The sequence below is a fragment of the Somniosus microcephalus genome, chromosome 21, assembly GCF_052327205.1.
Source record: "Somniosus microcephalus isolate GS21.2 chromosome 21, FLI_Smic_1.0, whole genome shotgun sequence".
NCBI lineage: Eukaryota > Metazoa > Chordata > Chondrichthyes > Squaliformes > Somniosidae > Somniosus > Somniosus microcephalus.
The window spans coordinates 29554833-29677744 of NC_141007.1; the positions used below are offsets into that span (position 1 = coordinate 29554833).

General features: G+C 43.6%; 1 protein-coding gene across 1 annotated transcript; it reads right to left on the minus strand.

Annotated features, from left to right (window-relative positions):
* Nucleotides 1-37981: 37981 nt before the first annotated feature.
* On the minus strand, nucleotides 37982-112758 carry LOC147102672 (uncharacterized). The gene is made up of 80 exons (XM_085964100.1): nucleotides 112696-112758; nucleotides 112280-112319; nucleotides 109070-109285; nucleotides 105954-106097; nucleotides 105711-105867; nucleotides 105539-105566; nucleotides 105317-105422; nucleotides 104706-104798; nucleotides 104452-104515; nucleotides 104253-104351; nucleotides 103955-104058; nucleotides 103731-103869; nucleotides 102689-102807; nucleotides 102407-102556; nucleotides 102148-102318; nucleotides 101732-102035; nucleotides 101562-101632; nucleotides 101288-101375; nucleotides 101074-101191; nucleotides 99951-100074; nucleotides 99716-99852; nucleotides 99375-99630; nucleotides 95494-95736; nucleotides 95220-95396; nucleotides 94994-95139; nucleotides 94820-94910; nucleotides 94336-94725; nucleotides 94112-94238; nucleotides 93673-93791; nucleotides 93205-93401; nucleotides 92930-93113; nucleotides 92678-92843; nucleotides 92445-92569; nucleotides 91309-91617; nucleotides 90735-90938; nucleotides 90519-90644; nucleotides 90220-90390; nucleotides 89939-90043; nucleotides 88841-88936; nucleotides 79952-80086; nucleotides 65679-65907; nucleotides 63739-63944; nucleotides 63507-63650; nucleotides 63261-63417; nucleotides 63121-63148; nucleotides 62899-63010; nucleotides 62129-62221; nucleotides 61904-61967; nucleotides 61703-61801; nucleotides 60830-60933; nucleotides 60602-60740; nucleotides 50409-50527; nucleotides 50147-50296; nucleotides 48705-48875; nucleotides 48261-48564; nucleotides 48077-48147; nucleotides 47722-47809; nucleotides 47412-47529; nucleotides 47200-47323; nucleotides 46975-47111; nucleotides 46607-46862; nucleotides 45606-45848; nucleotides 45179-45355; nucleotides 44928-45073; nucleotides 44748-44838; nucleotides 44248-44637; nucleotides 44026-44152; nucleotides 43806-43924; nucleotides 43224-43420; nucleotides 42296-42479; nucleotides 42034-42199; nucleotides 41530-41654; nucleotides 41092-41400; nucleotides 39985-40188; nucleotides 39754-39879; nucleotides 39495-39665; nucleotides 39279-39383; nucleotides 39051-39146; nucleotides 38773-38901; nucleotides 37982-38127 (listed from the first exon to the last, which is right to left on the minus strand). Exons 3-80 carry the CDS (start codon nucleotides 109271-109273, stop codon nucleotides 38104-38106), a joined length of 11829 nt encoding a protein of 3942 aa, XP_085820226.1. The 5' UTR covers nucleotides 109274-109285; nucleotides 112280-112319; nucleotides 112696-112758; the 3' UTR covers nucleotides 37982-38103.
* Between the last annotated feature and the right edge of the window lie 10154 nt (nucleotides 112759-122912).

The window sequence follows — 122912 nt, forward strand, 5'->3', positions numbered from 1 at the left end:
TCGCCCAAGGCGCCAGAACACTTCCAGTCTCCTGCAAACCTTCCTTCCTCATCCTCCTGCCTCACCCGTTGCTCTACAGCTGAGTAACTTCTGTTGTGAAGTAAAAGTGAGCATAACTTGGTGTTTTGTAAGACACTTGAAATGAAATATGTTTAATGCAGTACCTGAAGTACAGCAATGACTACACTTCAAAAGTGCTTCATTGGCTGTGAAGCACTTTAGAACGTCTCAAGGTCGTGAAAGGCGCTATATAAATGCAAGTCTTTCTTTCTCAATGTAAGTATGCTAGCTGGTAAGAGGTTAAACTGAGAGAGTAGATATTCAGATTAAACTGGGTGACAATGAATAACCTAAAGCAGCAAACCACCAATCTATCTTCTATCTCTTCTCTATATATATATAAAGCAATGCTTCTGTCCTTCTGTCTGCCTGTCCTCGCGTGTGCGTCTGGGCGGCTATGCGCTCGAAAGTTATAGGGCGTACCTACGCGTGCGTTACGTCGAAAGAAAGCTTACCTTTCCAAAACGGTTTTAAGCGTATTTACGTTTCGCCCGGGCTAAAATCACGCCCGCGGTATCCGAAAAACCTTCAAAATTCCACTCATTACCATATCATTATCCGCTCATAGCGACAGAGTGACTTCGAGGTCGACCAATCGTACGCCGGGTTGCTGCCGCGTGCGGCCGGGCCCTCCTACGGTCGAGTGACGGGACGATTGACCAATCCTACGCTTTGGTCACCTGACGGTCGACCAATCGGTGTGTGGGCGGGCCTTATCGTTCTGAACCGAGGTGAGTAGCCGCCATCTTGCTTCCATTCTTTTTCCTGCTTTCTGCGTCTTTCTTTTCAAATATACATTTCCAGCAAAATAAAATTGAATTTATTAAATTGTTTTTAAAAAAATCACTCATTTGTAAATATTTTCTCTAACCTGAAGATTCTTTTTCCTACCTTTCCCCGTTTTTTTCTTAGGCCTGAAAGCCTGGGCCTTTCTTGCCCAGCCAGGCCCGAGCTAGGTAATTGGGCTTCTGCTAAGCTCCTCACCCCACCACCCCCCCCCCGTGTCACGTTACCCGAGGCAACGGCGTCAGCCACGAGGGTCAGGGTGCGCGCACAGCAGCAGCCGGTGAGACGTGGCATATCTCTCTGTTCCGCGCTCGGCTCGGGCGGGGCTCTCGAGAGTGCGGCTCTCGGCCTTGGTGAGCGGGGCTCTCGGGAGTGCGGGGCGGGGCGGCTGGGGCTTGGAGAGCGGGGCTCTCGGCCGGGGGGGCGGGGCTCGGAGAGCGGGGCTCTCGGGAGTGCGGGGCGGGCTTGGAGAGCGGGGCTCTCGGGAGTGCGGGGCGGGGCGGCTGGGGCTTCGAGAGCAGGGCTCTTGGGAGTGCGGAGCTCGGAGAGCGGGGCTCTCGGGAGTGCGGGGCGGCGCGGCAGGGTTACCCCGGCAACCGGTCGTGGCCGTGGCCGTCTCTCAGCCTCAAGCCCTCCCTTCCTCCCTCCCCCCCCCTCCCCGCCCTCCTTCCCCTCTCCCCACTTCCCCTTCCCTCCCCTCCCTCCCCGCCCCCCCTTCCCCCTCCTTCCCCCCCCGCCCTTTCCTCCTCCTCCTCCTCCCTTCCCCCCCCGCCCTTTCCTCCTCCTCCCTCCTCCCCCACCCCCCCAGTCGCTCTCTCCCTCTCTCTCTTCCAACAACAACATGCCCTCGCAAAAGCCTCGGCACCGCCGGGCACTTCAGCTAGTTGTAAATACACTGGCGGTTAAATTGGATTACCCCCAAAAACAGGCATAGGGATTAACCCGCGCCCGTTGATTGTGTTGCAGGCTGCACATTAAATTTGTGCTGCCTGCTGTTTTAAATGATTGCTCTTTGCAGCCGGCGCTACCCGTGCTGTTCATTGGCTGCACATATCAGCAGGGGGCCTGATATCGCGGGTGGTTAGCGCTACGTAAAGGCAGCCTGCACCTCTTAAAGGGGAGGTGCACTGTGGCTGCACAAAGTTGTTGGAGTCCTTGTGAACTGAATTTGTGCCCTAAAAGAATGGCTGAACCTGCAAGAGAGGTTTTCTGATAATGCTCAGGAGGCCTTGGAGCAAGATATGGAGAGAAAGAGCGACATCCTGTATCCAGAGAGAGGCAAGAGGTCCTCCAGACACACACTCAGGAAGCAGTGGGAAGAAGTAGCGTTGGAGGTCAATGCCAGGAGTATAGCTCCAAGAACATGGATGCAGTGCAGGAAGAAGTTTAACAATCTGACATGAGTTGTCAAGGTGATTGAGTTCAGTCTTCAAATGGCATATCCTACCAACTGGCTAAATTAACTACACACCCACCTACCAACAGTCTCTATCAATCAGTGCTCAACCCTTCAATTCATATGGTTTACCTCACCTTCACACACTTTGCACTTTTGCAAGCTTTGCACCCACAACTCACAGCTTGCACACACTTGCACATATACCACCATGATAGCCACATCACCCAAATATATCTCACGGACACTCCTCTTGCAGGAGAAGGTGGTGCATAGCAGGAGGCAACAGGAAAGAACTGGAGAAGAACAAGCATGCCTCACAGCTTCCATTGTAACAAAAACCGCTTCCATCAAAGTTCTGAGTGCTGCATTGGAATTTCAGACTGCTGCCTTGCAAGCTCAAACTGCTGCCATCATGGCTACCACTGGATACCACTGTTCAAAGGGGCTTCCAGGGCATCACAGCAGTCCACCAATCTGTTCTGCAACAGATCAGTTGGATTGCTGAGGCGCCACCCCAGTGGCTCCATGGAATAGGAACCTGCTGTCCCCTCTCAGAATGACAGCATTCCTTCTCCAACCCCTGCCACTCCACCAGTGCCCTTGCTGTTGCCTGTCAGCCAGCCAGACCAGACTGCTGCAGTTCAGGCTAAGGTGTTGCAGTCTGAAGCCAGGCTCTCTAGGCCCAGAGCTGCTCGAGTTTGTCCACCAAGGCCATCTGCAGTTTCCTCATTTGTAGGTCAGCAGCCATCCACCACCCAAGCTGCAGCCACTGGGGTAGCACCTCATAGAAGAACTAGGATAGGCAAAGGCACACAGAAGACAGGCACTAAATGGATGCACAAGGATGATTCTTTTCTAAGGCAGTCCTTCGGAACCGAGGATGACTTGCTTCCACACTAAAAATGAGTTCTCAGGTGACTGATGAGTCCAATGCAGGATCTACAGTCTCTGTCACAGGTGGGGCAGACGGTGGTTGAAGGGGCGGGTGGGTGAGCTGCTTGGGTTGACATGCGCTCCTTCTGCTGTTTGCGCTTGGCTTCTGCTTGCTCCCGGCGAAGAGACTCGAGGTGTTTGGTGCCTTCCCGGATGCTTCTCCTCCACATTGTGCAGTCTTGGGCCAGGGATTCCCAGGTGTCGGTGGGGATGTTGCACTTTTTCAAGGAGGCTTTGAGGGTGTCCTTGAAACATTTCCTCTGCCCACCTGGGGCTCTCCTGCCGTGTCGGAGCTCCGAGTAGAGCGCTTGTTTTGGGAGTCTCGTGTCGGGCCTGGGGACGATGTGGCCCGTCCATCGGAGCTGATCGAGCATGATCAAAGCTTCGATGCTGGGGATGTTGGCCTGAGCGAGAACACTGACTTTGGTGCACCTATCCTGCCAATGGATTTGCAGGATCTTGCGGAGGCAGCGTTGGTGGTACCTCTCAGTGCTTTGAGGTACCTGCTGTACATGGTCCATGTCTCTGAAGCATACAGGAGGGTGGGTATCACTACTGCTCTGTAGACCATGAGCTTGGTGCTGGGTTTGAGGACCTGGTCTTCAAACGCTCTCTTCCTCAGGCGACCAAAGGCTGCACTGGCACACTGACTCCCGAGGTATGGAAAGTGGTCCACGTTGTCCAAGGCCTCGTCATGGATTTTGATAATCGGGGAGCAGTACTGTGGCGGGGGCAGGTTGGTTGAGGACTTTTGTCTTACAGATGTTTAGTGTAAGGCCTATGCTCTCGTACACTTCGGTGAAGGTGTTGACGATTATTGGAGCTCGATCTCAGTGTGCACAGACGCAAGCATCGTCTGCATACTGTAATTCGATGACAGAGGATGGGACAGCCTTGGATCTGAACTGGAGGCAACGGAAGTTGAACAGTTTCCCATTTGTTCTGTAAATTAGCTCCATTCCAACGGGGAGCTTACTGAGGGTGAGATGGAGCATTGCCGCAAGGAAGATTGAGAAGAGCATTCGAGCGATGACACAGCTTTGCTTGACCCCGGTCTGTACATGAATTGGGTCTGTGGTGAATCCGTTGGTCAGGATCACGGCTTGCATGTCGTCGTGAAGCAGGCGGAGGATGGTGAAAAACTTTTGAGGACAGCCGAAATTGAGGAGGACACTCCATAATCCCTCACGGTTGACGGTGTCGAAGGCCTTTGTGAGGTTAAAGAAGGCCATGTACAGCGGTTGGTGCTGTTCCCTGTATTTCTCTTGTAGTTGACGCGCGGTGAAGATCATGTTCATTGTGCTCCTTAGTGGGCGGAATCCGCATTGTGATTCTGGAAGGAGCTCTTCAGCCACTGGGAGAAGGCGATTGAGGAGGATTCTTGCAATGACTTTCCCTGTGGCAGACAGCAGGGAGACTCCTCTGTAATTACCGCAACCGGACTTGTCACCTTTCTTGAAGATGGTCATGATTACGGCGTCTCTGAGATCCCCTGGCATGCTCTCCTCCTTCCAGATAAGAGAAATGAGTTAATGTATTCACGCCAATAGTGCTTCTCCACCATGCTTTAGTGCCTCGGCGGGGATTTCATCTGCTCCTGAGGCCTTCTTGTTCTTCAGTTGTCAGATGCTCTTTTCAAGCTCATGCCGGGCTGGGGTTGTGCTGAGGTGGTGGCGGGTAGCATGCTGCAGGATGGAGTTGAGGATGATTAGTTTAATTTTGTATGCATTATTTAACGAGTGAATTTATAAAATTGAATTTGAATTTGCATTTTCTGGTGGTTTATATTTTTGTGTTGTCAGAAAGAGGATGATATGATGGTCAGTGATGGAGGAAAGGTAAGGAGTGTTGGACTGTTGGCGAATGGGGAGGTGTAGTTGAGGTTATTGGTATCGCTGATCCTCTGCCTGTATACCCTGTATTGGGGGAATCACCTCCGGCACGGTACAGCCCTGTGCTGATGCTTTCTGTCCTGTGGAGCATCAGGGTGTTGAGAAGGTTGGTGGTGTTGTTGGTGCTGCTGGTGTGCCTGGTGCTGCTGGTGTCGGGGCCCATCGTGGTCAGATTTGGAGGACCAAGGTGAGACACCATAAACGGCACCCATGCTGATAGAATAGATGGCAGATGAAGTAGAGTTGACAGATGCAATCTAAAAATGGTGAGAGAGGTTCTTCCAATGAGGTGACACTGGATGGAGACTTTGCTGGAAAGACTTGCAGCCTGCAGAATCTGTGCGAGGAATGTAGTCAGCAAAGGTTCTGCCTGAGGAAAGTAATCAACTGTGAGGGGAGCGCTTTTAAACTACATTTGCTGCTGTCAACTAATCAGCTGCAGCAAAGGCCACTCAACTCCCCCCTTAGGTTGACAGACATGGTTTCCGAGCTGTGTGAATCCTGTGGCCATGCAGGGAAAGTTAAAATGTAGTGGGAGAAAGGCTGTTAAGTGTCTGTAAACAAGTTGATAATGATTTCAATTAGGTCACCCGCCTCTGCCGGTCGGGTCGCTGCTGCACTGGCAAACACGCCCGTGGGAAAGGTGCGTGGGGGCGGGATGATGGGGTTCCCGACCCGCTCACACGTTTTTCCAATTTCCCACCTGACCCGCCTCCATTCCCGCCCGCACGAACCCCAGAAATGTTCAGCCATTGTGGAGGCATAAAACAGATTCTGTGGTCAAATGAAGGTGTATTACGGTAGCCCCACCCCAGTTTGATGGTTGGCTAAATGGAAATGCATGAGATAGGAGCAAGGAGGGTTGCCCAATTTGGCATTTTATAGTACCCTGCCCAGAAGACACCAGAGTACCATTACTGGTAGCAAGTGGTAAGCAGGTTTAATGCTCCGTAAGCTACCAAGTGGAGAAGATGGCAGTTAAAAGAATCCAACAGTACCATGTATCTTATGCATTGCCCAAAGCTTGCAGCTGTAAAGTGTTGACTATTCCACATATACTCACTCATGTTAAACCCTCACAACCTTACAGGTCATTCTTTGCATCCCATGCATACCCATATCTAAGGAGATCATATCTTAAAGATGTAATGTTGAATTGCCACACTTGCATTTTTCAAGACCGTACTACAGGAAACTTTGGTTTATCCGGAGGTTGTATGTCCGGAAACCTCGATCTACCGGCAGAAATCAGGAGCCGTTTCGTTAGGTTTTTTTTCTTCTCGTGGCTTTGTTTTCAACAGTCGGGCTCTGGAAAGTCTCTCTGAAGCTGTTGCTAAGCTACAGAGATGCTTCCAAGGTGTGGTGTATGTGCCTTTAAGAGCCCCCTGTGTACTGTAATGCCGGTAATGGCCACTCGGGCTATATAAGCCTGTATATTGTCTTGTATCTGTTAGTTCACCTCCAGACTTTGTTCAGTAAACACCTGTGAAACCTACTCCTGCCTTCCATGTCTCTATTAACACATGGATACAGCAGTGGCGACGAAGTGGAAACGGACTTACCTGCAATTCGGCAGCACCTCAAGAAGATCGATTCCTCAGACGAAAGTCAAAGAAAAGCAAGGAAAAAAAAACAAAAAAAACTGTGGTTTCACCAGCTAGCCGAGCTGGTGGCAGGTACTGCAATAATCCTTACTGGGTGGCGGGCTGGGGCTCCATCGGCTGGCTCTGCAGCGGGGCCGAGCAGCGAAGGCGGAGGCAAACACAGACAGAGGGGGGGAGCACTCAGGAGACGGCCGGCGCTGCAAAGCAGGTCGGCGTTCGGACAAGCAGAGGGAGGGAAAAGTCCCAGAGAGCCCAGCAGGAACGAGTCTCCACCTGTAAATAAAAACCGCGGAAAACAGCGTTGTCAGCAGCAGCAGAGGCGGGAAAGCGCGGGAGGCGCCATTTCTTTCCCCAAGATGCCTAAGGCTGGCAATATTAATGCTTTCGATAACGATATAGAGAATTGGACCACATATGTGGAAAGTGGAGAAATATTGCACAGTGAATGAAATAAAAGATGCTAAAAAGGCATCGGTACTTCTAAATCTAATGGGCACAAGGACATACGGGCTGTTATGAAACTTAATCACTCCAGCCAAACCGATGGACAAGAATTTTAAGGAGATTGTTGATACCCTACACTGCCACTTCGGGACAGGACTGGCAGATTCTCTACGAGACAAATTCGTCTGCGGTCTCCTAAGTGAAGGAACACAAAAAAAGCTACTTTGAGAAAGATTTGACACTGGACAAGGCTTTCAGTGTGGCTGTATCATACGAAGCAGCAGCAAGCGGAGCTGCAAAGATACAGCAAAAGCCACAGGACTTCAGCACCCATGAAATGACACGGGGTTTCGAGAGATGTTATCGCTGCGGCAGATCCACCCATGACCAGAGGGACTGCTGGTTCAAGGACAAAGCATGCAGGCAATGCGGAAAGATGGGACACATTACACGTGTATGCCGATCTGGAAACAAAAAAATCCACTGACAGAAAAAAAATCAATAAAGAAAAGTACAGAAAGGTACAAATGATGACGGACAGTAGCTCCGAAGACCAGAAGAGCGATAGCGACTCCGGAAACAAGAGACTAAGCTCTCTCAAATTACAAAATGTAATTGCCAAAGAAGATTACCAGACCATTTGGGTTACCCTCATGATAGCGGGGTCCCCAGTTAAAATGGAGCTAGATACAGGATCAGCTCTCACCGTCATAAGTAGACGGGATTACGAGCGGCTATTTCCGCATATACCTTTGAAAGACACATCCATTATCTTGAAAACATATACGGGGCAGAAAGTATACCCCAAAGGGAAAATAAAGGTGCCTGTTGTATACAACGGCAAGGAAATACAGAAGTTGTATTTATACGTTCTGCAAGATGGTGGTTCACCGCTGTTGGGACGTGAATGGATCAGGAAGATACGTTTGGACTGGCACTCCATTCAGGCACTGACGGTGACCAGTAAGAAAAAAAATGATGATGACATCATACCTGAACGATTAAAAGACATCTTGGCCAACGCCAAAGAAGTGTTCCAACAGGAACTAGGAACCTTGAAAGGCGTCACCGCCTCAATAAAGGTAGAAGATGCGGCAATTCCCAAGTTTTTTAAGGCAAGGCCAGTGCCATACGCAATTCGTCCAGCAGTCGAGGCAGAGCTGGAGAATTTGGAAAAGACAGGCGTGTTATCCAAGATAGATTGGAGCAAGTGGGCAACACCCATCGTCCCGGTCATGAAGAAAACGTTAAATAATGATAAATCTGAAGAACAGAGAAAAATTCGCACCTGTGGGGACTTCAAGGTGACTGTAAACCCAGTCCTTCACACGGTACAGTATCCTCTTCCGAGGATAGAAGATATTTTCGCCTCACTATCTGGAGGGAAACGTTTCACAAAAATTGACTTGGCACAGGCATATCTACAGATGGAGGTTGAGGAGGCCTCTAAAAAGTATCTCACAATAAACACACACAAAGGCCTGTACCAGTACAATCGACTGGTTTTTGGAATAGCATCAGCTCCAGCTATCTGGCAAAGAGCTATGGAACAAGTCCTGCAAGGGATTCCTGGGACTCAATGCTACCTAGACGACATCCTTGTAACGGGAGAAAACGACAACGAACACCTTGCCAATTTGGAGAAGGTACTCACTAGGCTGAGAGAACGGGGCCTACCAGCAAACCACCCCAAGTGTGAATTTTTCCAGAAACAAATATCATATTGTGGACACATAATTAATGAAGAAGGGTTGCATAAGTCCCCTGAGAAAATTGAAGCGGTCATAAAAGCACCAGCACCTGAAAATGTCTCTCAATTAAGGTCGTTCCTGGGATTGAAAAATTACTACCATAAATTTTTACCGAACTTGTCAACTGTTCTGCACCCTCTTAATGAACTGCTACAAACGGGAGTAATTTGGGAATGGAGCGAGGACTGTAAACGTGCCTTCCATAAATGTAAAGGCTTGATCATGTCCAAGGAAGTTTTGGCTCATTACAACCCATCACTGCCAATCAGACTGGCGTGCGATGCATCCCCTTACGGCATAGGAGCGGTATTATCACATAGATTCCCTGATGGCTCAGAACGGCCGATAGCTTTTGCGTCACGCTCATTGAACTCAGCTGAGCGTAACTATGCCCAGATCGACAGGGAAGCGCTCAGCCTGGTTTGGGCAGTGAAGAAATTCAACCATTACCGACACGGACAAAAATTTACCTTGTTGACTGACCATCAACCCCTCGTCTCCATATTCAACCCTAAAAAGGGTGTTCCCATTATGACAGCGCAAAGGCTACAGAGGTGGTCCCTTTTCCTAGGGGCACACCAATATGACATAGAATACAAAGGATCAAAACAGCATGGGAATGCTGACGGTTTATCGCGCCTACCGTTGCCAACGGTAGAAGAGGCACCTACAGTAGACCCAGTGGAGATGTTCCACTCAACCATAGTAGAATGTCTACCAGTAACAAATTCTACCATTGAAAAGGAAACGAGAAATGACCCAACTCTCTCACGAGTCTACGATTTAACGGTGAAGGGATGGCCAGCACGTGGCGAACCACTGTTGCCAGCATTCTCGCAAAGAAGAGAACAGCTGTCAGTGTGCCGAGGAACCTTGATGTGTGGATCCAGAGTGGTGATTCCACCCAAACTCCAGGATAAAGTGCTAAAGGAGCTTCATGAGGGGCATCTGGGTGGAGTGAAAATGAAGAACCTAGCCAGAGCGTGTGTGTGGTGGCCAGGTATCGATGGAGACATCGAAGAAATGACCAAGAGCTGCCTAGGATGCCAGAAGGTCCTCTACATCCATGGGAGTGGCCCTCATCTCCATGGCAAAGGGTACATATCGACTTTGCTGGTCCATTTATGGACTCAATGTTCTTAATCGCGGTTGATGCACACTCCAAGTGGCCGGAGGTAATAAAGATGTCCTCCACCACCACGGAAAAAAACATCAGAGTATCAAGGACCATATTTGCCAGGAATGGGCTGCCTGAACAGATCTGTTCTGATAATGGACCGCAATTTGTGTCCGAAGAATTCAGGAAGTTCTTAAAAAACAATGGGGTTAAAGCACTACACGTCCTCCCCATACCATCCCACCACCAATGGATTGGCTGAAAGGTTTGTCCAGACCTTCAAGAAGGCCATAAAGGCCATGGGTAATGAAGACATAAAACTTCAGCATAACGTAGATAACTTCTTGTTTGCATACAGGAATGCAACACATGTGGTTACAAACCAAACTCCCGCCATGATGTTCTTCAATAGAAGCCTAAGATGCCGGCTGGATTTGATCAAGCCAAACATCAGAAGGGACGTGGAGAACCGGCAATTTCAAGGCATGAATGAAAGGCCAACTAGAACCTTCCAGATAGGTCAACAAGTTTTGGCCCGGGACTACCGTACCGAGAAATGGCAACCTGGAACTATTTGCACACGACTAGGACCGCTGATGTATACCGTGGACATTGGCGAAAGCATAATAAGGCGCCATGCTGACCAGATCATAGAGTCATCCGAAAAGGGACAACCTACACCACAACTCTATATGCCTAATGATGAAGTAGAGATGGCCATAGTATCTACCTCCGATCCGGTGATACTGGAACCAGATGAACCCGACACTGGCATTCAAGCCGAATCAGCCTTGCCAAAAGAACCTACTACACCACCAGAAACTACTACACCACCGAGGCGTTATCCGGACCGAGTCAGGAAGCCTCCCGAAAGACTGACTTATAATTGATTAACTGCAGCAATGTGTAGATTATTGTTCTTGTAACATGTTAATTAATGATTACTTAAAATATTATGTACTGGTTGTCTAAAAGGGGAGGAATTGTGGTGTTTGTGCCTTTAAGAGCCCCCTGTGTACTGTAATGCCGGTAATGGCCACTCGGGCTATATAAGCCTGTATATTGTCTTGTATCTGTTAGTTCACCTCCAGACTTTGTTCAGTAAACACCTGTGAAACCTACTCCTGCCTTCCGTGTCTCTATTAACACACGGATACAACAGAAGGTACGGGCTGACTGTTTACAAGCTGTTGCTAAGCAACAGTGTTTGTTGTCAGATACGGAGATGAAAACCTCCGTATGCTTCAACATTAACTTTGTATGTCCGGCAGTTTTGATAGATCGGCAACAGCTCGGTCCCGTCGGTGCCGGATATAACAAAGTTTCCTGTACCTCAAATTATTTTAGATAAACCTAGCTATACGATGCACAAATGCATGCCGATGCCCAAGTTGGTATGCAGGTTGTGTACATTTATCACTGAGTATGTGCTCCTTCAACTTCCAAACTCTCGACGACTTTTCTGTAGTCACAACCAGATGCCACCTTGAGTGCTGAATCCCAGTCTGAATAATGGTCTCATCAAGTCCCATTCAAAAAGATCATGGCTGATCATCGACCTCAAATCCACTTTCCTGCCCAATCTCTGTATCCCTTGATTTCCCTAGAGTCCAAAAATCTATCTATCTCAGCCTTGAATATACTCAAAGACTCAGCATCCACAGCCCTCTGGGGCAGTGAATTCCAAAGATTCACAACCCTCTGAGTAAAGAAATTCCTCCTCATCTCGGTCTTAAATGGCCGACCCCTTATCCTGAGATGATGCCCCCTAGTTCTAGACACTCCAGCCAGAGGAAACAACCTCTCAGCATCTACCCTGTCAATCCCCTTCAGAATCTTGTATGTTTCAATGAGATCACCTCTCATTAGTCTAAACTCCAGAGAGTATAGGCCCATTCTACACAATCTCTCATCATAAACTAAATAGTGTGGGGGAGGGGTCAGGTGAGGGGAAATTTAGAAAGTTAAAGAGAAAGGACAAGGCAATAGTGCAGGGTAGCAATAGGGGTAATAATAACCAGAGTGTGACAGGAAGGGACAGAGCGTACAAACATAAGCGTGCACCAGCAAATAGGGCCAGAGTAGGGGAAAATGTTAAAAAGACAAAATTGAAGGCTCTTTATCTGAATGCACGCAGCATTCATAACAAGAAAGATGAATTGACGGCACAAATAGAAATAAATGGGTATGATCTGATAGCCATTACAGAGACGTGGTTCCAAGATGACCAAGGTTGGGAACTGAATATTCAGACAGAGTTGGCTAAAGCAGACTGGGAAAATAGATGAAATATAGATAGGTAGATAAGTAGTAGCAGACATTTAAGGAGATATTTCATAACTCTCAACGAAGATATATTCCAGTAAGAAAGAACGACTCTATGAGAAGGATGAACCATCTGTGGCTAACTAAGGAAGTTAAGGATGGTATCAAATTGAAAGAAAAGACATACAATGTTGTGAAGATTAGTGGTAGGCTAGAAGATTGGGAATTTTGTAGAAACCAGCAAAGGATAAAGAGGGAGAAAATAGATTGAAAGTAAACTAGCAAGAAATGTAAAAACAGACAGGAAGAGCTTCTACAAGTATATAAAAAGGAAGAGAGTAGCTAAAGTAAACATTGGTCCCTTAGAGGATGAGACTGGAGAATTAATAATGGGAAACAAGAAAATGGCAGAGAATTTGAACAAATATTTTGTCTCTGTCTTCATGGTAGAAGACACTAAAAGCATCCCAATAATAGTAGATAATCAAGGGGTAAAAGGGAGGGAGGAACTTAAAACAATCACTATCACTAGAGAAAAAGTACTAGGCAAAACTAAAGGTTGACAAGTCCCCTGGACCTGATGGCCTGCATCCTAGGGTCTTAAAATAAGTGGCTACAGAGATGCATTGGTTGTAATCTTCCAAAATTCCCTCGATTCTGGAAAGGTCCCAGCGGATTGGAACACTGCAAATGTAACGCCCCTATGCAAGAAAGGAAGGAGACAGAAAGCAGGAAATTATAGGCCAGTTAGCCTAACATCTGTCATTGGAAAAATGCTGGAATGCATTATTAAGGGAGTAGTAGCAGGACATTTAGAAAATAATAATACAATCAAGCAGAGTCAACATGGTTTTATGAAAGGGAAATTGTGTTTGACAAATTTATTGGAGATCTTTGAGGATGTAACGAGCAGGGTGGATCAAGGGGAACCAATAGATGTAGTATATTTGGATTTCCAAAAGGCATTCAATAAGGTACAACATAAAGGGTTACTGCACAAGATAAGAGCTCACGGTGTTGGGGGCAATATATTAGCACGGATAGAAGATTGGCTGACTAACAAAACAGAGAGTCGGGATAAATGGGTAATTTTCAGGTTGGCAAACTGTAACTAGTGGGGTGGCACAGGGATCAGTGCTGGGGCCTCAACTATTTACAATCTATATTAATGACTTGGATGAAGGGACTGAGTGTACTGTAGCCAAATTTGATGACGATACAAAGATAGGTGGGAAAGCAAGTTGTGAGGAGGACACAAATGGCACGATCATACCTGAGAAGACGCGTTGGGAGCGGGACTGCTGCCTTCCAGGTTCTAGTCCCGCCCCCAGCGATGGCCGACGCTCAGATGCTATTTTCCCTTGATTGGCCTTGTTAAGCCCGCCCTGCGGGCTTGCCGGCCAATTAAGAGAAAGCCGGTGTCAGATGACGTCAGTTGACGACGCTTCATACATACATAGATACATAGAAGATAGGAGCAGGAGTAGGCCATTCGGCCCTTCGTGCCTGCTCCGCCATTCGATGAGATCATGGCTGATCCTTTAATTCAGTATCCCGTCCCCGCCTTCTCTCCGTAACCCTTAACCCCTTTTGCCCGTAGAAATATATCTAATTCCCTCTTAAATATATTTAATGAGCTGGCGTACACTGCCCTCTGTGGCAATGAGTTCCACAGGTTCACCACTCTCTGAGTGAAGAAATTCCCCCTCATCTCTGTCCTAAATGGTTTAGCCCTTATCCTTAAATTATGTCCTCTAGTTCTGTTCTCACCCGCCAAGGGAAACATTCCTTCTGCATCCAGTCTGTCTAGACCTGTCAGAATTTTATACACTTCTATGAGGTCCCCTCTCAATCTTCTAAACTCCAGTGTGTACATCCCTAAACTACATAGTCTCTCCTCATAGGTCATTCCCGCCATTCCTGGTATCAGCCTGGTGAATCGCCGCTGCACCCCCTCCATGGCAAGAACATCCTTCCTCAGATGAGGCGACCAAAACTGTACACAGTACTCGAGGTGTGGTCTCACCAGTGCCCTGTACAGCTGCAGCAAGGTATCCCTGTTCCTGTATTCTAACCCTTTTGCTATGAAGGCCAGCATACCGTTTGCCTTCTTGACCGCCTGTTGCACCTGCATGCTCGCCTTCAGTGACTGGTGTACAAGAACACCCAGGTCTCTCTGTACTTCCCCCTCTCCCAATCTATTGCCATTTAAATAATAATTTGCCCTCCCGTTCCTGCACCCAAGGTGGATAACTTCGCACTTGTCCACATTATAGTGCATCTGCCATTTATCCGCCCAATCGCCCAGTCTGTCCAAATCGCTCTGGAGCTTCCTGGTCTCTTCCTCTGAGCCCACCCCCCCTCCTAGTTTAGTGTCGTCTGCCGGTTTTCTTAAAGGGACCTCGACCATTTATTTTTGACAGATGATTTTTCAGTGTTTGACCGCATCGAGGTGCTGTCAAACACTGACAATCACTGTACAAAGGTGAGCCCTTGCAGCCAGGCTCTCCAGTGACACTCTTCTTAGGCTAAAACAGATGGCAGCTGCAGGTGAGGTTACAGAGCGATATGTCACTGGTAAGAGAGGTTCTCCCAATGAGGTGAGACTACACAAACACTTCAAAGCTTGTCACCTACAGAAAATTCTAAACACATTAAAAATGACTTTCCCAACATTTTCTTACCTCTGAAACTCACCAGTGTCCCATTGGATCCTTCACACCACTTCTGCAGCTGTCATCTATACATAAACATTACAGTAGACCCACAGCTCGCCACACTTACCCTGGCGGGATTTCCCGATGTCGGGAAGCAGTCCCGCCAGCAGTCCCACCTCCAAACCCGTCCCTTGAGCGCCGGCAAAATTCCCCCCAAAGGGTCTGCAAAGGGATATAGAGAGGTTAAGTGAGTGGGCAAAAACTTGGCAGATGGAGTATAATGTGGGAAAGTGTGAGGTTATCTACTTTGGTAGGAAGAATAGAAAAGCAAAATATTATTCAAATGGAGAGAGACTACAGAATGCTGCGGTACAGAAGGATCTTAGTGCCCTAGTACATGAGACACAAAAAGTTAGCACGCAGGTACAGCAAGTAATTAGCAAGGCAAATGGAATGTTGGCCTTTATCGCTAGGGTGGATGGAGTATAAAAGTAGGGAAGTCTTGCTACAACTGTACAGGGCGTTGGTGAGACCACAACTGGAGTACTGCGTACAGTTTTGGTCACCTTATTTAAGGAGGGATATACTTGCATTGGAGGCTGTTCAGAGAAGGCTCACTAGGTTGATTCCTGAGATGAAAGGGTTGTCTTATGAGGAAAAGTTGAGCAGGTTGGGCCTTTACTCATTGGAGTTGAGAAGAATGAGAGGTGATCTTATTAAAACATACAAGATTCTGAGGGGGCTTGACAGGGTAGATGCTGAGAGGATGGTTCCTCTCGTGGGGGAAATCTAGAACTAGGTGGCATAGTTTCAGGATAAGGGGTCGCCCATTTAAGACGGAGGAATTTCTTCTCTCAGAGGATAATAAATCTTTGGAATTCTCTACCCCAGAAAGCTGTGGAGGCTGGTCATTGAATATATTCAAGGCAGAGATAGACAGATATTTGAGCTACAGGGGAGTCAAGAGTAATGGGAAAAAGGTAGGAAAGTGGAGTTGAGGCCAAGATCAGATCAGCCATGATCTTATTGAATGGCGGAGTAGGCTCGAGGGGCCGAATGGTCTACTCTTGCTCCTATTTCTTATGTTCTTATAGGACAGCCCTCTCATCCCAGGAATCAATCTAGTTAACCTTCGTTCCACTGCCTCCAAGGCAAGTATATCCTTCCTTAGATAAGGAGACCAAAACTGTGTACAGTACTCCAAATGTGGCCTCACCAAGGCCCTAATTGTAGCAAACTTCCTTACTCTTATACTCCAACCCCCTTGCAATAAAGGCCAACATGCCATTTGCCTTCCTTATTGCTTGCTGTACCTGCATGCTAGCTTTCTGTGTTTCTTGCACGAGGACACCCAAATCTCTCTCAACACCAACATTTAAAAGTTTCTCGCCATTTAAAAAATATTCTGTTTTTCTATTCTTCCTACCAAAGTGAATAACCTCACATTTCCCTACATTATACTCCATCTGCCACCTTACTGCCCACTCACTTAGTCTATCTATATCCCTTTGCAGACTCTTTGGGCAGGATTTTCATTCAGGAGTCGGGTTGGAGGTGGGACTACAACTTTTGGGGTTGTAGTCCCGCCTCCATCAAGATGTTGCCAATCCACGCGATTTTAACTTGATTGACCTTGTTGAGCCCGCCCAGCGGGCTCAGCAGGCCAATTAAGGGTCACCCGGCAACAGGTGATGACACAGACTGAAATTTCATCTGTCAAGAGATTTTGACAGATGAAATATCAGCGTTTCACAGCTGTTGGAAGCTGTCAAACACTGACAGTCTTACTTCTATCCTGAGTCCTTCTCCACAGACTCAGTTAGAAATCTCTCCTGCACAGAAAGCTGCAGCTGTCACTTTTGACAGTTCGCAGCCATTCTGCTTTCTGTGCCGGTGAGATGAGGGACTCCCGGAACCTAAAGGAAGGAAGGCAGAAAAGGTAATTTACACTTCTTTAATCATTTTAGACACACCAACACACTTACCTTTGCACTCATGCACACATCACTCACCTGAACACCGACATCTTGACCCCTCCAAGCCCGACGGCCCGACTTCTCTAACTTGGCGTGGTTTGGAGCCATCGGGAATCCCACACTTCAACCTTAAAATTAGGGATTAGGCTAAAAACTGCCCGTTAACTACCTGTTAACAGGAAGTTAATTGGCTAATCCCTTCCCGCCTCAGGTAGGTGGGTCCCAGTGCGGGGTCGGGTACCTGCCTTCTTTGAAACTGGCATGGAGGCGGGATGGGGCCGGGACACCCGATTTCAGGATTTTAACTCCCCGCATGCCTCCAATCCCAACTCCACGGCACAATGAAAATCGAGCCCTTTGTGTTCTCACAGCTTACTGTCCCACCTAGCTTTGTATCATCAGCAAACTTGGGTACATTACACTCGGTCCCTTTATCTAGGTCATTAAAAGAGATTGTAAATAGCTGAGACCCCAGCACTGATTCTTGCAGCACCCCACTAGTTACAGCCTACCAACCTGAAAATGACTCTTTTATCCCTACTTTCTGTTTTCTGTCTGTTAACCAATGCATCCACTATCTCTGCAGCCACCTCTTTTAGAACCCTAGGATGTAGGCCGTCAGGTCCGGGGATTTGTCGGCTTTTAGTCCCATTAGTTTCTCTAGTACTTTTTCTCTACTTATATTAATTATTTTAAGTTCCTCACCCTCATTAGACCCTTGGTTCCCCACCATTTTTGGTATGCTTTTTATGTCTTCTACTGTGAAGACAGATACAAAATATTTGTTTAACACTTCTGCCATTTCCTTATTCCCCATAATAATTTCTCCTGTCTCAGCCTCTAAGGGGCCAACATTTACTTTTGCTACTCTCTTCCATTTTACATACTTGTAGAAGGTCTTACAATCTGTTTTTATATTTCTTGCTAGTTTTCTCTCTTCATTTTTTCCCTTATCAATTTTTTGGTCATCCTTTGCTGGTTTCTGAAACTCTCCCAATCCTCCAGCTTACTACTTTCGCAACATTATAAGCTTCTTCTTTCAATCTAATGCTATCCTTAACTTCTTTAGTTAGTCACAGATGGATCACTTTTCCCATCGAATTTTTGTTTCTCAGTGGAATGTATTTTTGAGAATTATGAAATATTTCTTTAAATGCTAGCCACTGCTTATCTACCATCATACCTTTTAATCTATTTTTCCAATCGACCTTAGCCAACTCGCCCCTCATACCTATGTAATTGGTTTTATTTCAGTTTAAGACTCTAGTTTCGGACTTAGGCAAGTCACTCTCAAACTTAATGTGAAATTCTATCATATTATGATCACACTGCCCCAGAGGATTCTTTGCTATGAGATTGCTAATTAACCCTGTCTCATTACACTATACAAGATCTAAAATAGCCTGTTCCCTGGTTGGTTCCATGATGTATTGTTCTAGAAAACTGCCGAATGCATTCCATGAACTCATCCTCCAGACTACCTTTGCCAATTTGATTTGTTCAGTCTATATGAAGATTATAGTCCCCCTGAATGGATAATTACTAATCCTAGCCCTTTTTGGGCTACCCCAGACATTCACCTTCAACTAAAGTTAAAGATAGCTGAATTCTATAAGATGCTTAATTGGGTCTATAGGTTCAGACTATCTCTCCCTAAAGGAAAGGAACAACGTGAAGATGTTACCATCCTCCGGATAGCACTTTTAATAAGTTTAACTAGACTGTAACCTTCCGGATATTATGAGGGCCCGGAAACCACCCCCCCACCCACAGAATTCTGCAACTCCTCACAAAAGAGTGTACAGAAATTGAGTTTGTGAGTTTGATACAGAAATACTCTGAGACAATTCTAAAAATATATAGATTTATTTAAGAGCTGACATACAGTTAACAGCTTGTGAGTCAATCGCAACTTTAACAGTTCAAAATACAATTAGCTTACACAATCTTATTTCTCAGAGATCCTTATTCTCAAATCTTAACTTCGTACATTTTTACATTTCTTATTCTTAATTCTAATCCAAAATATCCACCAAAATCAAATTTAAAGTACCTTGATCCCCGAGATTCAGTTAAAAACTTAGAGCGTGCCTCTGAAGTTGAGAGAATTGTTTTGACCCTTTCCAGTGACTTCTGACTGTCTCTATTTTTATACCTTTTTTAGTGGTTTATCCTTTGAAATTTTCTGCTGATGTAAGCTAATTATCTCTAGTCATCTTCCTGTTGACTTTTTTCTATCCTTACTGTCAATTTAGCTGCTGCATGCACACTTATGTCTCTACCTTTAGGTGTTCCAAAAACTTATCATATAAAATTATTACAGATTTATCTCTTTGCCATTCTTATTGAAGGTCTTCCTTTCAATTCTAAAACCACCTTAACTGGTTACAACCACAGACTCCTATCTCCGTGGTGTTCCAAGTTCAATACAAAAACCATGTGATTGCTTGGTGCATCTATTGAAGTCATATCTTCAAAGTGTTCTGTTGGTATCATATTCACAACATGTAAATTAAAGACACTTCAACTAGGGTGTTTGTTTTCCTAGCCATCTTAGTTGGTTATATTCTATCATGTTTCCTGTTTCATTTGATGTTACTTTTGCAAAGGCACATGGTTTTTTAATATTCTGTGTTCCTGTTCGAAGTGTTAGTATTTAACACTTTAGTTGGGTCATTCCATTGTGTTTCTCCCAAACTCCAGACCTTCTGGAAGCGCCAAACTGCTATTTCAATAGGGCCAATGTTTTAGTATTCCCATTTCAAAAGCTTGTGGTGATGACAACTTTTGTGTTATCAAACCATCCCATCTCAGAAGCCTGTTTGCACAGCTTGTGTCATTGAGACTTTAGATTTTTAAACCCAGTATTAATAAAATCAGAATTCTGTTCATATGATGGTGTATTTTTCTGAAATATGGCTTATTCCTTCACACCCCATGATTATTGCGTTACCTTTGTGACAAGCTCCTACTATTTCTTGATTAATATTCTGTCCAACGGTGTAGCTGTTAGGAGGCCTATATACTACTCTTACCAGTGTTTTCTGCCCCTTGTTATTCCTTATCTCCACCCATACTGATCTTCCGAGCCGAGATCCTTACCTACTATCCTTATGTTATCCTTTATTATCAGGGCTACCCTCCCTCCTTTTTCATTCTGCCTGTCTTTTTGAAATGTCAAGTACCCTGGAACATTTAGTTCCCAACCTTGGTCACCTTCCAACCACGTCTCTGAGGAAGCATGTTCTTGCCATGGAGGGAGTGCAGCGAAAATTCACCAGACTGATACCTGGGATGGCAGGAATGACGTATGAAGAGAGATTGGGTCAATTAGGCTTATGTTCGCTAGAGTTTAGAAGAATGAGAGGGGATCGCATTGAAACTTATAAACTTCTAACAGGACTAGACAGACTAGATGCAGGAAGGCTGTTCCCAATGGCAGGGGAGTCCAGAACCAGGGATCACTGTCTAAAGATAAGGGGTAAGCCATTTAGGACTGAGATGAGGAGATATTTCTTCACCCAGAGAGTGGTGAACCTGTGAAATTCTCTACCACAGAAGACAGTTGAGGCCAATTCATTAAATATATTCAAGAAGGAGTTAGATATATTTCTTAAGGCTAAAGGGATCAAGGGATACGGGGAGAAAGCAGGGATCAAGGGATACGGGGAGAAAGCAGGGACAGGGTACTGAATTTGGATGATCAGCCATGATCGCATTGAATGGCGGAGCAGGCTCGAGGGGCCGAATGGCCTACTCCTGCTCCTATATTCTATGTTTCTATGTTTCTCTGTAATGGCTATTAGATCAAACCCATTTATCTCTATTTGTGCCACTAGTTCATCTATCTTGTTACAAATGCTTCATGCATTCAGATAAAGAGCCTTTAATTTAAATTTTTTACCATTATTCCCTGCTTTGACCTTATTCTCTGCTGCACTGCTACCGTTAAACTCTCTGTCCCTTCCTGTCACACTCTGCTTATTTTTACCAAAATTGCTACACTGCTCTATTGCCTTGACCTTTCGCTTTAGATTTCTAAATTTCCCCTCACCTGACCCCGTCCCCACCCCCTTTTTTTTAAGTTAAAGTCCTATTTACAGCCCTAGTTATTCGATTCACCAGGACGCTGGTCCCAGCCCGGTTTCAGTGGAGCCCATCACTATGGAACAGCTCCCTCTTTCCCCAGTACTGGTGCCAGTGCCCCATGAATTGAAACCCCTTCTTCCTACACCACTCTTTGAGCCATGCATTTAACTCTCTTATCTGCTTGACTCTATGCCAATTTGCGCGTGGTTCAGGTAGTAATCCAGAGATTATTACCTTTGAGGTTCTGCTTATTAATTTAGACCCTAGCTCCTCAAACGCCCTCAGCAGAAGCGCATTCGTAGTTCTGCCTATGTCGTCGGTTCCTACATGGACCACGACAAATGTATCCTCCCCTTCCCACTCCAAGTTCTTCTCCAGCCACAAGGAGATATCCTAAACCCTGGCAACACAGCCTTTGAGACTCTCTTTCACGGCTGCAGAGAACAGTATCTATCCCCCTGACTATACTGTCCCCTCCACTACCACATTCCTTCCTCCCCCCCCCCCCAATTGGATGGTCCTCTGTACCACGGTGCCATGGTCAGTTTGCCCATCCTCCCTGTAGTCCTTTTCCTCATCCTATTGGACAAGGTCCAGGGCTGAGGCTCCTCCATCACTACATCCTGGGTCCCCATACTTGGTGTCCTATTCTTAGGCTTGTAGTTCATTTTGACTCGCAAATTACAAGGGAAATAATTAATGAATCACCCAAACACTCTTAAATTAAATAAGGTCGTTTATTAAAGGAAAAGAAAAAACGCTTATAGATTTAAATGGCAATACAATGCCCTTCTTAGTCTGATAGCAAAATACTGCGGATGCTGGAAATCCGAAATAACAAATGCTGGAAAAACTCAGCAGGCCAGGCAACATCTGTGGAGAGAGAAATAAAGTCAACGGCCCCGATTTTCCCGATCGTGCGGGAAATTTTCGGGTTCCCCGAATGTCGGGTTCCGACCCGAAAAAAAAATGGGTCAGCCAGCTGCATGCAATTTTCCCTTAAGTGGCCAATTAAGTTCCAACGTGTGGGCAGCCTTGCTAATTGTCCATTTCCAGTCAGAAAGCCCCACAGTATGATGTCATCATTCGTGGTGCTTTTAAAGTGTCCAGCAAGCTTCTCAACCAATCTTGTACAATGGCAGAGGAGCCTGCACCAGCTGCTGCCAGCGGCAGAAGCCGAGCTGCCGCCAAATTCGACGAGACGTCACTGCAGACATTGGTGGATGGGGTAAGGGCCCACAGGGAGGTCCTCTACCCTCGCTCAGGGAGGAAGAGGCCTCCCAAAGAGACCAGGGCTGCCTGGATGGAGGTGGCTGCAGAGGTCAACTCTCTGGGAGTCACCCGTCGGACCTGGATGCAGTGCAGGAAGCGCTTCCATGACCTTCACCGCACAGGAAAAGTAAGTACGAAGTTTCCATCACCCTCAACCTGATCCCCATTGCCTTTCCCCAACAGCACTCAGCTTCAGCAATCTCTTCCTCCACATCCCACTTCAGTCACATCCATGCACCCTTACCCATTCCGTATCTCTCTATGCTCACATTCACATAACTATTCCACCATGCAGCCCTCACACTGCCTCTCACTCTGATGCTTGGAACACAACTGACAACACACAGGGAGGGCCCTTGGTCTTGCAGCCTCACAACATCTTTGTCTCCTTCTAAGTATCTGTGCTATGCAATCTCTACACTCACTCCTGTACTCTCACTCAAACTCCACTTGTCTTCCTCATTGCAGGAAAAGAGAGCTCACAATAGATGAGAGCGTGCGAGGACTGGAGGAGGACCACCCTCAATCGCCCACCTGAGCCCCTGGGAGGAAGCTGCGATTGAGATTGCTGGGGCTGACGTGCCTGTGGATGCTGGGGCAGGAGAGACCGGAGCAAGCCCGCAAGCTGGTGACAGAATATTTCCCCATCTCTCTCATTGACATAGCATGAGTTGCTGATATGATTCTGAAGCCACATCATTTGGACTTATGAGCATCTGCCAAATCCAATGTGCAAGTAGCCTTGGCATCACATCTCTAACTCTTTCCTTTACTCCCCCACAGGACCATCCGGAGCCCCCGTCGCCACTGCCGAGGAGGAAGAGGCTTTGCAGCCAGACTCCTCAGAGGAAGCTCCAGCCTCTGAGGGCGCAGCGTCAGCAGAAGTAAGTGCACCCAGCACCAGCGCAGACACTCGCACCTCGGTGGGACCTTCGGGACATAGAGTAGTGTTGTCACCTGGTGTATCACAGCTCACAAGTGAGCATCAGCAGAGTGTGGAGACAGGGACAGCAGTGGAGACTCCTCGTCGGAGGGCGCAGGCCTCTGCCGGCTCAGCTCAGCTGCATGTCGACCCTATGCCTCTGGGTCCATCTGCAAGAGAGGAGGTGATGGATCTCCATGCACAGATGCAGGAGTCTCTGGCAGGTTTTGTCTCCAGGGTCGCTGTGAGTGTGGAGCGAATGGAGGAGTCCATGACGAGCATGAGCAGAGCCTTATTGGAGTCATTGGCGCATGAAAGCATCACCACGGAAAGGTTGGCAACCTCCGTGGTAAGAGGAGAGGAGGGCTGTGGCCGAGGAGAGGAGGGTTGCGGCCATGGAGGAGCTTAGTCGCCAGGGTATCGAAAACATGGTGAGTGCTCTGAATAGAATGGCATCTCTTGAGGAGCGATGGGCATCTATTGAGCACCGAAACCAGACCTTCATGGAAGTCCCTCTGAGCAGGACTTCCAGTGCTGAGACGAGTCCCCATGGCCCCCCTGATGTGCAGCAAGGTGCTCTCCAGCCACTTGCAGGCGCTGAGGGGGAGCTGACCCATGAGAGGGAGGTTGTTGGCACACCTCAAGGAAGTGGGGGCTCCTCTCGACGCGCTCACACTTCCATGCCACTTCAGAGCCCTCAGTCAGAGCCCCGCCGGAGTCCACACCCCAGTGAGATAGGCGTCTCAAGCCCTGCACAGCCGCAGGAGCAGCAGACTGCTGGCGAGCCCTCACAGGCTCGCCACCCCAGAGGACGCCCGCCAAAGGTGTCGAGACAGGCGCAGGAGGAAAGTGAGCAAGGGGCCTCCACATCTGCTGAAGCCACAGGGGTACCACTACGTAGGAGCACGCGTAAGAGAAAAATAAAGCACCACTAATCACAAGGGTAGTCACTTGGGTGAAAAGTCTTGAAATTGTTTTAATGCCATCATTTTCCTACACAAAAAATCTGGTGACAACTGCTGCAGTTATGGCGTCTGTCATTTGGTGAATGGGGATATCACATAGAGGCCTTTGGATAACTTGCAGATGTCAGCAAGCTGGTCAAATAAGTAGGAATGTGCAGGCATGGGCCACTGTCTATGGTCAGTTAAGAAGCAGTGAGGCTGCAGTGTTTGATGTACCAGGCTACGCAAATCTGCCCAGGATGAGTGCGTTCCTTGCATTCCGCCCAGCAATGTTCTCACGCACTGGTGCCGCTGGTTGGCGGGCCTCTGCAGGATGCTCGTTTCCCTCCTCCTGCTCCACATCATCCTCAGCATCATCCTCATCCGAGGCGGCTCTGTGAGGAGCCTCTTGGTCCTGCGGAATCAGCAAGCCACGACGCTGTGCCATGTTGTGAAGCACACAGCATACCACGACGATTTTGGAGACCCTGGCTGATGAGTACTGCAAGGCTCCACCTGATCTATCGAGGCATCGGAAGTGCATCTTCAGCAATCTGATGGTTTGCTCGATAATGCATCTGGTGGTAATGTGGCTGGAGTTGTAGCGCTCCTCAGCTTCGCTGGCTGGTCTCCTCAACGGCGTCATTAGCCAAGAGCGCAGGGGATATCCCTTGTCTCCAAGTAGCCATCCTTGAAGTTCATTTGGCGGACTGAATAGCGGAGGCACAGTAGACTGGCGCAGTATGAAGGAGTCATGGCAGCTGCCAGGGTACCTGGCACAAACATGCAAAATCACCTTCTTGTGGTCACACACCAGCTGAACGTTAAGGGAGTGGAAGCCCTTGCGGTTGACAAAAACTCCTGGATTGCGGTGGGGTGCCCTAAGGGCCACATGTGTGCAGTCAATGATGCCCTGCACCCTTGGAAAGTCTGCCAGCTGAGCTAATCCAAGCGCTCGCGCCCTCACACTTGCGCGATGCCTGGTGAAATGGATGTGATTGTGCGCGAGGGCAAAGAGGGCATCGGTTACCTGTTTGATGCAAGTGTGTGCGGCCACCTGGGAGATGCCACTGATATCTGCTGCTGATCCCTGGAAGGAGCCTGAGGCATAAAAGTTGAGTGTGGTGGTGACTTTGATGGCCACTGGTAAGGAGTGTGGACCTGGTGCTCTGGGCTCCAGGTCTTGCTGCAGCATTGCGCAGATGTCAGTCACAACCTCTCGCGAAAGTCGGAGCCGCCTCTGGCACTGCTGCTCCGTCATGTTGAGGTAGCTGACCCTGTGTCTGTAGACCCTGTTTGGGGGGTATCTCCTGCGCTGATGGCCTTCCATGCGCTGGCCCCTTCTGGCCTGTGCTGCCTCAGGTGGCTGAGCCGCAGCCTGCCGCTCCTGCTGGTGCTGCTGTTGTTGCTGGTGCTGCTGTTGCTGGAGTTGCTGGAGCCTCCTCTGCTGTTGGAGATCCTCTAATGCCAGGAAGGGAAGGAACAGAAGGCCTCCCATGCTTCTGGCAGATGCCTCCGTTGAGGAGGCGCTGAGTTAGGGTGGTGAGAGGGGCTTCCAAGGAGCTCACACTGGAGAAGCGTGCGAGGCTCCAACCTCCCACAGCTGTGCCTAAGCCTTCAACAAGTTGCCCCAAGCCTTCAGCAACAAGGTCCTGCAGCCTGCAAATGCTGTCTGATTAAATCTCCAAGTCCTGATTGACCTGCAGCTGAAAGCAAGCAAGCCAACTCTGTTCACGTCAGGTTTCATCAGCAGTGTTCCCACCAGGCGTGTTTTACGTGGGGAAAGGCTGAAAATTGCAAGGGACCCTGAAAGTAGGATTAAACATGCCAATAATTGATCATTAGACTCCTGCCGACCATTCCCATGATCCGTTGAATGTGGAGGCTGGTGGGGTGAAAGGTGAGGACAAGGGGAACCCTATCGTGGTTCCGGGAGGGAGGGGAAGGGGTGAGGGCAGAAGTGCGGGAGATAGAACGGACACGGTCGAGGAGAATCCTCGGTTGAAGAAAAAGGAAGACATGTTGGAAGCACTGGTGTGGAAGGTGGCATCGTCGGAGCAGATGCGGCGGAGACGGAGAAACTAGGAGAATGGAATAGAGTCCTTACAGGAGGCGGGGTGGGAGGAAGTGTCGTCCAGGTAGCTGTGGGAGTCAGTGGGCTTGTAGTGAATGTTGGTCAATAACCTATCCCCAGGGATGGGGACGGAGAAGTCGAGGAAGGGAAGGGAAGAGTCGGAGATGGACCATGTGAAGGTGAGGGAAGGGTGGAAATTGGAGGCAAAGTGAATGAAATTGTCTAGTTCAGGGTGAGAGCAGGAAACGGCACTGATACAGTCGTCAATGTACCAGAAAAAGAGGTGAGGGAGGGGACCCGAGTAAGACTGGAACAAAGAATGTTCCACGTATCCCACGAAAAGGCAGGCATAGCTAGGACCCATGCGGGTACCCATAACAACACCTTTGATTTGGAGGAAATGATTGGAGTCAAAGGAGAAGTTCAATGTGAGAACAAGTTCAGCCAGGTGGAGGAGGGTGGTGTTGGATGGGGACTTCTTGGCTGCTCACCTCTTGGCTGCAGCACTGTAGACTATATGATTATGGATTTGGACCCATCCTCTTTCAGAGCATTCACAGTCAAACCACAAACAACACTGTCAGACCACAGTCAAATTACTATGTATCTTAAAAAGACAGAAACAACCAACACAGAAACACAACCCAGTAAGCTGTACAACACCAAAAAATTGTACAGATGGGCCAAAAACAGCACGGAAAAATACCAGAAAGCAATTAGCAATGAATCAACTCAAGTTCTCTTGGACACCTTTCTGGATAACATATACACTCACAATAAAGAAGGCATAAACCGGGCAGTGAATAACCTAAACAATATTTTTGATAATTTGGCAACAAGGTCAAACTTGAAAGCTCGCAAGAACAAACCCAAAACAAAAACTATGAAAAATGGTTTGACCCAGATTGCCATAACATGAGGAAAAAACTTAGAAAAATATCAAACCAAAAACACAGACATCCAGAAAACGAGGAATTATGCCTTACTTATTGTCAGACACTAACACAATACAGAAACACTCAGAACCAAAAAAGAGCAGTATATTAAGAATACACTCCGCTCCATTGAGGAATCCATTGATTCCAATTGTTTTTGGGACAACTGGAATACATTACACAAAAAACAACATGACGAATTGGCCATTCAAAATGGAGACACATGGGAAAACCACTTTGAAAAATTATACCAGAAAAACACACTAAGGCCAGAGCAACACCAAATATGCAAAAAACTGGAAAAGCTCGAAATGGCCATAAAAGATAACCAAAACTCGCTAGACTCCATAATAACAGAAAAAGAACTATTTGAAAAACTCAAGGACCTGCGACCAGGAAAAGCTTGCGGGGCAGACGGCATACTAAGCGAGATGATTAAACACACAGACGATAAAATGAAACTGGCTATCCTAAAACTCTTCAACTTGGTTCTGAGTGTCGGTTACTTCCCTGCTATCTGGAACAAAGGACTCATAACGCCCATATACAAAAGTGGGGACAAAGTCGACCCAAATAACTATCGAGGCATCTGTGTAAACAGTAACCTGGGGAAGGTATTCTGTAGTATCATAAACAAAAGACTTATAAACTTCCTTGAGGAGCACAATGTCTTGAGTAAAAGCCAAATTGGATTCCTGCCAAACTATAGAACATCAGATCATATCTTCACCCTACAGACCCTAATTGACAAACACATTCATCAAAACAAAAGCAAAATCTACGCATGCTTTATAGATTTCCAGAAGGCTTTCGATTCCATCTGGCACGATGGTTTATTCCTGAAACTTATCGAAAGCGGGGTAGGGGGAAAAACATATGATGTAATTAAATCAATGTATACAAACAACAAATGTGCAGTTAAAATTGGAGACAAACAAACAAAATACTTCCCACAGGGGCGGGGGTGACGCAGGGCTCACCAATCTCACCGACACTCTTTAATGTTTACATAAATGAATTGGCAAAACTACTTGAACAATCTACAGCACCCGGCCTCACCCTATATGAATCCAAGGTTAAATTCCTCCTCTATGCAGATGACCTGGTTCTGCTGTCACCAACTAAGGAGGGTCTACCGCAGAACCTGGATCTGCTGGAGTCGTACTGCCAGACTTGGGCCCTGACAATAAATCCCCAAAAAAACAAAGTTTTTGTGTTCCAGCAAAGATCCAGACATCAGGGACCCAAAATAAATTTCACACTAGGAACAACCAAAATTGAACAAACCACTAACTACACATACTTGGGCTTAAAAATCAGTTCTATGGGAAATTTCCATCTGGCTGTGAATGAACTGAAAGAGAAAGCAAGAAGGGCTTTCTATGCCATTAAAAAATCAATCCAAATAGAAATCCCAATTAGCATTTGGCTCAAAATTTTCAAATCAGTAATTGAACCAATTGCACTCTATGGCAGTGAGGTGTGGGGACCGCTAACACAACAAGAATTTGCAAAATGGGACAAACACCCAATTGAGATCCTACATGCAGAATTCTGTTAAAGTATCCTCCGGACTCAAAGGAAAACCGTAAACAATGCATGCAGGGCAGAACTAGGCCAATATCCATTAATAATCACTATCCAAAAAAGAGCCACCAAATTTTGGAAACACCTAGAAATGAGCAACCCCCAATGCTACCATTACGAAGCCCTGAAATGCCAAGAGAGGACCATAAAGAAGAATACCCTCAGTCAACTAGTCCTGGGACTCAGTGAAGTAACTACTAACACTATTAACAATAACCAGGCCCAGGACAGTGACAACGTAACACAAAGAATTCGACCCAACACAATCGTCGCTAAGCAAAAGGAAAAATATCTGTCATATTGGGCAGAAACAACAAAAACCCAAAGCAAACTCAATTGCTACTTGGCCCTAAACAGACAATACAACATGGCTGATTACCTGACCATGGCAAAGGATAGCAAACTGAGAAAAACCTTGACAATGTACAGACTTGGTGAACATAGCCTGGCGATCGAAAAAGGTAGACACAGGCAGACCCGGCTACCAAGAGAGGACAGGATATGCTCTCACTGCAGTCAGGGAGTGGTGGAGACAGAGATGCACTTCCTCACAGCTGGTAGAAAATATCAGGGCATAAGGGAGAATTTCTACCCAAAATTCACAAAAATATGCCCGGAATTCAGAAATTTGAATGACGACCAAAAACTCCCATACCTACTAGGGGAAGAGAGAAATTGTGTAACATTAGCGGCACACTATGTTACAGCTTGCCATAAACAGAGGGACAACCACTAAATATAAGAAAAGAGTATATATATAAATTATATGAATGTATATTTATACACTCAGGGATATATCTGTTTATACACTGTATGGATAGATCTGTATTTTTGTGTACAAACATGAATGTTTTTCGATGCTTTGGCAACATAAGATGTAACTTGTCATGCCAATAAAGCGATTTGAATTGAATTGAATTGAATTGAAATGGTTGGGCCTCTGTTCAAGGAAGAAGTGGAGCGCCCTCAGACCATCCTGGTGGGGGATGGCGGTGTAGAGGGATTGTACATTCATGGTGAAAAGGAGGCGGTTGGGGCCTGGAAACTGTTGAAGTGGCGGAGGGTGTCAGAAGAGTCGCGGATGTAGGTGGGAAGAGACTGAACAAGGGGAGAAAAAAATAGAGTCGAGATAGGAAGAGATAAGTTCCATGGGGCAAGAACAGACTGAAATGATGGGTCTACCAGGGCAGTCCTGTTTGTGGATCTTGGGAAGGAGGTAGAAGCGGGCTGTGTGGGGTTGGGGAACTATGAGGTTGGTGGCCGCGAGGGGGAAGATCTCCAGAGGAGATGAGGTCAGCGACAGTCTTAGAAATGGTGGTTTGATGTTTGGTAGTGGGGTCATGATCCAGGTGGAGGTAGGAGGAGGTGTCGGAGAGTTGGCGTTCAACTTCTGCTAGGTAGAGGTCGGTTTGCCAAACAACAACAGCACCACCCTTGTTAGCAGGTTTAATGACAATGTCGGGGTTGGATCTGAGAGAATGGAGTGCTGCACGTTCAGAGGGAAGTAGGTTGGAGTGAGTGAGGGGAGCAGAGAAATGGAGACGGCCGATGTCACAGCAGCAGTTAGCAATGAAAAGATCTAGAGAGGGTAAGAGCCCAGGGGGAGGGGTCCAGGTAGAACGAGAATTCTGAAAGCGGGAGAAAGGGTCAGCCATGCGGGGGGAAGACTCCTGGCCAGAGAAGTGGGCACGGAGACAAAGGCAGCGGAAAAAGAGCTCAACATCGTGCCGAGCTCGAAATTCATTGAGGTGGGGGCATAAGGGGATGAAGCTCAGGCCTTTGCTGAGGACTGATCGTTCGGGGTCAGAGAGGGGAAGGTCAGAGGGGATAGTGAAAACACGGCAGGGGTGAGATTGGGAGAAGGGGGGTCAGAGGAAAGTGAAGGGGAAGGTGGTTCCGGAGGGGCATTGGTGTTCAAGAGTTGATGAAGCTTGCGATCCTGGACACCGGAAAGGAAGAAAAAAAGTTTTTTGTTGAAGCGTCGGATGAGTCGAAGGATGAAATGGAACTGTGGACCTGGACAGCTTGGAGATAGAGTGCGTCAATGCTGCTGAAGAGAGGTGTTGAGAGTGTTCATGTGACGCCGCATGGCGTTGAGCATGGATCTCAAGATGTGGCGAGAGCGGTAGTTCGAGGAACGATGAATATCTTGGAGATATTTGTAATCCTGGGTGGATCTGAAACACGAAGGGTGGAAGTTTAGTTGAAATCCCTTCTAAGCTCTTCTTAGTCTACTTGGCAATACAATGCCTTTCTTAATCTACCTGGCAATACAATGCCATTCTTAGTCTACTCTTAGCAATAAAGATGCTCTAGTAATACAATGCCCAAATATGTTCTAAGTAAATGGCCATACAATCACCCCAAAGTTGTCAGCTTCTGTTGATTGCAGCTCTCTCCGTCTGACAATCGGTCAGGTTCATTTCTTGTAGACTGCAGCTCTCCTTCTGACACCTTGACTGCAGTAACGAAGTTACCTTAACAGCTTCTTTTATATCTTTTCCTTTCAATGGTGGACAGGATATTACATCGCCAAGGCCTCATTGACCTATCGATGATAGCCTTAGATCATGATAACCAATAATATATTGCGGTTTTGGTTTAAAACTTAAAGTTAAAGTCCGCATGATCTTAAACCTCCTTTTCAGTAAATTTCCATCATGTGGACCACAGTAACAGTTGATTGGCTGGATAGTTCACGCAAATCTCAATCGTCCAGCTGGCAAACTTTCTGATAAGGATTATTTATTGAAGAGGCCCATTGAGTTCTGTGTTATCTCGTCATGGCCTAATTCCTCAGTGTTTACACAGAAGTCTCCTTTATCTATACAATGTCTTTTTTCCTTCTTGATGCTGGTTGAATGTCCAGCTTGAAAATTGTGTAAAAGGGTTTCTCTTCCTTACAATACCTGCCTGACTCGCAGTCACACCCTCCTGTCCCTGACCACTGACGAACTCTAAAGTACTACTTAACCTAAAGGGTGTGACTGCCTCCTGGAACAAAGTGTCCAGGTAACTCTCCCCCTCCCTGATACATCGCAATGTCTGTAGCTCGTACTCCAGTTCAACAATTTTGAGCCGAAGTTCCTTGAGTTGCAGACACTGCAGATTTGTTTGCTCAGGATCGCAATGCTCTCCACAGACTCCCACATGTTGCATTTACGACACACCACCTGCCCTGCCATCTCTAATCTTGTTTTATTTATTAATTGTTTTAGTTTTATTGTTTGATTATTTTATCTAGTTTGTTACTAATTTAATAAGTACTAGCAAGTTACAGTTTCTCAGTTCTTAATTTAGCCCCCTTAACAGCAAAAAAAGCTGTAATACTCACCAACCAATCACTTACCTGCTCTCCTGTGACATCACTCTTTGATGTTATTTTGTTGATTTTGAATCGGAGCCTCGCGCTGCCACTGCTTTAATTCAGGTCCACTCTCGGGCCGCTCTTTATTCTCTCCCCGCTGCCGCTGCTTTAATTCAGGTCCACTCTCGGGCTGCTCTTTATCCTCTCGCCGCTGCTGCAGCTTTAATTCAGGTCCACTCTCGGACCGCTTTTTATCCTCTCATCGCTGCCGCTGCTTTAATTCAGGTCCGCTCTCGGGCCGCTCTTTATCCTCTCGCCGCTGCCGTTGCTTTAATTCAGGTCCGCTCTCGGGCCGCTCTTTATCCTCCCGCTGAGTGTTGCTCGAGTGTTGGTGAAGTCCTGACAAAGTGTCCCAGAAAGTCTCCCGATGTGTTTCAGAGGTCCTCTTCACCGCTCCAGCAGGAAGTGAACATGAAAGGGTGAGTATCCCTTTAAGTAGCACTTGAAATCTACATCATCACCCTGTTTACTCCCAAACACCTGGTTGTTGTTAAGAGGAGGCATTGGTTGAAGCACTAGCCACCAAAATGTCATGCATCCCCTTTAATGAACGCTAGCAGGCATTTTAAGTGGCAATCAGCCCCTTAACGAGCCTCCGGGCGGCCGTTCCTAGTACTGGCTTCAACTCCTTTACTAAGATGGCGTCTTGCGTTAAACGTGGGCTAAACCGGCGTTTCATCTGAACACCTTATTTTGGCTACCTCGGAGGCTCATTAGCATCTGAATGTGCTGCCAAAAATCACCCACTAAATGTTTATCTGAGCCATCCGTTGATTGAATGGATCAAACTGTTATCTAATTAACTGATTCAATGTGGATGACTGATCTATATGTATTTTTTTGTTTTGTATTCATGCCAGCTGCCCAAAGCGTAGGCCATTATTTTCATTGAATCCTCCACAGGGCTATTTATGTGTATTTGTCCTGCTAATAGCAGTCGAAAAATATTATTTCCAATTGTGTGTTAAAAGCCATCTAAGTTAAATGTGTGAACACCAGTGAGAAGAGACACGGTGCCCAGGCCACCATCCTATTACTCACTGAAATATTAGACAGCTCAGATTCTGTTTGTTACTCAGGCTCCTTCCACATCAAACGTATCCAGTATAAATATTAAACCTTGCAACCATTCATAAATTTCTATTTGTCATTGATGTTTTAGGTGCAGAAGTTGGATACAGCTCCCTACACAGCACTTATTTATGTATCACCATAGTAAACTATTCAAAAGATGCAGTCTAAGAGAAACTGGAAGAACTGTGTATGCTTTCAAATAGTTGACATCAGTTTGTATGTAGTGTAAATTATTGTTTATGCTGAATAGTATCTTGCCTACATTTTTGCTTCTATGAGTGATTTTATTAGTAAATAAATCTGGACAGTAAATTAGTCTGTATAAAATGGTCTATTTGTATGTTCTGTTATCTGAATTCACAGCTGATGTAGTGTGCCACCTATATATCTTCTGTTAAGCAATTTTCTACAGTTGTAGTTACTTTCTAGATTAGGGTACACTAATTTAGTGTAGCAGAGAATAAAGGTGCAAGTGGCACTTTAGAAAAACAAATTGTTGAGTCATTTGTATGAGGGAAGAGGGGTTGAAAAAAGTGCAATGAAAACCCATCACAAAAATATATTCTTGCATTAGAAGATATAATCAAGAAATAGGACGAGAGGACATAAATGGAAATCAGTGAAAAATAGAACAGACGACGGGATTTTTTTTACTCAAATAACTGTTTGGAATACTATATATATAGCAAGATAATAGAGGCAAAAGCAATGGCATTGTGCAAGATACAATTAGATGCCATAAATCAAAAGTGCTTAAAATGGTTGTTTTTCATACCTGACCACACATATGCAGCACGGTGGCATAGTGGTTAGCACTGTTGCCTCACAGCACCAGGGACCCGGGTTCGAATCCGGCCTCGGGTGACTGTGTGTGTGGAGTTTGCACATTCTCCCCGTGTTTGCGTGGGTTTCCTCCGGGTGCTCCAGTTTCCTCCCACAGTCCAAAGATGTGCGGGTTAGGATGATTGGCTATGATAAATTGACCCTTAGTGTTAGGGGGATTAAATACGTGGGGTTACGGGGATAGGGTAGGATATGTGTTGGTGTAGGGGTTACGGGGATCGGGTGGGATATGTGTCGGTGCAGGCTCGATGGGCCAAAATGGCCTCTATCTGCACTGTGGGGTTTCTGTGATTTCTGTGATATGTTCCTGTTATCGTGGAGGTCATCATAACTTTGCCTTGGAGTGCCTGTTTCCAATCTGGAAGGTATTTACCTTTCAGGTAGATATCATTGACACAATTATCACCTCACATAGCCTCAATCGTGTTTGTGCATTAGACACCATCACCCTAACTTCAGAAACTTCCCCATAGCATGGCATTAAAGCAGTAAAGAATATGGAAGTAACTCCTGCCCACAGGGCTGTTTGTAGAGAAACCATTACGAGTAGAGGAAATGTTGAGAGCTGCTTAGCTAAGACTTTTCGATCCATCTCTCCCCCGCAGACCCACTGCTCGCCTCGCTGACCCTGGCGAGGTTCGCAGCCATCAGGAAGCCTGCACTTGCAGGGGTAAAATGGGGATAAGCCTCAAAACTGCCTGTTAACTATCTGTTAACAGGCAGTTAATTGGCTGGAATCCCCTTCCCGCCTCGAGGAGACGGATCCCTGCGCGAGTCAGGGACCCGCCTCCCGGGAAGATGGCATGGAGGCAGGTTGGGAGCGGGTTCGGTACCCGCTCCCAGTTTCTGCCATTTTTCCGGCAGTCCTGCCTCCCCAGGGCTGGGAAAATTCCCCTGTGTTTAGCTTTCCTCTGTCCAGAGAAATTCCAGATAAATGTTTTTAAAAGATAGAGGGGGCGATTTTCACCAAATACTTTAGGAGCTAAAGAGGTAAAGAGATGGCCAAGGTGGGGGTCTTAAGCGGAAACACCAGTTTAGCCTGCATTTAGTGCAAGAAGCCATCTTAGTAAAGGAGTTGAAGCCAGCGCTAGGAACGGCCGCCCGGAGACTTGTTAAACAACTGATTGCCACTTAAAATGCCTGCTAGCACTCTTTAAAGAGGCTGCACAGCATTTGGTGAAAAGCGCTTGTCCTAATGCCCTCTCCCAACAGTGGCCAGCTGTTTGGGAGTAAACATGTTGCTGATGTAGATTTTAAGTGCTACTTAAAGGGATACTCACCATTTTATGTTCACTTGCTGTTGGAGCTGTGAAGAGGACCTATGAAATACATCAGGAGACTTTCTGGGACACTTTGTCAATACTTCGCTAACACTCAAGCAACATTTATTCTGGAAATTCTCTGAGGACTTCACCTAAAAAGAGTGCTGTGCTACGCCACCTTACTTGGACACCTTATAGGAGTCACCAGGAGAAAGGGAGTGCTTGGTCATGGGCATCTTGCTAGGGGTCCCCTTTGGCCTGGAGGAGATGAGGCCAGGCAGAGCAGCATCAGCTCCTGCAGGAGAGAGGGACAGGAGGGTGAGGTGGCGTTGTGTCCCCTGCAGGTACAGGACATCCTCCTCTGGACCTCCTCGACCAAGTCCTCCAGTGCTGTAACCAAGAACCTGTGCACCCTTTTTCTCAGTCCCTGAGCCATCCTACAATATGCCGCTGTGTGCCAGCCAGCGCACTCCACACCTTCAGTGGAAGTTTGTGCGAGGAGCTCACACGTACTGCTCCACAAAAATTGCATCTAATCAGCACTTGAGTGCTAAACCTGCAGGTATCTGTTAAGTATCTCCAGACAAGTTCAAATTATGATAATCAGCAATTAGGACCAAAATTGTGTGCTAAATCCAAACTTTCAAACAGGCTAGCCTTATTAGCACAGCACCCATTTAGGGCCTGTTTTCACTCTTTGGCCAAAATGACCCCCAGATGATTTAAAAGGGTGTTAAATGGATAAAAGCTACCTGGATTTTGAGAACTTCAGCAACTATTTATTCAGTCTGTATTTAATCACTAAACTTATATTGTTGAGATAAACATTTCTTTCATAGGAAGAGAGTTCATTGCATTAGTGCCTCTAAGGATCCCAATAGATGGCTTTGCTAAATAATTTATGACAATACTTATATGTGTCTCCATTTGGTACATAGAAAGATAGAGGGTTCATTATTGAGAGGAACAAATGTTATAGCCTCAGATACATTCCATTTTATCTTGGATTCCGGTAGACTTCCAAACATGTTCACTTGGAGTAGCAGACGTGGGATGCTGTAAACCATTTAATGTAGAAATAGGATAATTTGATCTGCAGACATATGATCACCAGCATCAAAGCAAAATCCCTCAATACTTTTCATTTCATTCAGTAAAAGCTGCTAACAGTTCTAACACCAGATGAATACAAGCAGTTACCACTGGCTTGTTGACTGCCCCTATTTCATTGGGGTCAGAGATGGAACAACTGTCATAGCTATTAATTTAGGCACCATTGGAAAAATAGTGACCATGAATGACTTTTCCAGTTTGAAATCCCTGAAAAATTAGAACAGGCTATTCATTTTGCTTTGTCAAAGAAAGCAGCCATCTAGGAATTAGTTTTTGTTTCCCTCTACATTTGCCTCAAAGACAACATTGCATATCTTTAAATGGTTTCTGTTCCTTTGCCTGAACAGCCACTACTGGTGTATGTCTCAATTTGTAGTGCCCTCTATATTCTACCCATTAGTGCCATCATCTGGAAGTATGGGTTCAGCCTCCATGTGTATGCTGATAATAAACAGCTTTATCTTTCTGCATCCTTTCTTGATTCCAAGGCTATTTCTCAACTGTCTTCTGACATTAAGTCTTGAATGGTTGAAAATATTCCCCAACCCAATGTCGGCAAAACTGAAACTTATTTTTGGCTTCTGTCAGTTCCTTTGTGCCTCTCCTCTTAACCCGAATTCCATTTCAGGCTAAGTTCAATAGTTCGTCAGCTTGGTGTATTGCTTGATTTGGGGATTGTTTTTCTTCCCAAATCCCAAGCTTCCCCTTTCACCTTTGAAACATTACTTGCCTCCACTCCTACCTCCCTCACTGCTGCCGAAACTCTAATCTATGCATTTACAATCTCAAGACAGCCAATTGTTATGATCTGGAATGCACTGCCTGAAAAGGTGATGGGAAGCAGAATCAATAGTAATTTTCAAAAGGGAATTGGATATATACTTGAAAAGGAAAAATTTGCCAGGCTATAGGGAAGGAGCAAGGGAGTGGAACCAATTGGAGAGCTCTTTTAAAGAGCTGACACGGGCACAATATGTCAAATGGCCTCCTTCTGTACGGTATGATTCGATGTGTACAACTAAATTAAACATGTTTGATTATGCACATAATACTGTCTTTATCTTAAGACAATCTGATCTTGATAAATATGTCTATATTAATTTTCTAGGCTTACACATGAGGAGTGGTCACTGGGGAAGCTTATGGAGGGCAAGATAGGTGAGGACATCAAGCACCTAAGAGGCCATATCCCAGCTGAGAGAATCATATGATCTTACAATTTTAGCATGAAGGAGGTCATTTAACCCACTGCAACTGTGCTGGTGAAGGAGGCAGCACTGACTACTTTCTACTCTTCCAGCCCTCACAAGACAATTATAGCAACCTTCCCACTGCATGGCTGAAAGCAGTTAACTCAGTGTCTAACTTGACAATCTCCTTATCTATCTGGCTCAGCTATTCACTGGATAAATAACTGAGTTATCGAGGGAGCCTATTTATATATCTCAGCGACAGTTATATTTATTGTATTTGAGAATAAAAAAAATAAAATGAGAACAATATAATTGGCTTACATATCATTTTGACTTTTAATATACTTCTGATCACATGGCAGATTTATTATTTTTTCCTACTGGTTTATCATTACTAAAGAAATTAGGACATGACAACCCTCGAGAAGTTGATGCTTTCTTTATTACTAACACATAACTAACAAGTCTAACATAATATACAAAAATAAGTTACAAAGAAATGCACATTCTGTGAATTTCTTCCGTGAACTCTTCAAGCTTGTAATTACTCTTCAGTTTGCACTGCCTTCTGTAAAATAAACATTTTTTTCATTTAACAAACAAGATCCAGTTATTAAACTGTATTAAAAAATGTTTGTATTCTTGTATGGACAGTACAATAATTTCTGGAAAAGCACTATATTTACAATTGCGGGTGTATTTACAGTACAAAGCAATTTCTGCTGTGCAGTGATGCTAAACTAGCAGTATAAATCCAGTGTCAGAGGCCAACCTGATACCAGAGTGAGACTCCCTAAAAGAGATAATCTCACATAGTTTCAGTTTGAAACCACATAGTTTAAATCTAGTGCATTGTCAAGCCTGGTTTACAAAATGCTCAGGGTCCCACTTAACGTCATCTTAAACGTTTAGGGAGTGGAGATTCTACCCTCCCCACTTTCTAAACATTTACATTTTTAACTGTTAGGCGAAGGCTCTGCCCTTGCCAGTGTCCAGGCATGCCAACAGTTCTCTCCTGGAGAAGACTGTTACAGTTACAGTCAGGCAGGAGCCAGGCAATTTAAATGCAGTTCTGCCTACCTGGAACCCAAGCTGAAGCTACCAGCAAATTAATATCCACAGTTAGGGTAAATTGATTTGCATCACAGAGTTGTGGGCTTCAGATTACAGTATGTGACAATATAGCTAACCACATTTAAAACAAAAAGGTTACCTTGATGTCACGGCTTTTAGCCCTGAGTTTGTTGACCTGGGATTCCGCGATATCAGCGCGCTCCTCAGCCTCCTCAAGCTCGTGCTGCACCTTTCTGAACTTGGATAGATGAAGGTTAGCATGTTCCTCCTGGAATGATGTCAAAAAAGTTAAGATTAGGCACAAATATTTAAATGCAGCATTAAATTCTTGAAATGGAAATACTGCACTGAGGTGTTTCCAGCGGACATAACTGAACGTCAAATTATCTCAAATAAATACCATCCAGAATTACTTACAGACTCCTCAGATTGCCTTTTGTAGGCTTTAACCTTCATTTGTAATTTGTCAACCAGATCCTGTAGCCTCAGGAGATTCTTTCTGTCTTCCTCAGACTTAAAAATAGAAAAAAGAACATGTAACTCTAGTCCCTATCTAGTACCTTGTGAGCAAAAACATTAAATGTCAATAATTTGTGATACCCTTTTATTGTATTTAAAATGTCCTTTGAAATTTAAATTCCACACCTGATAGGTAAGCTCCTTGACCCGCCTTTCAAATTTGCGAGCTCCTTTGACAGCATCTGCACTGCGCTTCTGCTCAGCTTCAAATTCACCCTCCAGCTCACGTACCTGCGTTAGGAGAATGTAAACAGTCATATTTTCAAGCAAAGTAAATGCTGCAGATTTTTGTACTGTTATTTAGGCAAGTAATTCATGGTTCAGTATTATTACTGTACATACCCTGGCTTCCAGCTTCTGGATCTGTTTCTTTCCTCCTTTCATGGCCAACTGTTCAGCCTCATCCAGACGGAGCTGCAGGTCCTTCACTGTTTGATCAAGGTTTTTCTTCATTCGCTCAAGATGGGCGCTTGTATCCTGCTCCTTCTTCAGCTCTTCTGCCATCATAGCAGCCTTATAATAATTAAGTATGATATATTTAATTATATAAATTGATATGAAGTATCTCAGTGTTATTGGCGACTTTGAATATAAAACCTACATCAGTAATTGATTTCTTTGCCTTTTCGTCAGCATTTCGTGCCTCCTGAATGGCATCCTCTACTTCAGACTGAAGGCTGGAGATATCCGTTTCAAGCTTCTTTTTGGTATTGATGAGATTGGTATTCTATTAAAAATGAAACAATGATTCTCGGTCATATGAGCGATGTACCAATCATTTATTGGGGCACTTTTGAACGACGTTTGTTCAAATCCGCCAGCAGCAAATTACCTGAGAATGAAGAAGTTGTACACGTTCACTGGCATCCATCAGTTCTTGCTCAGCCAGTTTGCGAGCTCTTTCTGTCTGTTCCAGAGCTGCTCTCAGTTCTTCTATTTCAGCCTGCTGGAGGTTGTTTCTGCGTTCAGACATAGCCAGTTGCTCTTTCAGGTCTTCATTGCTCCTCAAAGCTTCATCTATATGTATCTGTGCATCCTTAATAGCGAAACGAGAGTTTTTCGTTAAATTGCAATTACTTACACTTTGTGAGACCACTAGTTAATTCTGCAAATAATAGCCCCTAATTTCTGATAGGAGGCAGCCTGCATGCGGATGCCTCTGATCAGGAAAAAAAATCTACTCCCGAGAGCTCCCGAGGTCCAGACTCTTCCGCTCCTGGGCCTCGCCTGGTGCGCGCGCAAAGGCCCAGGTATCCCAGGGGCGCAGGCGGTTCACAAGCGTCCCTGGGATCACGTGGGCCAGGCGAGCCAATGGGAGAAGGGAATCCCCCTTCATACTGTCAAAAGTATGAATGGGGATCACTGAAAAAACACACTACAACATTAAATAAAACAAAATTTGAAATCACGTTTTAAAATTAATTAAAATGACATTAAATTAAATATTTTAAACAAATTTAATTTTTTGAAAAAAGTAATTGAAGTGTTTTACGGGGCTAAAAATAAACTTACCTTTTTTAAAAGTATTTTTGCATTATAAATGAGTGAAAAAAAATATTTTTTTACTTTTTTAAGCCCTTATGCTGGTAAAAGCAGGCCTTACACCTGCTTTTACCAGACGTAAGATTTTTAAGGGATTTTAGCGGGCGGAGGTTCTGCAGAAAGCGGAACTCTACCCCCGCAGAGGCCCTTCTCTGGGGCAGGTGTCCGATCTGTCAAGAGGATTCTTGGCAAATTAGAACTGCCGGTTTTCTTCGCATGCCTGAAACCGGCACTTGCAAGGTCCCTACGGGTGTGTTCACAGCTCGTACACATCCGTAGGCATTGGAAATTACGGGCCATTGATTTAGCACCTGCGGAGGACATTTAATTCAATTTTAATATTTATTTCAAGTATATGAAGGGATACAGCGGAGCAACTACATTATGTTGCCCATACCTTAAGTTGAGCCTGTATGTTCCTGAGATGCTTCAGGGCTTCTGTAGCCTGGCGGTTTGCATGACTCAATTGAACCTCCATTTCGTTCAGATCGCTTTCCATTTTCTTTTTGAGTCTCAGAGCATCATTTCGGCTTCTGACCTCTGCCTCCAAAGAAGTCTGCAAAGTGTCCACAACTCTCTGATTGTTCCTCTTAATTTGTTCAATTTCTTCATCTTTCTCAGCAATCTTTCTGTCGATTTCTGATTTTACTTGATTTAATTCGAGCTGGATACGAAGAAACTTGCTTTCTTCGTGTTCAAGGGATGCCTATATTGGAAAAAAATGTGCTTTTGTTTTAAGCAAAAGTCTCGGATTCGGTGTGTTTAACTCACTTTCAAAATTGTCGGAAACGGTGTAATTTTCTCATTAAAAATCATGACCATTATTTTAACGTACCTCTGCTTCTTCCAAAGCACTCTGGATTTCACTCTTTTCTGCCTCAGCCAGTTTCTTAGCCTTTTCCATCTCATGCAGTGCCTTACCACTTTCTCCAAGTTGTTCAGTCAAATCAGAGATCTCCTCTGTTTAAAGAAACATAATGTTTGACAGTGAAGCCACTTTCGCTACAAAAACAACAATTTGCATTTTATAGCGCCTTTAACGTAGTAAAATATTCTAAGCACCTTCATAGGAGCATTATCAAACCAAATTTGACACCCAGCCACACAAGGAGATATTAGGACAAATGACCAAAAGCTTGCTCAAAAAGGTAGGTTTTAAGCAGTGTTTTAAAGAAGGAGAGGGAGAGAGGCTGAAAGGTTCAGGGAGGGAATTACAGAGCTTAGGGCCTTTGTAGCTGGAGGCACAGCCACCAATGGTGGAGCGATTAAAATTGGGGAAGCGCAAGAGGCCAGAATACACAGGACTAAGAGAATGCTATAAGTTCGAAAAATAACGCACGCTGAAGATTCTTGTTCTCTCGTTTGAGTGTTTCAAGTTGGTCCAAAGATTCCTCATAAGCATTCTTCATTTTGAAGAGTTCAGTACTTAAAGAGCGAGATTCCTTCTGAGATGCCTCCAATTCAGTCTGGCATTCCTCATATTTCTGTTTCCAGTCTGCCAGAATCTGTCAGCACACAAGAGTCAAAAGGTTGTCATTAATCCAGGGGTGAAAAATAAAAATTTTTACACTCCTAATCGGATTTAGAGATCTGATTTATACCTTGTCAAAGTTCCTCTGCTTCTTATCAAGAATGGCTGCAGCAGCATTAGCTCTCTCAACATCGATCATTAGATCTTCAACTTCATTTTGCAGTCTCTGTTTGGTCTTTTCCAGCGAGGCACATTTGGAATTCACTGCCTCGATTTGCTCCTCAGCCTCTTGGAGTCGCTGGGCAAGTTTTTTCCTGGAAAATAATGATACAAAAGTATGCAAATTTGAAATATAGAAAAATTGTGGAGAAGGAACGTAAAAATACACGTAATTAAAAAAAAAAAGCACTGGTGCTCATTTCCAGAGGAATAGAATTGGAAAGCAGAGAAGTTATGTTAAACTTGTCTAGAACATTGGTTAGACCACTCTTAAGAGTACTATGCAATGTTCAGGTTTCCATATTATTAAAGGATTTAGAGGCATTGGAGAAGGCGGAAAAAAAGACTTACAAGGATAATACCGGAACTGAAAGGTTAGAACTATCAGGAAAGATTGAACAGGCTGGGGCTCTTTTCTCTAGAAAAGAGAAGGCTGAGGGGTGATCTAATAGAGGTCTTTAAAATTATGAAGAGGTTTGATACGCTCGACATAGAGAAGATGTTTCCACTTGTGGGGAGTCCAAAATTAGGAGCCATAAATATAAGATAATCACCAATAAATCAGGAGAATCTTCTTTAGCCAGAGAGTGCTTAGAATGTGGAACTCACTACCACAGGAAAATTGAGGTGAATAGCATTAGATGCATTTATAGGGAAGCTAGATAAATACATGCGGGAGAAAGGAACAGAAGGCTATGCTGATAGGGTTAGATAAGATAGGGTGGTAAGAATCTCGTGTGGAGCATAAAAACACTGAGGTAGATCAGTTGGGCTGACTGGCCTGTTTCTGTGTTGTAAATTCTATGTAAATGAAAATAAATGTGGCGATCAGAACGCACTTGGCATCTTCCAGTTCCTCTGTGCGCTGGATTGCATCAGTTTCATATTTTGTTCTCCATTGAGCGACTTCACTGTTGGCCTTGGACATGCCACGCTGGAGCTCGCCCTTTGCTTCTTGGTCCTCTTCATATTGCTCACGGAGCAAATCACAGTCGTGGCGGGAAGATTGAAGAGCATGGGCCAAGGCATTCTTAGCCTTTAAACAAGATACAGATAGGAGAAAATGATCACGTGGAAATGTTAAAATAATCTTTTATTTCAAATGTTAGAATTTACGAATGGCATTTAAGAATTACCATAACCCTAACTGGAAAATGCATGCATGCATTAATTTGCTGTAATCCATCCAGTGTAATATATTACTAACATTAATGCAAGAGTCAATGTAGTCAGATAATGCACACTGCATTATTATTCATCCCTATTTTTAATCAAGATTCTTGCTCATTAATCAGCTGAACAGAACAATATGGGCCAAAGCTTTCTGCACAAAACCTGGGACCTGCACTTGGCATCTTGTTAAGCAGTTCACCATATCAGCTCCTGAGCCTCACACTCAGATTGCCTGCAAAGCTAAATACCTTCATTTCTTCTTCCAGTTGTCTCTTTAACTCTTCAACCTGTTGAGTGAATGCTTGTTTTCCTCTTGTTAGTTGAGAAATCAGTGAATCCTTCTCTTCCATTTGGCGTGCAAATTCGCCTAGAAATAAATTAAGGATTGACTGCAACTTAGATTTTAAAAATGTGGCACAACTGCCAAGATGTAACTGCTAGAAATTCTAATTTGATGCCAACTATTACCATTTTCAGTTTGCAGACGAGCTTTATGGGTTGATAGATCATTAACCATGCGTACGTTCTCATCATTCTTCGTCTTAGTTTCACTAAGTTGGTCCTCTAGGGCACGACAAAGCTTCTCAAAATTAGCCTTTAAGGAAACAGTCATGGCAGGTTACATATATTAAACTAAAGAACTTGATAATTTCTTAACGCAACCAACATTAAAAGGTTTTTAGAACTTACCTTAGCTTTAGATACAGATTCCATGTTACTGGCGACATCATCAATTTCCATCTTCAGCTCACTCTTTTCCTTCTCCAGCTTTTGTTTCACACGCTGTAAGTTGTCGATTTGTTCCCCAAGTTCTGCTACACTATCAGCCTGCTTCTTACGAAGAGCAGTGGCCGTGGCTTCATGCTGCAGGGTAGATTCTTCCAGATCGCGACGCATTTTCTGAAATTCTGCTTCGCGTTTCTTGTTCATTTCAATCTGTACTGCAGTTGCACCGCCGGCTTCTTCTAGTCGCTCACTGATCTCTTCAAGTTCCCGAGCAAGATCAGCTCTCTGTTTCTCAGCCTTAGCACGAGAGGCACGCTCAGCTTCAATTTCTTCTTCAAGCTCCTCAATACGAGCCTAAAATATATATTTATATATCTTTACCTTTGCAATCTGCATTATGCAATTGTGCATGATACATAAATTGCTCAAAATCCTCTAAACTTTGTTTTTATATTGCAACTTGCCTGAAGCTCTTTGATTTTCTTTTGCAGCTGAATGCCAAGGACCTGCTCATCCTCAATCTTGCTTAGAAGTTGACTAATTTCAAACTCCTTTCTGCAATACAAATAGATTAATTTAAATAAATGTGTGCAGAAAAATGATACAATGCAGCAGTTCAAAACAATAATATCAATTATTCTCACTTTTTCAGCTTCTCTTCGATTTGCTGCTTGTCGTTTTCCAAATCCATTATTGATTCTTGAGATAGTTTCAGATCACCTTCAAGTTTTCTCTTGGACCTTTCAAGATCCATGCGAATCTTCTTCTCTTGTTCCAGAGACCCTTCAAGCTGATACGCATAGATTAAAAGCAAGCACACATATTCAAAGTGAGTTCAAGAAGAAAGGTCCCAGGATAGAATTATATTTCATTTCTCATTTTAATGAACACTTACATCATCAACTTGCTGTTCCAGCTTTGACTTGGCTTTGGTCAGAGTGTTGACTTTGTCTTCCTCAGCCTGCAGATCATCCAGAGTCTGCTGGTGAGCCTCTTGTAGAGCTTTCTTTTCCTTTGTTAACTTGACAATGTTTTCATCAAGGTTGGCCATTTCTTCTGTAAGATTCTTGACCTGTTTGCACAAAAGAATATGTAAATTCCACCTCCAGCTACTCTGTGTAGCATTACTCAGATGAGTTAATTATCACGGTAACAGGAAAAAAGTTCTGCCTTAATACGTTTTGCCATTCTATAAATATGTCAATATTATCACTATATATCCTGAAACATTAAAATAAATATGGCACTAGGAGTTATTGCATGATCAGAATACTCGCCCATGGGATCTGCAGATAATTATTTAAATCTATGCCTGTTGATACCTTGTTTTCTGTAGCATGTTTCTCCTTTTCAACTTTGGCTAATGTGAGCTCCAGGTCATCAATATCTTTCTTCAGTTCTGAGCACTCATCTTCCAATTTTCTCTTTTTGGCCGTGAGCTCAGCATTTACTTCTTCTTCATCCTCTAGCCTTTCATTTGATTCTTTAAGTTTAGCTTCGAGCTGAATTTTGTTTTTAATGAGCCCCTCGCATCTTTCTTCGGCATCTGCCAGAGTTTCACTTTCCTGACAGACAAAATATGCATTTTTACTACGTTTCAAATACAAGAATAAATATAAAAGAATCTGATAAATTGTAAATTTCTCTGTACCAAAACCGCGACAAAATGTCAGTAATTTGAGAAAGACCTTGAAACAAGTATGATGTTTCAGATAAATCTAATTATGCCAATGAATTATGGCATATTTATTCTCTGGTTTCAAATCTCTTATCATTGGATTATTTGGTACATTTTTTATTGACTCGTCATAACCAGTGATATTAAAGTAGAATTTTTGACCAATACCAAAGCTTCACCTCTGAGGTCTAAGTTGCATACCACCCAGACTGTTGGAATGAAATTACCCTCACACTACCATCTTTATGGGTTCTATTTGAAATGCATTTGGCAGTCTCAACCATTCCTCTTGGCCACATGCCTCAGCAAAGAAATAACCATAATTTGGCATAAACTAGCAATATCTTTCAAAGAAGTTATAAAAATGGCTGGTGTGAGAAGTGAAACATTCTTCTCAAGTTAGCTTCAAGGCAGATGGTTGCAGCAGAGTAAAGGGGATCTTTCATTGATGCTTGCAATGTGTGACAATAATGGACAAAAGTGTTTGATGTCCTTCTTAATGAATGCAAAATTTCAATGAAAAACTCATTAAATTCAACAAGTGAACTCTTTAAGTAACAGTGTCTGCACTGAATTATTTTATCAAACATCCCGTCCCATGACTTATATGAAAGTATGGGCAATAATTTGACTAAGAAAACATACCGATTGTACTTGAAGAAGCAGGTCATTCTTTTCCTGTACCAGAGACACCATTTTTTCCTCCAATTCCTTCCTTCGTGCTTCAGATTTGGATAGCAACTCCTTAGTTTTCTCAAACTCCTCTTTCATATTCTGCATTTCCTTTTCAGATTCAGCACTCCTTAGAAGAGGTTTGATCTTGAAGAACAGTTTCATCCATGGCCAATGCTTGACGTTCATGAATGAACGGAAGTTGTACTGCAGGGTAAAGACGGAGTCCCTGGAGGAAACAGTTGCAAAGAGAATTGCACAAACAATATCAAACACATACCTTTCTTCATTTTCCATCCCTTAAAACAAAGCATATCGGGGTATATGTAAGTTCATTTTACCTTCTCTCCATCATCCTCTTGAATTCAACTCTCATGAGAAATCCACGGCAGACAGCTTGTGTGCGGGTAACAAGTTCCGCCAACTTGTCGTCTCTCATCTCTTCAAGATAACCCAGCAGACCAGCTTTGAAAAACACCTTTAATGGAATTAATAGCTTCAGATGATAACAAAGTTTCATCATCGCACTATAAAATGACAGGCATATTTATAAAATAGCCTTTTACCTTAGTATGACCAAACTTATACTGGGTACGGTCAAGTTCGATGGAAGCCAAGAGTTTTTCAGATGCCTTCTTGCTGTCAATGAACTGTCCTTCAGGAATTGCACTTGCATTCAGAATCCTGTATCTGTTAAGTTTAATGTTTAAGAAATTTTAAAAAGTGAAACTTTATGCTCACTTTCATTCAAGTATAGTCCATTTACATAACTCCTTACCTTTGCTTAAAGTCACCATATATAATTCTACTTGGAAATCCCTTTCTGCAGATTCTAATTCCTTCAAGCACACCATTGCATCTGAGCTGGTGCATGACTAGGTGGTTATCCATGTCACCTAGGATATGGAAAGAATGATGAAGAATAATTCATACATTAGATTTTTTTTGCTTTAGTTGTACTTTATTCCAAAAAATCTAATTGATTAGATATTCATTAGTGAGTACAAAAAGATCCAGGAAAAGAAAAGGAAATGCTGAATTTTACTATAAAATTGGTTTGAATTATAAAAACAGTCTATTTCAATTACCTGGAGTCTTTGTCTCATTGGGAATTAAACAACGTACGAAATGTGGATGAGTGGACCTCAAGTTAGTCATCAGCTTGTTCAGATTTTCCTGTAGAAGACAATGTATCTTCATTATTTTACTAGCATTTCCATGATGCAGATACAATATTGTTATAAATTTAAGGGGCCATTCTAATCAGTAATTAATCAGTTTGAGCTTGAATTTTTTTTTGATTGTAACAGACACTGTAACCAGCCTGGGAAAGTTATAGAAGATTCCTAAGATTCAATTACAGTAGCAAAACACTGAGAATCTGTGTACCTTTTCACCCATGACTAAAACATGCAGTCCTGATATATTAAAAAGAAAACATACCCTAAACAGAGCAGACACAGTCTGGAAAGATGAGCCCTTCTTTTTGCCTCCCTTCTTGCCACCAGCTTCAGCTGCAAAGAATATTTTCAGCAATTAGTAATTGATAAATGATGGACAAATATTAGCGGGTTTGTCAAAATATTTTCTAAATGAATGAAATGGTTATGAGTAGATCGAATCATACCATCCGCGCTATGACCACTGTAAAGTGTTGGCAAGAGTTTCAGGGAAGCCTTCTGGTACAGCCCAATAACAGTTTCATTCACTGGGTCCTTATTCTTGTCCAGCCAACCAGTGACATTATAATCCACAGTGCCAGCATAGTGGATCAAGGCAAAGTGAGCCTCAGCCTTTCCCTTGGCAAGCTTGGGTTTCTGGAAGTTGCTTGTCTTTCCAAGATGTTGGTCATATAGTTTATTCTTGAAAGTAGTATCTGAAGCCTTGGGGAACATGCACTCCTCTTCCAGGATTGAGAAGATCCCCATGGGCTGTTAATTGAAATATACATTTATTGGAGTAAAGTGTATCGGACTTTCATTCAATTATAAACATATATAACAGTTACAAACATATTATGTGTCCATTATTAGCATGAATTCTCATATATAACACATTTTGATTCCCTTACCTTTTCAATGAGTTCAATGCAAGCAGCCAGATCCATACCAAAGTCAATGAATTCCCATTCAATTCCTTCCTTCTTATATTCCTCTTGTTCCAGAACAAACATGTGGTGGTTGAAGAACTGCTGCAGTTTCTCATTAGTAAAGTTGATACACAACTGTTCCAAGCTGTTGTACTGAATATAGAGAGCAATTTAAAGTGTTATTTAATAATTGGATTGTTCAAGTTGTTAAACTAAATTTATAGAGAGGGTAAACACCATCTGTAACTATCTATATTAATTTTTTTACATCTGTGAGTAATTCCTGTAATTTTCCTATTTCAAATTCATATGTCCACATTTATAATGGAAATTGCCCATGTAAGTTTAACACCCTGAAATGACACCCTGCCCAGTAGAGGTGCTGCAGTGCCACCACTGGCAGGAGGGTGCAATTATTGGGCATTAAGTTTACATAGGCAGTTCCATTATAATTGTGAACAGACATATTTATAATGGATGTAAAAATAACAACAGAATGCAGACTGAATTACATGTGTACAGCAGGTTCAATTATTCCTTGCCCTCTAACCTTGCTTTATCTGAAGTCTGCTCTTGATCGTGACAAGAAATTGATTAGTAATATACTAAAAATAATACCTCTGCTGCACAACCTGTCAACATTTTACATTATAAATTCCTATGTCCACTTTTATAATGAAAATTGCCTTTGTAAACTTGCTATCATGTAAAGAAAAAAAGAACTTGCATTTATATAGCACCTTTCATGACTTCAGGATGTTCCAAAGTACTTTACAGCCAATTTAGTACTTTTTAATGTAGTTACTATTGAAATGTAGGAAAGAAGGCAGACAATTTGTGCACTGCAAGGTCCCACAAATAGCAATGACCAGATAATCTGTTTTACTGATGTTGATTGAGGGATAATTATTGGTCAGGACATCATAAAAATTCCCCAGCTCTTCTTTAAATAGAGCAATAGGATCTTTAACATCCACCTGAGTGGACTGGTGCTGCCATTTAACATTTCATCTGAAAGACAGCACCTCTGACCACACCGTGCACCCACAGTAGTGTACTGAAGTGTCAGCCTAGTTTTTTGTGTTCAATGTCCCTGGAATGGGACTATGAACCTATGACCTTCTGACTCACAGGCAAGAGTGCTGCCACTGAAATGGCACTAGTGGTAGGAGAGTGTAATTACAGCATGACAAGCTTATATAGGCAGTTTTCATTATAAATGTAGATATAGAAATTTATAATGAAGATAGAAAAATAAAAACGGATATATTATTTTAAACTGGAGACTAAGTTGCATCAGCGTATCCTAATCCAATTACCCCCACCCTCTAGGTCTTGACTCCCAATCTATGAAAGATCAATTAATATCATAAAAATACATTTACGAGGTTAGATATTCCTAAAAGTAATGTTCTGTCTCTTACATCAAAAATTTCAAAGCCAGCAATGTCTAGCACACCAATAAAATACTGCCTGGGCTGTTTTGTGTCCAATTGCTGATTGATACGTATCACCATCCACAAAAACATTTTCTCATAGATTGATTTCCCAAGGGCACCAACAGCGTTGTGCACCTAACAAGACAAAGTGTGTATCAGTGAGAGAATATACATCCGCGGCTTCAGTTAAATCTTAATAACCAATTTCACAAGAATCTCTCTTTAGAATCAGAGGTGAATACAATACCTGCTGTACCGTCTGGCCTTTCGTCACAAATTCATTGCCGACCTTTACTCGTGGGTAACATAAAGCTTTGAGCAAATCAGCAGAGTTGAGGCCCATCAGGTAAGCGACCTTGTCAGCAACTAAAAGGAGAAAAATGGCTCAATCATAGAATCATAGAATGATACAGCACAGAAGGAGGCCATTCAGCCCATCATGCCTATGCCGGCTATTTGAAAGAGCTAACCAATTAGTCCCATTGCCCTGCCCTTTCCCCATAGCCCTGCAAATTTTTCCCTTTCCCATATTTATCCAATTCTCTTTTGAAAGTTATTATTGAATCTTCTTCCGCCACCCTTCAGGCAGTGCATTCCAGATCATAAAACTCATTGTGTAAAAAGCAATTCTCCTCATCTCAACTCTGGTTCTTTTGCCAATTACCTTAAATCTGTGTGCTTTGGTTACTGAACCTTCTATCACTGGAAATACTTTCTCCTTATTTACTCTATCAAAACGCTTCATGATTTTGAACACTCCTATAAAATCTCCCCTTAACGTTCTCTGCTCTAAGAAGAAAAAACCCCAATTTCTCTAGTCTCTCCACATAACTGAAGTCCCGCATCCCTGGAACTATCTCCCTTGCATCCACTCTAAGGCCTTAACATCCTTCCTAAAATGTGGTGCCCAGAATTGGGCACAATACTCCAGCTGGGGCCTAGCCAGTGATTTATAAATGTTTAGCATAACGGCCTTGCTTATTTACTTTATGCCTCTGTTTATAAAGCCAAGGATCTCGTATGCTTTTTCAACAGCTTTTTCAACTTGTCCTGCCACATTCAAAGATTTATGTACATAGACCTCCAGATTTCTCTGTTGCTGCACCCCCTTTAAAATTGCACCATTTTGTTTATATTGCCTCTTCTCATTTATCCTACCAAAATGCATAACTTCACACTTATCTGCATTAAATTTCATCTGCTCTGTATCTATCTATGTCCTCCTGAAATCTGTTACTTTCCTCCTCACTGTTTACCACATTTCCAAATTTCATGTCATCTGCCAACTTTGAAATTACGCCCTGTATACCCAAGTGCAGGTCATTAATGAGAGTTTCTGAGCTTGAGGGGTGGCTGGTGTCACTACGGTGCATACGGGTAGCTAAGACTTTCGTGGCAAGCATGTTTCAAGAGGTGGTCACCCCGCAGCTACAGAAAGTTCAGGAGGAGAGGGAGTGGGTGACCACCTTGCAGACTAGGAGGAACAGGCAGGCAGTGCAGGAATCCCCTGGGAGCGTAGCACTCACAAACTGGTATTCACTGTTGAATACCAGTGAGAGTGATGACACCTCGGGGGAATTCACAGCACCATGGGAGATTCAATTGCACAAGGGGATTTGATAGTCAGGGGAAAGCCAGTCGTTTCTGCAACCGCAGATGTGAGTCCTGAATGATGTGTTGCTTCCCTGGTGCCAGGGTAAAGGATATCACTGAACGGGTGCAGGGCATTCTGCAAGGGGAAGGGGAACAGCCAGATGTCATGGTGCATGTTGGAACCAATGACATAGGTAGGAAAAGTGTTGAGGTCCTACAGGCAGAGTTTCAGGAGCTAGGAAGATGAGTAAAGAACAGGGCCACAAGGTGGGTAATCTCTGGATTACTCCCAGTGCCACGTGCTAGTGAGTGCAGAAACAGAAAGATAGTGCAGGTGAAAGCGTGGCTAGAGTAGTGGTGCAGGAAGGAAGGCTTCAGATTCCTGGGGCATTGAGACCAGTTCTGGGGCAGGAGAGACCTGTACAATCCAAACAGGTTGTACCTGAACAGGGCTGGGGCCAATGTCCTTGCGGGGAGGCTAACTAGAGCTGTGGGGGAAAATAACTTGGCAGGGGGAGGGGCATCAGGATGTAGCAACAGAGAGGAGAGACAAGGTGCACAGAACACTAGAAAGGACAAACAGCAACAGAACAAAGTATAATGTAGAAAGACCAAGAATTAGATGGAGGAAAAAAGCAAAGCTGACTAGCAATGGTGCTGGAATGCATATATGATAATGTGAAGAGTGTTACAAATAAGGTTGACCAGCTACAGGCGCAAGTCACCACTTGGGGTTATGATATAGTGGCTATAACGGAGACCTGGCTTTAACATGGGCAAGAGTGGGAACTAAACATTCCTGGCTACAATGTATTCAGGAGGGATAGGGAAGGAAAAAAGACAGGAGTGGGGTGGCAGTATTGATCAAGGATAATATTACAGAGGGACGATATACTAAAGGGTTCAAAGACTGAATCTATTTGGTTAGAGTTAAGGAACAGAAAAGGAGCTGTTGAATTGCTGGGTGTTTACTATAGACCCCCAAATAGTGAGAAGGAGACAGAGGAGCAAATCTGGAGGCAAATTTCAGAGAAATGTAAAAACAATCGAGCAGTAATATTAGGGGACTTCAGTTACCGTAATAAAGACTGAGGAAAAAAAGAGTAAAGGGCAAGGAGGGTGAAAAATTCTTATAATGTGGACTGGAAAACCTCCTTAAATCTAGACCAATAAGGAAGGAAGTAGTGCTGGATCTAGTTCTGGGGAATGAAGTAGGGCAAGTGGAGTGTGTTACAGTGGGAGAATATCTGGGTAATAGTTATCATAGTATAATTAGGTTTAAAGCAGTAAGGAAAGGGGCAAAGAAAAATCAAAAGTGAAAATACCCAACTGGAAGAGAGCCAATTTCAGTGATTTGATAAGAGATCTAGCACAGGTGGGCTGGAAACAAAGATTGGCCAGGAAAACAAAAAATGAGCAATGGCAGGATTTCAAGGCGGAGATACTTCGGGTATAAACATAGAAACATAAAAGATAGGAGCAGGAGTAGGCCATTCGGCCCCTCGAGCCTGCTCCGCCATTCAATGAGATCATGGCTGATCATCCAAATTCAATACCCTGTCCCTGCCTTCTCCCCATATCCCTTTAGCCTTAAGAAATATATCCAACTCCTTCTTGAATATATTTAATGAACTGGCCTCCACCGTCCTCTGTGGCAGAGAATTCCGCAGGTTCACCACTCTCTGGGTAAAGAAATTCCTCCTCATCTCAGTCCTAAATGGCTTACCCCTTATCCTTAGACTATGACCCCTGGTTCTGGACTCCCCGGCCATTGGGAACATCCTTCCTGCATCTAGTCTGTCCAGGCCTGACAGAATTTTATAGGTTTCGATGAGATCCCCTCTCAATCTTCTAAACTCCAGTGAGTATAAGCCCAATCGACACAATCTCTCCTCATACGTCATTCCTGCCATCCCAGGTATCAGCCTGGTGAATCTTCGCTGCACTCCTTCCATGGCAAGAACGTCCTTCCTCAGATAAGGCGACCAAAACGGCACACAATACTCAAGGTGCGGTCTCACCAAGGCCCTGTACAACTGCAGCAAGACATCCTTGTTCCTGTACTCAAACCCTCTTGCTACGAAGGCCAACATACCATTTGCCTTCTTAACCACCTGCTGCACCTGCATGCTTACCTTCAGCGACTGGTGCACAAGAACACCCAGGTCTCTTTGCACTTCCCCTTCTCCCAATCTATTGCCATTCAAATAATAATCTGCCTTCCTGTTTTTGCCACCAAAGTGGATAACCTCACATTTATCCACATTATAGTGCATTTGCCATGTTTCTGCCCAGTCACACAACATGTCCAAATCGTACTGGAGTTTCACGACATCCTCCTCACAGCTTACCCACCCACCCAGCTTTGTGTTGTCTGCAAATTTGGAGATATTACATCCAATTCCCTTGTCCAGATCATTAATATATATTGTGAACCGCTGGGGTCCTAGGACTGATCCTTGCAGTACCGCACTAGTCACTGCCTGCCACTCGGAAAACGACCCGTTTATTCCAACTCTTTGCTTTCTGTCCACCAATGAGTCCTCTATCCAAGTCAATACCTTGCCCCCAATCCCATGTGCCTTAATTTTGCATGCTAATCTCTTTGCGGGACCTTATTGAAAGCCTTCTGAAAGTCCAAATACACCACATCCACTGGTTCTCCCTTATCTATTTTACCAGTTACATCCTCAAAAAATTCCAGTAGATTAGTCAAGCACAATTTACCTTTTGTAAATCCATTTATACTTTGTCCGATCCTGTCACTGCTTTCCAACTGCTCTGCTATTACATTTTTATAATGGACTCTAGCATTTTCCCCACTACCGATGTCAGGCTTACCGGTCTATAATTCCCCACTTTTTCTCTACCCCCTTTTTTGAATAGTGGGTTAACATTAGCTACCCTCCAATCCATGGGTACTGTTCCAGAGTCTATCGAGTTCTGGAAGATGACCAGCAATGCATCCAATATCTCCAGGGCCACTTCCTTAAGTACCCTAGGATGTAGATCATATAAACCAAACATATTCCCATTAGAAGGAAAGATGGGGGATCCAAAGCTAGAGCTCTCTGGATGACAAAGGAAATAGAGGTTAAAATAAAACAGAAACTGGAGGTTTATGACAAATGTCAGGTACAGAATACAGTAGAAAAACAAGCAGAATACAGAGAGTGCAGGATGATATTGAAGAAGGATATAGGAAGGGTAAAGAGAGAGTATGAGAAAAGATTAGCAGGTAGCATAAAAGGGAACCCAAGCATCTTTTATCAACATATAATAGTAAAAGGATAGTCAATTAGGGACAAAAAGGAAATCTTCTTTTGCAGGCAGAGGGCATGACTGAGGTACTGAATGAGTACTTTTCATCTGTTTTCACAAAAGAAGAGGGTGAAGTTAATATTGCCGTGGAGGAGGGAAGAGTAGAGATGTTGGATAGGATAAAAATAGATAGAATTGAGATATTAAATAGGTTGGTATCACTCAAAGTCAACAAGTCACCCGATCCAGATGGCTTGCATCCTAGGTTGCTGAGGGAGGCTAGGGCGGAGATAGAAGATGCTCTAACCACAATCTTTCAATCCTCCTTGGATATGAGAGTGGTGCCAGACATCTGGAGGATTGCAAATGTTACGCCCCTGTTCTAAAAAGGGGAGAGGGATAAACCTGGGAAATACAGGCCAATCAGTCTAACGTCAGTGGTGGGAAAACTACTAGAGACCAATGACAAAATTAATTCACACTTGGAGAAGCATGGGTTCATAAGGGACAACCAACATGGATTTGTTTAAAGGCAAATTGTGTCTGACTAACTTGATAGAGTTCTCTGATGAAGTAACAGAGAGGGTTGATGAAGGTAGTGCAGTAGAAGTTTATATATGGACTTTCAAAAGGCATTTGATACCACATAACAGACTTATTCAGAAAATAGAAACATATGGTATTAAAGGGACGGTGGTAACTTAGGTACATAATTGGTTAAGGGATAGGAGGCAGACAGTAGTGGTGAACGAATGTTTTTCTGTTTGGAGAGAAGTATGCAGTGGGGTCCCCCAGGGATCAGTATTAGGAGCATTGCTTTTCTTGTTATATATAAATGACCTGGACTTGGGTATAGGGAGTACAATTTTGAAGTTTGCGGATCATACAAAACTTGGCAATGTAGTAAATAGTGAACAGGATTGCTAATTGCACCCAAAGCAGAAACTCCAGGCCACATCTTTAGTCATCCAGGGAGCTCTGGTTTTGGATGTCCTTCCTTTTCCCTTTGTGGGAATGTGTCTAGTCTGTGGCCGAACTATCTCCTCTTTGAAGACCACCCATTGCTCAGTTACTGTTTTACCTGCCAATGAGAAAATAAGAACATAAGAATTAGGAGCAGGAGTAGGCCATACGGCCCCTCGGGCCTGCTCCGCCATTCAATAGGATCATGGCTGATCCGAACTTAGACTCACGTCCACTTCCCTGCCCTCTCCCCGTAACCCCTAATTCCCTTATCAGCTAGGAAACTGTCTATCTCCGTTTTAAATGTATTTAATGTCGCAGCTTCCACAACTCTCTGAGGTAGCAAATTCCATAGATTTACTACCCTCTGAGTGAAGAAGTTTCTCCTCATCTCAGTTTTGAAAGGGCAGCCCCTTATTCTAAGATTATGCCCCCTAGTTCTAGTCTCACCCATCAGTGGAAACATCCTCACCGCATCCACCCGATCAAGCCCCCTCACAATCTTATATGTTTCGATAAGATCGCCTCTCATTCTTCTGAACTCCAATGAGTAGAGGCCCAACCTACTCAACCTTTCCTCATAAGTCAACCCCCTCATCTTCGGAATCAACCGAGTGAACCTTCTCTGAACTGCCTCGAGAGCAAGTATATCTTTTCTTAAATATGGAAACCAAAACTGTATGTAGTATTCCAGGTGTGGCCTCACCAGTACCCTGTATAACTGAAGCAAGACTTCCCTGCTTTTATACTCCATCCCCCTTGCAATAAAAGCCAAGATTCCATTGGCCTTCCTGATCACCTGCTGTACCTGCATACTAACCTTCTGTGTTTCATGCACCAGGACCCCCAGATCCCTTTGTACTGTAACACTTTGCAGTTTCTCTCCATTTAGATAATAACTTGCTCTTTGATTTTTTCTGCCAAAGTGCATAACCTCACACTTTCCAACATTATATTCCATCTGCCAAATTTTTGCCCACTCACCCAGCCTGTCTATGTCCTTTTGCAGGTTTTTTATGTCCTCCTCACTCACTGCTTTCCCTCCTATCTTTGTATCGTCGGCAAACTTGGATACGTTGCACTCGGTCCCTTCCTCCAAATCGTTAATATAGATTGTAAAGAGTTGGGGTCCCAGCACCGACCCCTGCGGAACACCACTAGTTACTGATTGCCAACCCGAGAATGAACCATTTATCCCAACTCTCTGTTTTCTGTTCAATAGCCAATCTTCCACCCATGCCAGTATATTGCCCCCAATCCCATGATTTTTTATCTTGTGCAGTAATCTTTTGTGTGGCACCTTGTCAAATGCCTTTTGAAAGTCCAAATACACCACATCCACTGGTTCCCCTTTATCCACCCTGTTTGTTACGTCCTCAAAGAATTCGAACAAATTCTTTGATTCCAATCCACTAGGCCAGATCGCCTTTCAACTCACTGAAATTAGCCCTCCTCCAGTTAAGTATTTTCATGTTTGATTGTTCCTTGTCCTTTTCCATAACTACCCTAAACCTAATGATATTTGGATCACTGTTTCCCAAATACTCCCCCACTGAAACATGCTCCACTTGCCCCACTTCATTCCCCAGATCCAGCACTGCTTCCTTCTTTGCTGGGCTGGAAACATATGATCAAGAAAGTTCTCCCTTTCTTTGCTCTTTACATTGTTATTTTCCCAGTCTATATTAGGATAAATTAAGTTTTCCATTATCACTACTCTATAGTTCTTGCATGTTTCTGAAATTTGCCTGCAAATTTGCTCCTCTATTTCCTTCTCACTCTTTGGTGGCCTATAGTAAACATCATCATCTTGATCTAACAGCAAAAGCTTTATAGGAATATACCCTTTTGTTAAAAATTGAATAATTTAAGGGTACATTTTGAAATAGTGGAGTTTTGGGTCAAATTGGCCTTAATAGTGAAAAATGTGTAAACAGCGACATTGCTTGCAGCCAATATTCTGAATCGGTATTAATGTGCCAAACTGGTCATATACATTTTGACCTGGCATATAGAGTTGTTACAGGCAAAATTTGTCACCCTTTCATGGTTAATGACTAGAGAGTTTAATGAAGCTTCATGTAGCCAATGAAAATTTGCCTTCTTTTGTTCTTGTCAGCTGCTTCTGCTTGTTATCAAGCACTTGGAATGGTCAAAATGATCCAAGATACGTGGCTGGTTTGCTCACGTTCTCATAGAAGGTCTTACTGCGAGATAAATGCATGGCTTTGAGCAGCCAGATCAGAAGAACCGGCAATGTGCGGAGCAGGCACACATTCACCACTGCATGCGCTTGAGGCAAGGTGCAAAAGACATAAAGAGAAGCATAAAATAAATCTAGTGTTAGAACTAACTTAAAAAAAAAAAATTTGAAGCGGTAACAGGGAGAATAGACAAGGGTAATGCAGTAGATGTAATTTATCTAGATTTTCAAAAGGCGTTCGATAAGGTACCACATAATAGATAATGAATAAGGTCAGAGAATGTGGAGTCAGGGGACAAGTAGCAGAATGGATAGCTAGCTGGCTTCAAGACAGGAAGCAGAGAGTAGGGGTAAAGGGTAGCTATTCACAGTGGCAGAAGGTGGGTAGTGGTGTTCCACAAGGATCAGTGCCGGGACCACTGTTGTTCACAATTTATATTAATGATTTAGACTTTGGAATCAAAAATACAATTTCTAAATTTGCAGATGACACCAAATTGGGGGGATAGTTAATACTGATGAGGACTGCAACAAATTACAGGAAGACATTAATAAACTTGCAGAATGCACATATAATTGGCAAATGAAATTCAACACAGATAAATGTAAGGTATTACATCTTGGTAGGAAGAATAGGGAGGTCACTTATTACTTGGAGGGTACAAGTCTGGGAGGGGTAGAGGAGCAAAGGGATCTCAGAGTACAAATGCACAAATCACTAAAAGTAACGACACAGGTTAACAAGGCCATAAAAAAAGTAAACCAGGCACTAGGGTTTACTTCTAGAGGGATAGAATTGAAAAGTAGTGAAGTTATACTAAACTTGTATCAATCCTTGGTTAGACCACACTTGGAGTACTGCGTACAATTCTGGTCACCATATTATAAAATGGATATAGAGGCACTGGAGATGGTACAGAGAAGATTTACAAGGATGATACCAGAAATGCGAGGATATACCTATCAGGAAAGGATGAACAGGTTGGGTCTCTTTTTGCTTGAAAAAAGAAGGCTGAGGGGTGACCTAATAGAGGTCTTTATAATTATGAAAGCTTTTGATAGAGTGGATACAGAGAGAGTGTTTCCACTTGTGGGGAAGAGCATAACTAGAGGCCATCAATATAAGATAGTCACCAAGAAATCAAATAGGGAATTCAGAAGAAACTTCTTTACCCAGAGAGTGGTGAGAATGTGGAACTCACTACCACAGGGGTTAGTTGAGGCAAATAGTATAGATGCATTTAAGGGGAGGCTAGCTAACCATATGAGGGAGCAGGGAATAGAGGGTTATGCTGATAGATTTAGATGAGGCTCAAGTGGAGCATAAACGCCGGCATGGACTGGTTGGGCCAAATGGCCTGTTTCTATGCTGTATATCCTATATAATCCTATGTAAAAACAGCAGGCGGGCAGCACAGCTCCTTGGGCACTCCACTCAGTACCCCACCCAACATCACACCCTAAAGATTACCCATTGCTTCCTTTCCTCTACCATTTTGTTCCACTTCTAAGTTTCATCTTGGATTCTGTTGCTTTATCAGTTCAGCAACACTTCAGATTTAGAATTCTTATCCTTTTGCTCAAATCCCTCCAAGCCCTCGCCCCACCCTATCTCTGTAACTTCCTACAACCCTCTGAGAACTCTGCGTTCCTCCAATTCTGGCCTCTTGCACATTCCTGATTTCTTCATCCTTCCATTGGTGGTCGTGCCTTCAGCTGCCTAGGCCCTAAGCTCTGGAATTCCCTCCCTAAACCTGTTCCCCTCTACCTCTCTCTCCTTCTTTAAGATGCTCCTTAAAACCTACCTCTTTGACCAAGCTTTTGGTCACCTGTCTTAATATCTCCTTTGTTTGATAATGCTCCTGTGAAGCACCTTGGGACATTTTACTATTTTAAAGGCACTATATAAATGCAAGTTGTTGCTGTTCTTCTGTAGCAGCCTTCATCACATAACAAAAAAGCGCAAGACCCAGTATGTTGCCCTACCATACTAAATGGCGCCCATGGCAGCACTCTAGCATATCATTTTTCACATGTTCTCTGTGCACGATGTAACATCAATAAAACATTTGAGATCCCCCTCATTGTTCGCAAGCAGAATTTGTTATTACAAATAGCACACGAGCAGCTAAGGGTAGTCACAATGGAAAGGATACACATGGGGTGACATGCACCAACAGTACAGAGAGAGCAAAAGGTCGCTCCTCCAAACAGAGGGCATGGCTGTGCTCTATTATCCATGCATCAACTGAAGAACTGGCCAAGGTAGACACTGACGAACTATATCCCTCGCACTCTTCTACTTATGTGAATTTACCTTACAAAGAATTGTGTACTTAGCCTAAATTTTGAGGTGAAAAAAATGTTAATATCATTGATGCTTTACAATGTTCCTAACCATATGAAATTGTTTTTGTTACCTTCAGTGCCATCAGGCTCAGCTTGTTCCTCTCGTGGTTTCTGCTTGAACTTTAGGTTACCAAAGTGCATTACTGCACCAGTGAGTTTATAGATGCCTACTTTCTCTTCAGCTGTGAAGCCCAAAATGTCAATGGCTTCCTAGGGACCAATAGGAGCAACCAGTAACATTATAGTTGTGCAAACAATTGCTGGAACATTAAATTGACAGCCATTGAGATCTAACCTACATCAGTAGCCATCAGTTCCTCAGCATCGTCGATACTGGCCACAGTAACCTCACCCTGGCTAACAAAGTGAAAGTCGTAGGGGTTGGTAGTAATGAGCAACATTTCTGAAACCAAACAATAGATTTAGACTGCAGTGCATAGATGGGTTATTTTTTAAAGCATTTTCCAATTCGTAACACATGCGTTTGAAACATAATAATTAATCTATATATATAAAAGGATACTTCTGTCTGTCATTCCGTCTGTCTGTCTGTCTTCAATAAACTTGAAAGTTATAGAGTGTACCTACACATGTGTTACGTCGAAAGAAAGCTTACGATTCCAGAACCGTCATAAGCATATTTACTTTTCGGTCGGACAAAAATTGTTCGTGCGTTATGCAAAAAACCTTCAAAATTAAACTCATTATCTGCTAATAGCATTGATTGACTGACGTCAAGGTCCACCAATCCTGTGCCGGCACGATTGACCAATCCTACAGTTCAGTCGCCTGATGGTTGGCCAATTGCTGCGTCTGTGGGCGGGACTAATGCTTTTCAACTCAGGCGTCGGGCAGCCATTGCTTCACTACTTCCAGCTCAAAATCTGCTAATTCAGCTTCGAAAAAGTTAGTATCTCTTTTAAAAATTACATAACATTTACCAAAAACGCTTTATAAGTACTTTCACTTTCATCTTTGAAGCTATTAAAAGGTAGAAATGTTGCCCGGCAGCAGATTCACGCAGGGACAGACAGACAGGCCCCAAAGCCTGGGACTCGATTTAAACCGCCCGGCCCAAAACAGCCCTGGCAAAGCCGGGCTCCCCCAGCTAGTAAAAATATAAAGCGACAATTGGTGGAAATTTCAAGAATGTTAATGTCAAGATCTCTTACCAATAAGTTCTGGCTTTTTGTTGCACGTAATCTGGTAGAAAATGTGATAGCTTCTTTCAGCTTTCAGTTGGAATGTCACTCTGGACTTCTCCAGTAGATCTGTATTAGGAACATCATCGCTAAGAATATTGCTCTCTCACAATAAATTAATTGCAGTGTTTCAATTTTTAATTTGTACATCTGAGCTAGATAAATACTTACAAGTTTCAATATCAGCGGAGGACAGTTTTCCTGTGGCTCCAAAGTGAATCCTAATGAATTTACCCTTAGAATTAGAATTTTAGAAAACATTGGTTAGTTGAATAGCTTGAGCGCTCTCTTACAAACTGAGTAAGTATTATGTATGTGTTTAGTTATTTTGGCAGTTTATTCCCTGTAGGTAATAAGTGAGGCCTCTTAACATGTTGGTGCTGCTCAAACACTTACGAAGCGAGATGAGTTGTCATTTCTCACTGTCTTGGCATTACCAAAAGCTTCCAGCAGAGGGTTAGCCTGGATGATTTGATCCTCCAGAGTTCCCTAGAAGTACATTCGGCAAGTGTTAATAATGAAACAACGAATTCATTGGATAAAAAAACCCACACATCAATCATGTTTAATTGGTATGAAGAAAGACAAATAAGAAAAATCAGGTCTGTTTTTTTGTTAGAACAAAGGTGATTACAGAATAATTTGATAGAGATGTTTAAAATTGTCAAGCGATGGGACAGAGTAGATGGAAACAAATAATGCAGGTCTAGAATGAGGGGACCTAGATATACGATTGGATATAAGAGATTTTGAGCAGAGAGGAGATACCACCAGAGTTAATGATTGAAGCAGACACCATGTCAACATTTAATAGAATTGCAGAGCAATCGGTTAGGTAGGTGGTTGAAGAAAAGGATACGGGAACAGAGGGGACACAAGGGATTACGACTACTGCCCGTGTGGATGACGACCACCAACACAGACGACTTAGACCCAATGACATGTTTCCATGCTGTAATTTCGAAGCAATTCGATGTAATATGTAAAACAAAGACCCCGGTATAATTGCATATACGCTTCTGATGTACTAAATTGCTGCTAATATTCTGGTACCTGCGAATTGTAGCCATGTGACATCGTTACTTTTTTTGATAAGGGATTTTCTGTCATTTTATAACTGAACCCTCAGTTTAACCATGCCCTTACAACAGAACATGTTGATTTACCTTCATCGTGTCAGCCTGCTCCTTTTTCTTGGCATCGCCACCGGCTGCAACTGAGGCAAAGTACTGGATGACACGTTTCGTGTTCACAGTCTTTCCGGCACCAGACTCTCCGCTGGGGGTAGAAAAGGGAACAATGAAGGAAATCCAAAGAGGAGTATTTTAATCAAAACTAAATCTTCGTTCCAGTCGCTAGCTGTGCATGTGAGAACTTAAAAATCTTACGTGATCAGAATGGACTGATTTTCACGGTCTGTGAACAGGAAAAAATACAAAAAAAATGTTAAGTTGCTGACATGGCAAACTAGATGTTGATTACTGCATTGATACTCTTTCATAAAATCTTAGTAACGTTTCCAGTTTACCGGTTGACATGGCCTGATAAGCGTTGTCAGAGATGGAGAAGATGTGGGGAGGCGCTTCCTGTCGCTTCTTGCCTCTGTAACCAGCTACTACCTCGGGACTGTACACGGGCAACCACTTGTAGGGGTTCACAGTGACACAGAACAACCCAGAGTAGGTCTAAAGTCAGAGAATTGAAATGCTTTAGAATTTTGCAAAAACCCTCTGACATTAAACAGTAGTTCTGGTTTTACTTCTCAGAGGCTTACATAGATCATCCAGGCTGCGTAACGCTCTTTGAGGTTAAACAGCACTGCTGGTTCGCTCAGGTGGGTCATCATGGCCATGTCCTCGATTTTATCGAATTTTGGAGGGTTCATTGGGAAGACTTGGTCCTCTTTAAGAGTTAGTGTCTGCAAAATAATCAACAGATCTTTTTAGATTTTTTTTTAAAGTGACCGCAGCTAAATCTTTCTAAAATTAACATTTTGAAGCACGTGCCTGTTTATTCACGGTGTCAACGGTCACTTTACCACCGTCCTTGCTCTTGATTGTGCCTTTTGTGAACTCACACTTCGGATCGACGCAGTAGCATGCAGTTTTAGCTTCGAAGGGTCGGTTTTGGGCTTCAATTCGTTCTTTCTCCGGCTTTCGCAGGAATGGCGCCGCCGCCCCGAAAATGGACATTTCCGCATGGTTGCAGTTTACTGTGAAAATAATAACACCGCGTAAATGAAAGTGTTTATAATCCTCTTGAAAATTATTTTTAAAACGGAATTTCAGCCTAATAAAAATAAAATGTAAAATCTCACCCCTTGCATTACATCAAGATACAAAGGAAAACAGCTTTAAATCATGTTTTACTTTTGTTTAGCACTGATTACCTGTCCGCGCACATGTCAAAGACCCGATGGGTTTTCTGCCGTTGCCTGTGCTTTGTGTGTGCAATTCTGACACCACTTAACGCGCGGATGCAAAGCAATTTCCACGCCGCGAAAGTGACACTGAGAGAGTCAGGTTTCCAACCTGTCTGCCAAATGCAGTAAAACAAGGAATGTCAAACTATCTCTAGTAGGATTCACAGCACGTGAGGTTGAAGCCAGATGTTAAAAGTGCCCAATCACCCATTGATTAAAACTTGATATAGACTTCCAGTTGGAGTAGTGGAGATTAAAACAAAATCTTGCATGTGATTTAAGAGACATGCGGATTTTGTGATGGCGCATAGGTTAGAGATTTTCTAAATAGATGAGTTAAGGTGGACTAATTTCCTCTCCTCATTTCTTCATCGTGTTTTTAGTGTTCTCATAACATTAGACGTGCATGCATGCTCGCTTCTAAATTGAGGCAGTATGACTTAACATTGTACGCTGCAGATACTGGTCTCGGATCAGCAGCTGTGGTATAACTGGGACTGGCAGCAATAAACCGTGGGCCGCATAGGTGGGGTATGCCTTCTGAGCATCGAGCATTAGATCCCGCGGGTATAAGATCTGTAACCTCGGTATTAATTGCAGCCTAAGGCATTTCTTGTTGGTATCGGCAGAAGAGAAAAGATAAATGTAGAATACTCGTTTTGTAGCAATATCTGTTTTTTTTTGCATATTCGTAGAAGAAACCAAACCAAATACAGACGTGTCAAAAACTCACAATGCTGGCCATCGTTACAGGACCATGTCATTAATGACAATGCTGTTGTTCTGCATATTTCATATGTCAGGACCTTCACATATGAACTGAATAGCATTTGAAATATTTTCGAGAGCTTTAAATACAACACTTAAGTCGAATGTTGTTGGCCATTATCCGAGTATATATATTACACACCGCAAGACATCTCCAAATAATGGAAGTATCGTATTTTAGGAAGTCTTTGTAACGCCGGCTAGATTGCTTTTTTTCGTGCAGCACCTGCTGACCACCCTGTATCATGTACTGCCATGTTACATATTGGTATTACATTCAGAAACACCAGTGGTATCTGCAGTGCATTCTTCATTCAATTACCCAGTTGCTCTTTGAGTGGCGATTGATGACAACTTGTGATAGCAAGAATGCCTTTCCAGAGTACAAGAAGGAGTTACTAGCACACACAGTTTCCGCTTTCTGTTTCTGTTTTGTGTGCAAAATGTCGATATATACAAGAAAACATTTATAAGCCTGTTCGGGTTACATCTAAGTGCTCAGTTGTACTGTTCAAAAAATAATAATTTTTGATTTATTCCACAGGATTTATTTTAGTAAAAAGATCTTTAGAATATTTCCATTCTGCGATAATGCCAGTTTACAACCATCATCTGTAGTATCATAGAGTGCAGTGTTATCAGTCAATTGTTTATTGTTTATTATGACATTCGTTTTTAAAGCCTTTACAAAGAAAAAAATCAAATCAGCTCTTCTTGAAAATCTCATGCATGGACAGTGCAATTATTTTATCTTACCTTGTTCGATACAAGTAGCTGGAGGTAGTAAATCCTCTGAAGCTGCCAGTAGCTGTAAGCAAAGAAAGGCGATGAGTTGCATTAACCAAGTAAAGCGCAGACGTATTTTATTGATGTAGAAATTGGACCATGTCTTACTTTGAACAGGCGCTTCGTCCTGAAAAGCTTTGGCAATGTGGTCTCCAATAGTGCGTTTCGACCGCGCCTTTAGAAATCTCCCCCACCCACCCTACACCATTCAGCACAATATTTAACAGTTCGCTGATCTAAACCGAATGTTGATAGCCCACGTTTTATAACGTGACTTCGGGGCCAGTTTTCTTCCCTCCACTTATGTCCGTCAGCATCCTTTGCAGTTCCGGTCTGAGAGTGTGAGTGGCATGGAGCACTATACTGATAATTGCATTCTACACTGAAAAATAACAGACACGGCTGCCGCGGGTGGTTAGTAGCTACTCTACCTTAGCTAATCATCGATAAATTTGTTCGATTTGAACTATTCAACTCCACTGGGCTAGTTTTTGGTTGCTTGTTAAAAAAGCAAGAAATCTCGAGTCAGAGTGAACAGGACAGACATAAGAGGTAAACGGTGAAATATGATGCGGTGAGTAACGTATCAGGGAAATTTGGTGGCAAAATAATGTAAACACTTGCATTTTGCGCAATCAGAAATAGATGCAGATCAGCAGCATTTATATATAACAATGAAATAGAAAGAATATTTTGTTATTTCACAATAGGATCGTTTTCCCTAGAGCATTAACAATTCTAATGCTTACATTAAATAGCCATGTCCATTCTATTACGAATGCACAACTTCGGAGAGAGGACCCGTTAGAACCTACCTTGATGTTGGCTCAGTGAAGGATGCCCAGTTCATCCACTACACTTGCTTTTAAAAGAAGAATGTTGCCTACTCAGCAGCTGTCCTCTCCAAATGTGGAATATACAACAATTGGCCCGAATCATTGACCTGGTGAGGTTGTCGACTATCATTTTCACCGGGATGGGTTATAATTAGTAGAAAAGCATGTAACTCTTTAGATATTGGAATGATGTAGTCATAAATCTGTCTGTCATTAAAAAAAAATCAAACCGGTTTGACGCTGTCACACAGCCAGAGATCGTTATATAAAGCAGCGAACGATTCTTGCGCTAACTTGTCTCTGCTAGTGATGTAGCGATGATGTCTGAAAAGCGAAACATTTCATTCTGAATTAGCTTACAATTTATTACTAATTTCAAATGAATATTAGCTGTACAGGTAATTAACATAATTTAAGCCCAACGCGAGTGCATGATAAAATAATGGCAGTATACTGACTGAACTTGCTTTTAACTGAACAGGGAGCTTTGTAGATGGAGAGTAAAAGATGAAGGTAACTAGAGTAAGAAGTCTAGAAATGAGAGATTAACAGCAAATTCAGACTAGTAGGTAAGGTACTGGTTGTCAGGCTGCAACGTGGGTCTCAAATAATGGTAGGATTAGACCAGAGCCAATGTTACTATTTGTGGTGTTTTTATATAGAAATATAGCATTTGCCTAATTGTGTTCTCTGGAACATTGCTGTACCGGATTATTTGCAACACGTATTACATTCTATGGAAGTCAGGACAAAAATTAATTCCGAAGTTCGACGAAATGTTGTTCCAGAGAAAATGTTTCCATATCAGATATGTTTGTTTAGAAACGGTTTATTCCATAAAACATTGAAAAAATTATGAAAATGTGAATTACAGCCCGCAGCGACTGTGGTTAACAAGCTGTGTCCCCTTCCACGTCTGCAGAAACCCGACTACTGACCTAATTTGCTAAAGAGTTAAATAAGAATGTAAAATAGTGCTATGGAGACGGGATGCCGAAAGCCTTTGGATTTGTGCATTGCATGTATGCAGTTCATTAGGAATAGCCAACGAGAAACTGACCGAGATGGTTCCAGGAAGACCATCCGCGCGAGATTATGCTAACTCGCTATGTAACAATGGTTTCAAAGGGCTGCAGAATGAAGAAGCCAAAACGTTAGATTAAGCCAAAACAAATGAAGCCTATAAGCAAAATATGTAAATGTGGTGGTTCTGGTACTGCCTGGTAATGCAGCATCCCGATTTGTGTCAATTTTTTATAAGATCTACTTGGAGTCAACTTTCTATATTTCCTTCACAGCGACATTACAAATTCAGAGGCATGCTCGGTGACAGTCTGTCTAAATCAGTCTGGTAGACAACAGACAACTCTGCGGTCTGGCTTCTGGTCCGGATTATTTCTGCTTTTCTTTTTTATTGCTGCATTCGGATTCCTGTCGTGCTCTATTCTCAGTCACGTGGCGTTACTTTATAACGGGTATAACTACGGGGAGGTCCAGGGATTTTCCCATCTGAAGCGGAGCCTTGTTGGGGAGAGCTCGAGGTTTGCTGCTTTCTGTGAATGCACCAGGAATCATTCCCAAATGTAAAAAAATAAACTAAAATAAAATAGCCACGCTTAAACAGAGTTTAATTTCGAGTAAATAGCTGTTTAAGAGGAAAATAGAACAGGACAGACTGGGAATAAAATGAAAATGACTTTTGGTGAGTAACTCCAGACACTACGATTACAGTGAAGAGGTTTTCTAATACATAGCTGATTAAAATACTCTTCAATAACTAGGCAGAAGTGAAGACTTTATGTGCAGGTGCGTTATATACTCGTTCATTTTACCGACCTTTATGTACTTTATTCAAACAATGAAAATGACCGAGAGACAAGGGACTCCACTCATGTGTAATTACTGTATGAGTAGCAGCTTAGGCGAAGTTAACTGACTGTGGCAAAGTAGGGCTCATATTTCTCAACATGCGGATTCTACCAGATCAAAGCCTTAAAATGTTACCCTTGTCAGCGCGAACGGGTCAAGTACCACATGAAAGATGAAAAGTAAATATAGGCGCTTGTTTTGAACTGAAGTCAAGATCTATTTGGAGAGCCCCATAGTTAAGATGCGTTTCATTAATTGCTTTGTTGCTCTCCTTAACAAACTAACAACAATAAAACACCGGTAGTTTGGAGATGCATAGAAAACGTTCTGACACAGGCTGGGACAAAGTAAAGCAGGAGCTCCCAGAAAATTAAAAAAAAACCCTCTCCCACTAAACCGGAGTAAAAGTAATCAAAAGTCCGAAAGTTTAAAGGCGGCGAACACTTGCATTACATCCTCAGTGCTGTCTACAATTGTTTTCCACTCCTTAGCAGTATCAGCAATCTGGAGGTCCTCAATCGCAAGAGGCGCTGTTACTCCCAAACTGTCGTTAACTTTGGGCCAAAGGTTTCAGGGTAAAGATTTTCTAAGCCACTGTTTTGTATTTCCGACAATGGTGTTTACACTGCCATTTTCCTGCATCTTTCCTAAACATTCTCTCTGAAAGGCACCAGACCCTTGCCCTCTCAACAGCACTGACACCCAACATTCCTATGGTTGGATCTTAGGGTGTCTCTCAGCATGTGTCGGCTCGTAGCTCAGAGAGACAGTAGCTAAAGACTCCAACTTTAATTTCTATCCATACCACCTCATCAAGTTACTGAGCTACTATTATTCCACCAGACCGGAATCAATAAAATACGCCGCTTCGGAAGGTTCAGAATCGAAACTGACATAATTTATACTACCGTTATACTAGTCTCGGAAACCAGTAGCTAAAGGATTGATTTACTGCTGGCCATAAGGGAAATGAGGAAAGTGCGGGCACTTGGTATGAGGAACTACCGCTGGTATGGAGGATAAACACAAACAGGGACTGATTGGGTCATAGGGCTTGATTGCCGAGACATCGGCCGTCTCCATTTCTCTGCTCCCCTCACTCACTCCAAACTACCTCCCTCTGAACTTGCAGCACTCCATTCTCTCAGATCCAACCCCGACATTGTCATTAAACCTGCTGACAAGGGTGGTGCTGTTGTTTGGCCAACCGACCTCTACCTAGCAGAAGTTGAACGCCAACTCTCCGACACCTCCTCCTACCTCCACCTGGACCATGACCCCACTACCAAACATCAAACCACCGTTTCCAAGACTGTCACTGACCTCATCTCCTCTGGAGATCTTCCCCCTGCGGCTACCAACCTCATAGTTCCCCAACCCCGCACAGCCAGCTTCTACCTCCTTCCCAAGATCCACAAACAGGACTGCCCTGGTAGACCCATTGTTTCAGCCTGTTCTTGCCCCACGGAACTTACCTCTTCCTATCTCAACTCTATCTTTTCTCCCCTTGTCCAGTCTCTTCCCACCTACATTCGCGACTCTTCTGACGCACTCTGCCACTTTAACAGTTTCCAGTTTCCTGGCCCCAACCGCCTCCTTTTCACCATGGACGCACAATCCCTCTACACCTCCATCCCCCACCAGGATGGCCTGAGGGCGCTCCGCTTCTTCCTTGAACAGAGGCCCAACCAGTCCCCATCCACCACCACCCTCCTCCGCCTGGCTGAACTTGTTCTCACATTGAACAACTTCTCCTTTGACTCCACTCATTTCCTCCAAATCAAAGGTGTTGCTATGGATACCCGCATGGGTCCTAGCTATGCCTGCCTTTTCGTGGGATATGTGGAACACCCTTTGTTCCAGTTCTACTCGGGTCCCCTCCCTCACCTCTTTTTCCAGTACATTGATGACTGTATCAGTGCCGTTTCCTGCTCTCGCCCTGAACTAGACAATTTCATTCACTTTGCCTCCAATTTCCACCCTTCCCTCACCTTCACATGGTCCATCTCGGACTCTTCCCTTCCCTTCCTCGACTTCTCCGTCTCCATCTCTGGGGATAGGTTATTGACCAATATTCACTACAAGCCCACTGACTCCCACAGCTACCTGGACTACACTTCCTCCCACCCCGCCTCCTGTAAGGACTCTATTCCATTCTCCCAGTTTCTCCATCTCCGCTGCATCTGCTCTGACGATGCCACCTTCCACACCAGTGCTTCCGACATGTCTTCCTTTTTCCTCAACTGAGGATTCCCCTCTACCGTAGTTGACACAGCCCTCGAACGTGTCCGTTCTATTTCCGCCACCTCCAATGTGATCCCACCACCAAACGTATCTTCCCCTCCCCTTTCAGCAGTCCGTAGGGACCGCTCCCTCCGAGACACCCTAGTCCACTCCTCTATCACCCCCAGCACTCCTTCCCCTTCGCCCGGCACCTTCCCATGCAAGCACAGGAGATGCAACATCTACCCTTATACCGCCCCCTTGCCACTGTCCAAGGCCCCAAACACCCCTTCCAGGTGAAACAGCGATTTATTTGTACTTCTTGCAATCTAGTATACTGTATTCGCTGCTCACGATGTGGTCTCCTCCACATTGGGGAGACCAAACGCAGATTGGGTGACCGCTTTGCGGAACACCTCCGTTCAGTCCTTAAGGGTGACCCCGAGCTTCCGGTCGCCTGTCATTTTAATTCACCGCTCCATTCCCACTCAGACCTCACCGTCCTCGGGCTCTTACACTGTTCCACGGAAACCCAGCGTAAGCTCGAGGAACAGCACCTCATCTTCCGATTAGGCACTTTACAGCCTTCCGGACTCAATATCGAGTTCAACAATTTCAGATCATAACCTCGGCCCCTATTTCATTTATATATATATTTTTTATCCACACCTTTGTTTTGTGTCCTTCCCCCTTTGTTTCTCTCCCACATGGCAGCTGTCACTCTTTCTGCCAGCGCATTTCACATCTAATCTAGAGCTGTCTTTTGTCTGTTTACTAGTCCGATCACCATCTCGTCTCATTTTGAATACCTCTTAATGTCTCTTCACTTCTCTTTTGTTCTTTCATCGCCATTTCCCAGCCCCCAAACTGGCCTTTTAATCTGTTTAATTTCCTGTATTTTTTCAGTCCTGACGAAGGGTTTTGACCTGAAACGTTGACTCTATTTCTCTCTCCACGGATGTTGCCTGGCCTGCTGAGTTTTTCCAGCATTTTCTGTTATTATTTTGGATTTCCAGCATCCGCAGTATTTTGCTATCGGGCTTGATTCCCTGTTGTAATTGCTATGTAAATATCAGATTGACATTGCCTGGCTGAAATCACATACTTGAGGGTGAGCTGACCATTATTGCTTAAATGAATGTGCAGACTGCCACTCACATTCAGTAAACTTTGAATATCGTAATAGCATGGACTAGCGCACATACACCCTTAAAAATAAAGAAAATACTCTGCTTAAGTTTGTAAAGTGTTCAGAAATCCAGGTGCACACTAGACTAAAATTCTACTCCATCAAGTCAATTCTACGCTGTCAAGTCCAACCATCATTGACCTGGTCTCACATTGCGGCTTTCTAGAGTCAGGTCAAGATCTTACGGAGAAAAGGCGGGGACGGGGTACTGAACTGGTAAGATCAGCTATGATCTCAGACGAAGATCAGCCATGATCTCATTGAATGGCGGAGCAGGCTCGAAGGGCCGAATGGCCTACTCCTGTTCCTATCTCTATGTTTCTATGTTTCTAACTGAAGTTATACTGTCCCTTTTGCATTCCTAGAAAGAAGAAAGCAGTTCACAGGAATGCAAGAATATCAATATAACCACATCCATGGTCCATATTCCAAATTCAGAAGCTTTCTTACCTGCAATGTATAAAAAATCTTAAGCAGTTGTTTCTGCTAGGTTGCGCTATCTTTTTGCAGTACAATTTGTCAAACCTGTGCAAAAAATTGAGGAATTTCAAGCGCAAATTACATTCAGTGCAAATCGAGTTTCCGCAACATAGAAACATAGAAACATAGAAGATAGGAGCAGGAGTAAGCCATTCGGCCCTTCGAGCCTGCTCCACCATTCAATGTGATCATGGCTGATCATCCAAATTCAGTACTCTGTCCCTGCCTTCTCCCCATATCCCTTGATCCCTTTAGCCTCAAGAAATATATCCAACTCTTTCTTGAATATATTTAATGAACTGGCCTCCACCGCCCTCTGTGGCAGAGAATTCCACAGGTTCACCACTCTCTGGGTGAAGAAATTCCTCCTCATTTCAGTCCTAAATGGCTTACCCCTTATCCTTAGACTATGACCCCTGGTTCTGGACTCCCCGGCCATCAGAAACATCCTTCCTGCATCTAGTCTGTCCAGACCTGACAGAATTTTATAGGTTTCGATGAGATCCCCTCTCAATCTTCTAAACTCCAGTGAGTATAAGCCCAATCGACACAATCTCTCCTCATACGTCATTCCTGCCATCCCAGGTATCAGCCTGGTGAATCTTCGCTGCACTCCCTCCATGGCAAGAACGTCCTTCCTCAGGTAAGGTGACCAAAACTGCACACAATACTCAAGGTGCGGTCTCACCAAGGCCCTGTACAACTGTAGCAAGACATCCTTGTTCCTGTACTCGAACCCTCTTGCTACGAAGGCCAACATACCATTTGCCTTCTTAACCGCCTGCTGCACCTGCATGCTTACCTTCAGCGACTGGTGCACAAGGACACCCAGGTCTCTTTGCACTTCCCCTTCTCCCAATCTATTGCCATTCAAATAATAATCTGCCTTCCTGTTTTTGCCACCAAAGTGGATAACCTCACATTTATCCACATTATAGTGCATTTGCCATGTTTCTGCCCAATCACCCAACCTGTCCAAATCGTACCGTGCTAGTTTAAAAAATATTGGCTAGGAGCCGACCCGCCCACAAAACTGGCCATTCCCCTAGATTGAATTATTCAGCCTTGCGAGTTTCCGCTAATTGCGCCCGTTTGCGGGCTTTCGAGGAAGCTCTTAAAATTAGGCTTTTTATAGGCGCAAGGTACGTTTTAAAAACTTTTAAATAACATTTTTTTTACATTTACTAAGAAACTGATTCATGTATACCAATATAGCTGGTAAATGGTTCTGTATAGTGTTTTTCAAAGTCTTTTTCAGTTATTTAAAATTGGTTTATTCACAGGTGGGGATTGAGACTGATTAAAAATGCCTATTTTTTGTGTTTAACCCATTTTCAGCTGTATTAATCAAACTGCACCAGAGGGATGGTAAGGTGGGGAAATGTTGAGCAACAGAGATCTGGGGTTTCATTCAGGGGAACAAGAGTCTGATGATGCACTCATGGACAGCCCATCTGGAATGGGGATTTGCAGACTGCCTTCTCCCTTCCTCCTCCTCCTCCTCTTCCTACTCCTCCTCCTCCTCCTCTTATTCCTCTGCCTCCTCCTCCTCCTGAGGTGCTCGCCGAATCCGTGGTGGCAAGGGCTGTGCCTTCATGATGGCCAAGTTGTGGAGGATGCAACAGACCACCACGAATTGGGACACCCAACCTGGTGAGTACTGGAGGGCTCCTCCTGAGCGGTCAAGGCAGTGGAACCATTGCTTGAGCAGCCCGATGGTCTGCTCGATGACATTCCTCATGGCAGCATGGCTGCCACTATATTATTGCTGACCACGAGTGGTGGGGTTGCGGAGGGGAGTCATCGGCCAGCTGTAGAGTGGGTAACCATTGTCGCCTATCAACCATACCTCAGGTTCGACGTGGTGGTTGGAAGATTGCTGGCACAGTGGACTGGCGCAGGATGAAGGCATCATGACTGCTGCCAGGATACCTGGCATTCACCATCATGATGTGCTGGGCGTGGTCACACACCAACTACAGAGCCACGTGTGTGCAGTTGATGGCGCCCTGCACCATGGGGAAGTCCAATATCCTGGAAAAGCCACGTGCGTGCTCCTCCTGCTTCTCTCTGTTTAGAGAGAAGTCAATGAAGTCCCTTCTCCTAGAGCACAGAGTCTCTGTGACCTCCCGGACGTGGCAATGGATGGCGAACTGCGAGATGTTTGCTATGTCACCTGTTCCAGCCTGTAAGGATCCATTGGCTTAAAAATTCAGGGCCACGGTCACCTTGAGGGCCTCTGGCAGAGCCGTCATTGCCCTGCTCTGAGGCTGCAGGACTGGTTCCAAGAGGTGGCTTTGACCAAGAGTTCTTTGACCACCTCCTTGGTGAAGCGGAGCCTCCGAACACACTGCTCCTGGCTTAAGTGCAGGCAAGAGAAGTGCACCCTGAAGATCCTAGGTGGGTAAGGCCTCCTGTTGAGAGCCCTCTTCCCACTCCTCCTCCTCCCTCTGCAAGCAGCTTGCCTTCTTTGCTGGCTCTGCTACATCTCTCTGTCATGCTGCAGCGCGAGGGGGACTGCAAGTACTTAACTTTTGTGATGGGATAGATGTTGTTAAATAAATAATATTTCTCCACAGATGCTGCCTGACCTGCTGAGTATTTCCAATATTTTCTGTTGTTAAATAAAATAGCATTAGGTAACACATCTTTGTTTCTGACTTTGTCTTTGATAGCTCTGGCAAGAAGCAATTAACTGATTTCATAGCATTGCACATGCTATTCTATGGTGATTGGTTCTGCGTGTAACAATTAAGACAAGTTGGACTAGGTAATGTAAGACAGTTCAAAAGTGAGCTAATAGAGGCAGCGTACAAATCTTAGGACACAAATAGTAGATTCCAGTACAGCTCCTACGTACGCATGTCAGGAAAAAGAGAAAGTATTGATCCAATGCTGTACCTACTAAATTTGGTGGCCCGGTGGGTTTAGTTACGTGTGGAAGTTGTGGTGCGTAGATAAGGTAGCCCTGGTACACTAAATATTCAGTTAATATTTGCTTTCAAGAAAATGTTATACCTAGTGGTTTAAGGGTATACATGCAGATGGCTGACCAGCTCTGTTACTTCACAGCCTAGTAAAATTGGAACTCTGTGCTCTCGTGTATGCAGAGAGCTCTGATCACCAGTCTCCGATTGCTGATTACATTTTAATGTTAGGAGTGACCTGGCAGGGCAGTCAGCTCTTGTTAGCATTAATAACATCCAAAATTCCATTTACAAATTCCTAGATGGTCTTGCATCTTTTGCGACAGTGCATTCCACAGTCAGATCACTGACATGGTTCCCCAGTTATCTTATGTTCATTAATAAATAGACATTCTTATTATGAACACAGCTAGCTTTTGCTAGATACTTTTATTGAGCACATGTGGACTAGGTACAGTATCTGTAGAGGCTTCCATCTTGACTGCTGCCTTGTGGGTAGCCTAGTGCCTCATGGGTAATGTAGTCTTAATATACATACAGCTGGGTAGTGTAGTCTTAATACATACAGCTATATACAGCTCTACACAGCTCTACGGCTCCACCTAGTGTCCACTATAGAATGACATGTTATTGATCATTACATCCCCCTTTCTTTGAGGTATAACAAAATCAATATCAATCAACTTTCAAGAAAACAATAAAGATAATATCAGTAACACTTTTGTTAGTGCTCTATAAACATAAACATTTTCAAAACAGTCAACACATTTTCAAAGCTTTACATTGTACTCAAAGATTAAGTCTATCAGGCTTTTTTACTTCACGTGTGGATCTTCTCAACACGGGTAAGTCTGACGTGTCTTCATGAGATTGTTCTGGCGGTGAATGACAAGATGCAGTTGCGGCATTGTCACCAATCTGGTCTTGAATAGTCTCTTGTGTTTTTAGGAGGGAACGGCGGTTCCTCCTGAGAATCTGTCCTTTCTCAGTTCTAACAGTGTATGACCTTGGTCCTACTTCCTCAAGAACAGTAGCTTTCCTGTTCCATGCATCTGGATCCTCAATCCTGACAACATCATCCCTTGTCAATGGTTTTAGAGTTTTGGATGACTTGTCATAGTATGATTTCTGTTTCAGCTTTAACAGTTGAAGTCTCTGTCTCAGTTCCTCACTTTGCTGTTCTTTTGCACAGCAGGGTAGCGTGGTGCGCAACTTGCGACCCATTAGGAGTTCAGCAGGTGAAGAACCACAGTCTAAAGGTGAGGCTCGGTAGCTCAGCACGGCGAGATAAGGATCAGACTTGCTTTCTGTCGCTTTCTTCAGTAGCTGCTTGAGAACTTGAACACCTTTCTCTGCCTTACCATTTGACTGAGCATACAAAGGACTGGATGTGATGTGCTGAAAGTCATAATGTACTGCAAACTGTTGCCACTCCTTACAGTTGAAGCACGGACCATTGTCGCTAACGGCAATCCTGGGAATTCCATGTCTGGCGAAGATGGATTTCACGTGCATTATGACACTGCTTGCTGTGGTGCTTGAGAGCAGCGCCATCTCAGGATAGTTAGAATAGTAGTCAATCACTATTAGATAGTCTTTACCATTTAAATGAAAAAGGTCCATACCAACCTTTTGCCATGGTGCTGTTAGTATGTCAGCTATTATCATTGGTTCCTTTGCTTGTTTGTTTTGGTGTTTCTGACATGTCTCACATTTGCCTATCATGTTCGCAATGTCCTTATTTATGCCAGGCCAATAAACAGTGGCCTAGAAATTGGGTTTTGGTGCAGCGACGGCTTTAGCGCCGGAAGTTAGTGCCGGAGCTAAGTCGCGCTGGGCGGGCCAAAAATTCACTAGTTCTGCGCCCAAACGGCTGCCGGCGCTGCTGAAAGCTGTTTGCGCCTGAAAACTGGCGCTACGCGCTGAATTGCGGCGCTATTCCGGCGCTGCGGTGCCCGCTGCAGTGCGGCAGGTTCGGGAAGTGCAGGCCTCCTCCTTCCCTTAAGGAGGAGCTGCCTGCACCCGGCCGCGGCCCGCGAAAATCATTGTAAAAATGAGCCCGGCACCTCGGACAAGTGCCGGGCTTGCATCTGTCCCGGGGCGGGGGGGGGGGAGAAGTCCAGGGAGGGAGCTGCGGCCAGGCGGCCGGTGGGAAAGCGGCCGGCCGCCGCGGGGCCTTTAATGCGCCGGCGCAAAGTCCAGTAAGGCACCTCTGCCAGAACGTTGCTTGCGGCTGCCACGGGCGAGGCGGCCGCAAGTCAATTTCGGAGTTCGGGCGGGTTACCATGGCAACCGGGGCGCTGCGCACACCGATGACATCATCGGTGCCGGCGCAGCGCTAACGGCCTAACGCCGATTTAGGGACCCACTCAATTTCCAAACTGGCCATAACTCCGGCGCTAGGCCCTCTAGTGCCTCAAAAGCGGCGCTAAGCCTACCGAATTTCTAGGCCAGTGTCTCTTGCCCTCCTTTTGCATTTTTCAATTCCGAGGTGTCCCTCATGAATCCTTTTGAGCATGTCTTGACGTAGAGCCTGTGGAATGACTATTCTGTTCTGTTTTAGTAATAGTCCACTTGCGACACTCAATTCTGACCTTATGTGAAAATATTTTGGACAGGAACCTTTTGGCCAACCATGATGAATGTTCTCTATTACTGTTTGTAATACCGTACCTTTTACTGTTTCTTCTGCTATTTGCTTTGATTTTGTGTCTGACACGGGCAGCGCAGCAGTGACCATACTCATATGAACATCCACGTCTTCTTCAGTAGAGCTCACATGACTCATTGTGGGTGCTCGGGATAGTGCATCTGCTAACACTATGTATTTGCCTGGTGTGTAGATCAGTTCAAAGTCATATCTTTGCAGCTTCATCATGAGTCGTTGAATCCTTGGAGACATCTCATTCAGGTTTTTTTTTATGATGGCAACCAGAGGGCTGTGGTCTGTCTCAACTGCGAAGGTGGGAAGTCCATATATGTAGCCATGAAACTTTTCTAGTCCAACTACCAAGCCTAGACATTCCTTTTCAATCTGGGTGTATCGACACTCAGTATCAGTCATAGACCTGGAGGCATAGGCAACAGGCTTCCAATCTTCACCCTCTGCTTGTAGCAAGACCGCACCTAGGTAGTGTAGTCTTAATAGATACAGCTATATACAGCTCTACACAGCTCTATGGCTCCACCTAGTGTCCACTATAGAATGACATGTTATTGATCATTACAAGTTATACTTCATGTTTTGCATTGATGGATGTATCAAGTCAATGCAAAATTCCTCCTGCAGCTGGCCTACAATTGGGTTGCCTAGTCCTTCAGAAGCCAATAGAAAGTATGCAACGATTTTCTGGCAACTGGATTTATGTTCTTGGTTTTGCAAAGACTCCAATTTTGGGTGTTTCGCAAATATGAATAAACCATAATACTGATTCCTGATTTTCTCTATCAAACACAAGAGAAAATGCATCAACATAAATAGTACACTTTTCATTCATGTTGTAGGAACAATGAGAAATCTTTCCAATGTTTTCAAGAACAAATAGAAACCATGGAAGTTAATATTCAATTTATCCCAAATATTAGACAGGTTTAAATGATCAATAAAATAAGTCATAAATTAATATCAAATAAAGCTGACAAACAAATTGCAAAGAAGTCAAGATTTTATTTTTTTAATTGAGTGACAAAGAAATTCACATTATGCAGATTTGTTGTAATCACTTCTGAATTTCCAAATTGGGTTCACTCTTCACCTTCTAGTCCCTTCTGTAAAGTAAAATTAAAAAAACAATAATTATATCAAGGCTGATATATATATATAACTGTTAATGATACTTTGACATCTATTAGGCAAGAATTTGCTGTCAAAAGAACAGTGAGGCTAATATCGCTCGCCGCTATTTATGTGCAAAAGGTACAGCAACTTCAGGCGAGGAGCAGATCCGCATTTAAACTCAAATATCCAAAAGTTGCTGTCTGAGATGTCCTGTTCCACCATTAGCTTCTCAAAAACGGCATTTTGCTGTCTGGCTCACCATTGACATGCATTGAATGTTTTGAAGTTACTGTATTTGCACAGTAGATACGAACTAACCTCACCAGATATTTAGGGCTAGTAATTAGTAATTAATGGCATAATTACCTTTTTAATTGTTAATGGCTGCCAATCAACCTCTCCAGCACTGAAAATTAACCATTACAAATGTGGAGTCTCGTTCCTTCAGGTTTTGAATTTTTTGGGGACATTTTAAAAATGTCAAGTTTTAAATTTAAATTTTTTTCTTACTTTTCCTTTCTATCTCTTTTTTCCCTCTCTCTTAATCCAATATTTCTTTCTCTCTCTTTATTTCTCTTCCTGTACCTGATTTGGCATTGAATTCACCCGCTTTAATCCACCCTCCTTCTCAGTCCTTCCTTTGTTTATTTCCCAGTCCTTAAATCTCATTGGTTAAGAAGATACCCTGTTGGTTGCCCTGTTCACTCAGGTCTCAGATGCCTTGTGTCCCTCTCTGTGCTGTTATCAGCTCGTACTTCCAGCAACTTTGTGGGCAAAGATTTTTTGAGCTGAAGGATGCAGGGACAAGTCTAACTAATGACAGATGCCATTAGATGCCCTGCTACTTCCAAAATCTTATTTTCCACATTATTTGAATGCTTTGACTAATCACCATATAACGTACCAATGCATTAAGTTCGAATTTACAATACACACATTACCTTGCTGGCAAAATCACGACTTTTAGTCCTGAGTTTATTGACTTGGGACTCTGCAATATCAGCGCGCTCCTCTGCTTCTTCCAGTTCATGCTGTACCTTCCTAAATTTGGATAAGTGGACATTGGCTTGTTCCTCCTGAAAGGAAAAGTAGATAAAGCTGAATGCGACTAGTTATAGACAGGCAATGACACTTATAGTTCTGAAAGCATCATCTTTATCAAGCAAGCAACATCAATCTAAGAAGAAAATAGAGGACAGTTATACTACATTTTTTGTATCCCTGCCAAGTGGTTGTAGCATTTCAGCGACACAAATTATGCAGTATAATTGAAACTAATACCAGCACCACTTCTGTATTCATCATGAGATGTGAGGGAGGTAATCTGACATCACTTCAATTTGGCACCAGCTGCAGGCGAAAATTTTGACCTTCAACTTTCTGGGGCAGTTATATTACAGGCATTATTATAAGGCAAGTACCAGCCTACAGCAATGCAGAGTAAGCAGCACTGAGTTACCAGCCCAGAATTTGCTGGTTTCTGCATAGCTGCGGCAGAAGAGTGATGTTGCACCGTTCTTTTCGGGGGAATGTCAAGAGTAACTGATACATTCTACAGGCAAATTCCCTTGATCATTTGCACCACTTTCGAGATACCACTGCCAAAACTCTCTGCCACTCATTTACATTGCCCCACCCTCAAAATAGACTGAGCCTCCAGTCAGAACTACATGGCGGCGGGCTGGTGCGTTTGGCCACCTGCACACCGCTTATGGGGAAAATCTACCCGCATGACTTGCCTCAGTTAGTGGAAAAATATTTTAACAGTAAGTTGACTTGAAATCAGTTTCATCTTCACATCAACAAAACTGTGTAGTGTAATTCAACATTACAGAATTCAGGCCATTAAGGAGCAAAATCAGGAAGCACATTTTCACACAAAGGGGAGTGGAAATCTGGAAGTCCCTCCTCCAAAAGGCTGTGGATGCTAGGGGTCAATTGATATATTCAAGACTAAGATTGATATGATCTTCCCCCCACGGCCACCAACCTCATAGTTCCCCAACCCCGCACAGCCCGCTTCTACCTCCTTCCCAAGATCCACAAACAGGACTGCCCTGGTAGATCCATCATTTCAGCCTGTTCTTGTCCCACGGAACTTATCTCTTCCTATCTTGTCTCTATCTTTTTTCCCCTTGTCCAGTCTCTTCCCACCTACATCCGCGACTCTTCTGATGCCCTCCGCCACTTTAACAGTTTCCAGTTTCCTGGCCCCAACCGCCTCCTTTTCACCATGGACGCACAATCCCTCTACACCTCCATCCCCCACCAGGATGGCCTGAGGGCGCTCCGCTTCTTCCTTGAACAGAGGCCCAACCAGTCCCCATCCACCACCACCCTCCTCCGCCTGGCTGAACTTGTTCTCACATTGAACAACTTCTCCTTTGACTCCACTCATTTCCTCCAAATCAAAGGTGTTGCTATGGATACCCGCATGGGTCCTAGCTATGCCTGCATTTTCGTGGGATATGTGGAACACCCTTTGTTCCAGTCCTACTCGGGTCCCCTCCCTCACCTCTTTTTCTGGTACATTGATAACTGTATCAGTGCCGTTTCCTGCTCTCGCCCTGAACTAGACAATTTCATTCACTTTGCCTCCAATTTCCACCCTTCCCTCACTTTCACATGGTCCATCTCCGACACTTCCCTTCCCTTCCTCGACTTCTCCATCTCCATCTCTGGGGATAGGTTATTGACCAACATTCACTGCAAGCCCACTGACTCCCACAGCTACCTGGACTACATTTCCTCCCACCCCGCCTCCTGTAAGGACTCTATTCCATTCTCCCAGTTTCTCCGTCTCCGCTGCATCTGCTCCGATGATGCCACCTTCCACACCAGTGCTTCTGACATGTCTTCCTTTTTCCTCAACCGAGGATACTCCTCTACCGTGGTTGACATGGCCCTCGACCGTGTCCATTCTATCTCCCGCACTTCAGCCCTCACCCCTGCCCCTCCCTCCCGGAACCATGATAGGGTTCCCCTTGTCCTCACCTTTCACCCCACCAGCCTCCACATTCAACGGATCATGCTGCACCATTTCCGCCATCTCCAACGTGATTCCACCATCAAATGCATCTTCCCCTCCCCTCCCATTTCAGCATTCCGTAGGGACCGCTCCCTCCGAGACACCCTAGTCCACGCCTCTATCACCCCCAGTACCCCTTCCCCTTCACCCCGCACCTTCCCGTGCAAGCGCAGGAAATGCAACACCTGCCGTTATACCTCCCCCCTTCCCACTGTCCAGGGCCCCAAACACCCCTTCCAGGTGAAACAGCGATTTACTTGTACTTCTTGCAATCTAGTATACTGTACTCGCTGCTCACGATGTGGTCTCCTCTACATTGGGGAGACCAAACGCAGATTGGGTGACCGCTTTGCGGAACTCCTCCATTCAATCCATAAGGGTGACCCCGAGCTTCTGGTCGCCTGTCACTTTAATTCTCTGCTCCATTCCCACTCAGACCTCACCGTCCGCGGCCTCTTGCATTGTTCCATGGAAGCTCAGCGAAAGCTCGAGGAACAGCACCTCATCTTCCGATTAGGCAATTTACAGCCTTCCGGACTCAATATCGAGTTCAACAATTTCAGATCATAACCTCGGCCCCTATTATATTTTTATACATTTTTTATCCACACTTTTGTTTTGTGCCCTTCCCCCTTTTTTTCTCTCCCACATGGCAGCTGTCTCTCATTCTGCCAGAACATTTCACACTTCATCTAGAGCCATCTTTTGTCTCTTTACCTGTCCTATTACCATCTCGTCTCATCTTGAATATCTCTTAATGTCTCTTCACCCCTCAGACCTTCCCTTTTGTTCTTTCATCCCCTCCCCCATTTCCCAGCCCCCAAACTGGCCTTTTAATCTTTTTCATTTCCTGCTTTTTTCTCAGTTCTGAAGAAGGGTTTCAACCTGAAGCATTAACTCTGTTTCTCCCTTGACAGATGTTGCCTGGCCTGCTGAGTTTTTCCAGTGTTTTCTGTTGTTATTTCGGATTTCCAGTATCCGCAATATTTTGCTATCGTTGATATGTTTTTGTTAGGTAACGGCATCAAGATATATGTAACAAAGGTGGATAAATGGAGTTGAGGTGCAGATCAGCCATGATCTAATTGAATGGCAGAGCAGGCTCGAGGGGGCTGAATGGCCTACTCCTGTTCCTAACATTCCCTTGTCCCTAGTAGAGTTATCCATAAATTAGAAAAGGTGTGTGAGACCACCTCAAGGAGATAGTTTTGCACGAATTCAGCTGTCTTCAGTATAACTGCAATTAGTGCAAAGGGACCATTAAAATGACCAAAGCAAGCCATTCGCCTGTATGGGGTCCTTGTTAACATAAAATTTTAAATAGCATTCAGTCTGTGGCTACAAGAGCAGGTCAGAGGCTGGGTATTCTGCGGTGAGTGCCAAAGCCTTTCTTCCATCTACAAGACACAAGTCAGGAGTGGTGATGGAATACTCTCCACTTTCCAGGATGAATGCAGCTCCAGCCACTCAAGAAGCTCGACACCACCTTAAACATTCACTCCCTCCACCACCGGCATACTGTGGCTGCAGTGTGTACCATCTAAAAGATGCACTGCAGCAACCTGCCAAGGCTTCTTCGACAACACCTCCCAAACCTGTGACCTCTACCACCTAGAAGGACAAGGGCAGAGGGCGCATGGGAACACCACCACCTCCAAGTTCCCTTCCAAGTCACACATCATCCTGACTTGGAAATATATCGCTGTTCCTTCATTGTCGCTGGGTCAAAATCCTGGAACTCCCTACCTAACAATTCTGCGGGAGTACCTTCACCACACGGACTGCAGTGGTTCAAGAAGGTGGCTCACCACCACCTTCTCGAGGGCAATTAGGGATGGGCAATAAATGCTGGCCTTGCCAGTGATGCCCACATCCCATGAATGAATAAAAGAAAAAATCAGTTTCATTTTTACTAACCAGAGAGTAATACAGAACCAGTGGTAGAGTTGAGATGCTGGCCCTACATTGCTCAAACCAGTAGTACATGTAGAAAGATCCAAACCATCAATAATAAATTATTTAATTACTTATTCACTTAAAAAGAAACAGTGAATGCACTGCTGGTAATTCGTTACATGTAAAGCACTTTGGATCATTTATGAGAAACATGATAAGGCACGTATAAATGGAAGTTAATTATTTCTTGTTTACTAATAACTCTTTCAGTGAAGTGCTTTCAGAAATTATGCTCTTATCACTGCAGACTAGCCGAAGTAATCATAAGAACATAAGAAATAGGAGCAGGAGTAGGTCATGTGGCCCTTCGAGCCTGCTCTGCCATTCTGTATGATCATGGCTGATCTTCTAGCTCAGCTCCACTTTCCCGCCCGATCCCAGATCCCTTGATTCCCTTAATGTCCAAAAGTCTATTGATCTCAGTCTTGAATGTACTCATCGACTGAGCATCCACAGCCCACTAGGGTAGAGAATTAAAAAAATCATGGAAAACTTCCATTTTGAAAAAAAACTAGTTATCACTTTAATTTATGTTTCGCACCATTATAAGGAGCAATTAGGCTGCAATTTTATTGTTTATTTCAATGATTAATTGGTTTTAATAAGCTTAATGCAAAAGCTGTAAATTCCAGCTCTGTACACCTATTTTGCAAAATCCTTTTATGGTACCAATTATTTATCAACAGCCATGTGCACTGAAATAAAAAACTTTACGGGAATTAACCATACCTATGGAATGGCACTGGTCTTTCATCTTGCAGTGCCAAGAAAAGCCAGCAACCACAGCCAAGGCAAAGCACATTGCAAACAGTAATATTTCAATTCTTGACTGAGGATATAGTATAATGAATTAGGCATCCATTTGTAATGCTCACTATATTAAATAACATTTATTAAGCATGATGGTATATATTATGAATTGTGAAATTCTCCAATTGTTCACTTTGCTGATTGGCCTTGCCTTCTCACGCAGCCTCGCTACTCCCATCATGTCAATCACAGATAAGGCCAATTCTGATCACTTCCTTGTATTGCTCTCCATCCACATACCCCTTCCCACTCCCAACCCTGATTCCTTCTGTGTCTGTCCCTGGAAAAAAACTCCCTCCCAATTCACTTAAAACAGCACTTTAAAAATTCCAACTGTCTAGCCTTTGTCCCTTCATTCACCACAACATTTCTGCAGCTACCGATCTGCTCAACCACACCCTTGTCTTCACCTTTGATGCCCAAGTCCCCATTAAAACCATTATTCTTTCTCACCCTGGTCGTTCCCCCGGTATACCCTCATCTCCACTCCCTTAAGTCTAACGGACGCAGACTAGAACGGATATGGTGGACAATTGGTTTAGTCATTCACTACCAGATCTGGCTGGACCACACAAAGCACTATCAGGTCCTGCTCTCGTCTGTCAGAACTGCTCACTATTCCAGGATCATCCTGGAATGCAAAGACAACCCCCGGATTCTCTTCTCTACTGCAAACCATCTTCTTAAACCCTTCTCCCCATCTCCTCCACCTTCACCTCCGACAACAAGTGCGAGGAGGTCATGGACTTCTTTGTCACTAAGATTGAGACCACCCGTTCAGCTGCCTCTGCTGCTTCCCTCCAATCCCCTAGCCCACCGGACGAAACTTCCTCTAAGTTTCCCCCCTGCCCTAGCCCTGAACTCGCATCTTTCTCCAGTTTCTCTCCGATCTTCCCTCATGCCCTCTCCAAGCTCCTCTTGTCCATGAGATCCACTTCCTGCTCCCTCAACCTTATTCCCACTAAACTGCTGACCACCTAACTTCCGTTCCATGCTCCCATGTTAGCTGATATTGTTAGCGGTTCTCTCTCCTCAGTTACTAGCCCCCTCTCCTTCAAGTCTGCCATCATAGAAACATAGAAAAATAGGAGCAGGAGTAGGCCATTTGACCCTTCGAGCCTGCTCTGCCATTTAATATGATCATGGTTGATCCTCTAACTCAATACCATATTCCCGCTCTCTCCCCATACCCCTTGACGCCTTTTGCATCTAGAAATCTATCTATCTCCTTCTTAAATATATTCAGTGACTTGGCCTCCACAGCCTTCTGTGGCAGAGAAGTCCACAGGTTCACTACCCTCTGAGTGAAGAAATTTCTCCTCATCTCAGTCCTAAATGTCCTACCCCGTAACCTGAGACTGTGACCCCTCGTTCTAGACCCCCCCAGCCAGGGGAAACATCCTCCCTGCATCCAGTCTGCCTAGCCCTGTTACAATTTTATATGTTTCAATAAGATCCCCTCTCATTCTTCTAAACTCTAGTGAATACAGGCCTAGTCGACCAAATCTCTCCTCATATGACAGTCCCGCCATCCCAGGAATCAGGCGGGTGAACCTTTGCTGCACTCCCTCTATGGCAAGTATATCCTTTCTTAGGTAAGGAGACCAAAACTGCACATGGTACTCCAGGTGTGGTCTCACCAAGGCCCTGTATAACTGTAGTAAGACATCCTTGCTCCTGTACTCAAATCCTCTTGCAATGAAGGCCAACATGCCATTTGCCTTCCTAACTGCTTGCTGCACCTGCATGTTTGCTTTCAGTGACTGGTGTACAAGGACACCCACATCCCTTTGTACATCAACATTTCCCAATCTATCATCATTCTGTTTTTCCTACCGAAGTGGACAACTTCACATTTATCCACATTATACTGCATTTGCCATGTATTTGCCCACTCACTTAACTTGTCTAAATTGCCTTGAAGCCTCTTTGCATCCTCCTCACAACTTACAATCCCAGCTAGTTTCGTGTCATCAGCAAACATGGAAATATTACATTTGGTTCACTCATCCAAATCATTGATATATATTGTGAATAGCTGGGGCCCAAGCACTGATCCCTGCGGTACCCCACTAATCACCGCCTGCCACCCCAAAAAAGACCCATTTATTCCTACTCTCTGTTTCTTGTCTGTTAACCAATTTTCAGTGCATGCCAGTATATTACCCCCAATCCCATGTGCTTTAATTTTGCACACTAACTTCTTATGTGGGACTTTATCAAAGGCCTTCTGAAAATCCAAATACACCACATCCACTGGTTCTCCCCTATCTATTCTACCAGTTACATCCTCAAAAATCTCCAGTAGGTTTGTCAAACATGATTTCCCTTTCATAAATCCATGCTGACTTTGTCTAATCCCGCCCCTCTTCTCAAAAAACAACCCTTGACCCCTCAGTCCTTTCAAACGACTACCCCATCTCCAACCTCCCTTTCTCTCCAAAGTCCTTGAATGTGTTGTCACCTCCCAAATCTGTGCCCATCTTTCCCGGGGCTCCACGCTTGAATCCCTCCAATCAGGTTTCCGCCCCGGCCACAGTACCGAAACGGCTCTTATCAAAGGCACAAATTTCATCTTATGTGACTGTGACAATGGTAAACTGTCCCTTCTCGTCCTTCTCCACCTGTCTGCACCCTTTGATACGGCTGACCACACCATCCTCCTCCAACGCCTCTCCACTGTCGTCCAGCTGGGGCCCTGCACTCGCCTGGGTCCATTCTTATTTATCCAGTCGTAGCCAGAGAATCACCTACAGTGGCTTCTTTTCCCACTCCCATACCATTACCTTTAGTTTCCCCCAAGGATCTATCCTTGGCCCCCTCCTATTTCTCATCTACATGCTGCTCCTTGGGAACATCATCCAAAAACACAGCATCAATTTCTACATGTAAGCTGATGACACCCAGCTCTACCTCACCACCACCTCTCTCGACCCCTCCACTGTCTCTAAATTGTCACATTGCTTATCTGACATCCAGTACTGGATGAGTGGAAATTTCCTCCAACTAAATATTGGAAAGACCGAAGCCATTGTCTTCGGTCCCCAGCACAAACCCCATTCCCTAGCCACAGACTCTCCCTGGCAACAATCTGAGGCTGAAACAAACTGTTTCATTGACATGTGGATGAACTTCCAACCACATATCCATGCCATCATTAAGACTGCCGATTTCCACCTCCGTAACATTGCCTGTCTCCGCCCCTGCCTCAGTCATCTGCTGCTGAAACCCTCATCCATGCTGTTGTTACCTCTAAACTTGATTATTCCAACATACTCCTGGCCGGCCTCCCATTTTCTACTTGTTAAACTTGAGGTCATCCAAAACTCTGATACCCGTGTCCTAACCCGCACCAAGACCCATTCACCCATCACCCCTGTGCTCGCTGACCTACATTGGCTCCTGGTTAAGCAATGCCTCGATTTTAAAATTCTCATCCTTGTTTTCAAATCCCTCCATGGCCTCACCCCTCCCCATCTCTCTAATCTCCTCCAGCCCTATAACCCTGCAAGATATCTGCTCTCCTCCAATTCTGCTCTCTTGAACACCCCAATTTTAATCGATCCACCACTGGTGGCCATGCTTTCAGCTGCCAGTGCTCTAAGCTCTGGAATTCCCTCCCTAAACCTCTCCGCCTCACTACCTCTCTTTCCTCCTTTAAGACGCTCCTTAAAACCTACCTCTTTGAGCAAGCTTTTGTTCATCTGCCCTAATATCTCTTTATGTGGCTCAGTGTCAAATTTTGTTTGATAACACACCTGCGAAGAGCCTTGGGATGTTTTACTATGTTAAAGGTGCAATTTAAATACAAGTTGTTGTTAATTTAAAACTTTCTTCACTGTTTTTTACATATTTGGGGCAAAATAAAAATTTTGAAATGAACAGTAGCTTTTAGTTCTAATTTTAAAGCTTTGCTATAACTAAATGTCCAAAGGATAAATGCACAAACACAACAGCATGGACTAAGATGGATTGCATTTCCTTTGCTATATGCTTGCCTTTGAAAGTAACAGCAGAAATTATAACTGTTACTTACAGACTCCTCAGACTGCCTCTTATAGGTCTTAACTTTCAGTTGCAGTTTGCCAACCAGGTCCTGAAGTCTCAGATTATTCTTTCTGTCTTCTTCAGTCTGTGTAGAGAATTTGTGAACAGAAAAGTATAGAGTATGTGCACTAGTTAAATGGCAATTTGAAAAGCACTTTATTTGCATGTCTGTATTAAAAAGTAAAAAATGATTAAAAGTTGACAGAATAACTCAATGGGTTTTTTTTCTGTGAGGTAAATCATACTGAGCAGGAAGATCCCAAGCTTGATCCACAGTCTCTTTGAGTTAGCTGATCTCAGCAAGAGCAGTGGGAGGTCCACTACAATTGGTCTTAGCACTGTTGGGTTAGGGAATGAGAATATCAGCCAAGGCTTCTACTCTCGGTCAGTATCCAGTTACTCCTGCGGGAACTGTATGTCTGTGGATGATGGGTGAGAACAGGATCATGCTCAGTGAAGGTGACATCCGGGTTGGCCGTGACATTATCTGTGGCTGAATAACCATCACGGACATACTGTCAAGAGATATACATGAATAATGGCCACTTGTTGAGGTAGTGAAGGGTGTTCAATCATTCCCAACAAGTCAATGTCTTAAGGAAGGAGGGGAGAGTGAAAATTGATGAGAAACAGGAAATGAAAGATGTGAATATGAGCTCTTTGGATGGATTATTGGGTAAAATTACTGTTGATTGTGGGACTGAACCAGAGACCAGCAGGTTTCACCTTCTCTTCTCCTTTGAGTTATCTGGTCTCAGGCAGGGCAGAAGTTGGGGCAGTACAGTAACCCTTAGCCAGGGAAGGGGAAATCAGCCAAGGTTCCCACTCCTGTTACTATCCAGTGTCAGCTGCTGGAAAGTGTGCATGTGTGGATGTCAAATGAGATCAGAATTGGGCCCATGGTCAAATAACCCGCCAACACATACGGGCTGGGCTTTCATGAAGAATGGCTACTTGGTTGAGGTACTGGAGGGTGTCCACTGTTCCTGGAATCAGATCCCAGTAAGAGTCAGCAGCTTCAGAAGAGGAGGAGAAAAAGTGTTCATTTTTTAAAGATTAAAAGGCGATTCAAAATAAATCTCCCTACCTGGTAAATTAGCTCCTTGACCCTCCTTTCATATTTGCGAACACCTTTGATTGCCTCTGCACACCGTTTTTGCTCAGCTTCAAGCTCATTCTCAAGCTCACGTACCTACAAAGAAAAGAAACATCTTTGAAAAAACTAAAAGCACCTGAATCGGTTTATATTCGGTCCAGTGGAAGCGTTATAATATTGTCTCTGCTCAAGATCACATCATTCTTAAGGATGGCGGTGATAGCAAAACAAAATAGCCTAATCCAGTATTTGTATTGCTTAAAAAATCATACCCTGGCTTCCAGTTTCTGGAGCTGTTTCTTTCCCCCTTTCATGGCCAGCTGCTCCGCCTCATCCAAACGGAGTTGCAGGTCTTTCACGGTCTGCTCCAGATTTTTTTTCATTCTTTCCAAATGAGCATTAGTGTCCTGTTCCTTTTTCAGCTCTTCCGCCATCATAGCAGCCTTGTCATGACATTATGAAACAACAATGTCATTATTGGCTTACTGTACAAATTAAAACATGTCAAAGCGTGGTTGAAAAGCAGCATGTCTTTGATATTACTAAAAAAAAAATTAAACGAGAGCCTTACGTCCGTGATGGCTTTCTTTGCCTTCTCTTCTGCATTTCTTGATTCTTGAATAGCATCTTCAACCTCGCTTTGAAGATGGCTAATATCAGTTTCAAGTTTCTTCTTCGTGTTTATCAGACTGGTATTCTGTTGGAAGAATGGATCAGAGTTGCTATGGTCCATGTACCGCAATGTTGCACACCCAAGTCAGTCTGAAAGATTGTTCTTTGTAGTTACCTGACTGTGCAGAAGCTGCACACGCTCACTCGCATCAATCAATTCTTGCTCAGCAACTTTGCGAGCTCTATCCGTTTGTTCGAGGGCCGCGCTCATTTCTTCAATTTCAGCGAGCTGTAAACTGCACCTCCGTTCCAGCATGGCCAGTTGTTCCTTTAGGTCATCTTGGCATCTGAGGGCCTCGTCAAGGTGCAACTGGCTTTCCTGAAAACCAGATTGTTGATTGATATTAACTAATCGTACCTTAAAAACTAACATTCTAACCGATGGTACATTTAGGCACTATTGGTAACTGCTATTTCATTTTTATATTACAACCGTCTAGTTTAAGTCAGTATTGAAAGTTCCCAAAAGTTAAACAATGTGTGCATATTGGTAACGGTGCCTTGTGGCCACAATCGAATTATGCGTGTGAAATAAATATCTCAAATAAAGATAGGTATATTTTACTGCTTCTAAAGATCGATCAAAGAAAATTGCGCAAGAAAATTCAACTTTAACCGCAAAAGCCTTTGATTTGCTTGGTTCATTGACACTAACTTATTGTTACTGCATGAACCGAAGCTCCACAAACCTTGAGCTGGCCTTGCAAGTTTCGGAAATGCTTTACAGCGTCCGCAGCCTGACGGTTTGCGTGGTTCAGCTGAATTTCCATTTCATTCAAGTCTCCCTCCATCTTTTTCTTGATCCTCATGGCATCGTTTTTGCTCCTAATTTCAGCATCCAGCGCGCTCTGCATGGTATCGACTGTCCGTTGATAATTCCTCTTTTGTTGCTCGATCTCTTCATCTTTTTCAGCAATCCTCCTGTCCACTTCTGATTTCACCTGGGTCAATTCGAGCTGAATACGCAGGATCTTGCTTTCTTCGTGTTCCAGAGATGCCTTAAAATACACGACATAGCACAACATAAAGTATTTATTAAGATGTTATATTACCCGCCATGTGATACAATGTTACAAAATACCCTGGAAAGGGATCACAGAGGGGCAACTGGTCATTCCACAATCGCCATTATAATACTGAAATATAAAACCTAGCTTATCAAAATGACTTGGTGCTAATTTTGACTTGACAAACTAATGAGATTGATAATGATGTACAAATCGGCTAGTAAATTCAGTTGATTGATACACCATGAGTTGTGAATCTTCAGAATTTGCTGGTGGATTTACGCCGCTCCACTGCTTGCTTCCCACAAACGGCATCTCGTCCTTAACCTCCCCGTTATTTTTAAGATCTTGCTGGATTTACACATTTATTTCCCATTAAACTCGCCATGGAAAGTCAAGTCTGATAATTAACGGCGTAATTTTTAATGACGTGAATTTTTTTTTAAATGTCTTACTTTTTTCTTTCTGTCTCTCTTAATCCAATCTTTCTTTCTCCTTATTTCTCTTTCTGTACCTGATTTAACTCTAATTCACCCTATTTCCTTCTCAGTCCTTTCTCTGGTTTTTTTTTCTCAGTCCTTAAATCTCATTGGTTAAGGAGATACTGTACACTGTTGGTCCCGTCGTTCACTCAGCTGCCAGATACCCTATTGCCCTCGCCACGCCATTATCAGCTTACTCATCCAGCAAATAACAGCGGACAAAATCTTTGAGCTGAAGGGTGCCGAAGAAAGGTCTAACTAAAGGTGCGTGCCACGAAATGCCCCGTACCAGCAAGATCCGGCCCAATGAATCCAAGTCAAAACCAGTAAACAAACCTCAGCCTCTTCCAATGCCGCCTGAAGCTCAGACTTTTCCTGCTCAGCTAATTTTTTGGCTTTTTCCAGCTCATGGATTGTCTTTCCATTCTCACCAATCTGTTCAGTTAGATCTGAGATCTCCTCTGTTTAAAGAAACAAATATTTTTTGAAGTTAGGTATAATTTATAATTTAAATCTTATGTCCACATGTTTGCAGTAAAGGAACACTTTAATCAGTTATTAAAACTCACGCTGCAGATTCTTGTTCTCTCGTTTAAGAGTTTCCAACTGGTCTAAAGCCTCCTCATAAGCATTCTTCATCTTGAACAGTTCGGTACTCAGAGAACGGGATTCCTTCTGAGCTGCCTCAAGCTCAGTTTGGGTTTCCTCATATTTCTGTTTCCATTCTGACAGAACCTAGGATGCCACATTAGTCCACAGTAAGCACATTGCTTAAAACTCCATGTAACGGTCTCTAAATCATTCAATTGTTGTAACTGCACCTTATCAAAGTTTCTCTGTTTTTTGTCAAGAGCGGCTGCAGCAGCATTAGCCCTCTCCACGTCTATCATTAGATCTTCCACTTCACCGTGCAACCGCAGTTTTGTCTTTTCCAGTGAAGCACATTTAGAATTCACTGCTTCGATATGATCCTCAGCATCTTGGAGTCGCTGCGCAAGTTTCTTCCTGAAGACGACAATGACCACTTAACTATCACCAAAACATTTAAAATTTCACCCACAGTAAGCATAAAATCAAATTCTCTTAATGCACATACTTGGCCTCCTCCAGTTCCTCTGTGCGCTGGATTGCATCAGTTTCATATTTTGTTCTCCATTGAGCAACTTCGCTGTTGGCCTTGGACATGCCACGCTGGAGCTCGCCCTTTGCCTCCTGTTCCTCTTCATATTGCTCACGGAGCAAATCACAGTCGTGGCGGGAAGATTGAAGAGCATGTGCCAAGGCACTCTTAGCCTGAAATATTTTAATTTGAAAGTTACTGATTAAAATATTATTGCTTAAATGCGTAAACATAAAGGTATGTTTTATCAGATGAAATAAAAATAGTCCACGCAAAAATCAATCCGCTATCACCTGATGTGTCAAAACAATTGCAAAGAATTATTATTGGTATAAATTTAAACATCTCTAATGTTTGACTGCAGTTCTAAAACAAAGCAATTGGTTATGGAATCACTTTCATAATCCAATAAATATTAAGATATGATGAAAAAGCAGGTTTCACCTTGGTTTCTTCTTCCAATTGCCTCTTTAGCTCCTCAATCTGTTGTGTGAATGCTTGTTTCCCTCTAGTAAATTGTGAAATTAGGGAATCTTTTTCTTCAACTTGGCGACTTAGCTCCCCTTAAATTAAAATTTGCAATTAGAACAACATAATGATATTAAAGATAATAACCCTAGTCCAGTGCGGGAGTGTTTATGCTAATACCTCTTCTCACAGAGCTGCAGGTGGAACACAAATGGATACGGCAATTCTAAGTGTCGAGCTACCTTTACACCAACCCTCCCAGCTGACCATCGATGCATGTGGTAAACGGCTATCGTGGTACTGGTGGCACAACAGAGCAGAGGATACAAAGATCCAACATGGGTAGTTAAAGAAAATCTACTCTTCACATGGAACTTCAAGTAATCGATAAGTGCACAGTTTACTAGAGGCATACCATTTTCTGTCTGTAATCGAGCTCGATGTGTAGATACGTCATTCATAAGACGCACATGTTCTTCATATTTTGTCTTTATTTCATTCAGTTGGTCCTCAAGAGTTCGGCAGCTCTTTTCAAGATTACTCTGCAATGCAATTATTTTAAGCATATAAACAGTGTGCATACAGTGAAAGATTGTTCACGACACTTACTGTACAACAGAAAGGCGATTTATGACATACCTTGGATTTGGAAACCATTTCCATATTGCTAGCAAAGTCATCAATTTCCATCTTCAGCTCACTCTTTTCCTTCTCCAGTTTCTGTTTCACACGTTGCAGGTTGTCGATTTGTTCTCCAAGTTCTGCTACACTATCAGCCTGCTTCTTACGAAGAGCAGCGGCCGTGGCTTCATGCTGCAGGGTAGATTCTTCCAGATCGCGGCGCATTTTCTGAAATTCTGCTTCACGTTTTTTGTTCATTTCAATCTGGACGGCAGTCGCGCCGCCGGCTTCTTCTAGTCGCTCACTGATTTCCTCAAGTTCACGGGCATAGTCGGTTCTCTGCTTCTCCGCTTTAGCACGAGCTGCACGCTCAGCTTCAATTTCCTCTTCGAGTTCTTCAATGCGGGCCTAGAATTTGTAATAGTTGGAGATTATATGAATTCTGACAATGCTTTACCCCATAGCAATCAAATATACTCAGGTATCTCTGATTTGAACATACTTGCAGTTCCTTGATTTTCTTCTGCAATTGGACTCCAAGAATCTGCTCGTCTTCAATCTTACTCTGATACTGGCTTATTTCAAAATCCTTCCTGCAGTGCGAGTATAATGAAAGTTTAACTATATTATAACATGCATACCATGAATACATTACAAAAGCAAGACCACTTCTTACTTCTTCACTTTCTCATCCAATTGCTGCTTGTCGTTTTCTAAATCCATTAACGATTCCTGCATCAGTTTCAAATCCCCTTCAAGCTTCCTCTTGATCCTTTCAAGGTCCATGCGAAGCTTTTTCTCTTGCTCTAGCGAACCTTCGAGCTACAATAAACAAGGAAAATTGTCATACTGATCAAGGCATCAATACAAACATTCAAAGTTATGTGTTTACTAATACTAACATCATCCACTTGTTGTTCCAACTTAGCTTTGGTTTTGGTTAAAGTGTTGACTTTGTCCTCTTCAGCCTGGAGATCATCTAAGGTCTGCTGATGGGCCTCTTGGAGGGCTTTCTTCTCCTTTGTTAATTTAATAATGCTCTCATCAAGGGAGGACATTTCTTCTGTAAGATTCTTAACCTTTGGGTAAATTCCATTATTTAAGTTAATTAAATGTGCAATTGTATCCACCAATTTCTACAAATTAAGTAATTTTGCTGTGAATGCAAATAAATACCTTGTTTTCTGTGGCATGTTTTTCCTTTTCAACTTTAGCCAGTGTGAGTTCCAGATCATCGATATCCTTCTTTAGTTCTGAACATTCGTCTTCAAGTTTTCTCTTCTTGCTTGTCAGTTCTGCATTGAGTTCCTCTTCATCCTCTAATCTTTCACTGAATTCCTTGACCTTTGCTTCTAACTGAATTTTGTTTTTGATGAGTTGGTCGCACCTTTCTTCCGCATCTGCTAGGCCATCTGCCTCCTTTTGGGAAAAAAGAGAATGTTTCTTTTTCCAACCAACTTATTAACAAAACTTTCTTGTGCCTTTGTGACTTGTATTTTACACAATTAAATACATATGGAAGCAATGCAGAAACCTGTCACCGATGTTTAAGCATTTCTCAAGCTAATGAGAAAGCTACACCCACTTATAGGGTTTCTACTTGCCCAAAATTGAGTGCACAGTCTCTTCCTGTGAGGACATATCCCACTTACCTGAGTCAAAGAAGCTTAAATGCAAGATAACAGAACTAATGCTTAAAGACCTCCAAGAGTGTGCAGGTGTATTGCTGGAGATTAAGCAGTTAAACCTATGTAGTTTACCAGAGCAGATTACCTGTTGCTTGTCCAGCTAACACAACCTACCCATTAGGGCTTTGGCCTGCAGGGTTAGCTGGAGCTGAGTAGAAAGAATTCTAGGTTCCATAGTAAGTCAGACTGACTGGTCTATCATCAACAGTGACTTGGAATACTCTGAACCTGCCAGGATCATTAGATTACAAAATCTTCCACAGAAGGTGCTCAACTTCTATTGCCAGATGTGCCATCTTGCAGACATCTCAACTTCACAAAGATCCCAACTATCTCTTCCCCACTCCCATAGGATAGTCACCAGTGGATCATCAAGCTTGGGTTTGAGCCCTTGCTAGATGGACATCTGGTACTTGATCCAATACCATGTACCAGGCTTACTCATCATCACCTGCATAATCCAGATCATTGTGTGAGAGGCTTTCTGTTCGTGTTTGCCAGACATTCTAGTTTGAATATACTATAGATAGAAAATGTTAAAATGCAACTTATAATGGCACCAGGATTAGAAGTATAGTTAACAATTTATTTGCCCTGGACTAGTAGCCCCACCACAAAGCTAATTCCTCTTCCAAGGTACTCAGTGATTGGTCAGTGTAGGCTAGAATATATAGAAAAGCCATTGTCTTCACTCCCAGCACAAACTCTGTTTCCTAGACACCAACGCCATCCCTCTCCCAGGCCACTGTCTGAGGCTGAACCAGATCTTTCGCAATCTTGCCTTCCTATTTGACCCTGAGCTGAGTTTCCAACCACATATCATCTCCATTACCAAGACCGTCTACTTCCACCTCCATAACATTGCCTGTCTCCACCCCTGCCTCAGCTCATCTGCTGCTGAAACGCTCATCCATACCTTTGCTACCTCTAGACTTGACTGTTCCCATTCTCTTCTGGACGGCCTCCCATCTTCTACCCTCCATAATCTTGATCTCATCCAAAATTCTGCTGCCCATATCCTAACTCGCACCAAGTCCCGTTCACCCATCACCCCTGTGCTTGCTGGCCTACATTGGCACCCAGTCCAGCAACGCCTCAATTTTAAAATTCTCATCCTTGTTTTCAAATCCCTCCATGGGCTCACCCCTCCCTATCTCTGTAACCTCCTGCAGCCCAACAACCCTCAGATAACTGCACTCCTCCAATTCTGGCCTCCTGAGCATTCCCGATTTTCCTTGTTCCAACACTGGCAGCTGTGCCTTCAGCTGCCTAGGCCCTAAACTCTGGAATTCCCTCCCTAAACCTCTCCGCCTCTATACTTCTCCCTCCTCCTTTCAGATGCTCCTTAAAATCTACCTCTTTGACCAAGCTTTTCACCTGTCCAAATATCTCATTATGTGGCTCAGATTCAAATTTTGTTTGATAATGCTCCTGTAAGCGCCTTGTGCTGTTTTACTATGTTAACCATGCTATATAAATGCAAGTTGTTGTTGTTGTTGTAGAATACTCCCTTCCTGCAACCTTTTTGACACACCTCATCTCACACAGTGACTGAAGGAAGCCTTTCCATTGAATAGCTATGAATTCTAAAGCATGGCTACTTGCGTTCAACTGTGCATTTGCACTCACCTGAAGTTGCTGTCTGATTTGTGTATAAATAACAGGGAGTGCCATTAGCCTCACTGTTATTTTCACAGTAAATATCCATCATATCATATAATGTTTAACACTTTGCTTAGATGGGAGTTTGAACCTTTAACACTAAAATCTAGTTGTTTTTATGTAAATAGAGCTCAGAAGGATCAGAATTCTACTGTAGTTTGGTCATTGTTATTGTTATTTCAGGCTGGAGGTCAGGCATACAGGTCAGAAGCACCCAGCATTCTGTGATTGTTTTTGCATTTGTGACAAAATATGACATCTGGAATGTAGCCTATGCATATGCTAGACATACAGTTTTGATAATATTATAGCTAGATAATTGTTTATTAAAATACAATTTGCAACAGTACCAGATGATTATTTACAATTTACTTGTCCTGGACTAGCAGCAGCTTAATATTTCTCTCAGGATGCCTCCTGAACAGAAAAATTAATACCTCATACATAACATGAGGCAAATTGAGGAAAAAAAACAATGTTAAGCAGTATGAAGAGTAAAATCAGGAACCTGAATTGTTAGCATTTAGTGCAACACTTCATTTGTCTTTTCTCTTTCATCTTATCAATTTTCTACCCTTTAGTCCTGAACACATTTTATTGGGCTGGATTTTATGAATGGAGATGTGTTGGAGACCCGACTGCTGCTTGCCTAGTTTCAGTCCCGCCTCCATCAGCCTCTGGCCAACCATTGGGATCTTCCCCTGATTGACCTTGTTAAGCCCACCCAGCGGGCTCAGCAGACCAATTAGGGGGAAGTCAGTGGCAGAGCACATCAGTGTATGATGTGTCAACTGTCAAGAACCTTTGAAAGAAGAAATGTCATCATTTGACAGCTCTGTGAAGCTGTCAAACACTGACATTCTGTGTAGTTTGATGAGACCTTGTGTTCAGGACTCATCAAACTTTTCTACTTTGTAGAAATCAGCTGGCTGTTGGATCGGAGGATCCAACAGTCAGTCTGAGTTCTCTACAATGGTGATGTCGGGACTCTGGCTCCACAGCGGCTGAAGGCTGTAAGCAGAAACAAAGGTAAGTTAACATTTTCTAACACTTTACACTTACCTCACATACTTACCACTCCACACTTGCACCCATCACTCGCCTCTACATTGCACTTTCAGACCCCTCAGACCCCCACAGACCTCCTACTAAGCTCCTACAGCCTGACGGGGTTCCCCCAGGTCAGGAAGCCCATACGTCAGAATGAAAAATGGGGATAATCCTATTTTCTGCCTGTTAACTACCTGCTAACAGGCAGTTAATAGGCTTTAATCCCTTCCTGCCTCCAAGGAGACGGGACCTGGGGCAGGACAGCTTCCCGCCTCCTGGCAACTTTCCCGGCAGTCCCATCTCCATACCTACCTCCTCAGGGCTGAGAAAATCCAGCCCATGACTCTGCTTGGGTGAGGCTCTGCGGATGTCCCATACCTTCTACACATACCCATTTGTTGATATTGGTAGCACGTATGGGCAAGCTATTCCTTAACAAATCTGCATTTTAATCTCTTTGTTGCAATTTTGCCTGCTTTTCCTTTTATATGGTTTGAAAAATCCTTCATCAGCTGATTCCAACACTCACAGAGGAATGCATTTCATTCAACTATCTAATATACCTTTTCCTAGAAATGTACGAATACCAACATTCTTAAGACAAACTATAGAAACAGTAAGGTGCAAACATTTATTTTAATTGTTTGCATTACTTACTGACTGAACTTGAAGCAGTAAATCATTCTTTTCTTGAAGCAGGCCAACCATTTTTTCTTCCAATTGCTTCCTTTTTGCTTCAGATATAGCTAGTGCTTCTTTCGTCTTCTCAAACTCCACTTTCATATTCGCCATTTCCTTTTCAGTTTCTGCGCTCCTCAAAAGAGGTTTGATCTTGAAATACAGTTTCATCCATGGCCAGTGTTTGACGTTCATAAATGAACGGAAGTTGTACTGGATAGTGAAGATGGAGTCCCTGTAGAATTGCATTGAATGCAAATGTTGTTATTATTTGTATTGCTATGTCTACAGTAGTAAAATCTATTAACTTTTCCATTTACCTTCTCTCCATCATGTGCTTAAATTCTACTCTCATTAGGAATCCGCGGCAAATGGCCTGTGTGCGTATAATGATTTGGGCCAATTTGTCATCTCTCATTTCTTCAAGAGTACCCAGGAGACCAGCCTTGAAAAACACCTTTAAATGGGATAAATAATAAATTAGCTTTAAGAGTCATTAGTGGGTCACCGTTCTTAACATTCTGTCATATGACTTTTTGGAAATTGAACTGTTACCTTAGTATGGCCAAACCTATACTGGGTATGGTCCACATCAATGGAGCTCAGCAGTTTCTCAGAAGCCTTTTTGCTATCAATAAATTGTCCTTCGGGTATGGCACTTGCATTTAAGATTTTGTATCTGTGTTTTCAAAAAAATATATATTTTTTTGAGTACGATCACTATTCAATTGATCTATTATGGAATTAAAGGCCAGAAGCAGCCAAATATCATCAATAACCATCTATATCAATAAGGGTATCAGGCCTTGGCTCAGTGGTAGTACTCTTACCTCTGAGTCAGAAGGTCGTAGGTTCAAGATCCACTCCAGAGATTTGAGCATATAATCCAGACTGACACCTCAATGCAATACTGAGGAAGTGCTGCACTGTTGGAGGTGCCAACTTTTGGATCAAACGTTAAACTGGTCTGCCCTCTCGTAAAAGATGTAAAAGATCCCACGCACTATTTGAGCAAGAGCCGGGGAAGTTATCCCCGGTGTCCTGGCCAATATTTATCCCTCAACCAACATCACTAAAACAGATTTTCTGGTCATGTAACTCATTGCTTGTGGGATGTTGCTGCATGCAAATTAGCTGCGTGTTTCCTACGTTATAACAGTGAATACATAGTGGGAATGGTAACATTGTGGTTATGTTACTGGACTAGTAATCCAGAGGCCTGGACTAATGATCCAGAGACATGAGTTCAAATCCCACAATGGCAGCTGTGGAATTTCAATTCAGTTAATTAAATAAATCTGGAATAAAATGCTAGTGTCAGTAATGGTGACCAGGAAACTACTGGGTTGTTGTAAAAACTCATCTAGTTCACTAATGTCCTTTAGGGAAGGAAATCTGTAGTCCTTACCGGATGTGGCTCCAGGCCCACAGCAATGTGGCTGATTCTAAAACTGCCCTCTGAAATGGCCTAGCAGTTCAAGTAGGCAGCCCACCTTCTCAAGAGCAATTAAGGATTGGCAGTAAATGTCGGCCTTGCCAGTGACGCCCACATCCCATGAATGGATAAAAAGACACTTGAAAAAGTACTTGAATGGCTACAAAACGCTTTGGAACATCCTACGGTTGTGAAAGTCACTATATCAACATCCTTTCCTTTTATATTGTAAAAAATTGTTACCTTTGCTTAAAGTCAGCATAAAGGATTCTGCTTGGGAATCCTTTTCTGCAGATTCTGATACCTTCCAACACACCATTGCACCTCAACTGATGAATGACTAGGTGATTATCCACTGCACCTAAACAGAGAATATTATATTGGTTGAATCAATACACATCTGCTAGCAAACAGAATATAATTTTAAATGTTAACATAATTATCTGAAAATTCTTACCTGGAGTCTTTGTTTCATTGGGAATTATACAGCGTACAAAGTGTGGATGAGTGCTTCTTAGATTGGTCATCAGCTTATTCAGGTTTTCCTGTAATACATAAGAGAGATCATTTTATCACAAATAACTTGGAAGAAAATTAAATTATTATTTTTTAGAATGAGACAATTTGATGTAATTTTAATTCATTGCTCTTTAAAGTTTTTCTTCTTAAAATTGCTTAATTATGTTGATAAAGTATTGCTAATTGTGGAAACATTAAAGTTTAAGGTGTACCCTAAAGAGTGCAGACACAGTTTGGAACGAAGATCCCTTCTTCTTGCCACTCTTCTTAGGAGCAGAAGCAGCTGTCAAAAAAGAACATTTAAAACAGATATCGATAAATGCTGTTTCTTCAGTTAGCAAGAAAATGAATGAATAGCTCTTGTTAAGTTAAAATATTTTACCTTCACCAGCATAGGTGACAAAGAGCGATGACAGAAGCTTCATTGGAGATTTCTGATACAGGCCAACAACAGTTTCATTGAGCGGGTCCTTGTTCTTTTCCAACCAGCCAGTGATGTTATAATCCACGGTGCCAGCATAGTGGATCAATGAGAAATGAGCTTCAGGCTTTCCTTTAACAGGCTTGGGTTTCTGGAAGTTGTTTGACTTTCCAAGATGCTGGTCATACAGTTTATTCTTGAAAGTAGTATCTGAGGCCTTGGGGAACATGCACTCCTCCTCCAGGATTGAGAAGATCCCCATGGGCTTGAATGTAAAAATAAGTTTTCTTAAACTGTGAGAATCCTTTGTGTAATTTAGTTTTACAATATTAAAGTTCTTTTTTTCAGCTCTATCTGATTTACCTTTATTCACTTACCTTTTCGATGAGTTCAATGCAAGCAGCCAGATCCATACCAAAGTCAATGAATGTCCATTCAATTCCTTCCTTCTTGTACTCTTCTTGCTCCAGAACAAACATGTGGTGGTTGAAGAACTGCTGCAGTTTCTCATTAGTGAAGTTGATACACAACTGTTCCAAGCTGTTGTACTGGAATTCATGAAAAATAATAATGAAAGCATGCAAGCTCAACAGAGAAAAATTATGTTTATTCAAGAATTGAATTTTTTGGACTCACATCAAAGATTTCGAAGCCTGCAATATCCAGCACACCAATGAAATATTGTCTGGGTTGTCTTGTTTCTAATTGCTGATTGATTTGTGTAACCATCCATGAAAACATCTTCTCATACACAGTTTTTGCCAGTGCGCCCACTGAGTTGTGCACCTTGAATCAACCCAAAAACATATTATGAGCCTTAGAAATTAGGGCTGGATGAAACAAATTTCAGGAATTATTATAGAAGCACTGTGTCAGTACAATTTTATATAATGTCAAAATAATAGTTGCATATAATACCTGTTGTACGGTTTGCCCTTTGGTTACGTACTCATTGCCAACCTTTACTCTTGGGAAGCACAAAGATTTTAACAAATCTGCGGAATTCAAGCCCATCAGGTAAGCAGACTTGTCAGCCACTGTTAAAAAACAAAATCTGTTAAGCATCAGTGGATAATGGGTTTATGGCCACAAACACACTACACTAGGGCTGAGACTGGTAGATTCAGATTGAAAAATGCAGCTGGCTAGACCAGAGTTATACCACGCTTTATCCCTGTGTGAATCATCCTCTAACTGCCAAGAGAGCTCTCTGTACATATGTAATTACAAAAATATTTATCCCTCAATCAACAGCACAAAAACAGATTTTCTGGTCATTATCACATTGCTGTTTGTGAGACCTTGCTGTGCGCAAATTGGCTGTTGCATTTCCTACATTACAACAGTGGCTACACTTCAAAAGTACTTCATTGGCTGTAAGACACTTTGGGACATCCTGAGGCCATGAAAGGCGCTATATAAATGCAAGTCTTCAATCTCAGTTTTGAAATTCTCAATTGACCTAGCCTTAACAGCTTCTTGGGGAGAGCGTTCCAGATTTCCACTACCCTTTGTGTGAAGAAGTGCTTCCTGATATCACCCCTGAGAAAAGACTCAATACTAAGTTGATAATGTGTTTGGAGAGCCACAGGAAATGTATTAGTGCCTATATAATTACCATGAACAACAGAAACACTACTGATTTAGAATTTTCCATTTAGCTAATTATTTTCATAATTAAGTCGTCAGTGGCATTGTACACGGTCAGTTGATAAATATAGTTTTTTATATACATATATAGAGTTGGGACAGAGACTTTGGAAACTTGCTCCACAGTGCTCCATAGTGGCCAGAGCCTGAAACTACATTGTGACAGTTGACATAGCAAAATTAAATAGGAAATGTTGGCATAGCAATTTACAAAGGTAAATGTTGACGGATAAGTGTAACAACATTTTTTAAAACGGGAAGTAAGGTTGGCTCCTACACTAGATTTTTTGATAATATATCAATATTTTACCTTCAGTGCCATCAGGCTCAGCCTGTTCCTCTCGCTGCTTCTGCTTGAACTTTAGGTTACCATAGTGCATTACTGCACCAGTGAGTTTGTAGATACCTGCTTTTTCCTCAGCAGTAAAGCCCAGGATATCAATAGCTTCCTACAGAACCAAAGAAATAATGTTATCATCGCTGTAGCCTCCTTTGCATCAGTAGTTCGATTATTGCCTATATGTCTTAACTTACATCAGTAGCCATCAATTCGTCTTGGTCATCGATACTAGCCACAGCAATCTCACCCTGACTAACGAACGGATAGTCATAGGGGTTGGTGGTGATGAGCAACATTTCTGAAGTGAAAAGATTCAACGGATTTGCAATTAGTTACAAATATTTTTGGAAAACGATCAACAATTTCAGATGCGTTTATTACGAAATCCAACAGTTACTTGAAACGTTTTCATATCTTACACTAACTCTTGTATATTAGTACCAATTTGTTCATTTAAATATAACTGGAATGCCAAAATCTATTTTGGTTTACCGATTAGTTCTGGCTTCTTATTGGACATAATCTGGTAGAAAATATGGTAGCTTCTTTCAGCTCTCAACTGGAAGGTAACACGGGACTTTTCCAGCAGATCTGTTGAGTACATTTACGTTTGAGGTGATGTAGCTTTTTGTACAAAGAAAATAATTTCAATTACACAGATCACAAATAATCCAAATATAATCATACTTACAGGTCTCAATATCAGCGGAAGCCAGTTTTCCTGTCGCCCCGAAGTGGATTCTGATGAATTTACCCTGGGTATTAAGAGAAAATGCTTGTATTAGTCATAAAGCTTACTTTCGAATTTCATTTTCGAACAGTTTCAAATTCCTGTCCAAGTCTGATTTATGACTATATTGATTGGAATGTTATACTATTCACAGATAACGTTTTGTACTCCGATATTTTACCTATAGTATAGAAATAAAGTCTCAGGAAACTTACGAAGCGAGATGAGTTGTCATTTCTCATTGTCTTGGCATTACCAAAGGCTTCAAGCAGCGGATTCGCCTGGATGATTTGATCTTCCAGTGTTCCCTAAAAGTTGTGCAAGTATTCATAAGCAAGCTTTTTTTAAATCTATTACAAAGACTGCAGCTAACAAAAAGTAAACTTATTGAATATTAGATATTCAGATTTGGAAGATTGGGGAGTGATCTAATCTAAGTGTTTAAATGATAAAGGGATTTGATAAGGGAATATGAACAGAGAAACCATTTCCTTTGGGGGTGGGGGGATCCAGAAGAACAGGGTATAATCTTAAAATTAGAGCTTGCTCGACCATTTAAGAGTGAAATCAGCAAGCACTTTTTCACAAAAAGGGCAGTGGAAATCTGGAACTTGCTCCCCAAAAGGCTGTGAATGCTGAGTAAATTGAATTTTTCAAGACTAGATGGATTTTTTTTTAGGTTAGGGTATCAAGGGAAATAGACCAAAGGCGGGTAAATGAAGCTGAGCCACAGATCAGCCCTGATCGAATTGAATGGAATACTCCTGTTCTTTTGTTCCTCTAAATATCATATGTATACTAATTAAAGATTATATTTGTTATTTACCTTCATCTTAGTCTCCTTTTTCTTGGCATCGCCACTGGCTGCAATTGATGCAAAATACTGGATGACACGTTTCGTGTTCACAGTCTTCCCTGCACCGGATTCTCCGCTAGGGTGGAAGGAAACGGGGAGCAAAGTTTTATATAAGCCAATGAAATTGCTATGAATCCTAAATATTGTGGGTTCGGGTGACATATAATTGTAATTAAAAGTATCAGTTCTTACGTAATCAGAATAGACTGGTTTTCACGATCTGTAAAATAAAAAACATGGTAAATTGATGCAAAATTGTCTAAAACTTATGTGAATCGAACTAGTATTCTAAATAGCAAAACATATATATTTACAGTCTGCAGTGAATGAGAGTCATGAAGTGCATAAAAGGATACGTTGTTACCCGTTAACATGAACTGATAAGCGTTGTCAGAGATGGAGAAGATATGGGGAGGAGCCTCCTGACGCTTCTTGCCTCTGTAAGCATTGACAACTTCAGGATTGTACACTGGCAACCACTTGTAAGGGTTCACAGTGACACAGAACAGCCCAGAGTAGGTCTGGATAACAAAATATATGTATTTGTTCAGATTATTTTGGTGATACCATTAATATAAGAACTCGTTCAAGATTCAGGTATACTTACGTAGATCATCCAGGCTGAATAACGCTCTTTGAGGTTAAACAGCACAGATGCTTCATTCAGGTGGGTCAACATGGCCATGTCCTCGATTTTATCGAATTTTGGAGGGTTCATTGGGAAGATTTGATCTTCTTTAACAGTTACTGTCTGCAAAAGCGAACGTGCAATTATGCTAAGCTGATTCCAGTAATGGTAAAAGCAGAATATATATTGACATCATCTAAGGCTACAGTTAAACTGCAGCATCTAGTCACAGATGATTTCTGTGGAGCAACATGCACAGTCAGCAAAGCCCCATTGCAATGCTGACTGCAGATGGTACTGAGCGTAACAGAAAAGGAGCATTGCACATTGTACTTGGATACATATGCAGAACTCTTTAGCTCATGGCCCAGAATTTGCGGTTGTAACGATGGCAAAACTGTCAGTGTTCTCCGTCATTACAACTGTGAAACTGACAGCAACTCCTGGTGTCCGCACACGTGCAGTTAAACGCGGAAATCCAGAAGTTGCTGTCAGTCATTCCCTGCTCCCCCACAGACCCCACAGTTGGCAATCAATTGAAATCACTGAACTGATGTGAACTTCCCCCTTTATGCAGTAATATCGCTGTTAAATACCCCATAAAAAGTTAAGCCTTATTCAATGAGGTATAACTGGGTTTTTAATGGCGTGCTGAGTCATAACTACGGCTGAACAACCGTTTTGGCCCTGAAAAACTAATTTTATATTTGTGGAATGTCAATTTTTTCCATTATGATAAAAATTCCATGGTTTTTAATATAACAATTGTTTTAAGTTTGCTTATGATATTTCAGCTTCTACCTTAATCCCATGTGTATGTCCCAATCTTTATTTCGCTCTCTGTAAAATGATTAAAAAGTGAAGGATGTCTGTGTGAATTCTTCAATGTGATTGGCTGCTTAGCCAGCTTGATGACATCACTGTTGCTAGACGCTGGAGTTTCCCTAGACTGGATGTCAGAATCAAATTAACGTCGGGAAAGGTGAAATCCATGCCACAAAGATCTTTGTGGGCAGTTTTCATCAAGATCAGTGCCGAGCGCCATCACTTCGCCACTGACCGCAAAATCTGGGCCAATGTTTATAATTAGACAAGAGCAATGTGGAGTGTTTCCTCACTCTTAACATGAAAAACATTGAGATCCGAAGGACTAAGGCACTCCATAATTAAATTAATGCTTTCGATCTGGAAGGAGGCATGCCCACAGCTGAAGGTTCCGGTGCAATATGTGCAACAGAGAACTTCCAAGCCCACTAATGACAAATGGGTTCAAAGCCTAGAATGAGAAGCAGTGCCAGGCGTGGCCAGCTTCTTCATATGGGTGAGATACTCTTTTTTTCAATAATTAATGGAAACATTCCATCTCACTCAGCCTTATGTGCTCAGGTACCTCCAAATAAAGCACTTCCTCCAACAAGTACCAACTCCTCTAGAGCTACTAATGATCAACTCCCACCCCATAGTAAAAACATATTTCTTCACAGCACACTGTACTCATCGACACATATAGAGAACTCATAGAAAGTCGCAAAGGTGCACGAGAGTGAGATCTAAGTAACGGGAAAAGGGTGGGCGGGAATTTGTGAACAGCCCTTCACAGTCACGTTGATGTAGGGTTAGGGTGAAGCCAGGTACGGATTCAAAGATGAAGGAAATAATTTTAAATTTATTGCAGTGATTAATGGGAAACTATCATAAATTAGCAAGGACTGGGGTGGTCGGCGATTGGGACATAGCACAGAGAGGATGAATGTGGCCTAGTTTTGCATAAACTGGATTTTATGGAGAGTTTAGAAGGTGGAGTAGCAAGTAGAGTGTTAAATTACTTGAGTCTTGAGGTGATGAAGGCATGTATCGGGGTTTCAGCATTGAAGGTGCAGAAGTAGGAGCAGAGGCAGGCATTGTTGCAGATTTGAAAGTAAGTAGTCTTTGTGAAAGAGGGAGTATGAGATATGAAACTAGGCCCAAGATTTGAAGAGACCACCAAGTTTGTCTGGTTAAACCCGAGATACAGTCCAGGAAGAGGGAAAGAATTGACACCAAGGGAACGGAGCCTATGGCAGGAGCGGAAGATAATGGTCTTCCTGATCTTGAACTGGAGGAAGCTATGATTGATCAAAGACTGGATATTGAGCAAACCTTCTAACAGCAATGAGACAGTTGATGGGTCAGGGAGGTAGTGGAGAGATAGAACTCTCACAAAACGCTCAGAGGGACGAGGTAATACAACGAGAACATACTGCATCAGTGGTATTAAGCTGTACAAAAAGTGACCCAACAAAAACATATCCCGTAAGAGATGCGATAAACTTTACGCAGCTGTGCTGCCTCACCTCATGGCCAACTCGGAGCTGAAACATGACAATGTACAAATATGCACAATTAGGCCTTAAATGCACTCTCCCTCGAATGCTGTGTAGGGGATATTAGCCAGTAGTATATTAGTGCGAAAACTAGTCTACAATGTTTGTCCTTCGTTTAAAAAACTTTTGAAAATTTTACATTTAAAAAGTTATTTATACCTGAGCTATTAATTGTTCAATGATTGTAGATTTTCTGTTTCAACTTGCAACCTGTTTGTTTTTAATGTTCGGTTACTTGAAATAAAATATGGCGGGGGAAGGGGGTTGAACGGTCCCGAGTGAGACAGTGAACCATTCCAAGCACCTCTGAAACACCGTTGGGCTGGAAAGGGAGAGAGGTTCTGGCTCGCAAGTTATACTGTCCCTTTTGAATTTATGGTGCACCTGATAGCACTTTGCAAGGACGAAAAAGTGGCAGATTAACTGTACCCTTGAAGATAAACAAACAGCTCTTGGAAATCTGAAACAAAACCGAAAGCCTGAATATATATCATTGGTAAATTAGATGGTGGGTTAAGAGTTCTTCTGGTCCCTATTTATAGTGGGATGGGGTGAGCGCCCATGAATATTTCCTCTGTTGTAAATTGTAAATGTATTCTTTTAGAATATGTTTACCATTTGCCTGCAAATACAATCAAAGGAAATCATCACATACTTAATTAAGCTGCATAGGATCCGGTACAATTCTTACCATCGGATCCCTGACCTTTCACCAGATCAATTCTTACTAACCTTCTTGTCTATAGTTTCCACTGTGACTTTGCCACCTCCCCTACTCTTGATTGTACCTTGCACGTACAATTGGTTTGGGTCAATGACATAATAGGATGTTTTCGCATCAAATGGTTTATTCTGAGCTTCAATCCGCTCTTTCTCCGATTTGCGGAGAAAATGAGCAGCCAATCCAAAAACCTCCATTTCCGCGTCGGAACTCATGTTTGCGGTTTACTGTTAAAAAAAAAGAAATAACAGCGTTTAATGGTGAGCATTTGACCCAGTCTAAAGTTTGACATGGTCTTCAGATAGTTGATTACAGTCACACCCAGCTGAATGGAAGCCAAACAGGCCGATGCTGTTTTTGCCTTGTTGTATGTCAAGTTTAACGTTGCTAACCAAGGTCATTTAGGATGAATTCACAGACCCAACTGTAGAATGACTGGGAAGAGGTTTGGCTTCCCACTCCTCCTTATCCCTCAACCCCACCCCAGTTGAAGATACAGTATAAATGCAGCCCGAAATCAGCATCTGGGCCCACCTGAAACAACAGAATGTGAAGGTGTTGGCTAATTCCACTTTGCTTGGCAATCAATTGAGGTCTTGCCATCCCATTTACATTCCAATTTTAGGAGGTGGGAAATGATTTCTGCTTGCCGCCAACGCGAAACTTGTGCAGTCTGAATGCACCATTCTAAACATCGCCCAAGCACACACAGCTTTGGACTTTGAATACAACATTTTGTATTTTGCACATACTGCTTTTTAAAAAAAACAAATAACAGTATCATCCCCAATCTCCGGCCTCCCTTTCCTCTCCAAAGTCCTTGAGCATGCTGTCACCTCTCAAATCCATGCCCATATTTCCGACAACTCCATTTTTGAATTCCTCCAATCAGATTTCCACCCCGCTACAGTACTGAAACAGCTCTTATCAAAGTTAAAAATTACATCCTGTGTGATTATGGTAAACTATCCCTCCCTCTTCCTTCTTGACCTGTCTGCAGCCTTTGACACAGTTGACCACACCATCCTCCTCTGATGCCTCTCCACCTTTGTCCAGTTTGGTGGGACTGCACTCGCCTGGTTCCATTCTTATCTATCCAGTCATAGCCAAAGAATCACCTGCAATGGCTTCTCTTCCCACTCCCGCACCATTACTTCTGGAGCTCCCCAAGGCTCTATCCTTAGCCCCCTCCTATTTCGCATCTCTATGCTGCCCCTTGGCAACATCATCTGAAAACATAACATCAGATTCAACATGAACACTGACGACACCCAGCTCTACCTCACCAACTCTTCTCTCGAACCCTCCATTGTCTCTAAATGGTCACACTGCTTGTCCAACCCCCAACTAAATATTGAGAAGACCGAAGCCATTGTCTTTGGTCCCCGCCACAAACTCCATTCTCTAGCCACCAACTCCATCCCTCTCCCTGGCAACAGTCTGAGGCTGAACCAGACCGTTCACAACCTTGGTCTCATATTTGACCTTGAGATGAGCTTCTGACCACATAATCGCACCATCACCAAGACCACCTACTTTCACCTCTGTAATACTGCCTTACTCCGTCCCTGCCTCAGCTCATCTGCTGCTGAAACCCTCATCCATGCCTTTGTTACCTCTAGACTTGACTATTCCAATGCTCTCCGGGCCAGCCTCCCATCTTCCACCCTCCTTAAACTTGAGCTCATCCAAAACTCTGCTGCCCGTATCCTAACTTGCACCAAGTCCCGTTCACTGATCACCCCTGTGCTCACTGACCCACATTGGTTCCCTGTCCAAAATTTAAAAAGTCTCATCCTTGTTTTCAAATCCCTCCATGGCCTCGCCCCTCCTTATCTCTGTAACCTCCTTCAGCCCTACCACCCTCCGAGATCTTTGCACCCCTCCAATTCTGCCTCTTGTGCATCCCCTATTTTCATCACTCTACCATTGGCAGCCATGCCTTCAGCTGCCGAGGCCCTAAGCTCTGGAATTCCTTCCGTAAACCTCTCTGTCTCTCTACCTCTCTCTCCTCCTTTAAGCCGCTCCTTAAAATCTACCTCTTTGGCCAAGCTTTTGGTCATCTGTCCTAATATCTCCTTATGTGGCTCGGTGTATGCTCCTGTGAAAGGATGTTTTACTGTGTTAAAGACACTATATAAATACAAGTTGTTGTTGTTGTAAATTGAAACAAATCTGAAATGTATTTCTGCTAAAATATGTTTATGCAACACAGCTGCAAGCAATTTCATTTTAGATGACACAGGAGTGTTACAATATCAATTTCTGTATTACCTCCAAAATAAACTCCTGTCTGGAAATTAAGTAAGCTGTGATCATGGTTAAAATAGCGTTGTTGCATTGTAAAGTGCAATACTTAAAGGGTAAGCATATTTTGTATTTCACAAAAACCCATCTGCCTTCCTACCTGGCAACTGGGGAACAATGACTAGAAGGTATTGAAATCAATCAAGGTAGGGAAATATATTCAGCCGTCGTCAACTTATTTTGACTAAAATGCTTACATGAAAATCTGGTTCAGAAAGTAACTACGTCGTATGATGCAGATCTGAGTCATCAAACAAAAAGTCTCGCTAAGTGGTAGTGCTGCAGAGCAAAACGTCTCAAACCTGTGATCAGAACAGGTGGCAGTGGCACACTGCACTGCCACCGGATCCAGGTCAGCAACTGAAACGTCACCAGGCTTGCTGCCTCGGTTCCCCATCCAATGATCCTTGTTGAAAGTACACGTGTTACCGTCAGGTAAGGCCAGGAGTTGGGATAGTCGGCCCACACTCACTGTCTGAATGTGTGACACATTTGTCACAGGTGAAGAATGGCCACGAGGGCAAGGTAGAAATGAAGAGCAAAATGGAAGAAATGATTATAAAAACAAACAATGGTATATTTTATATAATTTTCTGATCTGTACAAAATCCTTGGTTGTTATTTCGGGCATCCCAGTTAATAGGAACTCCTGTCTGTATTGTTGTCTGTTCAAAATGGGCTGTCGGTACAGTGCTAGTTGCCTGTTCTCCCCATCTTCCATTAAAAAAAACACCAATTAAGATCAGTCGGTCCTTTCTTTTTACACCTCAGTCCCACCCAAGTCTGTGTCTCTCCATTGCACTATCATGCCCTGCAGCAATTACTGGCAAGAGTATCCGTTACAGAAGAGTCAATCACATTTTAGTCTGTACCATGGAGTATTCCTTTTGAATTGAAACGTCTGCGGTCCTTACCTGTCGTGACAAGAGCAGAAGGCCCGAGATCAGTTCGTAACTGTAAGAAACAAGACATATATAGTTATATATAGGCCACCATACAAACAAACTTGAATGGAAATATCTGAAATACATATGACATTAGAGTGAATTAACAATTTTTGCATTGCTTGAACACAAGCCTTCTCGAGGGCAATTAGGGATGGGCAAAAATGCAGGCCTTGCCAGCGACGCCCACATCACATGAATGAATAAAATACATTCAAATAACGTTTGGAAGAAAAGGTGCAATAGGACCGATTTGATGGAATCTTAAATATTGCCCTATAATTAACAAGCTATTGTTGAAGATATTGCAATACCGCACAAAAATACAAAAATCATCACCCCTTCACCCGCCCAACCCTATAGATGTGTGAGTTCCAAATTCTCACTTTGAAGGTTGATCGAGGAACCCAGTCAGCACAAGGCAGAGCAGCACTTTTATAGGGAGATCCGGTGGGAGAGGCGATCTTTGTAATTGGTTGGCTCCATTTTGCTCACGAAATGTTTTATTGGCCTATAAAAAAATTTCAACAATGCAATTCTACATCAAGCCAACACTATCGCTTTCGCATTCTTGGCAGTGCACTATAATTTTGATAAAAAAATGAATGCAGAGTGAACCAGTTGCTTTTTTCATATGGAAAATTGCAGTCGCTGAAAACGTTTGAATTTATGCCTTTTTGTAGAACGGTACTTTGAAAAGGTGGCAGTAAAACCAAAGCAAATCATTCAATTATCGAAGTTCAAAAGTGCATTACTTTTACCAACAATTTGCAAGCTATATTTTATGTTTAAACATGCACTTATGGTTCAGACCCAAATAATTTTTGTATCTCGTTCGGTATACTTAATTGACGATGAACTTATAGAGGTGTCACTGTTCAATCTAGCATCATAAGATGTAGGTGTCTTTTCGTTACCCATAATTTGAAACCGGAGTATATATGGCGTTTATAATTTCACACACTGAACAACCTTGATCGTCATTGGGGAGCATGCGGCTCTGTTTCCTTGCCTTGGCTAGCGCTGGGATTAACAATGTTGTAATGTTTCTGTTTTAACTGTGCTGACAGAGAACTGAGAAAACAGATCATATGGGATGTAGGTTCAGAAGAATGTTGAGCAGCCTTGCATTGCAAAATGTCTCGCCCAATACCGCCCACATTAATTCCGAAAATCTCAAACAGAATTGCAATATTTTTAAGTTTTGCTCCCCGCAACTAGATGCTGTTTGATTGACTTTTACTTCAGGCTTCTAGCCTCTCACTAAACTCTACTGTATTTTATTACCTCTTTTATCTCAGTGTATTCTTGCCAGTACAATGGCTGTGCGCTTTCTGTAATTATAGATGGGAAATGCACCGTAAGAACATTTTCAACTCGGAGATCAAGATATCCAGCAAACCCTGTACCAGTTGCTTGATCCCCCTTGCTGAAGGCTATTGTACTAGCAGTGATTATGCAAATGATTTCCTCGACCATTTCAATACTAGAGTGACTTCAACTCCCACTCATTTTAATTTTTGTGAGACAAAGTTATGGACTTTTAGCCCGCTGTGATGGGGGTTGCTACTGTTTATACCACTTGGGTAGGACTACCTGCAGTTGAATACGTTATGCTCTTCACTTCTGTCAATTTCATATAAGAACATAAGAACATAAGAAGTAGGAGCAGGAGTAGGCCATACGGCCCCTCGGGCCTGCTCCATTCAATAGGATCATGGCTGATCCGAACCTAGACTCACGTCCACTTCCCTGCCTGCTCCCTGCAACCCCTAATTCCCTTATCAGCTAGGAAACTGTCTATCTTATGTTGCAGTAGCTATTCAATCCCTCATTGATAAAAAAAAAAGACCTCAATAGATGTAGGGTCTAAGACTACTTTCGCATTGACGTCCCTCCTCCCCCCACCCCCACTGCTCAGGAGCAGTGTACCTTGAACAATGATTGCAATGGTCAGCCAGCACTTTATACAGCAGGTCCTCCTCTCTGATTAGTGCTTGTGAAAAGCATCACAATGCTGGCAGAGCAAAGTTACAATCGCCAGCTCCAACGTCGTTTCAACAACTCTTGCATACCAACACCCCTCTGGATCCTTCTTCCGTTTTACTTTCCTCTGACCCCATCCCTCCATCCAATCTCATCCTTTGTCATGTTTTCACTATCCCCTCTGACCTTCCCCTCTCTGACCCTGAATGATCAGTCCTCAGCAAAGGCCTCAGCTTCATCCCATTACGCCACCACCTCAATGAATTTTGAGGTCGGCACGATGCTGAACTCTTCTTCCATCACCTCTGTGCCCACTTCTTTCGCCAGGAGTCTTCCCTCCGCACAGCAGACCCTTGCTCCCATCTTCAGAATTCTCGTTCCATCTGGACCCCTCCCTCTGGGCCTCTTATCCTCTCTAGGTCTTTTCATTGGGAACTGCTGCTGTGACATCGGCCGTCTCAATTTTTTTATTCCGCTCACTCACTCTAACCTACCTCCCTCTGAACTTGCAGCACTCCGTTCACTTAGGTCCAACCTTAATATTGTCATTAACCTGCTGACAAGTGTGGAGCTGTTGTTTGGCAAACTGACCTCTGCCTTGCAGAGGCTGAACACCTCTGACACCTCTTCCTACCTCCCCCTAGACTATAACCCTACCAACGAACATCAAGTTAATGGGCCGGATATTCCGATCCCCATGAGTGCATACGACATGCGTACGAGGTGTGTATGCACCCATAGGGGCCGCGCAAGTGTCGGGTTTAGGCATGCGAAGTGCATGCACTAAAACCCGGCACTTCCGATCTGTCAAAAATCCTCTTGACCGATCCTCCGCCTGCCCGGGGGATGGGCCTACGCAGGCAGAGAGTTCCGCTTTCTGCACAAGCTCCGCCCGCTGAAAACCTTTAAAAATCTTACGCCTGGTAAAAGCAGGCCTTACGCATAAGAGTTTAAATAAATTAAAAAAATTTAAAAAATTTTTTTTCACTCATTTATAATTTTAAAATACTTTTAAAAAAGGTAAGTTTATTTTTAGCCCCATAAAAAAAAATTAAATCATTTTTTCAAAAAATTAAAATTTTGTTTAAAATATTGAATTTAATGTAATTTTAACTAGTCATAGTCATAGATTTTCAGTTGCTTGCGCCAGCAGTTAGCGCCTTAAGAGAAGTGATTTTCGGGCGCTATGCGTGTAGCGCCTGGGCGCAGCGCAGTTTGCGCCCCGCCCCAAATTAAGTTGCCCGTTAGCGCCGGCGCAAAGTTTAGCGGCCGCCCGGATGCGCGCGCAGAAAATGACGTCACATCCTCGTGCAACGCCCTTTGGCCGCCCCGAATCCAAACTTCAGTCGGACCGCCCCATTGTGCGGCTGGCGTCCAGAGCGCTTGTAAAATGGAACGCAACACACCCTGGGGAGCGCGAATTAAAGGGCACTCGTACAAAAGGCACTCTGCGTGAGTTGTGCGGAAGTAAGCTGTCTGTTGTTCTGAACGGTCTAACCACCGCCGCCACCGCCGCCGCCGCCGCCGCCGCCGCCACCGCCGCCACCACCACCACCACCACCACCACCACCACCACCACCACCACCACCACCACCACCACCCTCCCGTTTCTCCCCAGACTGCATTTGAAAAAAATACATGCACCCTTCCCCTTTAAGAGCTCACTGGCACCAGAGTGTCTGCCGTGTGCTGCGCCCGAGCTCGGGTGTTGCGCTCTCCACCGCCGGCTTAGCGCCTAAAGATACTAGTGGAATGCCTCTTTTAGCGCTCCACCAACCTCTTAGGGCAAAGCCACTGAATTTCCGGCAACGGGGTGCTACTTTGGGGCGGGCGATAACTTCGGGCGGGCGCTAAGCTTAACGCCCCAAAACTGTCTATACTGAAAATCTAGCCCATAGAGTTATACAGCACAGAAAGAGGCCCTTCGGCCCATCGTGTCCACACCGGCCATCAAGCCCCGTCTATTCTAATCCTATTTTCCAGCACTTGGTCCGTAGCCTTGTATGCTATGGCGTTTCAAGTGCTCATCTAAATGCTTCTTGAATGTTGTGAGGGTTCCTGCCTCTACCATCCTTTCAGGCAGTGAGTTCCAGATTCCAACCACTCTCTGGGTGAAAAAGTTTTTCCTCAAATCCCCTCTAAACCTCCTGCCCCTTATCTTGAAACTATGCCCCCTGGTTATTGACCCCTCTACTAAGGGGGAAAGTTCCTATCTATCTACCCTATCTATGCCCCTCTTAATTTTGTACACCTCAATCAGGTCCCCCCTCAGCCTTCTCTGCTCTAAGGAAAACAACCGCAGCCTGTCCAGTCTCCCTTCATAGCTGAAGCGCTCCAGCCCAGGTAACATCCTGGTGAATCTCCTCTGCACCCTTTCCAATGCAATCACATCCTTCCTATAGTGTGGTGACCAGAACTGCACACAGTATTCCAGCTGTGGCCTAACTAGCGTTTTGTACAGCTCCATCATAACCTCCCTGCTCTTATATTCTATGCCTCAACTAATGAAGGCAAGTATCCCATATGCCTTTTTAACCACCTTATCTACCTGTCCAGCTGCCTTCAGGTATCTATGTGCATGCACACCAAGGTCCGTCTGATCCTCTGTCCTTCCTAGGGTCCAACCATTCATTGTGTATTCCCTTGCCTTGTTAGTCCTCCCAAAATGTATCACCTTACACTTTTCAGGGTTAAATTCCATTTGCCACTGTTCTGCCCAGCTAACCATCCCGTCTATATCGTCCTGTAGCCTAAGGCTTCCCTCCTCGCTATTTACCACTCCACCAATTTTTGTGTCATCTGCGAACCTACTGGTCATACCTCCTACATTCATATCTAAATCATTAATGTACACTACAAACAGCAAAGGACCCAGCACCAATCCCTGTGGTACACCACTGGACACAAGCTTCCAGTCACAAAAACAACCTTCGACCATCACCCTCTGCCTCCTGCCACTAAGCCAATTTTGGATCCAATGTGCCAAGGCACCCTGGATCCCATGGGCTCTTACCTTCTTGACCAGTCTCCCTTGCAGGATTTTGTCAAAAGCCTTACTGAAGTCCATGTAGACTACATCAACTGCACTACCCTCATCTACACACCTAGTCACCCCCTCAAAAAATTCAAACAAATTGGTTAGACATGATCTCCCCCTGACAAAGCCATGCTGACTATCCTTGATTAATCCTTGCCTCTCCAAGTGGAGGCTAATTCTGTCCCTCAGAATTTTTTCCAATAATTTCCCTACCACTGATGTTAGGCTCACTGGCCAGTAATTCCCTAGTTTATCCCTACTACCCTTCTTGAATAATGGTACTACATTAGCTGTCCTCCAGTCCTCTGGCACCTCCCCTGTGGCCAGAGAGGTTCTGAAAATTTGTGTCAGAACCCCTGCAATCTCCTCCCTTGCCTCACACAGCAGCCTGGGATACATCTCGTCTGGGCCTGGGGATTTATCCACTTTTAAGCCCACTAAAACCGCTAGTACCTCCTCCCTCTCAATACTAATTTGTTCAAGTATCTCACAATCCCCCTGCTTGATTTCTATGCCTACATCGTCCTTCTCCATAGTGAACACAGATGCAAAATATTCATTTAAAACCTCACCTATATCTTCCAGCTCTACACACAGATTACCACTTTGGTCCCTAATGGGCCCTACTCTTTCCCTGGTTAACCTTTTGCCCTTAATATACTTATAAAACTCCTTGGAATTTTCCTTTATTTTGCCCGCCAGTGTTTTTTCATGCCCCCTCTTCACTCTCCTAATTTCTTTTTTAAGTACCCCCCTGCACTTTCTATGCTCCTCTAGGGCTTCCAATGTTTTTAGTCCTTTGTATCTGCCAAAAGCCTCCCTTTTTTCCTAATCCATTCTTGTATATCCCTTGACATCCAGGGTTCCCTGGGCTTGTTGGTCTGATGAAAGGGTGGAACTGAAATAAATCAGTATTTGTAGGGAAATGGTGTTAGGAAAATTGATGGGACTGAAGGCCGATAAATCCCTAGGGCCTGATAATCTACATCCCAGGGTACTTAAGGAAGTGGCCCTAGAAATAGTAGATGCATTGCTGGTCATCTTCCAGAACTCGATAGACTCCGGAACAGTACCCATGGATTGGAGGGTAGCTAATGTTACCCCACTATTCAAAAAAGGTGGCAGAGAAAAAGTGGGGAATTATAGACCGGTAAGTCTGACATCAGTAGTGGGGAAAATGCTAGAGTCCATTATAAAAGATGTAGTAGCAGAGCACTTGGAAAGCAGTGACAGGATCAGACAAAGTCAACATGGATTTACAAAAGGTAAATCATGCTTGACTAATCTACTGGAATTTTTTGAGGATGTAACTGGTAAAATAGATAAGGGAGAACCAGTGGATGTGGTGTATTTGGACTTTCAGAAGGCTTTCGATAAGGTCCCGCATAAGAGATTAGCATGCAAAATTAAGGCACATGGGATTGGGGGCAAGGTATTGACTTGGATAGAGAACTGGTTGGCGGACAGAAAGCAAAGAGTTGGAATAAACGGGTCATTTTCCGAGTGGCAGGCAGTGATTAGTGGGGTACCGCAAGGATCGGTCCTAGGACCCCAGCTGTTCACAATATATTAATGATATGGACGAGGGAATTGGATGTAATATCTCCAAATTTGCAGACGACACAAAGCTGGGTGGGAGGGTATGCTGTGAGGAGGATGTCATGAAACTCCAGTACGATTTGGACAGGTTAGGTGATTGGGCAGAAACATGGCAAGTGCACTATAATGTGGATAAATGTGAGGTTATCCACTTTGGTGGCAAAAACAGGAAGGCAGATTATTATTTGAATGGCAATAGATTGGGAGAAGGGGAAGTGCAAAGAGACCTGGGTGTTCTTGTGCACCAGTCGCTGAAGGTAAGCATGCAGGTGCAGCAGGCGGTTAAGAAGGCAAATGGTATGTTGGCCTTCGTAGCAAGAGGGTTCGAGTACAGGAACAAGGATGTCTTGCTACAGTTGTACAGGGCCTTGGTGAGACCGCACCTTGAATATTGTGTGCAGTTTTGGTCGCCTTATCTGAGGAAGGACGTTCTTGCCATGGAAGGAGTGCAGCGAAGATTCACCAGGCTGATACCTGGGATGGCAGGAATGACGTATGAGGAGAAATTGTGTCGATTGGGCTTATACTCACTGGAGTTTAGAAGATTGAGAGGGGATCTCATCGAAACCTATAAAATTCTGTCAGGCCTGGACAGACTAGATGCTGGAAGGATGTTCCCGATGGTCGGGGCGTCCAGAACCAGGGGTCATAGTCTAAGGATAAGGGGTAGGCCATTTAGGACTGAAATGAGGAGGAATTTCTTCACCCAGAGAGTAGTGAACCTGTGGAATTCTCTGCCACAGAGGGCGGTGGAGGCCAGTTCATTAAATATATTCAAGAAAGAGTTGGATATATTTCTTGAGGCTAAAGGAATCAAGGGATATGGGGAGAAGGCAGGGACAGGGTACTGAATTTGAATGATCAGCCATGATCTCAATGAATGGCGGAGCAGGCTCGAAGGGCCGAATGGCCTACTCCTGCTCCTATCTTCTATGTTTCTATGTTTCTATGTTTCACCCTTGACCTATACGGGAACATGTTGGCATTGTACTCTCTCTATTTCCTTTCTGCAAGACTCCCACTGCTCTGATGTGGATTTTCCTACAAGTAGCTGATCCCAGTCCACTTTGGCCAGATCCTGCCTTATCATATTAAAATCGACCTTTACCCAATTTAGAACCTTTATTTCCGGTCCATCTTTGTCCTTTTCCATGACTACCTTAAATCTCACCGAATTATGATCACTGTCACCAAAATGCTCTCCTACTGACACTTCTACCACTTGCCCGGCTACATTCGCTAGGATTAGATCCAGTACCGCCCCCTCTCTTGTAGGACTTTCTACATGCTGGTGCAAAAAGCTCTCCTGGATGCACTTTAAGAATTCCACACCCTCTAAGCCTTTCACACTCTGACTATCCCAATTAATATTGGGGAAGTTGAAATCCCCTACTATTATTACCCTATTATTTCTACACCTCTCTGAGATTTGCCTACATATCTGTTCCTCTATCTCCCCCTGACTGTTTGGGGTCCTATAGTACACTCCCAGCAAAGTGCTTTCCCCCTTTTTGTTTTTAAGTTCTACCCATGTGGACTCATTAGACTAATTTTAAATAAGTGATTTTAAAAAAATGATTTAATGTTTAACTTTTATAAGTGATCCCCATTCAAACTTTTGAAAGATCAATGCGTAGAGACTGTCAAAAGTGTGCAACATAGAAACATAGAAGATAGGAGCAGGAGTAGGCCATTCGGCCCTTCGAGCCTGCTCCGCCATTCAATGAGATCATGGCTGATCATCCAAATTCAGTACCCTGTCCCTGCCTTCTCCCCATATCCCTTGATCCCTTTAGCCTTAAGAAATATATCCATCTCTTTTTTGAATATATTTAATGAACTAGCCTCCACCGCCCTCTGTGGCAGAGAATTCCACAGGTTCACCACTCTCTGGGTGAAGAAATTCCTCCTCATTTCAGTCCTAAATGGCTTACCCCTTATCCTTAGACTATGACCCCTGGTTCTGGACTCCCCGGCCATCATAAACATCCTTCCTGCATCTAGTCTGTCCAGGCCTGACAGAATTTTATAGGTTTCGATGAGATCCCCTCTCAATCTTCTAAACTCCAGTGAGTATAATCCCAATCGCCACAATCTCTCCTCATACATCATTCCTGCCATCCCAGGTATCAGCCTGGTGAATCTTCGCTGCACTCCTTCCATGGCAAGAATGTCCTTCCTCAGGTAAGGCGACCAAAACTGCACACAATACTCAAGGTGCGGTCTCACCAAGGCCCTGTACAACTGTAGCAAGACATCCTTGTTGCTGTACTCGAACCCTCTTGCTACGAAGGCCAACATACCATTTGCCTTCTTAACCGCCTGCTGCACCTGCATGCTTACCTTCAGCGACTGGTGCACAAGAACACCCAGGTCTCTTTGCACTTCCCCTTCTCCCAATCTATTGCCATTCAAATAATAATCTGCCTTCCTGTTTTTGCCACCAAAGTGGATAACTTTACATTTATCCACATTATAGTGCATTTACCATGTTTCTGCCCAATCACCCAATCTGTCCAAATCGTACTGGAGTTTCACAACATCCTCCTCACAGCTTACCCTCCCACCCAGCTTTGTGTCGTCTGCAAATTTGGAGATATTACATCCAATTCCCTCGTCCAGATCATTAATATATATTGTGAACAGCTGGGGTCCTAGGACCGATCCTTGCGGTACCCCACTAGTCACTGCCTGCCACTCGGAAAACGACCCGTTTATTCCAACTCTTTGCTTTCTGTCCGCCAACCAGTTCTCTATCCAAGTCAATACCTTGCCCCCAATCCCATGTGCCTTAATTTTGCACGCTAATCTCTTATGTGGGACCTTATCGAAAGCCTTCTGAAAGTCCAAATACACCACATCCACTGGTTCTCCCTTATCTATAAGGGGGATTCCCGTCTTTGATTGGTTCCCCATGGCCCATGTAATCCCAGGGACGCTTGCGAACCCGCCTGCGCCCCTGGAACACCTGAGCCTCTGCGCGCGCGCGCACCAGGAGAGGCCCAGGATCACAAGTCTCGGGACCTACGTAGCCAGCAGGTAAGTGCGTAGACTTTTCCCGATCGGAGGCATCCACCCGCAGGAAGCCGCCGATCGGAAAATCCGGCCCAATTATTATTTCCCAATCACTGACCTCATCTCCTCTGGAAATCTTCCCTTCATGGCGTCCAACCTCATCGGGGGCGATTTTCTGATGCCCGAGGAGGCGGGTTTGGAGGCGGGAAAGGCAGGAAAATCGGAAAAAATGAGTGCAGGTTCGGAACCCGCCTCCAACCTGCCTCCAACCCGCCTCCATGGGATTTTGCCGGTGCTGGTTTTGCAGGGCGGGAAACGGTCCCACCTCCAGCATTTGTTAAGAGGCTTAAATGATCGTTACGGGCCTCTCTAAGCCTATTTTGAGAGGCCCTTGTTATTTTTCGACCATTTCAGCATGTTCCACGACCCTCCTAAACCACACCAGCTAAACCTGACGGGTTGACAAGTGGGTGGCCTCCTCACAGCTGCAGGTCCAACATTAAATCAGAGATTTCATCAGTGATTAGTTGCAGGTGGCAGAACTTTGCTTTAAAAGGTCTTTGAGCACTTTTAGAAGGCCTTCCGAAGTCGGAGATGCTGCAACTTCTATCTATCAACTGTGTGATCTCCTTGGAAGACCCTCTCCCCGCTTGCAATGAGCACTTCCCCAACGGAGGCATCTGCAAGCAGCATGGAAACCATTCATTTCCTTTCATCATGGACCTCAGATTCGGATGAGGAGCATCCACGGCAGCAGCAGAACCAGGCAGCTCAGCAGCAACAGTAGCAGGAGCCCCAACCTCCTGCTCAGCCACCTGATGCTACACAGGGCAGAAGGCGCCAGTGCATCGATGCACCTCACCACAGGAGATACCCCCGACAGAGGGTTTACAGACAGAGGATGAGCTACCTCAACATGAGTGAGCAGCAGTGCCAAAGGAGGCTGAGACTTTTGCGAGAGGTTGT

Coding starts and splice junctions, on each gene's coding strand:
- LOC147102672 (XM_085964100.1), bottom strand. CDS start 109,273: ATGAGTTCCGACGCGGAAATGGAGGTTTTTGGATTGGCTGCTCATTTT. Junction 106,098..109,069: donor TGGAAACTATAGACAAGAAG/GTTAGTAAGAAT, acceptor TCGCTTTTGCAG/ACAGTAACTGTTAAAGAAGA. Junction 44,839..44,927: donor ATCGAAGAGAAGCTGAAAAA/GTGAGAATAATT, acceptor TTTGTATTGCAG/AAAGGAGTTTGAAATTAGTC.